This window comes from Salvelinus alpinus, chromosome 39 (genome assembly GCF_045679555.1).
Source record: "Salvelinus alpinus chromosome 39, SLU_Salpinus.1, whole genome shotgun sequence".
Classification (NCBI taxonomy): Eukaryota; Metazoa; Chordata; class Actinopteri; order Salmoniformes; family Salmonidae; genus Salvelinus; species Salvelinus alpinus.
Window position 1 is genome coordinate 7538200 of NC_092124.1, and position 111910 is coordinate 7650109.

The window sequence follows — 111910 nt, forward strand, 5'->3', positions numbered from 1 at the left end:
CGTAATTATGGCGAAAAAATATTTTGTCTGATAATAATCTGAGTGGCTGGTAGATTTTTCCATCTACCTGCCACAATGCCTGGTTGACCAAAAAGTTAAGCCCTGGTCTTGGGGTAAGAGTGTAATTGACCACATACCCTTTGTTAACTTCTCATTTAAAAACAGGCTTATGTAAATAACTGTTTTTAGAGATAGTAAATCAAGGCTAGAACAAAGACAGTTGAATATTTACCTTACTGAGGTGATGTAGATGGAGTCATTATTATTTTTTGCTCTCAGCTTGAAAGATACTGATTATAGAAGACTTGAAGTAGTACTGTATTTCAAAGAATAGTGTGCATACCTTTTTCCTTTAACCTCTGAACTGTGACACCAAACAATAAGATACTTTCTCTTCAGTGTAATTGGAAGTGGGGGTGGATAGGCGAGATGGTGGAAGCGGATGTGGAACTTGAATCGGGTGGCGGTGGAAAAAAGGATGAGTGGAATATGTTCCGGGATTCCTCCGATGGCATTGAGGAGTACACCACCTCAGTCATTGGCTTCATCAATAAGTGCATCGATGACATCGTCCCCACAGTGACCGTACGTAAACATTGTTTTCATGTTTGATTGTGGTTTTAGTCCGAAATTCAGGGTGGGTGTGTTGTTTAATGTCGTTTCCTTCCTAAAGAGACACATAGGTCACTTCAGTGTTCAAACTAAAGTTGAAACATTACCTGACTATTTACATATTACAGATTACCATTTGGTGATATATTTGAAACCCAACCCATGCTTAATCCACTAAAATATGTTAAATTCAACGTAAAAGGTCTTAACAGCCCGGTTAATAGGAAAAGAGTCTGTACATACCTTAAGAAATTAAAGGTTTTACAAGAAACCTCTTAGTCAATGAACACAATAAATGAAAGAGGGAATGGGTAGGACAAGTTTTTGCATCGTCTTTTAACTCCAAAGCAAGAGGAACTGCAATTTTGATAAGTAAACACATCCCCTTCTGTGTTAGCAAAACATGTCCGATCCCTCAGGCAGGTTTGTTTTGGTGCAGGGCCATATGTATTCGGAGTCTTGGACCCTATTGAATATTTATGCTATTTATATATATATATATTTATAAATGGAGCACATAGATGGAGACTAAACTCTACACTCCTGAACACTCCTTTGTGCGTTCATCAAAGAGCAGATCAATATTTTTACTTAGACAAACACCCTCCGCTCCTGACAGTTTCATTCTTTGGGACGCATTGAAAGCCTCTGAGGGACAGATCATTGTCTATACTAAAGGGTTGTAGAGAAAACACGGTGCCGAGCTGAATGTCCTTTTATCTGAAATCTCAAAGCTAGAGAAAACCTCCCAAAGAGGGCCGACTAAAGACCTATACAGGCTTTGGGTAAATAAAAAACTGAAATATAATACTCTGAACACGTATCAAGCTGAGGGCCATCGCTAAATCAAAACAGCGTTACTACGAGCTTGGAGAGAAAGCACACCAAGTGTTGGCATGGCAACTGAAAGCAGGGGAAAGTAAGAGGACAATTAATGCTATATAAACTCTTACTAACGAGATACCTTTCGACCCTACTGAATGATACTTAAGAAATATTATGAGGACCTTAATGTTAGGGTTACTTAATGTTAGATCCCTCACTTCAAAGGCAGTCATAGTCAATGAACTAATCACTGATCATAATCTTGATGTGATTGGCCTGACTGAAACATGGCTTAAGCCTGATGAATTTACTGTGTTAAATGAGGCCTCACCTCCTGGTTACACTAGTGACCATATCCCCCGTGCATCCCGCAAAGGCGGAGGTGTTGCTAACATTTACGATAGCAAATTTCAATTTACAAAAAAAAAAAATGGCGTTTTCGTCTTTTGAGCTTCTAGTCATGAAATCTATGCAGCCTACTCAATCACTTTTTATAGCTACTGTTTACAGGCCTCCTGGGCCATATACAGCGTTCCTCTCTGAGTTTCCTGAATTCCTATCAGACCTTGTAGTCATAGCAGATCATATTCTAATTTTTGGTGATTTTAATATTCACATGGAGAAGTCCACAGACCCACTCCAAAAGTCTTTCGGAGCCATTATCGACTCAGTGGGTTTTGTCCAACATGTCTCTGGACCTACTCACTGCCACAGTCATACTCTGGACCTAGTTTTGTCCCATGGAATAAATGTTGTAGATCTTAATGTTTTTCCACATAATCCTGGACTATCGGACCACCATTTTATTACGTTTGCAATCGCAACAAATAATCTGCTCAGACCCCAACCAAGGAGCATCAAAAGTCGTGCTATAAATTCTCAGACAACACAAAAATTCCTTGATGCCCTTCCAGACTCCTTCTGCCTACCCAAGGACGTCAGAGGACAAAAATCAGTTAACCACCTAACTGAGGAACTCAATTTAACCTTGCGCAATACCCTAGATGCAGTTGCACCCCTAAAAACGAAAAACATTTGTCATAAGAAACTAGCTCCCTGGTATACAGAAAATACCCGAGCTTTGAAGCAAGCTTCCAGGAAATTGGAACGGAAATGGCGCCACACCAAACTGGAAGTCTTCCGACTAGCTTGGAAAGACAGTACCGTGCAGTACCGAAGAGCCCTCACTGCTGCTCGCTCATCCTACTTTTCCAACTTAATCGAGGAAAATAAGAACAATCCAAAATTTCTTTTTGATACTGTTGCGAAACTAACTAAAAAGCAGCATTCCCCAAGAGAGGATGGCTTTCACTTCAGCAGTAATAAATTCATGAACTTCTTTGAGGAAAAGATCATGACCATTAGAAAGCAAATTACGGACTCCTCTTTGAATCTGCGTATTCCTCCAGGGCTTAGCTGTCCTGGATCTGCACAGCTCTGCGAGGGCCTGGGATCGGGAGAGACACTTAAGTGTTTTAGTACTATATCTCTTGACACAATGATGAAAATAATCATGGCCTCTAAACCTTCAAGCTGCATACTGGATCCTATTCCTACTAAACTGCTGAAGGAGCTGCTTCCTGTGCTTGGCCCTCCTATGTTGAACATAATAAACAGCTCTCTATCCACCGGATGTGTACCAAACTCACTAAAAGTGGCAGTGATAAAGCCTCTCTTGAAAAAGCCAAACCTTGACCCGGAAAATATAAAAAACTATCGGCCTATATCGAATCTTCCATTCCTCTCAAAGATTTTAGAAAAAGCTGTTGCGCAGCAACTCACTGCCTTTCTGAAGACAAATAATGTATACGAAATGCTTCAGTCTGGTTTTAGACCCCATCATAGCACTGAGACTGCACTTGTGAAGGTGGTAAATGACCTTTTAATGGCGTCAGACCGAGGCTCTGCATCTGTCCTCGTGCTACTAGACCTTAGTGCTGCCTTTGACACCATCGATCACCACATTCTTTTGGAGAGACTGGAAACCCAAATTGGTCTACACGGACAAGTTCTGGCCTGGTTTAGATCTTACCTGTCGGAAAGATATCAGTTTGTCTCTGTGAATGGTCTGTCCTCTGACAAATCAACTGTACATTTCGGTGTTCCTCAAGGTTCCGTTTTAGGACCACTATTGTTTTCACTATATATTTTACCTCTTGGGGATGTTATTCGAAAACATAATGTTAACTTTCACTGCTATGCGGATGACACACAGCTGTACATTTCAATGAAACATGGTGAAGCCTCAAAATTGCCCTCGCTAGAAGCCTGTGTTTCAGACATAAGGAAGTGGATGGCTGCAAACTTTCTACTTTTAAACTTGGACAAAACAGAGATGCTTGTTCTAGGTCCCAAGAAACAAAGAGATCTTCTGTTAAATCTGACAATTAATCTTGATGGTTGTAAAGTCGTCTCAAATAAAACTGTGAAGGACCTCGGCGTTACTCTTGACCCTGATCTCTCTTTTGACGAACATATCAAGACTGTTTCAAGGACAGCTTTTTTCCATCTACGTAACATTGCAAAAATCAGAAATTTTCTGTCCAAAAATGATGCAGAAAAATTAATCCATGCATTTGTTACTTCTAGGTTAGACTACTGCAATGCTCTACTTTCCGGCTACCCGGATAAAGCACTAAATAAACTTCAGTTAGTGCTAAATACGGCTGCTAGAATCCTGACTAGAACCAAGAAATTTGATCATATTACTCCAGTGCTAGCTTCCCTACACTGGCTTCCTGTTAAGGCAAGGGCTGATTTCAAGGTTTTACTGTTAACCTATAAAGCGTTACATGGGCTTGCTCCTACCTATCTTTCCGAGTTGGTCCTGCCGTACATACCAATACGTACGCTACGGTCACAAGACGCAGGCCTCCTAATTGTCCCTAGAATTTCTAAGCAAACAGCGGGAGGCAGGGCTTTCTCCTATAGATCTCCATTTTTATGGAACAGTCTGCCTACCCATGTGAGAGACGCAGACTCGGTCTCAACCTTTAAGTCTTTACTGAAGACTTATCTCTTCAGTAGGTCATATGATTGAGTGTAGCCTGGCCCAGGAGTGTGAAGGTGAACGGAAAGGCTCTGGAGCAACGAACCGCCCTTGCTGTCTCTGCCAGGCCGGTTCCCCTCTCTCCACTGGGATTCTCTGCCTCTAACCCTGTTACAGGGGCTGAGTCACTGGCTTGCTGGTGCTCTTTCATGCCGTCCCTAGGAGGGGTGCGTCACTTGAGTGGGTTGAGTTACTGACGTGATCTTCCTGTCTGGGTTGGCGCCCCCCCTTGGTTTGTGCTGTGGTGGAGACCTTTGTGGGCTATACTCGGCCTTGTCTCAGGATTGTAAGTTGGTGGTTGAGGATTTCCCTCTAGTGGTGCGGGGGCTGTGCTTTGGCAAAGTGGGTGGGGTTATATCCTTCCTATTTGGCCCTGTCCGGGGGTTTCTTCGGATGGGGCCACAGTGTCTCCTGACCGCTCCTGTCTCAGCCTCCAGTATTTATGCTGCAGTAGTTTGTGTCGGGGGGCTAGGGTCAGTTGGTTACCTGGAGTACTTCTCCTGTCTTATCCAGTGTCCTGTGTGAATTTAAGTATGCTCTCTCTAATTCTCTCGTTCTCTCTTTCTCTCTGAGAACCTGAGCCCTAGGACCATACGTCAGGACTACCGGGCATGATGACACCTTGCTGTCCCCAGTCCGCCTGGCCTTGCTGCTATTCCAGTTTCAACTGTTCTGCCTGTGGTTACGGAACCCCTACCTGTCCCAGACCTGCTGTTTTCAACTCTTAATGATCGGCTATGAAAAGCCAACTGAGATTTATTCCTGATTATTATTTGACCATGCTTGTCATTTATGAACATTTTGAAAATCTTGGCTCTCTCTAATTTTCTCCTTCTCTCTTTCTTTCTCTCGGAGGACCTGAGCCCTAGGACCATACGTCGGGACTACCGGCCGTGGTGACTCCTTGCTGTCCCCAGTCCGCCTGGCCTTGCTGCTATTCCAGTTTCAACTGTTCTGCCTGCGGTCATGGAACCCCTACCTGTCCCAGACCTGCTGTTTTCAACTCTTAATGATCGGCTATGAAAAGCCAACTGAGATTTATTCCTGATTATTATTTGACCATGCTTGTCATTTATGGAAATTTTGAAAATCTTGGCTCTCTCTAATTTTCTCCTTCTCTCTTTCTTTCTCTCGGAGGACCTGGGCCCTAGGACCATGCGTCGGGACTGCCGCCCGTGGTGACTCCTTGCTGTCCCCAGTCCGCCTGGCCTTGCTGCTATTCCAGTTTCAGCTGTTCTGCCTGCGGTTATGGAACCGCCACCTGTCCCAGACCTGTTGTTTTTCAACTCTTGATGATCGGCTATGAAAAGCCAACTGAAAATTATTCATGATTATTATTTGACCATGCTTGTCACTTATGAACATTTTTGAACATCTTGGCATAGTTCTGTTATAATCTCCACCCGGCACAGCCAGAAGAGGACTGGCCACCCCTCATAGCCTGGTTCCTCTCTAGGTTTCTTCCTAGGTTTTGGCCTTTCTAGGGAGTTTTTCCTAGCCACCGTGCTTCTACACCTGCATTACTAGCTGTTTGGGGTTTTAGGCTGGGTGTCTGTACAGCACTTCGAGATATTAGCTGATGTACGAAGGGCTATATAAAATAAAATTGATTGATTGATTGATTGACCTCTATACTTCCCAATCAAGCGACAATCTATCAGAGATCGACTCTTTTCTCTCCTCTCTCAACCTCCCATGCCTGTCAGAGGTAGACCGAGAGCGCCTGAGTGAACAGTTCTCAGTACCTGAATTGTTGGAGGCCATTACATTTTTACCTTCTAATAAATCTCCTGGGGAGGATGGCTTCCCTCCAGAGTTCTATGAAGAATTTAAGGAGCTGTTGGTACCCTACCTTATGGAGGTACTTAAAAATCCAGGGAGAACAACTGCTTTCTGGAGTCTCTCTCAAACTGTGATTACCGTAATTCACAAGAAAGGGAAAAACACGCTAAAGTGCGCCTCCTATAGACCAATCTCTCTCCTTAATACAGATTGTAAACTGGTCACCAAGATGCTATCTGAGAGACGGGAGTCATGTCTCCCCCTGTTGGTCAACCCAGATCAGACTGGCTTCATAATTAATAGATTGTCCTCCAATAATCTGTTTTTTAAAAATATAATTCACCTTGCTAACAAAAACAAAATACCCACTGTCGCAGTCTCCCTCGACACCGAAAAGGCCTTTGATAGGGTTGAATGGCCATATCTTTCGCATATTGGAAAAGTTTGGTATCAAATTGTATTAGTCACATGTGCCGAATACAACAGGCCTTACAGTGAAATGCTTACTTATGAGCCCCTAACCAACAATGCAGTACAAATATGAAATAAAAGTAACAAATAATTAAAGAGCAGCAGTAAAATCAACCGCCAGCAGCATACCACCCTGCATACCACTGCTGGCTTGCTTCTGAAGCTAAGCAGGGTTGGTCCTGGTCAGTCCCTGGATGGGAGACCAGGTGCTGCTGGAAGTGGTGTTGGAGGGCCAGTAGGAGGCACTCTTTCCTCTGGTCTAAACAAAGATCCCAATGCCCCAGGGCAGTGATTGGGACACTGCTCTGTGTAGGGTGCCGTCTTTCGGATGGGACGTTAAACGGGTGTCCTGACTCTCTGAGGTCATTAAAGATCCCATGGCACTTATCGTAAGAGTAGGGGTGTTAACCCCGGTGTCCTGGCTAAATTCCCAATCTGGCCCTCAACCATCACGGTCACCTAATAATCCCCAGTTTACAATTGGCTCATTCATCCCCCTCCTCTCCCCTGTAACTATTCCCCAGGTCGTTGCTGCAAATGAGAACGTGTTCTCAGTCAACTTACCTGGTAAAATAACGGTAAAAATAAAAAAATAAAAAAATTAAAATAACAATAGCGAGGCTATATACAGTGGGTACCAGTACAGAGCCAATGTGCGGGGGCACCGGTTAGTCAAGGTAATATGTGCATGTAGATAGAGTTATTAAAGTGACTATGCATAGATAATAACAGAGAGTAGCAGCAGCGTAAAAGAGAGATGGAGGGAGGGGCAATGCAAATAGCCATTTGACTAGATGTTTAGGAGTCTTATGGCTAGAAGCTGTTTAGAGGCCTCTTGGACCGAGACTTGGCGCTCCGGTACCACTTGCCATGACTAGGGTGGCTGGAGTCTTTGACAATTTTTAGGGCCTTCCTTTGACACCGCCTGGTATAGAGGTCCTGGATGGCAGGAAGCATTAGGCGCCATGTTTGTAAATTTGAAAAACAAAAAATAAATCGCTCTACAAATCTCCTAAAGCTAGGATTGCTATCAATAGGATTACTTCCTCCTCTTTCCCTCTCTATAGGGGGAACAGACGAGGTTGCCCAATTGGCCCCCACCTCTTCGCCCTCACCATCGAACCGTTGGCTGAGGCCATTAGAACGTGCCCTGACATACATGGCTTTGAGGTGGGCCCCCATACCCATAAGTTATCACTTTTTGCAGACAACCTTATCTTATTTCTAACAAACCCAGAACATTCCCTCTCTCACTTACAGAACCTATTATAGTTCTGTATCTGGATAGAAGGTCAATTTTGATAAAAGTGAAATTTTACCGTCTGTCTTTGACCATCAAGCATAAGTTTCCTTTTAGATGGTCTCCTATGGGCTTCACATATTTGGGCATAATGGTGGATGGTAACCTGAACAACCCCTATAAACTCAATCTGACCAGCTTGTTGCAAAAGGTGGAGGGTGACCTTTGTAAATGGATGGACTTACCTCTCTCTACTGGGTAGAATTAATGTAATTAAAATGAATGTCCTGCCCAGATTTCTGCATTCTTTTCCTCTCTCGACAAGCTGACCTGACGGTTTATCTGGCATGGCAAAACCCCTAGGGTTAGCCTGGACAAACTGACCCTTAATTACGGTCAAGGGGGCTTAAACCTCCCCAATTTCAGAATGTATTACTGGGCTGCGCAGTCTAGATTTCTGATTGATCCAGTTTAATTTCCTCCATCAGCTCTATATCGCCCCAACTAGATTGCACAAGTTCAACCCTGATATCTCCTCCCTGTGTTTTAGATGTGGCTCAGATGAAGGAACATTCCTCCATTCCACTTGGCAGTGTTCAAAACTACACCGTTACTGGCAGGGGCTATGCGATACCATATCTTCCATTCATGGGGCTGTATTCCCTTTAGACCAGGAGGTCTGTCTACCGGGTAACTTTACTAATTCCAATCTTAGGCAAAGCCATACTATAAAGCTAACAGAAATATTGCTAGCGATTGCCAATAAATGTATTGCCTTGAAATGGTAATTGGATTCCTCCCTGCCAGTTGCAATGTGCCTATCGGAAGTTAATAGTAGTATACGACTGGAGAAAATTACTTACTGCTTGAGGAATAAGTTGGAGACATTTTATAGAATTTGGCAACCTTTTATTGATTATATGGAGAATCTCCCCTCGCATCATATTGATTGCATCTTTATATAATACTCATTTAATGTTTCACACTTAATGTATAATATGTAGTTTACGGCAGGTGACCGTATGATCCAATGTCTTTCTAATTTTATTATGATTATTTTTTTGTATTCTTTGTTGTTGCACTTACATTGTCTGTCGTCTTGAAAGTTGCATCAATATGTTTTGACCATTACAGTTTACAATTCAGGGTTACTCCAAGCAGTTTATTCTCCTCAATTTACAAAATTTCCACATTAGTCATTACAAGATTTAGTTGAGGTTTAGGGTTTAGTGAATGATTTGTCCCAAATACAAAGCTTTTAGTTTTTTAAATATTACTAAGTAATTTATTTGACACCCATTCTGAAACTGACTGCAGCTCTTTAAGTGTTGCAGTAATTTCACTTGCTGTGGTAGCTGACATGTATAGTGTTGAGTCATCATCATACATAGACACACAGGCTTTACTCAGAGCCAGTGGCAGGTCATTAGTAAAGATTGAAAAAAGTAAGGGGCCTATAAGTGTGCTGAAAATCTGTTGTTCATTTGTTTGCTTTGAAATAGCATTGTATCTGGTTAAACACTATTTTTTCAAAAGTTTACTAAGGGTTGGTAACAGGCTGATTGGTCGGCTGTTTGAGCCAGTAAAGGGTGCTTTGTTATTCTTGGGTAGCGGAATGACTTTTGATTCCCTCCAGGCCTGAGGGCACACACTTTCCTGTAGGCTTAGATTGAAGAGGTGGAAATATCGTCCGCTATCATCCTCAGTAATTTTCCATCCAAGTTGTCAGACCCAGGTGGCTTGTCATTGTTGATAGACAACAATACTTTTTTTCACCCCTTCCACACTCACTTGTCTTTCATAATTTGGCCAGTTATGCATGGATGTGTAGGTTCAGAATTTGTTGTTGCCATTTCATGCCTAAATTTGCTAATCTTGCCAATGAAAACATAAACTAGTTGGCAATATCAGAGGGTTTTCTGATGAATGAGCCATCTGATTCAATGAAGGATGGAGCCGAGTTTGCCTTTTTGTCCAAAATGTAATTTAAGGCGGGCCAAAGCTTTTTATGATCATTCTTTATATAATTTCTTTGTTTCATAGTACAGTATCTTCTTTTTGTTCAGTTTAGTCACATGATTTCTCAATTTACATTTGCTAGCCAGACTTATTTGCCATTCTTTTTTTCTCAACCATACCATTTTTCAATTCCTCATCAATCCACAGGGATTTAACCATTTTTACAGTCATTCTCTTAGTGGGTGCATGCATATTAGTAACTGGAATAAAGAATTTCATAAATTTGTCAAATGCAGCTTCTGGTTGCTCCTCATTACATAGAGCGTTTTTCCTAACTTAATTCAATACATTTTACTGGAAACATTCTTAACATCGGGCATTCTGACGTAACACGTTTCATTGTAAACATAAAACACTGGGAAGCTCTCGCCATTCAAACTTTCCCGCCAGAGAAGCTCTTGCCATTCAAACTTCCCCGCCAGTTAATTGTGAACGATGTAGCCTATTTTATATTCAGCAAGCAAGAGCAAAGTACTTCTTTCCTAGTATGTATGTATGTACGTACATACATGTCAAAAGTTTGGACACACCTACTCATTCCAGGGTTTTTCTTTATTTTTACTATTTTCTACATTGAAGAATAATAGTGATGACAAACTATGAAATAACACATATGGAATCATGTGTGGGGGTGCTTTGCTGGTGGTACCGTCTGTGATTTATTTAGAATTCAAGGCACACTTAACCAGCATGGCTACCACAGCATTCTGCAGCGATACGCCATCCCATCTGGTTTGCGCTTAGTGGAACTATAATTTGTTTTTCAACAGGACAATGACCCAACACACCTCCAGGCTGTTTAAGGGCTATTTGACCAAGAAGGAGAGTGATTGAGTGCTGCATCAGATGACCTGGTCTCCACAATCACCCGACCTCAACCCAATTGAGATGGTTTGGGATGAGTTGGACCGCAGAGTGAAGGAAAAGCAGCCAACAAGTGCTCAGCATATGTGGGAACTCCATCAAGACTGTTGGAAAAGCATTCCAGATGAAGCTGGTTGAGAGAATGCCAAGTGTGCAAAGCTGTCATCAAGGCAAAGGGTGGCTACTTTGAAGAATCTCAAATATAAACTATATTTTGATTTGTTTCACACTTTTTTGGTTACTACATGATTACATGTGGTATTTCATAGTTTTGATGTCTTCACTTATTCTACAATCGTAAAAAAGAAAAGAAAAATAATCGAATGAGAAGGTGTGTACAAACTTGACTGGTAATGTATACTGAACAAAAATATGTAAAGTGTTTGTCCCATGTTTCATGAGCTGACATAAAAGATCACAGAAATGTTCCATATACACAAAAAGCGTATTTCTCTGAAATTCTGAACACAAATGTTTACATCCCTGTTGGTGAGCATTTCTCATTTGCCAAGATAATCCAGCCACCTGACAGATGTGGCATATCAAGATTAAACAGCATGATCATTACACAAGTGCACCTTGTGCTAGAGACAATAAAAGGCCACTAAAACGTGCAGTTGTCACACAACACAATGCCACAGATGTCTCATGTTTTGAGGGAGTGTGCAATTGGCATGCTGACTGCAGGAATGTCCACCAGAGCTGTGAATATCCAAATGAAATCCAGTGAATTTCTTAAAAATAAAAATGGTGAAACATTAAAAAAGTTATGTTTTTAGATTAAACTATAAAAAAGATTTATGTCACCAAATAGTTGATTAAAACGCTGTTTTGCAATGAATGTTACAGTAGCCTCAACAGCACTCTGTAGGGTAGCACCACTGACCGCAACTGGAACCCACTAAGGTGTTTCAGATGCTAAGCTTATGGTCATTTTGCAGCAGTGTGTAGAATGGAGATACCGAGATGTGAAGTGTGCAGGAGAGCATGGGCCAAACGAATATGTACTATTGGTGGGGGAAAAACTTAATTATGGGGGTGCCCATGTTGCTGGGAATCAGAAGTGCCTGGTGCGAGAAAGACAGAAGGTGTCATATGTTGAGGCAGTGAAGAGAGTAGATTATTTTTTATTTCACCAGGTAGGCTAGTTGAGACAAGTTCTCATTTACAACTGCCAAGATACCTGGCCAAGATAAACTAAAGCAGTGCAACACAAACAACAGAGTTACACATGGAATGAACAAACATAGTTAATAACACAATAGAGAAAAAGTCTATATACAGTGTGTGCAAATGAGGTAAGATAAGGGAGGTAAGGCAATAAATAGGCCATAGTGGTGAAATAATTACAATTAAACACTGGAGTGATAGATGTGCAGAAGATGAATGTGCAAGTAGAGATACTGGGGTGCAAAGGAGCAACAAAATTAATAACAGTATGGGGATGAGGTAGTTGGATGGACTATTTACAGATGGGCTATGTACAGGTGCAGTGATCTGTGAGCTGCTCTGACAGCTGGTGCTTAAAGTTAGTGAGGGAGATATGGGTCTCCAGCTTCAGTGATTTTTGCAATTCGTTCCAGTCATTGGCAGCAGAGAACTGGAAGGAAAGGCGGCCAAAGGAGGAATTGGCTTTGAGGGTGACCAGTGAGATATGCGTGCTACAGATGGGTGCTGCTATAGTGACCAGTGAGCTGAGATAAGGCGGGGCTTTACCTAGCAAAGACTTATAGATAACCTGGAGCCAGTGGGTTTGGCGACGAATATGAAGCGAGGGCTAGTCAACGAGAGCATACAGGTCGCAGTGGTGGGTAGTATATGGGGCTTTGGTGACAAAGCGGATGGCACTGTGATAGACCGCATCCAATTAGCTGAGTAGAGTGTTGGAGGCTTTTTTGTAAATTACATCGCTGAAGTCAAGGATCGGCAGGATAGTCAGTTTTACGAGGGTAAGTTTGGCAGCATGAGTGAAGGATGCTTTGTTGCGAAATAGGAAGCCGATTCTAGATTTAATTTTGGATTGGAGATGCTTAATGTGAGTCTGGAAGGAGAGTTTACAGTCTAACCAGACACCTAGATATTTGTAGTTTTCCACATATTCTAAGTCAGAACCGTCCAGAGTAGTGATGCTGGATGGGCGTGCAGGTGCAGGGCAGCGATTAGTTGAAGAGCATGCATTTAGTTTTACTTGCATTTAAGAGCAGTTGGAGGCCACGGAAGGAGAGTTGTATAGCATTGAAGCTCGTCTGGAGGTTAGTTAACACACTGTCCAAAGAAGGGCCAGAAGTATACAGAATGGTGTCGTCTGCGTAGAGGTGGATCAGAGAATCACCAGCAGCAAGAGCGACATCATTGATGTATACAGAGAAAAGAGTCGGCCCGAGAATTGAACCCTGTGGCACCCCCATAGAGACTGCCAGAGGTCTGGACAACAGGCCCTCCGATTTGACACACTGAACTCTATCTGATAAGTAGTTGCTGAACCAGGCGAGGCAGTCATTTGAGAAACCAAGGCTGTTGAGTCTGCCGATAAGAATGTGGCGATTAAGAGTCGAAAGCCTTGGCCAGGTCGATGAATACAGCTATACAGTATTGTCTCTTATCGATGGCGGTTATGATATCGTTTAGGACCTTGAGCGTGGCTGAGGTGCACCCATGACCAGCTCAGAAACCAGATTGCATAGCGGAGAAGGTACGGTGGGATTCGAAATGGTCGGTGATCTGTTTGTTAACTTGGCTTTCGAAGACCTTAGAAAGGCAGGGTAGAATAGATATAGGTCTGTAGCAGTTTGGGTCTAGAGTGTCTCCCCCTTTGAAGAGGGGGATGAACGCGGCAGCTTTCCAATCTTTGGGGATCTCAGACGATACGAAAGAGAGGTTGAACAGGCTAGTAATAGGGGTTGCAACAATTGCGGTGGATAATTTTAGAAAGAGAGGGTCCAGATTGCCTAGCCCTGCTGATTTGTAGGGGTCCAAATTTTGCAGCTCTTTCAGAACATCAACTATCTGGATTTGGGTGAAGGAGAAATGGGGAGGCTTGGGCAAGCTGCTGTGGGTGGTGCAGGGCTGTTGACCAGGGTAGGGATGGCCAGGTGGAAAGCATGGCCACCCGTAGAATAACACTTATTGAAATTCTCAATTATTGTGGATTTATCGGTTGTGACAGTGTTTCCTAGGCTCAGTGCAGTGGGAAACTGGGAGGAGGTGCTCTTTAGTGTCCCAGAACTTTTTGGAGTTTGTGCTACAGGATGCAAATTTCTGTTTGAAAAAGCTAGCCTTTGCTTTCCTAACTGCCTGTGTATATTGGTTCCTAACTTCCCTGAAAAGTTGCATATCGCGGGGGCTATTGGATGCTAATGCCGTACGCCCACAGGATGTTTTTGTGCTGGTCAAGGGCAGTCAGGTCTGGAGTGAACCTGGATGATGAGTTAAGGGTGAGTAGTAGGCCTAGGCCAATACATAGTGATACAAATGTGTGCTTCACTCAAGGTTGGCTTCTTCTTAGCATTCATTGCCATGGTTATCAACTGCACCGCAGAATTGGAATGTAAAAAAACTGAAAATGTATGTGTTGGCAGCTGCATTGAAATACTTGGGTGTATGAGGTTTTACTGCAGAAGAGTTACAACACCGTTGGCCTGGTGTAGGATCAGTTAGGGTCAAATTAGTGGAATGGGGAGTTGGTATATAGGTGTAAAAAACATTGGTGGTGCAATGTTTCCTTTTTTATTTTTGTTTCACAAAATGTTACGTGATCGACCACACACTACCGCACAGTAGGTGGCGGCATGCACAAACAAAATGTGTGAACGCCATGACACCAAAGAATAAGAAGTAAACGGACGTGAACAGTGAGTTTCCACGTTAGTGCTTTTATAGTCGATATTTAGACGTTTATTAACACACTGGAAATCAAAATATGACTACTTTAACTGCACAGAATCACATACTTAATTTGCGTTGGAGACAGGACTTGATATTATCTAGGTAACGATAGCTAGCTGCTAACAATGGCTAACTGTAACGTTATGGTTTTTCACACTCAAATAGCCTCCATCATGGAGGTGCTAGCGAGTGCAGCCGTGGCAGATGTATGTAAACTTGTAGACGACGACTATGCAGTGTTTCGTTTGGAAATAACTCAAAGCCAGAAAGAAAACAGGGCATTACGGAGGAAACTACAGCTACTCGAACTGAAGGTGGCACGGGAGCGCGCAGAGAGGACAATGCAACAGCGCGTCGTCACCAGTCGTCCCAGAAGTGTCAAGATTCCCGACCGATACAAAGAAATGGCAAGAGGTACATTTAGCATTGGGCCGAGACTACTCCCCTCTGCGCATGTGACATTTTAGGCGTTATCCAGAAATGGGTCTGTTTTTGGGTAGGATGCAATAATTTCCCTAATTACTTAGCCATCTTGCACAAAGACACTATCATATTCTAAACATATTGATTTACTGCATTTCCTATTATTTACTCAGTGAAAACAATGATGCATGGAACATAATCTATTAATAAATAGTATATCAATAAGTTATGCTAAGTGTTACCTTACATCCTTGCCAATTCTAGACAGTGTTAAAACTGTCAATAGTGTGTACAATATAGAGTTGAGCATTGAAAGTACCTAACCTAACCACCTCTTGGCTCCTGAGTGGCGCAGCGGTCTAAGGCACTGCATCTCAGTGCAAGAGGCGTCACTACAGTCCCTGGTTCGAATCCAGGCTGTATCCCATCTGGCCGGAGTCCCATAGGGTGGCGCACAATTGGCCCAGCATCGTCCGGGTTTGGCCGTGTAAAGAAGAATTTGTTCTTAACTGACTTCCCTAGTTAAATAAAGGTTACATTTCCCCCCAATCACTTTCTCATGTGAAGGACATCTCACTGGAGGCCACAGGAGCTTTGTGAAGCCAGTGGGAGACAATACATGGAGAGATGACCAACCAATCACTGTTGATGAGGGGAGTGGAACCTCAACCCAGCATGTTATCGTGATAGAGGTTAGTGTAATCGTATTACATCAGAATTACAGTACATCGAATGTGTCCTGTTTATTTCAGAAAGGCTTCCGTCTGCTATTCACTTGCTTACATGTACATACTTATTATTCTGCCACGGTTGAGCTTGTGAGACTTCCCTATGACATTGTTATCCTATTCAACTCATGTACGGGTAATAAACTCCTCTTTTAACGTGTCAGTCTGCAGATTCCAAGGCTGCAGGTCCTGGGGTCAAGCAGGAGAGGACTGAAGGAGAGGAGGACCCACAGCACAGCAGAGACAATCAGTCTGGTGCAGCTGTAGCCATGGGGGACCCCGACACCACCCCAGCGCAGCCCAGCTCCCGACACAGCATCACGGAGGTCAGTGGAACACTGAACGCCATCCTTAGGTCAGAGTCAGAGACTTTAATTGTGACACAAAGGCTTTTACACACAGGATCTGACGACAAGTCAGACACAGAGAGACTGGGGAGACTGGGCTGTCCTCCTGCTCCCGGCTCAGAGTATTTACTTTACGGTAACCGAAGCCTGGTTCATTCTCCTCGGGACTCAGGTGACGCGTTACAAACTGGTAATGATCGATCTTGTTCTTACGCTATAGAGATGGAACCTGGCAACATATCCTTAGATTTAGAGACACATGCTGATCCGTCTAGAGGGGACTGGAACCGGTACAGTAGTAGTGTATACTCTGAAGGGTGCCTAGATAAGAAAGGGGAAGGTCTGGTCGCAGATGAAGTGACTGTGAAAGTGGAGGGCGACGTTCCTCCCACATGGAATGCAGCTTGTGCAGGACTCTCACAGGGCAGAGATTTCTTAGATTACAGTTTAGAGACAAATCTAAATGTTGTGACCCACTCCCCTTTACACGCGTTTAGGGATCGCGACCCAGTGTCCACGTCGATGGCGCCTTCCGATTTACAAGGCTGTGTCCTTTTCGATCAGGTATTGAACTCAAACGACAGGGCTAGAGCCCAGGCTCAGGGAGGAGGAGCCACATCAGGCAGTAGTAAAGAGAAACGGTTCCTCTGCATGTTCTGTAACAAAGGCTTCAGCTGCTCCCAGAAGGTAGAGATCCACCAGAGGGTCCACACAGGGGTGAAACCCTTCAGCTGTACCCAGTGTCACATGCGCTTTGCCCAGGCTGGCCACCTGAAGAGGCACCAGAGGGTCCACACAGGGGTAAAACCCTTCAGCTGTACTCAGTGTCAAATGCGCTTCGCTCAGGCTGGTGACCTGAAGAGGCACCAGAGAGTCCACTCAGGGGAGAAACCCTTCAGCTGCCAGATGTGTGAGAAGAGGTTCTCCCGCCAGCACCAGCTGAAGATGCACCTGAAGGTCCACACAGGAGAGAGGGCATTCTCCTGAAGGCATATATAGATTTCTGTGTTTAATATTTCTGAATATTATATTGCATCCAGACATTGTGTAATAAGGCATGTATATACACACGCGGAATCATGTAGTAACCCAAAAAGTGTTAAACAAATCAAAATATATTTTATATTTGAGATTCTTTAAAGTAGCCACCTTTTGCCTTGATGACAGCTTTGCACACTCTTGGCATTCTCTTTTGGTTACTTGGTATTCTCTTTTGGTTACTACTGTGCATTCGGAAATTTTTCAGACCCCTTGACTTTTTCCACATTGTTACATTACAGCCTTATTCTAAAATGGATCAAATGTTTTTCCTCATCAATCTACACCCAATAACCCATAATGACAAAGCGTAAACAGGTTTTTAAATTTTTCCAAATGTATTACAATTAAAAAACAGATACCTTATTTACATAAGTGTTCAGCCCCTTTGCTATGAAACTCAAAATTGAGCTCAGGTTTATCCTGTTTCCATTGATCATCTGTGAGATGTTTTTTGAACTTGATTGGAGTCCACCTGTGGCAAATTCAATTGATTGGACATGATTTGGAAAGGCACACCTGTCTATATTAGTTCCCACAGTTGACAGTGCATGTCAGAGCAAAAACCAAGCCATGAGTTCGAAGTAATTGTCCGTAGAGCTCTGAGACAGGATTGTGTCGAGGCACAGATCTGGGGAAGGGTACCAGTGGCCTCATCATTCTTAAATGGAAGAAGTATGGAACCACCAAGACTCTTCCTAGAGCTGGCCATCCGGCCAAACTGAGCAGTCGGGGGAGAAGGGCCTTGGTCAGGGAGGTGACCATGACCCCATGGTCACTCTGACAGAGCTCCAGAGTTCCTCTGTGGAGATTGAAGAACCTTCCAGAAGGACAACCATCTCTGCAGCACTCCACCAATCAGGCCTTTATGGTAGAGTTTGCCAGACGGAAGCAACTCCTCAGTAAAACGCACATGACAGCCCGCTTGGAGTTTGCCAAAAGGCACCTGGACTCTGACCATGAGAAACATGATTCTCTGGTCTGATGAAACCAAGATTGAAATCTTTGGCCTGAATGCCAAGCATCATGTCTGGAGGAAACCTGGCACCATCCTTACAGTGAAGCATGGTGGTGGCAGCATCATGCTGTTGGGATGTTTTTCAGCGGCAGGGACTGGGAGACTAGTCAGGATTGAGGGAAAGATGGAGAAAAGTAGAGAGAGAGATCCTTAATGAAAACCTGCTCCAGAGCGCCCAGGACCTCAGACTGGGGCGAAGGTTCACCTTCCAACAGGACAAGGACCCTAAGCACACAGCCAAAACAATGAAGGAATTGCTTTGCGACAAGTCCTTGAGTGACCCAGCCAGAGCCCGGACTTCAACCCGATCTAACATCTCTGGAGAGACCTGAAAATAGATGTGCAGTGACGCTCCCCATCCAACTTGACAGACAGAGCTTGAAAGGTTCTGCAGACAAGAAATGGGAGAAACTCCCCAAATACAGGTGTGCCAAGCTTGTAGCGCCATACCCAATTAGACTCGAAGTTGTAATCGTTGCCAAAGGTACTACTGAGTAAAGGGTCTGAATACTTATAAATGTGATATTTCAGTTTTATTTTTTATAAATGTGCAAACATTTCTAAAAAGCTGTTTTTGCTTTGTCGTTATGGGGTATTGTGTGAAGACAATTTAATCAATTTTAGAATAAGGCTGTAACGTAACAAAATGTTTAAAGTCAAGGGGTCTGAATACTTTCCGAATGCACTGTTCATTCTACAGACCTTACTGAGGATTCTCAACAATTATTTGACTGTGGCACCCAGAATAGTTAATGCTCTAAGCCAATGTGTATTCCATATACAGTGATTCGCATTGGGGGCATTTATTTGACCTTAATGGAAATGTCACTTAAATATGAACAAATAAATCATTGTTAAACTTTTTAGACAATTATTTTTCATATGAGTGGTTGACACTTCTACTATTACGTGGGGGACTTTTATTCTGAAAATCTCAACTTCCTCGACACGGAAGTACTTTTTTAGTGTTGCTGACATGACATGTGATGAGTTCACAAATCAAATGCCAACTTGTGCTGCCACTGGACAGCGAAAAACGTAATTTAACTTTTTTTTAAGGTGGAGTTTGTAGTAAAGTGTTGATTTAGATGAAATACTGTAGCTCCTTCCTAAATCGTTATTTCAAATAATTTTGGTGACTTCACAGCAAATGCTACCTATTCGAAATGTAACTAGCTAGCAGGCTCAGCTAAATACAAATCCCCCTATATACAGCGACCTCATGAGATTTGTAAATGAAAGAGGAATATAATAATACAAATTGAATGGAGTTTCCCCATCTTCCCATTTAGAGTTTCTGGCAGAGCACAGAAATGCCCTTATCCAGGCTGTGTGACAAAGGCATTTCCTAACGGATCTGCTAACTTTCTTTGTTGTTACATTAAAGGTTGAAACCAACAAGCAGTACCTCGAGCAGGAAGAGAGGCAAGAACCATTTGTCCGCCAGCTCACTGACAAGCTACACTATTCACAGCCCTGTGTAATGTTCAATGTAATCGCGTTATTATACCTTTTGAAACATGTCTTTAATGTGTATTTGTTTTAGCTGTTAGTTATAATTCCCTATGTGTTAATACATTTGTGTTCACATCATTATGGCTTTATGTATGTCTTATAACTGACCAAAGGGGTCTGACTTTAAATTAAATACAGCGTCATGCATTATAGCATCTTTATGGATGTGTTATGAATGACTATCTCACTTCAAACTAAGTATTACAGGACACTACATAGTGTCAATAAATAGGTTATCTACAGTCTGCTGATTTATGAAGGTTCTCATGATCCACAGGTTATTGTATGGTGTGAGAAGTATTTAAAATGGGTTGATGGACCTGCAAAATGTGTGTGTGTGTCAGAACCAAGAAGATTTGGGAGTAGTCCAACCTGAAATTACCGCACCAGGTATTACTCTAGTGTTCCCATGCTGGAGACCAGGGCTTGATTACAACCTGTTACAATGTTGCCAACATTTTGTGACTGATCTTTCAGTGGGGGAGTGGATAAATGTGTTAAAGACCTGACTGGGCCCAGCACCGCGCATATGTCTCGTTTTTGTTGTGTGTGTGTGTTTCTGTACTGAGGAACATGTAACTTGGTTCCAGAAGAAAGACACTTTCCATTTCTTTCGGTTGGGGGCTTTCATCAAGGTAAGTGTTTCTTGGCGTAACGTCATCCTTAGGCTATTGCACACACAGCACATACTGTATAAACCTGGGATATCAACCATCCAAAGTTGGCCTTAGTGGGAGTGACCTTACTGAGTATAACATATGTCATCATCACTAAACAAAGTCATAATTATGGCTAAACCCTGCCCAATTCCACAATTGATTTTCTTACTTGATTTTAAACCTAACCAATGAAGGCCGAGTTTGATGCATTGGTCCACCAGACCTTCCACACAACATGTCACCCTTTATAAAGCACATGTTTATATCATATGTCACATTGGTGATTGTCACACAGTTATGCCACATTTATGAACCTTTTAATAAAGAATGACATATGGTTATAGATGCTTTTTAGCATGTATTTAAAAAAATATATATATTTAACCTTTATTTCACTAGGCAAGTCAGTTTAAGAACAAATTATTATTTACAATGACGGCCTACCCGGCCAAACCCGGACGACGCTGGGCCAATTGTGCGCCGCCCTATGGGACTCCCAATCACGGCCAGATGTGATGCAGCCTGGATTCGAACTAGGGACAGCAGTGACGCCTCTTGCACTGAGATGCTGCGCCACTCGGGAGCCCAGTGTAGTGCTTATGGAGGCTATAAACTGAACGTAATTTAAAGCGGGACCGTAATATGTATGTCCAATATGAAAAAAATAATTGGATTTAAGGTGATTGGCCACTCTAAAGGGCCGCAAAATGAGCAGCAAATTCCTCTGGGTGTTAACTCTGTGGATTTGAAACTAAAGTGACCCTGAATAAAATGGATCCCCCTTTTACTGCATAAGGTGCAATAAATGATAGTACACACACACAAAAAACATTGACCATTTAGGATTGAAAACATAAAATTAAATACAATCAAAATATATTTTAGAAATACTTGTACTTATTGGTTGTATGATAACTAGTATAAAATATCGATAATTCTGCACATTTTCGCCTTAATTATTAATGTACAAAGTAATAGGAAAGGATTCTTATTCTGAAGGATTCCAAAAATCCGTGACCTGGAAGTACTTAGCTAGTTATTCTTGCCTGCTTCAGTGTGGTAAAAACATGTACGTTTTTATTGTTGTGATTTAGTCGCTTGTTAACACCCAGGAAGTCTAAATATGACTTAACTGCACTGCATCACATTCTTACCCTAGGTCATCTTTAATTCGCGTTGGAGACGGGGCTTGGTTGATAGATGTTATCTAGATAACGCTAGCTGCTAACAATGGCTAACTGTATGGTTTTTCACACTCAAATAGCCTCCATCATGGAGGTGCTAGCAAATGCAGCCGTGGCAGAGATCTGTAAACTCGTAGACGACGACTATGCAGTGTTTCGTGTGGAAATAACTCAAAGCCAGAAAGAAAACAGGTCATTGCGGAGAAAACTACTGGAACTGAAGGTGGCACGGGAGCGCGCAGAGAGGACAATGCGAGAGCGCGTCCTCACCAGTCGTCCCAGTAGTGTCAAGATCCTCGATCGATACAGAGGAATGGCAAGAGGTACGTTTTTGCAGGACGAGGGTGCGCTGCCTGTCGCCCCTAGTGTATAGCACAGTGCCTATCTCCCTGTTTTCCTCTGCACAGATTGTATCACCAGATAATGAATGTGATTCAACCAAACATTTTTGGACCATTATACTCGTAGTTACAGGTGTGGCTATACAAAACGTCGCCAGATATGAACTAATCTCACCTGGTATTGGCGATACTATCTTCGTCCTCGATGTGTGGAAACAGGAGTCTAACAAAATGTTTATGTCCAGTTGCAGGGAGCCCGTTAAATTTTAAAAACTGTACATTTTCTAAATTCAATCCGATTTTTGGCCCATGAAGTAACCAAGACCGGTGTCTGTCATCATGACGTTACAGTTTGGGGTGGACTCACCTGTCTCAATCAATGGTGAAGTTAATTTTGCTTGGCGGTGCACCTGGTAAGTGGAGATTCATTTATGGACCAATGGAATTGTCTAAAATGCCCAAACTCTGGTGGGTCATTCAAAACGAACTCAACCAGTGAGAGAAGATTTGAAAAAGACAGGAATGAACATTGTTGGATTAGTTAATGGACCCCCAAAAATGATTTATTTTAATAATGGAGCATTTTCTAAATTCAAACAGACCGGACAGACATTTTATGAGACTCCTGTTTCCACTAATTGAGGATGAAGATAGTATGGCCAATACCGGATTAGTTGAAAAATCTTGTCACACCTGTAACTACTAGTACAATAGATACCAAATGTTTTGGTTAAATCACATTATCCGGTGTTAGTCTGTAGCCCCTCTGCACATGTGTTCAGGTGTCCAAAATAGGATCTTGGTCAATTTTTGGATGGTATGTATTAATTCCCCTAATTACTTAGCTATCTAGCACAAAGACACTATCATATTCTAACCAGATTCTTGATTTACTGCTTTTGTTATTATTTCCTCGATGAAAACAATTTGATGCATGGAACATAATACATCAATAAATAGTATATCAAGAAGTTATAAGAAGTGTTACCTTACATCCTTGCCAATTCTAGACCGTGTCAATAGTGTACAACATACCGTTGAGCATTGACAGTAGCTAACCTAACCACCTCTTTTCCCCCAATCACTCTCAGGTGAAGGACATCTCACTGGAGGACACAGGATCTCTGTGAAGCCAGCGGGACACAATACATGGAGAGATGACCAACCAATCACTGTTGATGAGGGGAGTAGAACCTCAACCCAGCACGTTATTGTGATAGAGGTTAGTGTTGCATTTAAAAATGAATTACAGTTCCTTTTGCAAATCATATGTGGCCCATTTATTTCAGAAAGGCTCCCCTCAGCTATTCACTTGCTTACATGTACATCCTCATTTATCTGCCATAAGGGAGCTTGTGAGGCCCTATGGCAACTCAACTAATGTATAACCTCCTCTCGTCTTGCCAGTCTGCAGATGCAGAGGCTGCAGGTCCTGGGGTCAAGCTAGAGAGATCTGAAGGAGATGAGTGCCCACAGCACAGCAGAGAAATCCAGACTGGGGTGGATGGAGCGCCCCTTGTAGCCACGGAGGACCCCACCACCGCCCCAGCGCAGCCCAAGACCCAATGCAGTATCACAGAGGTCAGTGGAACGCCGAACGCCATCCTCAAGTCAGAGACAGACACCGAGACTTTAACTGTAACACACAGGCTTTTACACACAGGATCTGACCACAGATCAGACCCAGAGAGGCTGAGGAGACTGGGCTGTCCTCCTGCTCCTGGCTCAGAGTATATACCGGTATTTCCCCATAGCCAAAGGACAGTTCATTCCCATGGTGATAGTGACGTGTTAGACACTGGCGGTGATGATCCGTCTTGTTCTTACACTACAGAAATGGACCCTGGCAACATGCCCTTGGGATTAGAGACACAGACTGATCTGTCTAGAGGGAACTGGAACCTGTACAGTAGTAGTGTATACTCTGAACGGTGCCTAAATAAGAAAGGGGAGGGTCTGGTCGTAGATGAGGTGACTGTGAAAGTGGAGGGCGATGTTCCTCCCACATGGAATCCAGATAGTCACCTAGGAGACGGACACTCACAGGGCAGATATTGCTTAGATTACAGGGGAAGCGTAGAGACAAATCCAATAGTCGCAACCCACTCCCCTTTACACTCATTCAGGGATCGTGAGCCAGTGTCCACCTCAATGGGGCATTCCGATTCAAACGGCCTCGTCCCTTTCGATCAAGTATTGAACTCAAACGACAGGGCTAGAGCCCAGGCTCCGGGAGGAGGAGCAACATCAGGCAATATTAAAGAGAAACGGTTCCTCTGCATTTTCTGTAACAAAGGCTTCAGCTGCTCCCAGAAGGTGGAGATCCACCAGAGGGTCCACACAGGGGTGAAACCCTACAGCTGCCCCCAGTGTCACATGCGCTTCACCCAGGCTGGTGACCTGAAGAGGCACCAGAGGGTCCACACAGGGGAGAAACCCTACAGCTGCCCCCAGTGTCACATGCGCTTCACCCAGGCTGGCAGCCTGAAGAGGCACCTGAAGGTCCACACAGGGGAAAGGCCGTTTGCCTGTACGCATTGCGGGAAGAGGTTCCCAGAGAGGACCTACCTCAGGATACACCAGCAGAAAAACCACCCCACTCTATAAAATGTAAACCATTCTACTTTATAGCTTATTACATTTAGATCAAACCCTGCATCAAAGACAGATTAATTTTCATTGTTGTCTACAGAAAAGATCCACAGATGCATTTGGAATAATGAGATTAACAGATTTCAGTGTTGAATATTACTGGTTAGAATATTGCATCCAGACATTGTGTGATATATAATCCTACAAAGTCTGTTACATAGTGTTTGTACTGAATAGTCTATATGATGTTAGGAAATGCTCGTTTCATTTTTAATTATGTATTTAAAATGTGTTTATGTTCAATAGAATGAAAAGTCCCATTTTGGTGATGCTTTAGTATTCGGTACCAGTCAAAAGTTTGGAAACACCTACTCATTTAAGTGTTTCTTTATTTTACTATTTTCTACATTGTTGAATAATTGTTTAGACATAAACTATACAATAACACATGTAGTAACCAAAAACCCCAAAAAGTGTTAAACAAATAAATGAGATTCTTCAAAGTAGCCACCCTTTGCCTTGATGACAGCTTTGCACACTCTCTCAACGTGCTTCACGAGGAATGCTTTTCTAACAGTCTTGAAGGATTTCCCACATATGCTGAGCACTTGTTGGCTGATTTTCCTTCACTCTGCCATCCAAATTACCCCAAACCATCTCAACTGGGTTGAGGTCAGGTGATTGTGGAGACCAGGTCATCTGATGCAGCATTCCATCACTCTCCTTCTTGATCAAATAGCCCTTACACAGCCTGGAGGTGTGTTGGGTCATTGTCTTGTAAAACAAATGATCGTCCCAATAAGCACAAACCAGATGGGATGACATATCACCGCAGAATGCTGTGGTAGCCATGCTGGTTAAATGTGCCTTAAATTCTAAATAAATCACTGACAGTGTCACCAGCAAAGCACCATCACACCTCCATGCTTCACGGTGGGAACCACACATGTGGAGATCATCCGTTCACCTACTCTTCGTCTCACAAAAACACGGCGGTTGGAACAAAAAAATCTCAGATTTGGACTCATCAGACCAAAGGACAGATTTCCACCGGTCTAATGTCCATTGCTCGTGTTTCTTGGCCCAAGCAAGTCTCTCTCTTATTGGTGTCCTTTAGTAGTGATTTCTTTGCAGCAATTCGACCATGAAGGCCAGATTCACGAGGTCTCATCTGAACAGTTGCTGTTGAGATGCCTGTTACTTGAACACTGTGAATAATTTATTTGGGCTGCAATCTGAGGTGCAGTTAACTCTAATGATATCCCATGCAGCAGAGGTAACTCTGGGTATCATCATACTGCTTGATGGTTTTTGCGACTGCACTTCAAAGTTCTTTATGTTCCGCATTGACTGACCTTCATTTCTTAAAGTAATGATGGACTGTTGTTTCTCTTTGCTTATTTGAGCTGTTCTCACCATAATATGTACTTGGTCTTTTACCAAATAGGGCTATCTTCTGTATACCACCTCTACCTTGTCACAACACAACTGATTGGCTCAAGCGCATTAAGAAGGAAATGAATTCCACAAATTAACTTTGAACAAGCCACACCTGTTAATTGAAAGGCATTCCAGGTGACTACCTCATGAAGCTGGTTGAGAGAATGCAAAGCTATTAAGGGTGGCTACTTTGAAGAATTTGTTTAACACTTGTTTTGTTACTACACGATTCTACGTGTTATTTCATAGTTTTGATGTCTTATATTATTCTACAATGTAGAAAATAGTAATTAAAAAAATGTGTAGGTGGTTACTGGTACTGTACATCACATCTGATCTCACCCTATTCTGCATACACCCGACAGCGCTTTATAACCAGTATACACTTACTAAATATACCCACACTAACAAACACCTACTCTACACGTCCAAATAGTTTAGTCAGGTTTGTCTGTCTGACAGGTTTGTCTGTCTTATCATAGTGGACTTATATTTACACACCTCTACAATGCGTCAGACACATTAATGCATTGTTGTACAATTGACTAGATATCCCTCTTTCCCATCATATTTATGTCCACCATGATGGGTTTAACAACCATGAAGTCATTCTGTAACCACAGTATAGGACGCAAACGTTGTGGGGATGGGTAAACGCTCCGGGACCATATTTGCAAAAATTAGAGGTTAAATTGAAGCATCCGCCAATTAAAATCATTGACGTAGTTGCACATGATTAAAGGCTTCATGTTAGCTGTTCCCATTACATAATCTTGCACATTTAGTCCTATGCTAATCTCACCAGGTGGCCTTGATTATTTCCTGTAATAATTTGTGTATTTACAAATTAAAATCGTCAACGTAGTTGGATGTGTTTCAACACTTTTTCTTGGATGTATAATCGCACACTGATAATCATAGCAACTAAATCACGTGTATTTGACTTACTGGTCAAATTGCTGTGTAGAGTGACTAGCTCGGTTCGAATCTCACTTGAGATTTTCCCCCCTTTGAAATTCCATTTATTTTGTGTTAAGAAGGGACGTAGCCTACAGCTAGAAAATTAAGATGAATAATTCATATAATAAGGAGCTACCTTTTTCTTCAGCCTTGCAGACAAACAATCTGCTATGGCCAAATAATCATATTGCATAGGCTATATTATATGGACTTGTACACGTAAATGTAGGCCTACGTTTTATATGTATATTTATAATAATCTACTTCGTCACGTTATTTGACGAGCATTCAAGTGTAATAGAGTAGGATTACAGGTTGCACGCTCACTATCATCCAACAGATGGGAGTATTGCAGTTATAAAAAAAATAAAAAATAAAATAAAAAAAATGTATTGTGAGTTCGGACCCGAACCCACACTACACTTAGCCTACTGTATGTAAAATATTCAAAAATCGACAGTCTTAATGGAGGAAGACACTTATCAGTATCAGATGGTGAATTACTTATATTTGACAAAGATATCCAACTCTGATTCTCATATTCTGTAATATAGGAATTCCGATCACGAATATAGCAATAGTCTACATTCATTCACATCAGATAGTGTCCTCCTTATGCTTTAACTTATTAATGCATATGGGACTTTGTATGGTACACTTCAATTCACTTCGACAATGTGTGAGAACCCTCATGTGAAATCCATTAATTCAATGTAAAAATTAAGACCGGTACATAGGCTACTGGCACCGCTACATAAATAATCGATACTACTATAGTATAGGCTCTATTACATAGACGTGTAGGCCTACACCTACATATACAATGATATGTGTATTATAATCATCCACTTCGTCACATGTGGAACAGCAGTGAACAGTATTTTCCTTACCGAAAAGGCTTGCAGCGAGGGGTGTTCGAACCTGCGGTTAATATACACTGGCGTTTACTAAACCGCTTCTGCGCTGTTTGCCACCTGGAAAGCAATGATGGTTACCTTACATGACAATTCCATGACACTGATTTTTTCTTCTTTTTTTTCAATGTACGATCAATTTAAATGTTGTACAGACCTCATCTTTTTTCCGTAAAAGCAGATGGATGTATGTGAAACGGATAAGCAAAAACGTGGGACTTTGACATATATACAAAAATGTTACTTTAGTAAGTCTCCTAGTCAAGGATGCGACGATTATGTAATATTGTCAATCTACATTTGAGACAGAGGAACAAAAGTAAACCTTGAATTGAGGTTTAAATGTATTCCTCTGGTGGCCAAGTTGTCCTATTTTAAGAAATGCCATTGGTTTGTGGAGAAAAAGTTAAAGGTCTTTGATAGGCTGATACAGATTTTTTTTACAGGAAATAATCACTGCCACCTGGTGAGGTTAGCATAGAGCTAAATGTTCAAGCTTGTCTAATGGGAATCGCTAACATTTAGCTTTGTAAAGTGTTGGTTAACATGTAAACATTTGGTCCCATGTTTCATAAGCTGAAATAAAAGATCCCAGAAATTTTCCATACACACAAAAAGCCTTTCTCAACTTTTTTGCACAGATCTGTTTATATCCCCATTAGTGAGCATTTCTCCTTTGCCAAGATAATCCATCTGACAGGTGTGGCATATCAAGAAGCTGATTTAACAGCATGATCGTTACACAGGTGCACCTTGTGCTAGGGGACAATACAAGGCTACTAAAACGCCACAATAGTCTCAAGTTGAATGTGCAATTGGCATGCTGACTGCAGGAATGTCCACCAGAGCTGTTGCAGAGAATTAAGTTAATTTCTCTACCATAAGCCACCTCCGTTTCAGAGAATTTGGCAGTATGTCTAATGGGCCTCACAACCACAGACCATATGTAACCACACCAGCCCAGGACCTCCACATCTGGCTTCTTCACCTGCAGTATCGTCTGAAACTAGCCACCAGGACAGCTGATGAAACTGGGTTTGCACAACCGAATAATTTCTGCACAAACTGTCAGAAACCGTCTCAGGGAAGCTCATCTGCGTGCTCGTCGTCCTCAACAGGGTCTTGACCTGACTGTAGTTCAGCGTCGTAACCAACTATAGTGGGAAAATGCTCACCTTCGATGGCCACTGGAACAGTGGAGAAGTGTGCTCTTCACGGATGAATCCCAGTTTCAACTGTACCGGGCAGATGGCAGACAGCCTGTATGGCATTGTGTGGGAAAGCTGTTTGCTGATGTCAATGTTGTGAACCGAGGTCCCCATGGTGACGGTGGGGTTATCGTATGGGCAGGCATAAGCTACAGACAACGAGCACATTTGCATTTTATCGATGGCAATTTGAATGCACAGAGATACCATGATGAGATCCTGAGGCCCATCGTCGTGCCATTCATTCGCCATCATCACCTCATGTTTTAGCATGATAATGCACGGCACCATGTCGCAAGGATCTGTACACAATTCCTGGAAGCTGAAAATGTATCTGATCAACAGATGCAAATCTGTATTTCCAGTCATGTGAAATCTGTAGATTAGGGCCTCTTATTTCAATTGACATATTTCCTTATATGAACTAACTCAGTTTAGAATATCTACACTGACCAAAAATAAACGCAACATGCTCTAAGATTTTACTGAGTTAGTTCATATCAGACAATCAGTCAATTGAAACATTCATTAGGCCCTAATCTACAGATTTCACATGACTGGGAATACAGATGGACACAGATATTTTCAGCTTCAAACGCAACATGCAACAATTTCAAAGATTTTACTAAGTGTTTTGATTACTTTAAAATGTAGTAACAGATCCATGTAGAATAAACCACCCTTTACATAACATCATAGAAGCAGTGTTCTGCTAATATAACAATGTGAAACTTTCATTGTCATTCCCAGCAGATACTGTGCCTATCAGCATTTTGTCTGGTAGTAATGGGGCTACCTTGGCAAACATGTCAGAGTGGTCATACCTTCCTGTGTGGTGTCCCATATACAACAGGAGTTCCCTGATCCTGGTTCAGAATACACAGTGTTTCTCCCTCCACATATTGACTGATACCATTCAATTCAATAATTTAAAAAAGGCAATACAAGTAAATATTGTCTAGTAAAATGTTAATGCCAGGTCTCGCTTTATTCAGAGACATCAGTGTCAAGCCTGTCTGTTAGTCTGGACTTCATCACATCATCTTGCAAGTCTCCATGTGCTGACTCCATACATGTTTCTGTGAACACATACCTAGTCACTGTTCTATTACCAATGGCAGTTAGGATAGGTAATATCTGACACACAAACAGGTACTATGTTGGAGTTTGAACAAGTCAGATAAAACCTGCCCAATTATGGTCTCCCCATCAAACGACTGGCTGCCGTCTGGCAAAAGCATCTACAGTCCATCTGTAGAACTAGGCAGAGTTGAATCAGAGTTTATCCGTGACTAATGGAATGAAAAGGGTGTTGCAAATACTGGACATTTCTGCTGTACTGTATTATTTGTGATCACCTTCTGTCCCACATTGTGGATGTGTTGAGTGCCAGGTCTCTCTCCATTCAGAGACATCAGTATCAAGCCTGTCGGTCAGGACTCCATCACATCTCTCCATGTGCTGCCACCATAGCTTAATCTGTGAACACATACACAGTCAGTGTTCTATAACCAAATAGCAGTTAGAATAGGTGATATGACAAACTATGTTGAAGTTTGAACAGGTCAGACTAAACCTACCTAATTCTGGTCTCCCCATCAATGACCGCTGGTGAGCAGGCAAGAGGTGAGAATTGAGGTAAGGTCTTTGCCAGCACCCCGTTTGTGTTTGGTCAGTCACACACAAACAGAGCACTGATTACATTATCGCTGAGGGTCCCCTTGCTGGTCTTCTCTATGTTGCATGTTTGGCAGCAAACGGGATATCTCTTGAACAACTGCTGCAAGCAATCCTCATAAACAATGGACTTCCTCATCTTAAGAGGTGGTGTTAGGGTTATACAATAGACAGCCAAGTGGTAAATTGCATTTTGTTATAAAGAAATGACAAAGCTTTTTGATAATGCACTTCACAACCAAAATGACTGTACTACTTGTATCTGCTTGACTGGGTAATTCACCTAATAGTTTAACAAACCGTGTATTTTTTATACAACCTTTCATATAAAACACACATTACCGTTGTTGATTAAGTTGCCTGTGTCATCAGGGCAGTAACTCGGGTCAAGCTAATTCTAGGTCGTCACTAGTTGCCACAAAGTCAAACACCTCGCCTATTTCTACAATTTATCTTATTAAAATGTGATTTTAAACGTAACCTTAAAATAAGACCAACATACATTTTTAAATGTTACATTCATTTTTGCCATATAACCGATTGTGGAAACCCTAATGATATGTTTTATAGATGTAGACTGACTGTAGCTCCAGATTGGATTCAGGCCAGTGACGCCATTGCGGGTTGTTGCTCCTAGTTCATCGTATTAGTCAGACCCACACATGAGTTAACTATCACCATAGTTGCATTTATTATTTAGTTTTGCCCGTGTAAATAACGTACAGAAGACACTTGCAAATCCGACTTGTCAAATGATAACGTTATATAACCAGCACTATGAGCTATTGTAACTAGCTAGCTATGCTAACAATAGCTAAAACGTTAGCTAGCCTGCCTCGCTTTGTCAAAAGATAGCTACTTAACCAGCAGTAACGTTAGATAAATTATGCCAGAGGTCATATAACAGTATCTCTGGTTATACTCACCACCACCGAACGTTGCACACCAAGCTAGCGTTACTATACTGGTGGTGCAGAGGGGACTGGCGAACTCCAACCGCCTTTCCGCATACTAGGGTCCTTCGGCAGGGCATGCAAACCATATAACTTTGGGTGTTGAGTCATGGTCAATCCACACAGGGCTTTTTAGTCATAAACGGCGGTGATGGAAAAAAGAGCCCCATTCTGAAAAGCGAAGCGGATGGGGCGAGTTGCACGTGGAGCTAGGAAAAATTGGGGATGATTTGTTGACATAAATGTAATCCAAAAAACCTTAATTTACTCGTTGTGACGCACTTAGTTCCAAACTTCGTTTTTGACAAGACTGACTTTGACAAGACTGATTGCCCTATTTTCACACTATAATAAATGTTTGTGACTCTTATCAATGCCACATAGGCCATTTAATGGGATTGGTTGATTTCATGGGCAGTCGCTCTTTAAGATCTTTTATTAGGCTGATACGGAAATTGTTACAGGAAATAATCAATGTTCACAAGTATGGCCCCTTACAAGTTGAAAGTGTATTTATTACCTGTGTGTATGTACCTGAGGGAGTGTATGTTGGTGTAATCTGTATCACCTCTTCCTTCCAGGAGGAGGAAGGTCCAGAGGTGCTGCTGGTGAAGGAGGAGGGGTGTGAAGAGGGTCTGGGGAACCCTGAGGGGAACATGGTCATGGATGACAACCAGACTACACAACCTCCCAAAACCACAGAGGAACCAGTTGAACAGCACAGGACCACACACAGTCTCACTGAGGTGAGCCCACTGTGAACTACTGTCTGAATGGTATTAGGTCAGTGCCTGTATCCACAAAGTCTCTCAGAGTAGGAGTGCTGATCTAGGATCAGTTTATCCTTTTAGATCATAATGAATATAATTATATGGAAAGATCCTAGATCAGCAATTCTACTCTGAGACGCTTTGTGGATATGGGCCCGGGTATTGATTCAAATTGTCTTAAGTGTGGGACCATGCCTTTGAATTATCAAACCATTAAAGAGTGTCAAGTAATCAAAACAACTAACATGTTTGCATAGTACTCATAGCAATCCCTTATTGCCCAATCAGAAGATGCTCATATCAGATTTCTGGATCCAACGTCCTCTCACTCTGTATCTCTTACAGTTAGTAGACATGGAGGATGGGAAGCCTGATCTGCTGCTAGTCAAAGAGGAGACAATAGAAGATGAACCAGAGAGCATTGATCTGCTGAGTGGACTAAAGATGGGGGAGCAAGGTAAGGGAGAAATACATACAGCCTACATACAGTAATATATCTTCAATGAGAATAGTGATGGGGAATTTGTCTGAATTTTCATCATTCATAAAATTAAATCAATACAACCTATGTTTACATCCAAAAACACATGTTATAATGTATAAACTTGAAACTAGAGTTCTCTCTGCCATGTTTGTAAAGTCTATTTTCTAACATCTTCCTGCAGGTGGTTGGCTGGAGGCTAATAGTGGAGACTGGGTGGCCAACTTGGATTCCCAGACCTAGACAGGTGCAGCCAAGGACTCTGAGGATGACATCACTGAGCAGGCCAGGACCATAGGCGACATAGTGGAGGTCAGTGGATGGGACAGCGTCCTCAACTTTGAGCTGCGGTACAATACTCTTAACCAGAAACAGACAGTCAAACACAAAACAACATCCAATCTTAGTCTCCATGACAGAAAACTGTCTGAGAACAGGCAGAGGCGTAGATTTGGTCTGCGGGGACAGGGAGGTGTCCGTATGTGGTGGGAGAGAACAGACACAGACTCGGCTAGCGATGCTCCATCCTGCTCCTATAGTTGTGATTCAGAGAGACTGATGGCACCTCAGGTTAACCCCCTAGCAGGTTCTGCCTTCTGCCTGCCTTCTAAAGGATCTATCAACTGGAACATGGACCCTGCGACAACACAGACACTCCATGGACTTCGTCCTTCTCACACTCTCCTAATGTTAAAGCAGACCTCAGACAATGCCAGTGCCTCAACACCAAATGGCTACACAAGCCCATTGACAAATGACAGTAGTAGAGACAGAATCAGTAAAGATGGCAGCGCCTAAGAGAAGCGCTTCCATGTTCATTCTGTGAGAAGTCCTTCAGTCTCCCCATAGAGGTGGAGATCCACCAGAGGATGCACACGGTGGAGAAATCATTCAGCTGTGCCAGGCCAGTTTCTCCCACTCGTTCAACCTAAAGAGGCACCATATGGTCCACATAGGCGAGAAAACCTACAGCTGTCCCCAGTGTGAGGAGGTTCTCCCACCAGCACCAGCTGAAGAGGCACCTGAAGGTCCACACGGGAGAAAGGCCATTCACCTGTAAGCATTGCGGGAAGAGGTTCTCAGAGGAGCAACCTCAGGATACACAAACAGAAAATGCACACAGTATAGTAACATGTAATAAATGACTAGTTAGTGTGTTTGTAGTTCACTCTGTTGGTTTGGGATATAGTAGGGAACTAGATGAGGTGAACTGAGGAAAGAATGAGTATGATGAGGCAGAGTAGATGATATGGTTATGGTTGGTGTGATTCTGTCTGTAAAAATGCTTCACTGATGAAGAGTGACAACTATGTCTCTTTAGGTTGATACTGGTGTTTTATAGTGAGATAATGATAGTGCCTTAATTCACTTGACAAAATAGATAAGATCCATGTAATGTTGAACCCAAAGTATTCTAAAATGAATTTGATCAAAGCGAGGGTACCAGCTTTACAGAAAAGGTAAAGTGTTACCATAGTGTTCATCCACCTCTGGCCTGCTCGCCTCCCTACCTCTGAGGAAGTACAGTTCCCGCTCAGCCCAGTCAAAACTGTTCGCTGCTCTGGCACCCCAATGGTGGAACAAACTCCCTCACGACGCCAGGTCAGCGGAGTCAATCACCACCTTCCGGAGACACCTGAAACCCCACCTCTTTAAGGAATACCTAGGATAGGATAAAGTAATCCTTCTAACCCCCCCCCCCTTAAAAGAGTTAGATGCACTATTGTAAAGTGGTTGTTCCACTGGATATCATAAGGTGAATGCACCAATTTGTAAGTCGCTCTGGATAAGAGCGTCTGCTAAATGACTTAAATGTAAATAGTGAGAAGTTATTCTACTTGTATTGTACAAAACAATACATAACAAGTACTATACTTCAGGTTATGTGACTATGTCAATTTTGTTGAAATAAAAACTGTGCTGACTGATTTGGTTATATTTATCATTGCAGGGACTGAGTTTCCCTTATCTCAGTCAAACCAAATAATTATATTTCATTCGTGAATCAAAAGATATGGACATTTTTATAAAACTCCAATGGGTCCATATTGTTAGGTATTTTAGAGATAGGTTTGACTGTGGTTACCATTTATAATATAATGTCATGTTTCTGTGTCTACAGCAAAGAGTTTCTTATATAAACCTTTATATGCTCTTCTGCTCAATTTGTGTTTATAGTCTGCAGTCCATGAGGACCTGCTGATTTCTGGTGTTGCTGGCTGGAGAGACTGGACCTCTGAAGTGGCTGGTCACAAACCCTGGCCCTGGATCAGGAGCTGTCACTCTTCCTTCCTGATTCAGAATCAGGACGGAACCACGAGGGACAAAGACTCCACAATCACGCAGAACACAACCAGTGGACAGGTGGACTGAACAACCTGAGTCCTGGTGGTCATCAGAGAGACAGAGGCTCCAGTCAGGGATCCAGTCTGCAGCCCAGACCCTTCTCTTCACAGTTTCAGTGCAGTGAGGGAGCACATCCTGTGGCTGATAGAGACCCTCCTGTTCCTATGATACAAACAGCACAGTATCGATGATGAACAGAGCATGTCACCCTGGGCTTCAGCCTTCACAGAGAGTGACGGAAGCCCCCCCCCTGGTGGTAGTCCATCAGAAAGTATGTCTTCTACTTCAGGGTCTTGTATACTACCTGGTGACTGGGTTCATAGAAGACCTGGGCCTGGGTCTGGCCTTCCTCAGTTACCTCATGGTTACCCCACCAATACAGACAGGGTCAGGATGGGTGTTCTCCACAAGAGGTACTTAGCCTATAACACAGCACACAATCCCAACAGCGCCCAAACAATGGCTAGAGGTCAAGGAGGTAGCTCAAATGTGGCTCCTGCTTCTACCTCCTCTGGTGTCATTGGGTAACAACGTGGGAGGCCAAGCATGAGGACGGACACAGATAAGCCGTATGCCTGCCACACGTGTGGGAAGCGCTTTGCTGAGGCGAACTATGTGAAGAAGCACCAGAGGGTCCACACTGGGGTGAAACCTTTTAGCTGTACCCAGTGTCACATGCACTTTGCCCAGGCTGGTGACCTGAGGTGGCACCAGAGGGTCCACACAGGGGGAGAAACCCTACAGCTGCCCCCAGTGTGAGAAGAGGTTCTCCCGTCAGTACCAGCTGAATGTGCACCTGAAGATCCACACGGGAGAGACGCCGTTCGCCTGTACTCACTGCTGGAAGAGGTTCTCAGAGAGGGGCTAAGTCAGGATACACCAGCAGAAAAACCATTCCACTCTGTAACAGAAAGTAACCATTCTACTCGATAGCTTCTGATGTTTAGATCAAACCCTGAGAGTAACAGATTTCAGTGTTGAATATTCCATCCAGACATTTTTTGATACACACGGTATAAGGCACATACAGTGCCTTCAGAAAGTATTCATACCCCTTGACTTATTCCACATTTTGTTTAACACAGCCTGAATTCAAAATGTATTAAATATTTTTAATACAAAATCTCACCCCATCTACACACAATACCCCATAATGACAAAGTGAACATGTTTTTAGAAATGTTTGCAAATGTATTAAATTAAATATATAACAATCAAATTTACATAAGTATTCACACCCGGGTCAATACATGTTAGAATCACCTTTGGCAACGATTACAGCTGTGAATCTTTCTGGGTATGTCTCTAAGAGCTTGCCACACCTGGATTGTACAATATTTGCACATTCTTTTTAAAATTCTTCAAGCTCTATCAAGTTGGTTGTTGATCATTGCTAGACAGACATTTTCAAGTCTTGGATTAGATGATCAAGCCTATTTTAGTAAAACTATCTAGGCCACTCAGGATCATTCAATGTCATCTTGGTAAGCTACTCCATTGTAAATTATATTGTGTATATTTGGCCTTGTTTTAGGTTATTGTCCTGCTGAAAGGTGAATTTGTCTCCCAGTGTTTGTTGGAAAGCAGACTGAACCAGGTTTTTCCCTCTTGGATTTTGCCTGTGCTTAGCTCTATTCCGTTTCTTTTTTATCCCTAGTCCTTGCCGACGACAAGCATATCCATAGCACAATGCAGCCACCACCATGCTTGAATTAATGAAAATTGGTACTCAGTGATGTGTTGTGTTAGATATGCCCGAAACATAACGCTTTGTATTCAGGACAAAGTTGTTAGCAGTTTTACTTTGGTGCCTTATTCCAAACAGGATGCATGTTTTGGAATATTTGTATTCTGTACAGGCTTCCTTCTTTTCACTCTGTCATTTAGGTTAGTATTGTGGAGTAATTACAATGTTGTTGATCCATCCTCAGTTATTACTCTTCCAGCCATTAAACTCTGTAAATGTTTTAAAATCCCCATTCGCCTCATGGTGAAATTCCTTGGCGGTTTCCTTCCTCTCCGGCAACTGAGTTAGGAAGGACACATTTTTGTAGTGACGGTGTATTGATACACCATTCAAAGTGTAATTAATAACTTCCCCATGCTCAAAGGGATATTCAATGTATATTTTTTTCACCCATCTACCAATAAGTTATCTTCGATGCAAGGCATTGGAAAACATCCCTGGTCTTTGTGGTTGAATTTGTGGTTGAAATTCACTGCTCGACTGAGGGACCTTAATAATAATAATTAATTGTATGTATTGGGTACAGAAACGAGGTAGTTATTCAAAAATCATGTTGAACATGATTGCACACAGAGTGAGTCCATGCAACCTATGTGACTTGTTATGCACATTTTAACTCCTGAACGTATTTAGGCTTGCCTTAACAAAGGGGTTGAATACTTATTGACTTTAGACATTTCAGCTTTTAATTTAATTCATTTGTAAAAAAAATAAAAAAAATATTAAAAAAAATAAAAAAAAATATTGTTTTATAAAAACCTAATTCCACTTTGACATTATGGGGTATTGTGTGTAGGCCAGTGAAATGTTTTTATTAATTAAAACATTTATACTTACAACAAATTGTGGAGAAAGTCAAGGGGTGTGAATACTTTCTGAAGGCACTGTATTTGTTGGGTGGTTATGCAATACCTTTTTTGTAAACGAAATGTGCAATTCACTCTCCGACCTGTGTCAGGCGGCAATACACAACACGTCTAGTCTGCCGTAAAACCACACGAAGAAAAATAAGTAAACGGAAGTGAACAGTGACCAAGAACGCCTTAGCGTTTTTATAGTTATTTCGACATTTATTAACTCAATAAGACTAATTTAATTGCATAGCAAAACATACTTACCACAGGCAGTCTTTAATTCGCGTTAGAGACAGGACTTGGTTGATATGTGTTATTTAGGCAACGCTAACTGCTAAGGTTATCTAACAATGGCTAACTGTAATGGTAACGTTATGGTTTTTCACACGCAAATAGCCTCCATCATGGAGGTGCTAGCGAATGCAGCCGTGGCAGAGATCTGTAAACTCGTAGACGACGACTATGCAGTGTGTCGTTTGGAAATAACACAAAGCCAGAAAGAAAACAGGACATTGCGGAGGAAACTACAGCTACTAGAACTGAAGGTGGCACGGGAGCGCGCAGAGAGGACAATGCGAGAGCGCGTCCTCGGCAGTCGTCCCAGAAGTGTCAAGATCCTCGACCGATACAGAGGAATTGCAAGAGGTACATTTAGCCCCGTTCCACTCTGCGCATGTGTTTGGATAGTATGCAATAAGTCCTCTGATGTGATTACTTGGAAGTCTTGCAAGAAGTTAAGAAGTGTTGGTTTATATCCTTGCCAATTCTAGACGGTGTCAAAACTGACCGAGGTGAAATTTGTTTAATATTGGGTATTCCGTGTATATTTGGTTCTCTCTCGTCAATAGCTACCAAGCATGAGATAATACGATTTCGGATTAAACAAAGCGTGCCATAACTAAGAAAATACTATATTCTGAATCAGGATGGAGAAAAATCCACCCCTTTTTTCGTTGTTGAATTATTTATTATTTTCAGGTTTCAGTCTTCAATAGCTCTTAAATAGCATTCACTGTTCAGCTATTAGTGCCTTCAGAAAGTATTCACACCCCTTGACTATTTCCACATTTGGTTTTGTTACAGCCTGAATTTAAAATGTATTATATGTAGATTTTGTGTCACTGGCCCACACACAATACCCCATACTGTCAAAAGAGGATTTTGTTTTGTTGAAATTAATAAAAAACGAAAAGGTGAAATGTCTTGAGTCAATAAGTATTCAACCCCTTTGTTATGGTAAGCCTAAATAAGTTCAGGAGTACAAAAGTGCTTATCAAGTCACATTAGTTGCATGGACTCACTCTGTGTGCAATAAGTGTTCAACATGGTTTTTGAATGAATACCTCATCTCTGTACCCCACAAACAATTATCAGTAAGGTCCCTCAGTTGAGCAGTGAATTTCAAACACAGATTCAACCACAAAGACCAGGGATGTTTTCCAATGCCTCGCAAAGAAGGGCACCTTGACAGAGCTTGAATAATAAAAAATTAAGTGTAAATATTGTACAATCCAGGTGTGCAAAGCTCTTAGAGACTTACCCAGAAAGACTCACAGCTGTAAGTAATCACTGCCAAAGGTGATATGTATTGACTCAGGGGTGTGAATACTTATGTAAATTAGATATTTCTGTATTTCATTTTCAATACATTTCATTAGAAACATTGGACCTTCTGATGTAATACATTTGATTGTAAACATAAACATTGGGTGCCTGGAGAAGAGAGGATTCCCCATTATTGCATTTTTATAACAAGCCAATGTGATCACATCACACCAGAGAAGCTCTCGATCAAGGAGCCACCCAATCACCTAGTCTGTTAGGTGGTCTTTTGTTCCTCTTTGGCCTCCCTTTGGGTGTCTGACCCAAGGCAGGGTGAGTAACAGTCTATGCTTGGCCTTGTTGCAATATGCTACCCCCACTAGACTGAACTCCATCTGGTGTCGCAGACCCACTCACAAAATAAGTGGTATCAGAAGCAAGCTCTGCGTCCTTCTCACTGTTTTGATCGTCCATGAACAGGTTGGGTAGATCCAGATCGGAGTCGTGGAGGCCTGCATCCAGATCAGGCGTCAAGACCTCTGCAGGTTGCCACGCTTCGGCGTGTGTGAACACCCAGCTGTTGTCTAGAGTCGTGCGGCTTGAGTTTGTCGTGATGAACAACATTCACCTTTGTTCTCGTACTCTTTTGGAGCCGGTCAACCAAGTCGTCCAGCTGTCCCAGTATGAAGTAAGAATCCTCATAGGATGGTTGGAACTTCCTAACTTTGTCCCGCAACCGCTTTGTTCCTTTAATTAAGTACCATACTGTGTCACCGTTATAGTGTGTCCTCGCAACATTCTTGTCATACTGCTTTTGGCACGCTCCTCAGACTGACCCTGCATTTCCCTTTCAATCTGGTGAGCAAGTTCCAATCTGTCTCGTAGATGTACAACATACTGTGGATGGGTCTTGGCGTGGTCATGATCGTGTGGCAAGCCAGCCACCAGGTTGATGGGTTCTGTTACTTCTCTTCCAAAGAGAATCATGTTCGGAGTGAACCCTGTTGAGCTGTGCTTTGTTGCTCTATAGGCTAACCTTTATTTAACTAGGCAAGTCAGTTAAGAACAAATTCTTATTTACAAAGACGGCGTACCCCGGCCAAACCCTGCCTCCCTATGGGACTCCCAATCACGGCCGGTTGTGATACAGCCTGGAATCGAACCAGGGTCTGTAGTGACGCCTCTGGCACTGAGATGCGGTGCCTTAGACCGCTGTGCCACATTATTTGGAAGACTTCAGACTCAAAATTGGAGCCTTGATCGCTGTGGAGTGTCTGTGGGGCTCGACACACCCATTCAGCTGTCAGATCTTCAGCCACTGTCACGGCTTGATCGTTGGGCAGAGGGTAGGCTTCCACCCACTTTTGTGAAATAGTCTTGAACCACCAATATGTAGCGATTGTAGCATTCTGTCTCGTTCATGGGGCCCATGAGATCAATGGCGATCCTCTCCATAGGTACTCTCACGCGGACAGTGCCCATAGGTGCTTGGGGTTTCCTCGAAGGTCTGGCTTTAGCGGCACAGTTGGTACATGTATCTTGTCTGCAAGATGTGTGCGTTCCACGCCAAAGTGACCGCCTACTGGGCCATCATGCATCTGCTTCATGATGTCCGTCCGGAATACACGAGTTAGGAGCATCTGTGGGTAAAACACTGCGCCTTCGGTACAGTAGATGCGCCATAAGAGAATGCCGTCCTTGACATACAGTCTCTTCCACTGGTTCCAATAGGCCTCAGTCGCTGGCCCGAAAGGCGACACAGCCCCCCACGATGGCTGTTCCTGTCCTTCCTCGAGCCATCTCTTGACGGGGCCCATGTCAGAGTCTGCCATCTGAGCTTGACGTAATTCCTCAGTAGTCCATCCATGGAACAGAAGTGTCACTTGCGTCGGTGAGGCTAATCTTTTCCACGTCCGACATTTCATCTTCACTGTCCCGATGACCCGACTCCACGTCGAAGGCAGCTCCAGAATCTCCAGGGAGTGTAGGCTGGGGTCTTCTCCTACCCCCACTGAGCGGCGCTCCATAGAAGTAGCTTCCACAGCGTAATCAGCTATACTGGGGCCGCGGTCAGACTGCACTTGTACCTGAAACGGTCATTGTTCTGGATAGGGTCCTGTAAGTGCAAGGGCAAGTCTGGCAGCAGGGCCTCCTGGACAGGACGTCAGCATTTGTGGTGGCGTCCTGGATGATGTATGACCTTGAATTTATACTCCAAGCTTCTCGAGCCACCTCGCCAGTTGACCTTCTGGTTCCTTCATCTTATGAGCCACCGAAGGCTGCTGTGGTCGGTTCGCACAATGAAGGGTCTTCTGAGCAGGTATTGACGAAAGTGTGTAGTGAACTCCACTACTGCCAGTAGCTCCCTCCGTGTGGTACAATAGTTTTGCTCGGTGGAAGACAGCCGCTGGCTCCCATACGCTAGTATGCTTTCATCGCCGTCCTGCATTTGGGACAAGACGCCTCCAATGCGGAAGTTGCTGGCGTCTGTATCGAGGATGAGGTTGCCACTGTTGAGTGGATAGCCCAAGACGGGCGTGGTGGTGAGTAACTTCTTTCATTTTTTGGATGCCTCCTGGGACTCTGGCGTCCACCAGAAATGAGCATGCTTCTTTGTAAGCTCATGAAGGGGCGTAGGCAGTACGAGGCCAGGCCAACAAACTGACGGACTTCTAAAACTCTGGTAGGCTGGTCCATTTCTTGGACTTTCAGAATTTTCTGGGTATCTGTGGTGATGCCGTGTTCAGAAACAATGTGTCCAAGGTAGGTTACTTGTAGCACTTGGAGGGTTTCAATTTCAGGTTGGTTTGGCTTAGCCGATTGAACACTTGTGCCAGGCGTTGGAGCATCTCTGTGACATCCCTTCCCAGGATGATGATGTCATCTAGATATACTAGGCAGGTCTCACATTGCATTCCGGCCAGGACGCGGTCCATTAGACATTGAAACGTCGCTGGTGCGTTGCAGAGCCCAAAATGCATCACATTCCACTCAGAGGCCCTTCCTGCTGCAGAAAGCGGCCGCCTTACCGTCGCTGAGAATAAGCTCTACCTGCCAGTAACCTGACGCTAAGTCCAAAGTGCTAAACCATTTGGCCGCCAACAGGGTATCTAGAGTGTCTTGGATACGAGGAAGTGGATATGCATCCTTAACAGTACGCTAATTTAGAGCCCTGTAGTTCACACATAGACGGTATGTCTGCTCCTTTTTGCGTACCATAACTAATCGGTGAAACCCAGCTGCCGTGGCTTGGAGAGGCTACTCCAGTTTCAAGACTTTGCTGGATCTGCTGGTCTGCATTGAGCTGTTTTTCTAATGTCCATTCAGAAAGTACAAGTGAGGAGGGACAAATAATAGAACTGAAATGAGCATAACATTGCAAAAATGTAAGCCAGTCATGATGATCAACCAGTGCGAGGAATGAAGACCGGTGCCAGTTTTACATTACTTTCCTCTTATTAAAGCAAACGTAGCTCGATTGAATCTTGTAGGCTAATATTTTTCGTATCATTATTTCTCTCTCTCATTACGGAGTCATCTTTGGACAACATGATCTTGCATTGACACTGCCTGCTCACAAGGAAATTACAGCCGCAGGCATTGTCTTATGTCGGAGCGCATTGGATTCCGCCATCTGACGTGAGACAATGCGTAGCAGGTTTATTGTTATTGTTTTTAAAATTCAAATTCAATATTGCGCCAAATGTGCGCACTCCATGTTCCATAACTTGTCATGGAAAATGAATGTTTCCAACAACCAATCAGCAACTGCGCGGTAAATCCGTCTGCATAATGAATGTTGAGATTGTCCGAAAGCTTTGGAAAATGACAGGCGTGAAATGTTAGCTACGAACACTGGTACCCAGCCTAGCTCCTAAACAAAGTGTGTCATGAATATTGGGAGGATGGAGAAAAATCCACTTTTTGGGGCAGGCTTTGCACACTTTGTTGAAGAGCTATTGAAGATTGAAATCCCCCCCCAAAATTAAAAGGTATGGACTTCGTCTAACTCCCGAGTTCTGCAACCAAATTGCAAACACAGAAAGGGGTCTATACTGTGGAGCAGATAGTAGCTAACCTAACCACCTATTTTCCCCCAATCACTCTCTCAGGTGAAGGACATCTCACTGAAGGCCACAGGAGCTTTGTGAAGCCAGCAGGACACAATACATGGAGAGATGACCAACCAATCACTGTTGATGAGGGGAATGGAACCTCAACCCAGCACGTTATCGTGATAGAGGTCAGTGGAATAGTGTTGCATTAAAAATTACAGTTACTTTGTAAATCAAATGTGTCCCCAGATATTCACTTGCTTACATGTACTGTACGTCCTCATTTATCTGCCATAGGGGAGTTCCTTACGACTTCCTTACGACATTCTTATCCAATTCAAACATTGTACCGATAATAACCTCTTCTTGTCAGTCTGCAGATGCAGAGGCTGCAGGTCCTGGAGTCAAGCAGGAGAGGACTGAAGCAGAGAAGGACCCACGGCACAGCAAAGACATCCAGACTGGAGGGTCTGGAGCACCCCCTGTAGCCACGGAGAACCCCACCACCACCCCAGCGCAGCCCAGGACCCGACACAGCATCACGGAGGTCAGTGGAACGCAGAACGCCGTTCTCAAGTCAGCGACAGACACCAAGACTTTAACTGTAACACACAGGCTCTTACACACAGGATCTGACCACAGATCAGAACCAGAGAGATTGGGGGAGCGGAGACTGGGCTGTCCTCCTGCCCCCGGCTCAGACTATTTACCGGTATTTCACCAAAGCCAGAGGACGGTTCATTCAAGTGGGCTTGGGGAATCGTTAGACACTGGCAGTGATGATCCGTCTTGTTCTTACTCTACAGAGCTGGACCCTGGCAACATGCCCTTGGGTTTAGAGATACAGACTGATCTGTCTAGAGGGGACTGGAACCGTTACAGTAGTAGTGTATACTCTGAAGGGTGCCTTGATAAGAAAGGGGAGGGTCTGGTCGTAGATGAAGTGACTATGAAAGTGGAGGGTGATGTTCCTCCCACATGGAATGCAGATAGTAACCTAGGAGACAGACACTCACAGGGCAGAGATTTCTTAGATTACAGGGAAAGCTTAGAGACAAATCCAAATGTCACGACCCACTCTCCTTTACACTTGTTCAGGGATCACGACCCAGTGTCCACATCGATGGGCCCTTCCGATTTACACAGCCACGTCCTTTTCCATCAGGTTTTGAACTCAAATGACAGGGCTAGAGCCCAGGCTCAGGGAGGGGGAGCCACGTCAGGCAATAGTAAAGAGAAACGGTTCAGCTGTACCCAGTGTCACATGCGCTTCACCGAAGCTGGCACCCTGAAGAGGCACCAGAGAGTCCACACAGGGGAGAAACCCTACAACTGCCCCCAGTGTGAGAAGAGGTTCTCCCGCCAGGACCATCTGAAGATGCACCTGAAGATCCACACGGGAGAGAGGCCGTTTGCCTGTACGCACTGCGGGAAGAGGTTTTCAGAGAGGAGCTACCTCAAGATACACCTGCAGAAAAACCATTCCACTCTATAACATAGAAAGTAATCATTCCACTCGATAGTTTCTGACGTTTAGATTAAACCCTGTATTAAAGGTAGACTCAGCAAAATGATGTACAGTGCCTTCGGAAAGTATTCAGACCCCTTGACTTTTTTCCACATTTTCTTAGGTTACAGCCTTATTCTGAAATTGATTAAATAGTTTTTTCCCCTCATCAATCTACACACAATACCCCATAATGACAAAGCAAAAACAGGTTGACATTTTTGCTAATTTATTAAAAACAAAAATATGACATTTACATAAGTATTCAGACCCTTTACTCAGTACTTTGTTGAAGCACCTTTAGCAGCAATTACAGCGTCATGTCTTCTTGGGTATGACGCTACAAGCTTGTCACACCTGTATTTTGGGAGTTCTCCCATTCTTCTCTGCAGATCCTCTCAAGCTCTGTCGGGTTGGATGGGGAGTGTTGATGCACAGCTATTTTCAGGTCTCTACAGAGATGTTCGATCGGGTTCAAGTCCGGGCTCTGGCTGGGCCACTCAAGGACATTCAGAGACTTGTCCCGCTGTACTGTGTGGAAGGTGAACCTTCCGCTCTGGAGCAGGTTTTCATCAAGAATCTTTCTGTACTTTGCTCCATTCATCTTTGCCTCAATCCTGACTAGTCTCCCAGTACCTGCCACTGAAAGAAAAAAAAAACAGCATGATGCTGCCACCACCATGCTTCACTGTAGGGATGGTGCCAAGTCTCCTCCAGATATGACGCTTGGCATTGAGGCCAAAGAGTTGAATCTTGGTTTCATCAGACTAGAGAATCTTTGTTTCTCATGGTCTGAGAGTCTTTAGGTGCCTTTTGGCAAACTCCAAGCGGGCTGTCATGTGCCTTTTACTAAGGAGTGGTTTCCGTCTGGCCACTCTATCATAAAGGCCTGATTGGTGGAGTGCTGCAGAGATGGGGGAACCTTCCAGATGGACATCCATCTCCACAGTGGAACTCTGGAGCTCTGTCAGAGTGACCATCGGGTTCTTGTTCACCTCTCTGACCAAGGCCCTCCTCCACCAATTGTTCAGTTTGGCCGAGCGGCCAGCTCTAGGAAGAGTCTTGATGGTTCCAAACTTCTTCCATTTAAGAATGAGGAGGCCACTGTGTTCTTGGGGACCTTCAATGCTGCAGACATTTTTTGGTACCCTTCCCCAGATCTGTGTCTGTCTCTGAGCTCTATGGCTTGGTTTTTGTTCTGACATGCACTGTCAACTGTGGAACCTTATATAGACAGGTCTGTGCCTTTCCAAATCATGTCCAATCAATTGCATTTACTACAGGTGGACTCCAATCAAGTTGTAGAAACATCTCAAAGATGATCAATAGAAACAGGATGCACCTGAGCTCAATTTTGAGTCTCATAGCAAATAGTTTGAATACTAATGTAAATAATGATTTAAAAAAATAATTGTCATTAGGGGGTATTATGTGTAGATTGCTGAGAATTTGTATTTATTTAATACATTTTAGAATAAGGCTGTGACTTAACAAAATGTGGAAAAGATCAAGGGGTCTGAATACTTTCCGAAGGAACTGTAGATGCACAAAGTAAACCGCAGTCGTGGGTCAATTTCCACAACAACTAAGTGTGTTGAAATGCAAGGCCCAGACATTGTGGAATATATAAGTCATATTTAGAGGGCAGCAGGTAGCCTGGCGTTTAAGAACTTTGGGCCAGTAACCGAAAGGTGGCTGGTTCGAATCCCTGAGCAGACTAGGTGTGAAATCTGTCTCTGCCCTTGAGCAATTTCTAATTTCTCCTGTAAGTCGCTCTGGATAAGTGTCTGCTAAATGACATAAACATGTAAAGGTAAAATGACAAACAGTATAGGATAAAAAGTCTGTTACATATTGTGTTTGTACTGTGTAGGCTATATGATGTTCACAAATGCCTATTTCATTACTTCCATTCAACTACTTTTTTATCCAAGCACACTTTTAATGAGAAAAAGAATGCAGTTCATCAACTTCATGCAGATTTTTTGTTCACATGTGTATGTGTGGTTTTCATATGGTGTATTTAAAACTTGTTTGTTTAATAAACACAAAATGGGACTTTTAATTCCAAGACTTTCATTGCGACTCTTTAGTATACATCAAATCTCACCCTATTCTGCATACACCCGACAGTAGTTTTATCTTTATAATCAATATACACTTACTAAATATACCTACACATACCCACACACTAACAAACACCTACTGTAAACGTCAAAATAGTTTAGTCAGGTTTGTCTGACTTTTGACTTATCATAGCTGACTTATTTTTACCCACAACATAATATTTATGTCCACCATGATGGGTTTAACAATAATGAAGTCATTCTGTTACTTCAGTATAGGACTCAAACGTAGGGGTGTGGGTTAAGACTCCATGTTGAAAGTGTGTTTATCTGTGTGTGTGTGTGTGTGTGTGTACGTACCTGAGGGAGTGTGTGGCTGTGTAATATGTATCACCTGTCTCTTCCAGGAGGAGGAGGTGCTGCTGGTGAAGGAGGAGGAGTGTGAGGAGGGTCTGGGGAACCCTGAGGGGACCATGGTCATGGAGGACAACCAGACTACACCTCCTGAACCCACAGAGGAACCAGCTGAGCAGCACAGGACAAAACACAGTCTCACTGAGGTGAGCCCACTGTAAACTACTGTCTGAATGGTATTAGGTCAGAGTAGGAGGACTGATCTAGGATCAGTTTTGCCTTTTAGATCATAATGAATAAGACTATATGGAAAGATCCTAGATCAGCACTCTTTGTGGGTACGGGGCCAGGTTTTTATGAATTCTGTGTAAAGTGTGCGACTATGCCTTTGAATTATCAAACCATTAAAGAGTGTAAATTAATCAAATCAATTAATACGTTTGCATCGTATCAAATTAACTAAAAGTTGCATAGTACTCTTATAAATCCCTCATTGCCCAATCAGAAGATGCTCCATAGCAGGATGCTCATATCAGATTTCTTGATCCAACATCCTCTCATTCTGTATCTCTTACAGTCAGTAGACATGGAGGATGGGAAGCCTGATCTGCTGCTAGTCAAAGAGGAGACAATAGAAGATGAACCAGAGAGCATTAACCTGCTGAGTGGACTAAATATGGGGGAGCAAGGTAAGGGAGAAATACATATAGCACATTGTTTTCCGACAGGTGGCATCGCTTCTATGCAAGGCTCATCCCTCATAAGTGCTGGAGGAATCGTCTCACTATCTGGGCGGCAGGTAGCCTAGTAGTTAGAGTGTTGGGCAAGTAACCGAAAGGTTGGTGGATCGAATCCCTGAGCTGACAAGGTAAACATCTGTCGTTCTGCCCCTGAACAAGGCAGTTAACCCACTTTTCCTAGGCTGTCATTGTAAATAAGAATTTGTTCTTAACTGACTTGCTTAGTTAAATAAAGGTTAAATAAAAAATCTGACGTAAAACAATGCATATAGTCTACATACAGTAATAGATCTTCAAAAGGAATAGTGATGCACCTGGCTATTTTCTCCTCAGTCATAAAATCAATAGAACGTATGTTTACATAAAAAAACACACATTATAATGTCTGAACTTGACCAGTTAATTGACCAAAATAAAGTGAGTTTTCCCTGTCATGTTTGTAAAGTGTATTTTCTAACCTCTTCCTGCAGGTGGTTGGTTGAAGGCTAATAGAGGAGACTGGGCGGCCAGCTTGCATTCCCAGACCGGTGCAGCCAAGAGCCCAGGGGACGACATCACTGAGCAGGTCAGGACCAGAGGCGACATTGTGGAGGTCAGTGGATGGGACAGCGTCCTCAACTCTAGGCTGGGGAACAACACTGTTAACCACAACCAGAAAAAGACAATCAAACACAAAACAACAACCGATCTTAGACTCCATGACAACAGACTGGCTGTGACCAGGACAAGGGGTAGATTTGGTCTGCAGGAACAGGGAGGTGTCCGTATGCGGCGAAAGAAAACAGACACAGACTCGGCTAGCGATGCTCCGCCCTGCTCCTATAGTTGTGATTCAGAGAGACTGATGGCACCTCAGGTTAACCCCCAAACAGGTGCTGCCTTCAGCCTGCCTTCTATAGGATCTATCAACTGGAACATGGACCCTGTGACAACACAGACACTCCCTTCATCCTCCTCACACTCTCCTAATGTTAAACCAGACAGACAATGCCAATGCCTCAACACTAAATGGCTACACAAGCCCATTCACAAATGACTGTAGAAGTAATGCTATCAGTAGATCCGGTGGCAAAGATAAGCGCTTCCCGTGTTCATTCTGTGGGAAAGCCTTCAGTTTCCCAAACAGGCAGAGATCCACCAGAGGACGCACACGGGGGCGAAATCGTTCAGCTGTCACTTGTGCCAGGCCAGTGTTTCACACTCGTCCTGATGTGGCAGGGGAGAAATCCTACAGCTGCACCCCAGTGTGCGAAGAGGTTCTCCTGCCAGCACCAGCTGAAGAAGCACCCGAAGGTCCACACGGGAGAGAGGCTGTTCGCACTGCGAGAAGAGGTTCTCAGAAAAGAGCTACCTCAGGATACACCAGCAGAAAATGCACTTGGCCCATGTATAGTGACCATGTATAGTTAGTTTGTAGTTAATTCTGTTGCTTGTGGATGTATAGGGAACTGGATGAGGTGAACTGAGGAAAGAATGTGTATGATGAGGTAGTGATGGTGTTTGTAAGAATGCTTCACTTATTAAGTGTCATTTTTACTTGACATAAAGTAAAGATGACATAAAGATGTGTGTAATGTCAGACTTTTCCAAATCTTTCTAAATCTTTTCCAAAGGATTCTAAATGGTATTTTATTAAAGCGAAGGTACAGAAAAGTTTACGTAATATCGAGAATGTACTCAGGTTGTCTCTCGTTTATAGAGGCACGGACCAGTTTCCCTTTTTATAAAAATAATTTATTCGACGAAAGAGCAAAGAATCAATGGGTCTGTATAGGAGCAGATCAGGTTCACATTATTTAGGTAAAATGCTTCATGCATATAGAGTTCTAGTAGCTATTATAGCTCATATAGTTATTCAGGTCTAAGAAACAGTGACAAAGGCCAAATCTGAAACCAAAAACAGAACACAATGTAAGAAATACAGCATGGCTACAATGCCTGGTTTAAAGATGAAAATGCAATTGGTTAAGCATGAAACGCACTGAGAATCTCACCACAGATACACTTCCGATAGGTACTTATCACAGTGGGAGGCCGTTCCTTCTCTTGCTAGAACAAAAGCGTTACCTGATGTATGCCGACCCGGTAGCGACGAACCTGCCGTTTCTACTTGTAGAATTGTAATGCTCGTCATTGGCCAACAACTTGACTTTGAGCCAATCCGAGAGCACGAACTGGGGGAGCTAAAATGTGTGACAACAAAAGGAGGAAAAAAATATGGCATATTCTCTACATCCATGGTTAAATGTCATGAGCCAGACTTCATATGCAATGTAAGCTATAGGATGGTAGCTAGCTAAGAGCACAGACGCAATGCGGTTGAGGCTTATTTATAAAACCCTCTTAAGCCTCTCTCCCCCTTATCTGAGATATCTACTGCAGCCCTCATCCTCCACATACAACACACGTTCTGCCAGTCACATTCTGTTAAAGGTCACCAAAGCTCACACATCCCTGGGTCGCTCGTCTTATCAGTTCGCTGCAGAAAAACACTCAAACTGGACAGTTGTATCTCAATCTCTTCATTCAAATACACAATCCATGGACACTCTTACTGACAGTTGTGGCAGCTTTTCGTGATGTAGCTAGTATTGACATAATTAAATCACAATGGATTAGTTTCCATGAAACAGCTGCCTGTGTTAGTGCAGTGTCCTTAGCTAGCCATGTTGTGCTAGCTTGCGAATATGCTAACGTTAACTAGATAGTTAAACATTTGGCCATGGGCTGGTACTGGTAGTATGGGATTATGGAGAGTGAATTTTTTTATTTTTTTATCTTACTAGGTAGTTATCTTGTTGTGGCCGTCTGGCTAGTATCAACAAGGGCTTTCTACAACAACAACAACAATAATCAACATTAGCACAGCTAGTTAGCAAACATTGGAATCTAGACCATAACTAAACACAGACGGACATCCGTTACCAAGCAATGCTACTGCCACCTTCTGATTTGGAGAATTGTAACAAGGCTGAGTGGCAGACGACATCAAGGTCTTTGCTGTGTGAATACAAAATAGAATTGACTGTCGACACTGTTCAGAGGCACTGTCGGCAGGCAAACGTTTGACAATCCCTACCAGTGAGCTTTTACAAAAATCAATACAATCAGCAGAAGTAACATACCGTTTCTTATCTGTAACCCACACGGAAGAACTCAAAAGGGCTGGTTACACACACCTGCTATCAGTCTTCCCTTTTGAGAGAAATGGCGCATGTCATTTATTTCATTTACAAAAAGCGACAGTAACTCATTTGCATTACAATAGTCAATGTAATGTCCAAAACAGTTCTTCAAAACATCAACGCAGGTTCTCACACAAACACTATATTCCCGTTTGTCAGTTGTAGCTCAGGGTGAAGCAAGCATACCGGACCAATGACCATCGTCTAACTGCACGCAACACTGCTTGAATAACCCGCTGTTAGCAAAGCGTGGACAGTGTTGACCAAGTAAGAGAGACTGCCGTCTGCCATACTGTTTACCTTTTAACCTTCCTGTACCAGGTAGGGGCAGGGTCTGACCCCAAACTTCTATCTGGTCACATTAACATAGTGAGAAAATATATTTTACTTGTCATGTATCGTTTTGTGCGATAAAAGTACTGTACTTCAAAGTTATGTGAGCATATGGCTATTTTGTTGAAATGAAATACAACATTGACACTGCTGACTTGATTTTTTATTTGTATTTTTAGGGACTGAGTTACCCTCATCTCAGTCGAACCAAAACATTATACTTCATTCTTAAATCAACACATATGGAATTGTTTTAATAATAAACTCCAATGGCTCCATATTGTTAGGTACTTATATCACAGTATTAGAGATGGGCTTGACTGTGGTTAACATTTATAATATCATGTAGTGTTTCTGTGTGTACATCAGAGTTTCTTATATAAACCTTTACGCTTTTCTGTACAATCTTTTTTTGCAGTCTGCAGTCGAAGAAGACCTGCTGATATCCAGTGTTACTGGTGGGAGAGAGTGGACCTCTGAAGCGGCTGATCACAAACCCTGGCCCCGGATCAGGATCCTGGACCAGGAGCCTTCGCTCTTCCTTTCTGAGTCGGAACCAGGACCCAAACGCGAGGTTAAGAGACTCCACCACCACACAGAACACAACCAGTGGACAGGTGGACTGAACAATCTCAGCCCTGGTGGTCATCAGAGTGACAGAGGCTCCAGTCAGGGATCCAGTCTGCAGCCCAGACCCTTCTCTTCCCAGTCTCAGTGCAGGGATGGAGCAGGTCCTGGGGCTGATAGAGATCGACCCTCCTGTTCCTATGATACAAACACCACAGTATCCATGATGAACAGAGCAGGTCACCCTGGGCTTCAGCCTTCACAGAGAGTGGTGGGAAACCCCCCTGGCGGTAGTCTATCAGGAAGTCTGTCTTCTTCAGGGTCTCATCTAATGCCTGGTGACTGGGTTCATAGAAGGCCTGGACCTGGGTCTAGTCTTCCTCAGCTGCCTCATGGTAACCCCACTAATACAGACAGGGTCAGGATTAGCGTTCACCATGAGAGGTACCTAGCCTATAACACAGCACACAATCCCAACAACACCCAAACAATGGCTAGAGGTCAAGGAGGTAGCTCTAAATTGGCTCCTACTTCTACCTCATCTGGTGTCATTGGGTCACAACGTGGGAGGCCGAGCATTAAGACGGACGCAGACAAGCCGTACGCCTGCCCCACGTGTGGGAAGCGCTTCGCTCATGCAAACTATGTGAAGCAGCACCAGACTGTTCACACCAAGGAGAGGCCCTTCATGTGCAAGCTGTGTTACAAGAGCTTCTCCTTCCAGAGTAACCTTATCAAACATAGGAGTGTCCACAATGGGGAGAAATCATAGTAGTGTGGCTTGAGATGTACACAGGATATCTGGGAACCATTATTTAGCTGAAATAGTTATCATGTGAAGTGTCTTGGGCTATGAGGGTTTTTTGGATTACTAAGTCCCTCAGCGCTATTCAATGTCAGTCCTGGAGGGCCAAAACCCTTCTGGTTTTCATCCTCTCCTAATAAGGGACTAATTCAGACCTAGAACACCAGGTGAGTGCAATTAACTACCAGGATTGAACAATAGTTTTGTACAAAAAAATAGGTGAGCAAATCTGTTAATAAATGAGAAATCATGTTGTCCTTTTGATGTGTTGATTTTGTATTTGCTTGTTTATCATTTAGAATTCAAATTGGCCTTAGTCTCCTTGGCTTCCTTCGAACCTATAGGTGTCTGTCCTTGCCACCGATTGGATCTAGCCAACCATTCTTTTTAGGTCATTTACGGTAATTTTACTAAACAAGTCTGCTTTGAGCTTGAAAGATACTGATCATGGCCTTTTCTCAATTGGTTTTGAGGACATCCTGTGTCCTCTCTCCTCCGGCCTCCTTTTGAATAAGGTCAAAGGTAATCGAGGAGAGGGAATGTGGACGAGAATGCGCTTGAATGAAATGAGACTGCTTCTCCATATTCGCGGGTCATGAGGCAAATAATGTTTAAGGCTGGATCCCAAAATTAATGTGTAAAGTGATAATTAAGTTAGTTGTGCAAGATAAAACATAAGTAGCATATTTGTTTTTAAACATCTGCATGCTTTTCTCCACCAACAAAACAAAAGCTGATTTAAAGGTGGCATGGTAGATTTCAAAAAGACTATCAAGGAGGGGAGGACACTTCCTTTCGACTACTAATGAATTCATATCTCCTCGACCACTTATCCTAGGACGGAAGGCGCACCTGGGTGGATGGTGGTTGGAAGAGCGCGCTCGTTTGAAATGGAAAAGCGTTGTGGTAGCTTTTGATGCTGTTGAAGACTAAGCAGCTGCTTTATAAGTGGGATGCACTGTTGAGCGCTACATCCGAGGGGTTCGTGCTGATTATTCGGAGATTGTGACAGCCGGTTAAATGGCGTCCCTTGACAAGGCACAAGGCAAGAACAATATGTATGTCAGAAGAAGTGCAGTATTATCAGAAGGAGACGTATACTTGGAATACGGAGGAGGAATGGAGGGAAAAAGAGAGGTAGAGGAGGTCTAAGAGAGAGAGGGAGGAATATGGTGAGCTTGAGTTGGTTAAAAATGGCGAGAAAAAGGGAGATGGTGAATGAGGTCAAAGTATCAGAGGTGATAGGTGTGGTGAAGTTCTCGGAGCCCGAGGCTTGCACTTAGGGTCAGGATAAAGAAGAGTCTGTGACAGTAGGAGTGAAGTTTTTGGGAAAAGTGGACCCTTGCCTTTTGGCTGATCCATTTGTGGTTTCAGGGTGGGTGAAAATAGAGTTGGGTGCTGTGGAATCGATGAGGGTAACCAGAAGTGGTCTTGTGACAATTGTTTGTGTTTCTGCTGGTCAGAGGGAGAAGGCGCTCGCCGTTAAACAAATGGGGGCAAGAAATGTGAATTGTTTTGCTCTCAAGAAAAGGGCACCATTGAAAGGAGTGATTACTGGGGTAGCAGTAAATGTAAAAGTTGACCAACTGAAGGGGAAGATTCCCAGTGGTTGTGATGCTCGTCGCACAGACAGGGTGGCGTGAGTGATGAAACAGAAGAGTCATTGTCTGTTCTTTTGAGTTTTGATGTTGTCTTTGGCCGACAAAGTGATGTTAGGATATATAAGTTATTCTGTACAAGCTTTTGTGCCGAATACATTACGTTGTTACAGGTGTCAAGCTTATGGGCATGTGGCAGCAGTGTGTAGGAGGGAGGTTCCTAGGTGTGAGAAGTGTGCAGAAGGGCATGAGACAAAGGAATTTGTAGCATTGGGGAAAGTAGTGGTATGTGTTAATTGTAGGGGTGCCCATCAAACCATCAAATCAAACTTTATTTGCCACATGCGCCGAATACAACAAGGGTAGACTTTACTGTGAAATGCTTGCTTACAAGTCCTTAACTCTTGGCGCACAGATCCCTTTAGCGGGATCATTTTCATCAACATCCGCTGAATTGCAGAGCGCCAAATTCAAAAAAAAATTGAATTTTTTTATTTATTTCATGAAATCACAAGTGCAATATACCAAAACACAATTTACCTTGTTGTTAATCCACCTGTCGTGTCAGATTTTGAAAATATGCTTTACAGCGAAAGCAATCCAAGCGTTTGTGTGAGTTTATCGATCAGTAGACAAAACATTACAAACAGCTAGAAGCAAAGTAGCTTGGTCACGAAAGTCAGAAAAGCAATACAATTAATCGCTTACCTTTGATGATCTTCGGATGTTTGCACTCACGAGACTCCCAGTTACACAATAAATGTTCCTTTTGTTCGATAAAGATTATTTTTATATCCTAAAACCTCCATTTGGTTGGCATGTTATGTTCAGTAATCGACACGCTCGTGCAGGTCATGAAGGGCAGACAAATTCCAAATAGTATCCGTAAAGTTCGTAGAAACATGTCAAAAGTTTTTTATAATCAATCCTTAGGTTGTTTTTTTAAATGTATTTATTTTTTATTATAATTTTTTTTTTTTATCCCCTTTTCTCCCCAATTTTCGTGGTATCCAATCGCTAGTAATTACTATCTTGTCTCATCGCTACAACTCCCGTACGGGCTCGGGAGAGACGAAGGTCGAAAGCCACGCGTCCTCCGAAGCACAACCCAACCAAGCCGCACTGCTTCTTAACACAGCGCGCCTCCAACCCGGAAGCCAGCCGCACCAATGTGTCGGAGGAAACACCGTGCACCTGGCCCCCTTCGTTAGCGCGCACTGCGCCCGGCCCGCCACAGGAGTCGCTGGAGCGCGATGAGACAAGGATATCCCTACCGGCCAAACCCTCCCTAACCCGGACGACGCTAGCCCAATTGTGCGTCGCCCCACGGACCTCCCGGTCGCGGCCGGCTGCGACAGAGCCTGGGCGCGAACCCAGAGACTCTGGTGGCGCAGCTAGCACTGCGATGCAGTGCCCTAGACCACTGCGCCACCCGGGAGGCCCCTCCTCAGGTTGTTTTTAACATAAATAATCGATAATATTTCAACCGGACGGTAAACTATTCAATAGAAGAGAGAAAGAAAATGACGAGCTACCACTTTCGCACGCATGAACTAATCAAAGGACACCTGGCAGTCCACTGACGCGATTTGATAAATCTCGCTCATTTTTCAGAATAAAAGCTTGAAACTATGTCTAAAGACTGTTCACACCCTGTGGAAGCCATTGGAGAATCTGGTTGATATCCCTTTAAATGGAGGAAAGGCAGGTAATGGAACAGGGATTTTTCTAAATAAGAGGCACTTCCTGGTTGGATTTCCTCAGGTTTTCGCCTGCAAAATCAGTTCTGTTATACTCACAGACAATATTTTGACCGTTTTGGAAACTTTAGAGTGTTTTCTATCCTAATCTGTCAATTATATGCACATTCTAGCATCTGGGCCTGAGAAATAGGCCGTTTACTTTGGGAACGTTATTTTTCCAAACATAAAAATACTGCCCCCTAGCTTCAAGAGGTAGCCCTTAAGCAACAGTGCAGTTCAAGAAGAAGAACATATTTACCAAGTACGCTAAAATCAGATCAGAAATGTCCCGTGCGAGAGAGGCAGGTTGAGGTTTCCAGGGTTAGAGTAGTGTAGAAGTTGTCTTATGCTGAGGCAGTGAAGAAAGTAGGGGAAGATGAGTCAAGTGGGAGGGATCCTGAGAGGAGTGGTGTGAATAGTAGATCTGTACCAGTACAGAAAGATAAACCAACAAGTGATATGTTTCAGTAATGTTTTTGTTTTTTGAATTTATAGCAATGATTATCAACTGTACTGCAGGGATGGAACGTAAGTCTCAGAAAATTGAGGTTGTGGTGGCAGCTGCAGAGAGATAGTTGTGTGTGCGAGATTTGACATCAGAAAAGTTACAGGGTGTGTGGTATCCTATCCTTTCATTTTTCTATTGTGTTATTGGCTGTACGTTTGTTTATCCCATGTCTAACTCAGTGTTGTTGTTTTTGTCGAACTGTATAAGTGAGTTGCAAAGTATAATTGAGTTGTACTCCAGTCTAGTAGGTGGCGGCAATGCAACATTTATTGGATGCCAACCGCAGTTAAACCTCGAAGACGAAGACCACTTATCGGTTTCCGGTTCACGGAGGACATACTTCTTTTTCTCCCTCAAATGCGGAAAGGCCCATGAATAGGAGATTTGATGTGTAACGTAATAAGCAATACCGTGTTTCAAAGAACAGCGCGCATAGACTTTTTATTTATCCGCCAACCAATAACATCTGTGTAAACGCAAGTAAACAATGACCAATAACAATTTCCACGTTAGCATTTTTGTTGATATTTAGACTTTTATTAACATCCTGGAACTCAAAACTGCACAACATCACTCCATGTAGAATTTAAATCGCGTTGGAGTCCGAATTTACTTGATAGATGTTATCTAGGTAACGTTAGCTAACTGTATGGATTTTCACACTCAAATAGCCTCCATCATGGAGCTGCTAGCGAATTCAGCCGTGGCAGAGATCTGTAAATTCGTAGACGACAACTATGCAGTGTTTAGTTTGGAAATAACTCAAAGCCAGAAAGAAAACAGGGGATTATGGAGGAAATTACAGATACTGGAACTGGTGGCACGAGAGCGCGTCCTCACCAGTCGTCCCACAAGATCTTCGACCGATACAGAGGAATGGCAAGAGGTACATTTTTCAGAAGGCGGATGCTGTGGGTCATGTCTAGAAGGCATATCATGCCGCTAATGTCAAAAGTTGCGTCGGTGAGAATTTGGGGGTTTTAGCTAATACTTTTCCTAACCTTAACCTAATTATAATAACCTGCTACGTGAAGTATCCAAAGCTGCGTAAAGTCCGCTAACCTGATACGAAAAGTGACTTCTGACATTAGCTGCATCCTACCTAGTCAAAATCGACGCTACGTGGACAGTACATAATTGAACCACCCCCTTTCCCCCCCCAATAACACTTTTAGGTGAAGGACATCTCACTTGAGGCCACAGGAGCTTTGTGAAACCAGCGTGACACAGCATGTGGAGAGATGACCAACCCATATCTATAGATGAGGGGAGTGGAACCTCAACCCAGCATGTTATTGTGATAGAGGTTAGTGTCATAGTGATACATAGAAAATTACTGTACATCAAATGTCGCTCGTTTATTTCAGAAAGGCTCCCCTCAGCTATTAATTTTCTTACATGTTCATCCTTATTTATCTGCCATAGGGGTGCTTGTGAGACTTCCCAGCGACATTGTTATCCAATTCAAATCATGTACAGATAATAACCTCTTGTGTCAGTCTGCAGAGACTGCAGGTCCTGGGGTCAAGCAGGAGAGGACCTAAGACACAACAGAGACATCCAGACTAGAGCAGCGGCTGGAGTGATGCCCCCTGTAGCCATGGAGGACCTCCCCACCGTCACCATGCCCCAGACCAGGACCCAACGCAACATCAGTGACGTCAGTGGAACGGCGAACACTGTCCTCATGTCAGAGACGTCTGATCCTGGCTCAGAGTATTTACAGGTATTTCAGCAGAGCCAGAGGACGGTTAATTCCTGTGGGGATAGTGATGCATTAGACATTGGCGGCCATTATCTGTCTTGTTCTTACGCTACAGAGATGGACCCTGGCAACATATCCTTGGATTTAGACACAGACTGATCTGTCTAGAGGGAACTGGAACCTGTACAGTAGTAGTGTATACTCTGAAGGGTGCCTAGATAGGACAGGGCAGGGATAGCGGATGGCGACATTCCTCCTACATGGAATGCAGAGATTTCTTAGATTACAGGGAAAGTTTAGAGACAAATCCAAATATTCACGACCCACTCCCCTTTCCACATGTTCAGGGATTGCGACCCAGTGTCCTCATCGATGGGGCCTTCCGATTCAAACGTCCTTTTTGATCAGGTATTGAACTCAAAGGGCCAAATCGCGGGGATGGGGAGCAAAATCAGTCAATAGTTAAGAGAAACGGTTCCTCTGCATGTTCTGTAACAAAGGTTTCAGCTGCCCCCAGAAGGTGGAGATCCACCCGGTGGATCTTCTGCCCCCAGAAGGTGGATTCTCCCGACAGCACCAGCTGAACATGCACCTGAAGGTCCACAGGGGAGAGAAGCCATTTGCCTGTACACACTGCAGGAAGAGGTTCTCAGAGAAGAGCTACCTAAGGACACACCAGCAGAAAACAATCCCACACTAGAACATAGAAAGAAACCATTCCACTTGATAGCTTCTCACATTTAGATCAAACCCTGCATTAAAGACAAAGATGAATTGTGATTGTTGTCAGCAGAAAACATCCACAGATGCATTTGGAATTATGAGAGTAAAATATTTCAGTGTTGAATATTCCTGAGTAAAATATTGCATCCAGACACTGTGTGATATATAAGACATACAGTGCCTTCAGAAAGTATTCACACCCCTTGACTTTTTCCACATTTTGTTGTTACAGCCTGATTTTAAAATGTATTAAATAGATTATTTTTCACTGGCCTACACGCAATACCCCATAATGTCAAAGTGGAATTATGTTTTTAGAAATGTTTACAAATAATAAATAAATGAAAAGCTGAAATGTCTTGAGTCAAGTATTCAACCCCTTTGTCATGGCAAGTCTAAATACTTTTGGGGGTAAAAATGTGCTTAACAAGTCACATAAGTTGCATGGACTCATTCTGTGTACAATAATAGTGTTTAACATGATTTTTGAATGACTATCTTATCTCTGTACGCCACACAAATAATTATCTATAAGGTCCCTCAGATTGAGCAGTGAACTTCAAACACAGATTCAACCACTAAGACCGGGGAGGTATTTCAATGCCTTGCAAAGAAGGGCACCTATTGGTAAAAAAAAGAAGACATTGGATATCCCTTTGAGCATGGTGAAGTTATTAATTACACTTTGGATGGTGTATCAATACAAAGAGACAGGCGTCCTTCCTTACTCAGTTGCCGGAGAGGAAGGAAACTGCTCAGGGATTTCAGGCCAACGGTGACTTTAAAACAGAGTTTAATAGCTGTGATAGGAGACAATTGAGGATGGATCAACAACATTGTAGTTACTCCACAATACTAATCTAATTGACAGAGTGAAAATAAGGAAGACTACAGAATAAAAAATATTCCACAATATGCATCCTGTTTGCAACACAGCCCGCTACCAAAACCTGCGGGCTCTCCTTCACTGCAGCCAACGTGAGTAAAACATTTAAATGTGTTAACCCTTGCAAGGCTGCAGGCCCAGACGGCATCCCCAGCCGCGTCCTCAGAGCATGCGCAGACCAGCTGGCTATCCACATCGACGGGACAGTAGAGGAGAAGGTGGAAAGTTTTAAATTCCTTGGCGTACACATCACGGACAAACTGAAATGGTCCACCCTCACAGACAGCGTGGTGAAGAAGGCGCAGCAGTGCCTCTTCAACCTCAGGAGGCTGAAGAAATTTGGCTTGTCACCAAAAACACTCACAAACTTTTACAGATGCACAATCGAGAGCATCCTGTCGGGCTGTATTACCGCCTGGTACGGCAACTGCTCCGCCCATAACAGTAAGACTCTCCAGAGGATAGTGAGGTCTGCACAACGCTTCACCGGGGGAAAACTACCTGCCCTCCAGGACACCTGCACCACCCGATGTCACAGGAAGGCCAAAAAGATCATCAAGGACAACAACCACCCGAGCCACTGCCTGTTCACCCCGCTATCATCCAGAAGGCGAGGTCAGTACAGGTGCATCAAAGCGGGGACCGAGAGACTGAAAAACAGCTTCTATCTCAAGGCCATCAGACTGTTAAACAGCCATCACTAACATTGAGTGGCTGCTGCCAACATACTGACTTAACTCTAGCCACTTTAATAATGGAAAAATTGAGGTAATAAATGTATCACTAGCCACTTTAAACAATGCCACCTTATATAATGTTTACATACCCTACATTACTCATCTCATTTGTATATACTGTACTCTATACCATCTACTGCATCTTGCCTATGCCGTTCGGCCATCACTCATTCATATATTTTTATGTACATATTCTTATTCATTCCTTTACACTTGTGTGTATAAGGTAGTTGTTGTGAAATTGTTAGGTTAGATTACTTGTTAGATATTACTCCATGGTCGGAACTAGAATCACAAGCATTTCGCTACACTCGCATTAACATCTGCTAACCATGTGTATGTGACAAATAAAATTTGATTTGAACAAGGCGCTGAAGTAATACTGCAAAACATTTTGCAAAGCAATTTACTTTTTGTCCTGAATACAAAATCATATGTTTGGGGAAAATACAATATATTACTGAGTACTGTACCATTCCAATTCCTCACAAAGGTGTTCGATGGGGTTGAGGTAATAGATCTTCAATGGGAATAGTGATGCGCCTGGCTATAGTTTTTTTTCATTCAAAAAAGGAAATCAATACAATTTATGTGTAAAATACAAAAACACAATGTATAAACTTGACAAAAAAGAAAAGAATTCAGTATATAGAGTTTTCTGCCATGTTTATAATGTCTATTTTATAACCTCTTTCTGCAGGTGGTTGGCTGGAGGCTAACAGAGGAGACTGGGTGGACATCTTGGATTCCCAGATCCAGACCGGTGCAGCCAAAGGCCCAGGGGACAACATCACTGGGCAGGCCAGGACCAGAGGTGACATAGTGGAGGTCAGTGGATGGGACAGCGTCGTCAACTCTGGTCTGGGGGACAATGTCAACCACAACCAGAAACAGATAGTGGAACACAAAATAACATCCGGATTTAGTCTCCTTGACGACAGATTGGCTGTGACCACGACGAAGCGTAGATTTGGTCTGCGGGGACGAGGAGTTGTCCGTATGCAGCAGAAGAGAACAGACACAGACTCGGCTAGCGATGCTCCGTTCTGCTCCTATAGTTGTGATTCAGAGAGACTGATGGCACCTCAGGTTAACCCCATAACAGGTGCTGCCTTCAGCCTGCCTTCTATAGGATCTATCAATGGGAACATGGACCCTGCAACAACACAGACACTCCCTGGCCGTCGTCCTCCTCACACTCTCCTAATGTTAAACCAGACCTCAGACAATGCCAGTGCCCCAACACTAAATGTCTACACAAGCCCATTGACAAATGACAGTAGTAGAGATGCTATCAGCAGATCAGGTGTCAAAGACAAGCACCTCCCGCATTCGTTATGTGGGAAAGGCTTCAGTTTCCCCAAACAGGTGGAGATCCACCAGAGGATGCACACGGGGGAGAAATCTTCCGGCTGCCATCTTTGCCGGGTGAGTTTCTCCCAGTTTTCCAACCTGAAGAGGCACCAGAGGGTCCACACAGGGGAGAAACCCTACAGCTGCCCCCAAGGTCACATGCGCTTCACCCAAGCTAGCAGCCTGAAAAGGCACCTGAAGGTCCAAACGGGAGAAAGGCTGTTCACCTGTACGCACTGTGGGAAGAGGTTTTCAGAGAGGAGCTACCTCAGGATACACCAGAAGAAAAACCATTCCACTCTAGAAAATAGAAACAATTCCACTTGATATATTTTTACATTTAGATCAAACCCTGCATTTAAGACAATGATTAATTTTCATTGTTGTCAGCAGAATAGATCCACAGATGCATTTGGAATAACGAGGTTAAGAGATTTCAGTGTTGAATATTCCTGGGTAGAATATTGCATCCTGACATTGTGTGATACATTGTATAATACTGTATGATATACTATATAACCCAAAAGTTTGGGGTCACTTAGAAATGTCCTTGTTTTTAAAAGAAAAACAAATTTTTTGTACATTAAAATAACATAAAATGTATCAGAAATACAGTGTAGACATTGTTAATGATGTAAATGACTTGTAGCTGGAAACTGATGTTTTTTAATGGAATATTATCTACATAGGCGTACAGAGGCCCATTATCAGCAACCATAACTCCTGTGTTCCAATGGCACGTTGTGTTAGCTAATACAAGTTTCTCATTTTAAAAGGCTAATTGCTCATTAGAAAACCATTTTGCAATTATGTTAGTACAGCTGAAAACGGTTGTGCTGATTAAAGAAGCAATAAAACTGGCCTTCTTTAGACTAGTTGAGTATCTGGAGCATCAGCATTTGTGGGTTCGATTACAGGCTCAAAATGGCCAGAAACAAATAAATTTCTTCTGAAACTCGTCAGTCTATTCTTGTTCTGAGAAATGAATGCTATTCAATGTGAGAAATTTCCAAGAAACTGAAGATCTCTTACAACGCTGTGTACTGCTCGCTTCACAGAACAGTGCAAACTGTCTCTAACCAGAGTATAAAAAGGAGTGGGAGGCCCCAGTGTACAACTGAGCAAGAGGACAAGTACATTAGTGTCTAGTTTGAGAAACAGACGCCTCACAAGTCCTCAACTGACAGCTTCATTAAATACTACCCGCAAAACACCAGTCTCAACATCAACAGTGAAGAAGTGACTCCGGGATGCTGGCCTTCTAGGCAGAGTTGCAAAGAAAAAGCCATATCTCAGACTGGCCAATAAAAATTAAATATTAAGATGGGCAAAAGAATACAGACACAGGACAGAGGAAGATTGGAAAAAAGTGTTATGGACAGACAAATCTAAATTTGAGGCGTTCGGATCACAAAGAAGAACATTCGTGAGATGCAGAAAAAATGAAAAGATGCTGGATGAGTGCTTGACGCCATCTGTCAAGCATGGTGGAGGCAATGTAATGGTCTGGAGGTGCTTTGGTGGTGGTAAAGTGGGAAATTTGTACAGGTTAAAAGGGATCTTGAAGAAGGAAGGCTATCACTCCATTTTGCAACGCCATGCCAATGCCATACCCTGTGGAGCCCAATTAAGCACAGCTCCAAACTATGCAATAACTATTTAGGGAAGAATCAGTCAGCTGGTGTTCTGTCTATAATGGAGTGGCCAGCACAGTCACCGGATCTCAACCCTATTAAGCTGTTGTGGGAGCAGTTTGACCGTATGATCCGTAAGAAGTGCCCATCAAGCCAATCAAACTTGTGGGAGGTGCTTCAGGAAGCATGGGGTGAAATCTCTTAATGGAAAATGGAAAACAAGGACATTTCTAAGTGACCCCAAACGTTTGAACGGTAGTGTATAAGCCCAAATGTTTGTTACATATTGTGTTTGTACTGTGTAAGCTATATGATGTTCACAAATTCCTATTCCATTACTTCCATGGAATAACTTAATTTTTTTCACAAACTTTTCATGAGAAAATTTGTTGTTGAGACGTGTATGTGTGGTTTTCATAGGGTGTATTTGACACTTGTTTATGTTTAATAAACACAAAATGGGACTTTTCATTCTAATACTTTCATTGTGACTCTACAGTATTCATCACATCTGATCTCACCCTATTCTGCGTACACCAATACAACCTACAAAGGGCCCGATTCAATGAAATCCACTTTAGCCAACATCCGCATAGCTGATGTTTTGACGGTGTCGGAGGTAGAACTGGGGGTAGCACTGTCAAATCCACAAGCGGCTCCAGGCATTATACCTAAAGCGGACATTGCCATTGGCTGCACGGAGTCGCATTAAGAGAAATCCCATGCAGCCTTCTTTACAAGTTTGAACACTGGAATTTGAGATGTAATCTATACCTCGATTAGGCTGACAGAAATCCTCATTATTTTGTTGAATGATAATCCATTTCAGCGTCACTATTTCTATACACTTTCTCATGCTGAACTTCTAACGCGAGTGGGACGGGTGTGGCTTCGTGAAAATGATCACGAGCAGCTGGTCACCGATTTGACAGCGCCAACGCAATTCCACAGCCAAAACAGCTATGCAGGTGTCTGCTATAGCCGGTTAACGATGGAACGTATTGAATCCAAGCCTTAATATGCCCACACACTAACAAACACCAACTGTACATGTCAAAATAGTTTAGTCAGGTTTGTCTGTTGATGACTTTTGACTTATCATAGCTGACTTATTTACCCACAACATCATATTTATGTCCACCATGATAGGTTTAACAACAACGAAGTCATTCTGTAACTACAGTATAGGACTCAAACGTAGTGGGGATGGGTAAACACTTCGGGGCCAAACATTAGAAAAAGTAGAAGTTCAAGGTTAAGTTTAAGCATCAGCCAATTAAAATCATTGATGTAGTGGCACGTGATCAAAAGCTACATGTTAGCTGTTCCCATTGCATAACCTTGCACATTTAGCCCTATGATAACCTCACCAGGTGGCCTTTACTATTTCCTGTAACAAATTCCGTATCAGCCAATTCAAATCATCGAAGTAGTTAGACGAGTTTCTACACTTGTTCACGGAAGCGTCCTTAAGAGAATTAAGAGAAGTACAACAGCACATACTGATAAGCAATGCAACTACATCAAGTGTATTTAACTGACTGGTCAAATTGCTCTCTGTGTCGAGTGCCTAGCTCCATGCAGTTGTCGCAGACAAGGATTCGAATCTCAGTTTTTTTTCACCCCCTTTGAAATGTAGAATTAAATGTATTGTGTGTTGAAGGGACATAGCCAACAGCTTGAAAATGAAAATGAAGAATGAATTTAATAAGGAGCTACCTCTTTCTTCAGCCTTGTAGACAAACACACTGTAAAAATGCTTCACTAGTGAAGAGTGACAAACTTTGTCCCTTTAGGTTGATACTGGTGTTTTAGTCAGTTAACGATAATGCATAAAATTATGTTTTCTTGACATGTAGTAGTGAAGATGTGTGTAATGTTGAACCTTTTCCAAAGTATTCTAAAATAAATGTTATCAAAGTTAGGGTACCAGATTTACATAAAAGGTCAAGTGTTACCATAGTGAGAAAAGTTATTGGACCTGTCACATGTATCGCAATAAAAGTATTGAACTTCAAAGTTGAGTGTAAGACCATTTTGTTAAAATGAAATCCAAAAATGACTCTGTGTTGACTGACTTGGTTATTTTTGTATCATTGCAGGGACTGAGTTTCCCTTATCTCAGTCGAACCAAAACATACTTAATTCTTGAATCAATACATATGTAACGCTTTTATAATAACCTCCAATGGCTCCATATTGTTTACAGTGTTAGAGATGGGCTTGACTGAGGTTAATTTTTTATAATAAAATGTCATGTTTCTGTGTGTACAGCAAAGAGTTTCTTATTTAAAACGTTATGATTTTCTGTTCAATTTGTGTTTACAGTCTGCAGTCCATGAGGACCTACTGATATCCGGTGTTGCTGACGGGAGAGACTTGACCTCTAAGGTGGCTGGTCACAAACCCTGGCCCCGGATCAGAACCCTGGATCAAGAGCCGTCGCGCTTCCTTCCCAAGTCGGAACCAGGACCCAACCAAGAGGGACAGACTCTCCACCACCACCACATAGAACACAACCAGTGGACAGGGGGACTGAACAACCTCAGTCCTGGTGGTCATCAGAGAGACCGAGGCTCCAGTCAGGGATCCAGTCTGCAGCCCAGACCCTTCTCTTCAGTCTCAGTGCAGGGATGGAGCAGGGCCTGGGGCTGATAGAGATAGACCCTCCTGTTCCTATGATACAAACACCACACTGGTCAACAGAGCAGGTCACCCTGGGCTTCAGCCTTCATAGAGAGTGGTGGGAGACCCCCCTGGTGGTAGTCTATCAGCAAGTCCGTCTTCTCCTTCAGAATCTTGTTTAATGCCTAGTGAATGGGTTCATAAAGGTCTGGGTCTAGACTTCCTCAGTTACCTCATGGTTACCCCACCAATACAGACAGGGTCAGGATGGGTGTTCACCACAAGAGGTGCCTAACTTACTCTCTAAGCAGATTCTCTCCCACTGGATCTCCCTGGCATAGAGCAGCAAGGGTTAACTACTGTAGCGCTGTACGTCCCAACTCCACCAGGGTTCTGGCAAGGTCTTGGGTTGTTTAAAGGGTTGACTGTAGGAGATATTTGTGCTGTGGTGAGTTGGGCATCACCACACACTTTTGTGAAATTTTATCGCTTGGATGTCACTGCTCCCAGTTTAGCCCACAGTGTGCTTACTGCGGGGACAGGGGACTGAAAGTTGACTGACTGAAAGGGAAGGTAACGTGATGACTATAACTACTGTTCCCTGAAGGAGGGAAACGAGGTACGACACCCGTTTGGCCCCGCACCGCCTGTTACTGGGCTTGTTGAAGAGCAGTATTAAATTGAAGGAATGGATCGAGCATCACGCTTTTCACCTGTGGAAGGCGGGGCTTCCAGCGAGGCGTGGATTTCTTTGGCTTTCATTGGATTTTAGATCCTTCAACCATAGTATGTTATACCTCGTTTCCCTCCTTCAGGGAACAGTAGTTATAAAGTTACGTTAAGAGTACAGTTGAAGTCGGAAATTTACATACACTTAGGTTGGAGTCATTAAAACTTGTTTTTCAACCACTCCACAAATTTCTTGTTAACAAGCTATAGTTTTGCTAAATCTACTTGCATGACAAGTTATTTTTCCAACAATTGTTTACAGGCAGATTATTTCACATGTAATTCGCTGTATCACTTTTCCAATGGGTCAGAAGTTTACATACACTAAGTTGACCGTGCCTTTAAACAGCTTGGGAAATTCTTTAGAAGCTTTAGAAGAAAATGGCTTTAGAAGCTTCTGACATCATTTGAGTCAATTGGAGGTGTACCTGTGGATGTATTTCAAGTCCTACCTTCAAACTCAGTGCCTCTTTGATTGACATCATGGTAAAATCAAAAGAAATCAGCCAAGACATCAGAAAAAAATGTGTAGACCTCCACAAGTCTGGTTCATCCTTGGGAGCAATTTCCAAATGCCTGAAGGTACCACGTTCATCTGTATAAACAATAGTACGCAAGTATAAACACCATGGGATCACGCAGCCATCATACGGCTCAGAAAGGAGACGTGTTCTGTCTCCTAGAGATGAAAGTACTTTGGTGCGGAAAGTGCAAATCAATCCCAGAACAACAGCAAAGGACCTTGTGAAGATGCTGGAGGAAACAGGTACAAAAGTATCTATATCCACAGTCAAACGAGTACTATATCGACATACAGTTGAAGTCGGAAGTTTACATACACCTTAGCCAAATACATTTAAATTCAGTTTTTCACAATTTATGACATTTAGTCCTAGTAAAAATTCCCTGTCTTAGGTCAGTTAGGATCACCACTTTATTTTAAGAATGTGAAATGTCAGAATAATTGCAGAGAGAATGATTTATTTCAGCTTTTATTTCATTCATCACATTCCCAGTGGGTCAGAAGTTTTGGCCCATTCCTCCTGACAGAGCTGGTGTAACTGAGTCAGGTTTGTAGTTCTCCTTGCTTGCACACACTTTTTCAGTTCTGCCCACACATTTTCTATAGGAATGAGGTCAGGGTTTGTGATAGCCACTCCAATACCTTGATTTTGTTGTCCTTAAGCCATTTTGCCACAACTTTGGAAGTATGCTTGGGGTCATTGCCCTTTAGGAAGACCCATTTGCAACCAAGCTTTAACTTCCTGACTGATGTCTTGAGATGTTGCTTCAATATATCCACATTATTTTCCTGCCTCATGATGCCATCTATTTTGTGAAGTGCACCAGTCCCTCCTGCAGCAAAGCACCCCTACAACATGATGCTGCCACTCCCGTGCTTCACAGTTGGGATGGTGTTCTTTAGCTTGCAAGCCTCCCCCATTTTCCTCCAAACATAACGATGAACATTATGGTCAACAGTTCTATTTTTGTTTCATCAGACCAGAGGACATTTCTCCAAAAAGTACGATCTTTGTCCCCATGTGCAGTTGCAAACCGTAGTCTGGCTTTTTTATGGCGGTTTTGGAGCAGTGGCTTCTTCCTTGCTGAGCGGCCTTTTAGGTTACAGTTGAAGTCGGAAGTTTACATACACTTAAGTTGGAGTCATTAAAACTCGTTTTTCAACCACTCCACAAATTTCTTGTTAACAAACTATAGTTTTGGCAAGTCGGTTAGGGCATCTACTTTGTGCATGACACAAGTAATTTTTCCAACAACTGCTTACAGACAGATTATTTAAGTTATTTAGTTATTTAACTTATAATTCACTTTATCACAATTCCAGTGGGTCCAGTTTAGCCCTGACCTCAATCCAATAGAAAATGTGTGGGCAGAACTGAAAAAGCACGTGCGAGCAAGGAGGCCGAAAAACCTGACTTAGTTACACCAGCTCTGTCAGGAGGAATGGGCTACAATTCACCCAACTTATTATGGGAAGCTTGTGGAAGGCTCCCCGAAAAGTTTGACCCAAGTTAAACATTTTAAAGGCAATGCTACCAAATACTAATTGAGTGTATGTAAACTTCTGACCCACTGGGAATGTGATGAAAGAAATAAAAGCTGAAATAAATCATTCTCTCTACTATTATTCTGACATTTCACATTCTTAAAATAAAGTGGTGATCCTAACTGACCTAAAACAGATAATTTTTACTCTGATTAAATGTCAGGAATATGAATAACTGAGTTTAAATGTATTTTGCTAAGGTGTATGTAAACTTCCGACTTCAACTGGATATGCTATTCTGTTAGGTCCTATTTTCCAAACCCGCTACGGAGCTTTAGGTGCCAATGATTCGGACATGTTGCAGCAGTGTGTAGAAAGGAGATCCCACGATGTGAGAAATGTTCAGGAGGGCATAGTCAGGGGAAGTGTAAAGTTGGGATAGAGAAAGCACTGTGTGTCAACTGTGCAGCTGGGGATCAGAAGAACCATGTGAGAGAAAGACAGGTTGAGATTACCACAGTTCGAGTAGGGCAGAAAGTTTCCTATGCTGAGGCAGTAAAGCAAATAGAGGATAGCCCTAGGGTGAGTGATTTGACTGGGAGCCCCTGTTCTCCTGAAGTAGGATCTGGTAGGGCTAAAGTTGTGGGATAGGGGTGGTTGGTTTTTGGGTTATAGTGGTGTATATGTGTAGGGTTAGATGGTGGCCCGATTTACTTTTTTACTTTGCTTTAACTATTTTATGTGACAAAATGTGCAATTCACACTCCGACCTGTGACAGGCAGCAATATGCAACACAGCGTCTAGTCTGCCGGAAAATCACACAAAGACGTGACCAAGAAGAATTTCCAAGTTAGCGTTTTTATTGTTGTTATTGAAACCTTTATTAACACTCTTGAACTCAAAATAGGACTAATTTAACTGCACAGCGTCACATATTTACCCCATGTAGTGTTTAATTCGCGTTGGAGACAGGACTTGGTTGATACATGTTATCTAGGTAACGCTAGCTGCTAACGTTAGCTAACAATGGCTAACTGTATGGTTTTTCACACTCAAATAGCCTCCATCATGGAGGTGCTAGCGAATGCAGCTGTGGCAGAGATTTGTAAACTCGTAGACGACGACTATGCAGTGTTTCGTTTGGAAATAACTCAAAGCCAGAAAGAAAACAGGGCATTGCGGAGGAAACTACTGGAACTGAAGGTGGCACGGGAACGCGCAGAGAGGACAATGCGAGAGCGCGTCCTCGCCAGTCGTCCCAGTAGTGTCAGATACAGAGCACTGGCAAGAGGTACTTTACATTTAGCAGAAGGCCGAGACTTGAGCATTTACAGTATCTAACCATCACTTTTTCCCCACTCTCAGGTGAAGGCCACAGGAGTTTTGTGAAGCCAGCGGGACACAATACATGGAGAGATGACCAACCAATCACTGTTGATGAGGGGAGTGGAACCTCAACCCAGCACTGTATTGTGATAGAGGTTAGTGTTGCATAAAGAATGACAGTTACTTTGTAAATCAAATGTCCCTGTTTTTTTCAGTAAGGCTCTCCTCAGCTATTCACGTGCTTACATGTACAGTACATCCTCATTTACCTGTCATAGGGGAGCTTGTGAGACTTCTCTGCGAAGTACTGGTAATTACCTCTCTTCTTGTGTCAGGAGGCAGAGGCTTCAGTTCCAGGGATCAAGCAGGAGAGGTCTGAAGGAGAGGAGGACCCACGGCACAGCAGAAACATCCAGACTGGAGCGGCTGGAGCGCCCCCTGTAACCACGGAGAACCCCACCACCACCCCAGCGCAGCCCAGGTCCCAACGCAGCATCACGGAGGTCAGTGGAACGCCGAACGCCGTCCTCAAGTCAGAGACAGACACCAAGATCTTAACTGTACACACAGGATCTGACCACAGATCAGACCCAGAGAGACTAGGGCTGGGGAGACTGGGCTGTCGTCCTGCTCCCAGCTCAGAGTATTTACCGGTATTTCACCAGAGGATGGTTTATTGCTGTGGGGATGGTGATGGTGACACATTCGACACTGGCGGGGATGATCCGTCTTGTTCTTACGCTACAGAGATGGAACCAGGCAACATATCCTTGGGTTTAGAGACACAAACTGATCTGTCTAGAGGGGACTGGAACCGGTACAGTAGTAGTGTATACTCTGAAGGGTGCTTAGATAAGAAAGGGGAGGTTATAGTGGTAGATGAGGTGAAAGTGGAGGGTGACGTTCCTCCCACATGGAATGCAGATCGTCACCTAGGAGACAGACACTCACAGGGCAGAGATTTCTTAGATTACAGGGAAAGGTTAGAGACAGATCCAAATGTCGCCACCCACTCCATTTTACACACGTTCAGGGATTGTGATCCAGAGTCCACGTCGATGGGGCATTCCGATTCACACGGCCTCGTCCTTTTCGATCAGGTATTGAACTCAAACGACAGGGCTAGAGCTCAGGGAGGGGGAGACACATCAGGCAATAGTAAAGAGAAACGGTTCCTCTGCATGTTCTGTAACAAAGGCTTCAGCTGCCCCCAGAAGGTGGAGATCCATCAGAGGGTCCACACAGGGGAGAAACCATTCAGCTGCCCCCAGTGTCACATGTGCTTCGCCCAGGCCTGCAGCCTGAAGAGGCACCAGAGGGTCCACACAGGGGAGAAACCCTACAGCTGCCCCCAGTGTGAGAAGAGGTTCTCTCGCCAGCACCAGCTGAAGACTCACCTGAAGGTCCACACGGGTGAAAGGCCATTTGCCTGTACGCACTGCGGGAAGAGGTTCTCAGAGAGAAGATGCCTAAGGATACACCAGCAGAAAAACCATTCCACTCTATAACATAGAAAGCAACCATTCCACTCGATGGCTTCTGATGTTTAGATTTAACCCTGCATTAAAGGTAGACTCAGCGAGATGATGAAAAGCACAAAGTAAAATCAGCAGTAATCGGTCAATTTCCGCAACAAGAACGTTGAAGCGAGAGGCTAAACTTCTCTGTGGTTTTGGCCCCGCAGCTGTGCGCATGCGCAGGCACTCTTTGTGACTAGGTGAGACCAAAGTCTTGCATCGCACTCATCGCACTCATCGCAATATCTGTGGTGCTGCTCCTGGAAACCTCATAATACTGAGTCTTCCTTTAAAGACGAAGGTTTATTTTCATTGTTGTCTGCAGAAAAGATCCACAGATGCATTTGGAATAACGAGAGTAAAAGATTTCAGTGTTGAATATTCCTGAGTAAAATATTGCTTGCAGACATTGTGTGATAATAAGCATAAAAAGTCTATTACATATTGTGTTGGTACTGTGTAGGCTATATGATGTTAGGAAATGCCTATTACATTACTTCCATTCAACTACTATTTTTTCCCAAGACACTTTTAATGAGAAAATGAATGCATCATTTTAGTTAAGACGTATTTGTGGTTTTCATATGATGTATTTAAAACTTGTTTAATAAACACAAAATGGGACTTTTCATTCTAAGACTTTCATTTAGACTCTCTTTAGTACACATCACATCTGATCTCACCGTATTCTGCATAAAAACGACAGCACTTTATAACCAATATACACTTGCTAAATATACCTACACATACCCACACACTAACAAACACTTACTGTACACGTCAAAATAGTTTAGTCAGGTTTATCTGACTCTATAGCTGACTCATATTTACCGACAACATCATATTCATGTCCACCATGATGGGTTTAACAATAATGAAGTCCTTCTGTAACTACAGTATAGGACTCAAACGTAGTGGGGATGGGTAAACACTTCATGTTAAAAGTGTGTTTATCTGTGTGTACGTACCTGAGGGAGTGTATGTCTGTGTAATCTGTATCACCCTCTTCCAGGAGGAGGAGGGTCCAGAGGTGCTGCTGGTGAAGGAGGAGGGGTGTGAGGAGGGTCTGGGGAACTCTGAGGGGACCATGATCATGGAGGACAACCAGACTACACCACCTCCTGAACCCACAGAGGAACCAGCTGAGCAGCACAGGACCACACACAGTCACACTGAGGTACGGATAAAGGCCAGGTCTTGATTAATCATTCATTGGTCCAATCAGAAGATGCTCCATATCAGGGTGCTCATATCAGATGTCTTGATCCAACATCCTCTCACTCTGTATCTCTTACAGTCAGTCGACATGGAGGATGGGAAGCCTGATCTGCTGCTGGTCAAAGAGGAGACAGTAGAAGACGGAGCAGAGAGCATTGATCTGCTGAGTGGATTAAAGATGGGGGAGCAAGGTAAGAGAGACATACATATAGCCTGCATACAGTAATATGGGAATAGTGATGCGCCTGGCTATTGTTTTATTTCTAATTTTCCTTATTCCTAAACTGAAATCAGTACAACTTATGTTTACATACAAAAACACACATTATAATGTATTAACTTGACCAGGTAATTGACAAAAGAAAATCCATAGGTAGAGTTATCCATGCCATGTTTGTAAAGTCTATTTTCTAAACTCTTCCTGCAGGTGGTTGGCTGGAGACTGATAGTGGAGACTGGGCGGCCATCTTGGATTACCAGACAGGTGCAGCCAAGGGCCCAGGGGACGACATCACAGAACAGGCCAGGACCAAAGGCGACATAGTGGAGGTCAGTGGATGGGACAGCGTCCTCAACTCTGGGCTGGGGAACAATACTGTTAACCACAACCAGAAACAGACAGTCGAACACAAAACAACAACTGAACTCCATAACAACAGACTGGATGAGACCAGGGCGAGATGTAGATTTGGTCCACGGGGACGGGGAGGTGTGCATATGCAGGGGGAGAGAACAGACACTGACTCAGCTAGCGATGCTCCATCCTGCTCCTATAGTTGTGATTCAGAGAGACTGATGGCACCTCAGGTTAACCCCCTAACAGGTGCTGCCTTCAGCCTACCTTCTATAGGATCTATCAACTGAAACATGGACCCTGCGAGAACACAGACACTCCCTGGCCTTCATCCTCCTCACACTCTCCTAATGTTAAACCAGACCTCAGACAAGCTACACAAGCCCATTGACAAATTACAGTAGTAGTGATGCTATCAGCAGATGTATTGGCAAGGAGAAGCGTTTCATGTGTTCGTTGTGTGGGAAAGCCTTCAGTTTCCCCAAACAGGTGGAGATCCACCAGAAGATGCACACGGGGGAGACATTGTTGGGGTGCCACCGGTCCTGGGCCAGTTTCTCAGACACATCCAACCTGAAGAGGCACCAGAGAGTCCAGACAGGGGAGAAATCCTACAGCTGCCCCCAGTTTGAGAAGAGCTTCTCCCACCAGCACCAGCTGAAGGTCCACACAGAAGAGAGGCTGTTCGCCTGTACACACTGTGGGAAGAGGTTCTCAGAGAGGAGCTACCTCAGGATACACCAGCAGAAAATGCACACAGCCCCCGTGTAATGTAATGTAGTACTAGTTAGTTAGTTTGTAGTTAATTATGTTGGTTTAGGATGTAGTAGGGAACTGGATGAGGTGAACTGAGGAAATAATGTGTGTGATGAGACAGAGTAGATGATATGGTGATGGTGTCTGTAAAAATGCTTCACTGATGAAGAGTGACAACCTTGTCCTGTTTGATACTGTGGTTTATAGTGAAATAATGATCGTGTCTTATTAAATTTTTCCTTCAAAGTATTTAAAAATGCATTCTATCAGTGAAGGTACCAGATTTAACTTCACGTTATGAGTGTGTGACCATTTTGTTGAACTGAATTACAAAATTGACTGACTATTTTTTAAATAATTGCTGCGACTGAGTTTCCCTTATCTCAGTGGAACCAAAACATTATATATAATTTTTTTATCAACACATATGGATGTTTTTTTATAATAAACTCCAACGGCGCCATATTGTCAGGTACTTGAATCCCATTGTTAGAGATGGGCTTGACTGTGGTTAACATTTTATAATATAATGTCATGTTTCTGTGTGTACAGCAAAGTTTCTTATATAAAACTTTATACTTTTCTATTCAATTTGTGTTTAAAGTCTGCAGTCCATGAGGACCTGCTGATATCCGGTGTTGCTGGCTGGAAATACTGGACCTCTGAGGTGGCTGGTCACAAACCCTGGCCCCGGATCAGAACCATGAATCAGGAGGCATCGCTCTTCCTTCCAGAGTCGGAACAAGGACTGAACCACGAGGGACGGAGACTCCACCACCACACAGAACACAACCAGTGGACAGGTGGACTGAACAACCTCAGTCCTGGTGGTCATCAGAGAGACAGAGGCTCCAGTCAGGGATCCAGTCTGCAGCCCAGACCCTTCTCTTCCCAGTCTCAGTGCAGGGATGGAGCAGGTCCTGGGGCTGATAGAGATCGACCCTCCTGTTCCTATGATACAAACACCACAGTTTCCATGATGAACAGAGCAGGTCACCCTGGGCTTCAGCCTTCACAGAGAGTGGTGGGAGACCCCCCTGGCGGTAGTCTATCAGGAAGTCTTTCTTCTTCAGGGTCTCGTCTAATGCCTGGTGACTGGGTTCATAGAAGACCTGGGTCTAGCCTTCCTCAGTTACCTCATGGTTACCCCACCAATACAGACAGGGTCAGGATGGGTGTTCACCACAAGAGGTACCTAACCTATAACACAGCACACAATCCCAACAACACCCAAACAATGGCTAGAGGTCAAGGAGGGAGCTCAAAGACTAACCACCTGAAGGTGTTGGCTCCTGCTTCTACCACCTCTGGTGTCATTGGGTCACAACGTAAGAGGCCAAGCAATAGGACGGACGCCGACAAGCTGTTCTCCTGCTCCACGTGTGGGAAGCGATTTGCTGAGGCGAGCTATGTGAAGGAGCACCAGACCGTTCACACCAAGGAGAGGCCCTTCAAGTGCAAACTATGTTACAAGAGCTTCTCCTTCCGGAGTAGCCTTATCAGACATAGGAGTGTCCACAAAGGGGATAAATCGTAGCAGTGTGGCTTGAGATGTACACGGGGGATATCTGTGAACTCTCCCCCTTGATGTGAATAAACCATGGCTTTGCCTGAGAGTTCCATCCCCAGGAGTTTCCAGCCATGCAGACAGCGCTCTGCCCCGGTGCTGATCTGGCCTTAATGAAGGCTTAGCATCCAGAGCTACCTTTGAACTGTCACCTGGAATAAAGGGGGGAGTCTCACAGCCGTCAGCCCCACACTGACTTTAACATTCACTACGTACTACAGCCTACAATTCCCACCCGAACCATTCTTTAGCTGACATACTATAGTTATCATGTGAAGTGTCCTGGAGTAAGAGCAGTGGTGTTCTGGAGGGTGTACGCAGGTGGCCGTATACCCACTTATTTTTCAGTGGGCAATGAGTATAATCGCATCTTATTCCCCACGAAGTCTATCAAAGTAGTGCAGTGGAGGTATAGACTGTGTCAATAAAGCTGATGGAGCAGATCTAGAATGTTTATCTTACAATGTTGATTATTTATTCACATTTTCGCAATGTGCACACGGTGGTAGGCCTACGGGTAAATGATCCAAAATGAAATTTGTGGGGAAAAAACTTGGCTACTTCAAAATGTTGTACATATTCCCCCCATTTTAGGGGCCAAAAAGTATTGGGACAAATTCACTTATGTGTAATAAAGTGGTCAAAAGTTTTGTATTTGGTCCCATATTCCTTGCAAGCAATGATTACACCAAGCTTGTGACTACAAATTTGTTGGATGCATTTTCTGTTTGTTTTGGTTATTTCAGATGATTTTATGCCCAATAGAAATAAATGGTGAATAATGTATTGTCATTTTGGAGTTACTTTTATCATAAATAAGAATATATGTTTTCTAAAAACTTCCTCATTAATGTGGATGCTACCATGATTACAGATAGTCCTAAATAAATTGTGAATAATGAATGATGAGAAATGTACAGACGCACAAATATCCTACCCCCCCATAAAATGCTAACCTCCCATGTTATTGTAATGGTGAGAGGTTAGCATGTCTAGCGGGTATGATATTTGTGTGTCTAACTTTCTCATTCATTATTCAGGATTCATTCAGGATTATCCTTGATCCCCTTTTTATCTATGTATTGTGTAGGCCTACGTTATTTTAACAAGCTCCTGTTTTGGATGTGTGTAAAAACCTCTCCATGTAGGCTACATGTGTCCATATGCCCATCGTGAAACGAGAGATGAGATATGCTGGTAACCCATGTATATAGAAAGTATTTCCTGTAACAATTGCTTGTTTTCCGTTTCATATGCTTAAAAACCAAGCCCTCTGTAGGCTACCCTTATGCCTATAGTGTCACGACTTCCGCCAAAGTCGGTCCCTCTCCCTGTTCGGGCGGCGTTCGGCGGTCAACGTCACCGGCTTTCTAGCCACCGCCGATCCACTTTTCATTTTCCATTTGTTTTGTCTTTGTTTTACACACCTGATTTCAATCCCACAATTACTGTTTCATTATTTAACCCTCTGTTCCCCCATGGGTTTTTGTGAGTGATTGTTTATTGTATTTGCGGTCTGTCATGGTGTGCGTGTATTTGTTTCTTTGTATTTTGACATTTTGAGTAAAAGTACATTAATTACTCATATCTGCTGTCCTGCACCTGACTCTCTACACCAGCCACACATAGGACCCTTTACATATAGGCTATAACGAAGGCTGCTTCAACAGCAATACGTTGTCTTTTTTATCCTGTCGATTTGATTATATCATGCTTCTGATATAATAGTAGGACCTATATGCAAATAGCCATTGCCATATATGGATCTGTGCCATTCACTTTGAACTGGACTGTGTTTAAACTACTGTGGGAGCGGTCTAAAGTAGAAGAGCTTGTTTTGAAATCAAAGTGAAAGCTGCATGTAGCCACGTGTGCATATTTGTTCATATTCTTTGCTAGTTAGTGAGTTATTAGCCCAGTTATAACTCATTTCTAGTCAACAATGGGGAGGGGTTGCTTCAAACAAGAGCACAACGTGTGCATTTCTAGCCATCTTTGAAAAGTGAGTCAGGTAAAAGAGTTTTGTGTTGTATTTTGAGACAGTCTTGAATAAGCTAAGTAGCCAATAGGCAAAGGGTAGAATCATTTGTCTGATTCTCTGTAATAATGGTATGGGAATAATAATGCATTTTATTTTGTAAGGTGGTTTCTTGCATCAAATACAACATTTTCAGTCACCTCCTTGTCGTAAAGGACAAGTGGATAAACAGGTTGATGTCACAGACCCTGCATGTTTTTTTTTCTTCAAAAGTCTCATGGAATGTAGGCATTGAACACAACACATTGGCTGCTACTGTAGGCTGAATGATAGAACAGCTATTTCCATGTTAAAATGTTAGGAGATGCGTTTTTATCCGTTGTTTTTGATGGTAGGCCACTCTGGCCGGCCTACATTATGATCAAATAGCCACAGTAGCCTACTTGGCCACTGCTAAAAAATGTAATTTAAAGCAGGTACAGATATCATAGATTTTATTTTATATTATATATTTATATTAAATACATCAGTTAAGAACAAATTCTTATTTACAATGACGACCTACCCCGGCCAAACCCGGACGACGCTGGGCCAATTATGCGCTGCCCTATGGGACTCCCAATCACGGCCGGATGTGATGGAGCCTGGATTCGAACAAGGAATTGTAGTGATGCCTCTTGCCCTGAGATGTAGTGCCTTAGACCGCTGCGCCTTAGTGGCTGGTCAGTCCTTGCATCCTTAGCTTTGTCTATGAATTTGAGAGCAGTTACATTTTCCCAACCCTATCCCTAAGCTTTTTACAGAAACAGGAGAGGGGACTTCCCTTATTGTTTCAAACACTGATTGGCGCTTTAATGTGTAACGTAATAAGCAGTACCTTATTTGGATTTCAAACAGCTCGCATACGTTTTTCATTTCACCACGCCCTTTGAGCTATGACCCCAACCAATAAGCTCCTTTCTCTTCAGTGTAAACGGAAGTGAACAGTGACCAAGAACAACTCCCACGTTAGTATTTTTATTTTTGTTACATAGACGTTTATTAACACACTGGAACAAAACATATTCATATTTTAACTGCAAGCCGTTTAATTCGTGTTGGAGACAGGACTTGCTTGATAGATGTTTTCTAAGTAACGCTAGCTAGCTGCTAACATTAGCTAACAATGCCAATGGATAACTTTAACGGTATGGGCTTTCACACTCAAATAGCCTCCATTATGGAGATGCTAGCGAATGCAGCCGTTGCAGAGATATGTACACTCGTAGACAACGACTATGCAGTGTTTCGTTTAGAAATAACTCAAAGCCAGAAAGAAAACAGGGCATTGCGGAGGAAACTACAGCTACTGGACCTGAAGGTGGCACGGGAACGCGCAGAGAGGACCATTCGAGAGCGCACCCTCGCAAGTCGTACCAGTAATGTCAAGATTCTTGACCGGTACAGAGGAATGGCAAGAGGTACATTTTGCAGAAGGCGGGGGCTGTCGCCCCGTTCTTCTCTTCATATAGCTCAGTGCCTGTTGCCCGGTTCTCCTCTGCACATGTGTTCAGATGTGTTAACCAGAATTTGGTCTTGGTCAGTTTTTGGAGAGTATGCAATAATTCCCCAGATTACTACATGACCAAAAGTATGTGGACACCTGCTTGTCGAACATCTTATTTCCAAAATCATGGGCATTAATATGGAGTTGGTCCCCCTTTGCCTCATGAGCTTAGTTCAACTGTCTAACCCAATCAGAACCCAAAATATACAATTGTTTTATTCCAATACTTGTAAACAAACACGATATAGCCTCAAAACATGGTTAAAACTAGAATTGTGATATAATGGATGGTCAGTCCTTGCATCCATAGCAAAGTGGTTACATTTTTCCAACCCCTTTCCTCAGCTTGACATTGCCCTGTGTAGGGTGCCGTCTTTCAGATGGGACGTTAAACGGGTGTCCTATCTGTGGTCACTAAAGATCCCATGGCACTTATCGTAAGAGTAGGGGTGTAGCTATACCCCAGGTCGTGCTGTAAATGAGAATGTGTTCTCAGTCAACTTACCTGGTAAAATAAGGGTTTAATAAAAAAATAACAGCCTCCACTTTTCTGCGAAAGCTTTCCACTAGATGTTCAAACATTGCTGAGGGGACTTGCATCACATTCAGCCACAAGAGCATTAATGAGATCGGGTACTGATGTTGGGCGAGTAGGCCTGGTTCGCAGTCGGCGTTCCAATTCATCCCGAAGGTGTTTGATGAGGTTGAGGTCGGGGCTCTGTGCAGACCAGTCAAGTTCTTCCACACCGATCTCGACAAACCATTTCTATATGGACCTCGCTTTGTGCACAGGGGCATTGTCATGCTGAAACTTGAAAGGGCCTATCCACAAATTTGGAAGCACATAATCGTCTAGAATGTTATTGTTAAATAAAATAAAATGTTATTTGTCACATGCGCCGAATACAACAGGTGTAGACCTTACAGTGAAATGCTTACTTACAAGCCCTTAACCAACAATGCAGTTTTAAGAAAAATACGTGTTAAGAAAGTATTTACTAAAATAAACTGAAGTACAAAAAATAGAAGAAAAATACAAAATAATTAAAGAGCAACAATAAAATAACAATGGTGAGGCTATATACAGGGGGGGCTGGTACAGAGTCAATGTGTGGGGGCACAGGTTAGTCGAGGTAATTGAGGTACTGTAATATGTACATGTAGGTAGAGATAAAGTGACTATGCATAGATAATAAACAGAGTGTAGCAGCAGTGTAAAAGGGGGGGACAATGCAAATAGTCTGGGTGGCCATTTGAATGGCTATTCAGGAGTCTTATGGCTTCAGGCTAGCAGCTGTTAAGAAGCCTTTTGGACCTAGACTTGGCGCTCCGGTACCGCTTGCCGTGCGGTAGCAGAGAGAACAGTCTTTGACTAGGGTGGCTGGAGTCTGGCAATTTTTAAGGTCTTCCTCTGACACCGCCTGGTATAGAGGTCCTGGCCCCAGTGATGTACTGGCATGAAGTTTGGCCCCAGTGATGTACTACGCTCTGTAGGGCCTTGCGGTCGGAGGCCGAGCAGTTGCCATACCAGGCGGTGATGCAACCAGTCACAGATTACCGACCATTTCGAATCCCTCCATACCTTCTCCGCTATGCTATCTGGTTTCAGAGCTGGTCATGGGTGCACCTCAGCCACGCTCAAGGTCCTAAACGATATCCTAACCGCCATCGATAAGAAACAATACTGTGCAGCCGTATTCATTGACCTGGCCAAGGCTTTCGACTCTGTCAATCACCACATCCTCATCGGCAGACTCGATAGCCTTGGTTTCTCAAATGATTGCCTCGCCTGGTTCACCAACTACTTTTCTGATAGAGTTCAGTGTGTCAAATCGGAGGGCCTGTTGTCCGGGCCTCTGGCATTCTCTATGGGGGTGCCACAGGGTTCAATTCTTGGACCGACTCTCTTCTCTGTATACATCAATGATGTCACTCTTGCTGCTGGTGAGTCTCTGATCCACCTCTACGCAGACGAAACCATTCTGTATACTTCTGGCCCTTCTTTAGACACTGTGTTAACAACACTCCAGACGAGCTTCAATGCCATACAACTCTCCTTCCGTGGCCTCCAATTGCTCTTAAATACAAGTAAAACTAAATGCATGCTCTTCAACCGTTCGCTGCCTGCACCAGCCCGCCCGTCCAACATTACTACTCTGGACGGTTCTGACTTAGAATATGTGGACAACTACAAATACCTAGGTGTCTGGTTAGACTGTAAACTCTCCTTCCAGACTCACATCAAACATCTCCAATCCAAAGTTAAATCTAGAATTGGCTTCCTATTTCGCAACAAAACATCCTTCACTCATGCTGCCAAACATACCCTTGTAAAACTGACCATCCTACCGATCCTCGACTTCGGCGATGTCATTTACAAAATAGTCTCCAATACCCTACTCAATAAATTGGATGCAGTCTATCACAGTGCCATCCGTTTTGTCACCAAAGCCCCATATACTACCCAGCACTGCGACCTGTACGCTCTCGTTGGCTGGCTCTCGTTGGCTGGCCCTCGCTTCATACTCGTCGCCAAACCCACTGGCTCCAGGTCATCTACAAGACCCTGCTAGGTAAAGCCCCCCCTTATCTCAGCTCGCTGGTCACCAGAGCAGCACCCACCTGTAGCACGCGCTCCAGCAGGTATATCTCTATATCTCTCAATTCTTCCTTTGGCCGCCTCTCCTTCCAGTTCTCTGCTGCCAATGACTGGAACGAACTACAAAAATCTCTGAAATTGGAAACACTTATCTCCCTCACTAGCTTTAAGCACCAGCTGTCAGAGCAGCTCACAGATTACTGCACCTGTACATAGCCCATCTATAATTTAGCCCAAACAACTACCTCTCCCGCTACTGTATTTATTTATTTATTTATTTATTTTGCTCCTTTGCACCCCATTATTTCTATCTCTACTTTGCACATTCTTCCACTGCAAATCTACCATTCCAGTGTTTTACTTGCTATATTGTATTTACTTCGCCACCATGGCCTTTTTTTGCCTTTACCTCCCTTATCTCACCTCATTTCCTCACATTGTATATAGACTTATATTTCTACTGTAATATTGACTGTATGTTTGTTTTACTCCATGTGTAACTCTGTGTTGTTGTATGTGTCGAACTGCTTTGCTTTATCTTGACCAGGTCGCAATTGTAAATGAGAACTTGTTCTCAACTTGCCTACCTGGTTAAATAAAGGTGAAATCAATTTAAATGATGGTTCAGCTGTATAACTTTTAGAGGATCTGAGGACCCATGCCAAAATATTTTCAGTCTCCTGAGGGGGAATAGGCGTTGTCGTGCCAGCATTTTCCTGGTATCCGCCAACCCAGATTCGTCCATCGGACTGCCAGATGGTGAAGCATGATTCATCACTCCAAAGAACGCGTTTCCACTGCTCCAGAGTCCAATGGCTGTGAGCTTTTCACCACTCCAGCAGACGCTTGGCATTGTGCATGGTGATCTTAGGCTTGCGCGGCAATGGAAACCCATTTCATGAAGCTCCCGACGAACAGTTCTTATGCTGACGTTGCTTCCAGAGGCAGTTTGGAACGCGGTAGTGAGTGTGGCAACCGAAGGACAGACGATTTTTACGTGCTTCAGCGGTCCCGTCGTGTGTCCTTGTATGACCTTAGCGGCTGAGCCGTTGTTGCTCCTAGACGTTTCCTGTTCACAATAACAGCACTTACAGTTGACCGGGGCAGCTCTAACAGGGCAGAAATTTGACGAACTGACTTGTTGGAAAGGTGGCATCGTATGACGTTGCCACGTTGAAAGTCACTGAGCCATTCTACTGCCAATGTTTGCCATGGAGATTACATGGCTGTGTGCTTGATGTTGTACACCTGTCAGCAATGGATGTGGCTGAAATAGCAGAGTCCACTAATTTGAAGGGGTGTCCACATACTTTTGTATATACAGTACCAGTCAAAAGTTGACACACCTACTCATTCAAGGGTTTTTCTTAATTTTTTACTATTTTCTACATTGTAGAATAATAGTGAAGACATCAAAACTATGAAATAACACATGAATCATGTAGTAACCAAAGAAATGTTAAACAAATCGAAATATATTTTAGATTTTAGATTCTTCAAAGTAGCCACCCTTTGCCTTTGACAGCTTTGCACACTCTCAACCAGCTTCAACCAGCTTCACCTGCAATGATTTTCCAACCATCTTGAAGGAGTTCCCACATATGCTGAGCACTTGTTGGCTGCTTTTCCTTTACTCTGCGGTCCAACTCATCCCAAACCATCTCATTTGGGTTGAGGTTGGGTGATTGTGGAGACCAGGTCATCTGATGCAGCACTCCATCAATCTCCTTCTTGATCAAATAGCCCTTCCACAGCCTGGAGGTGTGTTGGGTCATTGTCCTGTTGAAAACCAAATTATAGTCCCGCTAAGCACAAACCAGATGGGATGGCGTATCGCTGCAGAATGCTGTGGTAGCCATGCTGGTTAAGTGTGCCTTGAATTCTAAATAAATCACTGACAGTGTCACCAGCAAAGCACCCCCACACCATCACATGCGGAGACATCCGTTCACCAACTCTGCATCTCACAAAGCCACAGCGATCAAATTTGGACTCTTCAGACCAAAGAACAGATTTCCACTGGTCTAATGTCCTTTGCTCATGTCTTGGCCCAAACAAGTCTCTTCTTCTTATTGGTGTCCTTTAGTAGTGGTTTCTTTGCAGCAATTCGACCATGAAGGCCTGATTCACGCAGTCTCCTCTGAACAGTTGATATTGAGATGTGTCTGTTACTAGAACTCTGTGAAGCATTTATTTGGGCTGCAAATACCTATTTATTTTTTTACCCATTTTTCCTCTCAATTTCGTGGTATCTAATTGGTAGTTACAGTCTTGTCTCATCGCTGCAACTCCTGTACAGACTTGGGAGAGGCGAAGGTCGAGAGCCGTGCGTCCTCCGAAACACAACCCAACCAAGCTGCACTGCTTCTTGACACAATGCCCGCTTAATCCGGAAGCCAGCCACACCAATGAGGAAATTAGGAAACACCGTACACCTGGCGACCGTGTCAGCGTGCATGCGCCCGGCCCGCCATAGGAGTCGCTAGAGCGTGATGGGACAAGGACATCCCTGCCGGCCAAACCTTCCCCTAACCTGGACAACGCTGGGCCAATTGTGGGTCTCCCGGTCGCGGTTGGCTGCAACAGAGCCTGGACACGAACCAGGATCTTTAGTGGCACTGCGACACTTGGGAGGCCCGGGGGTTGCAATTTCTGAGGCTGGTAACTCTAATGAACTTGTCCTTTGCAGCAGAGGTAACTCTGGGTCTTCCTTTCCTGTGGCGGTCCTCGTGAGAGCCAGTTTCATCATAGCGCTTGATGGTTTTTGCGACTGCACTTGACTGACCTTTGTGTCTTAAGGTAATGATGGACTGTCGTTTCTCATTGCTTATTTGAGCTATTCTTGCGATAATATGGATTTGGTCTTTTACCAAATAGGGCTATCTTCTGTATACCACCCCTACCTTGTCACAGCACAACTGATTGGCTCAAACACATTAACTTCTTCTTATGGCTGGGGGCAGTATTGAGTAGCTTGGATGAATAAGGTGCCCAGAGTAAACGGCCTGCTACTCAGTCCCAGTTGCTAATATATGCATATTATTAGTATATTTGAATAGAATTTACCTTTGATGATCTTCATCAGAATGCACTCCCAGGAATCCCAGTTCCACAATAAATGTTTGTTTTGTTCGATAATGTCCATCATTTATGTCCAAATAGCTACTTTTGTTAGCGCGTTTTGTAAACAAATCCAAAGTCACGAAGCGCGTACACTAGGAGCAGACGAAATGTCAAAAAGTTCCGTTACAGTCCGTAGAAACATGTCAAACGATGTATAGAATCAATCTTTAGGATGTTTTCAACATAAATCTTCAATAATGTTCCAACTGGAGAATTCCTGTCTGTAGAAATGCGATGGAACGCGAGCTACCTCTCACGTGAACGAGCGTCACGAGCCTGTGGCACTCTGCCAGACCACTGACTCAAAGACACCTTATGAGCCCCTCCTTTACAGTAGAAGCCTCAAACAAGTTTCTAAAGACTGTTGACATCTAGTGGAAGCCTTAGGAAGTGCAACATGACCAATATCACACTGTATCTTCAATAGGGAATGAGTTGAAAACCTACAAACCTCAGATTTCCCACTTCCTGGTTGGATTTTTTCTCTGGTTTTTGCCTGCCATATGAGTTATGTTACACTCACAGACATCATTCAAACAGTTTTAGAAACTTCAGAGTGTTTTCTATCCAAATAGACTAATAATATGCATATATTAGCAACTGGGACTGAGGAGCAGGCAGTTTACTCTGGGCACCTCTGGGCACCTTTTCATCCAAGCTACTCAATACTGCCCCTGCAGCCATAAGAGGTTTTAAGTATAAAGCAGTTGATTTGAGATGATGACACAAACATTATATTAAGCAGAACATTCATATGAGCCTTATAATCCAAAAGTAGTTTGAAATGCATTCATAAGAAATATGTAAATAGATTTTTGGGGGGCGGCGTTCTATGACAACTCCGCCGTGTTCTGCAACCAAATTGCGCATATCGCCCTCGTGCAGCAATGTTTGCAAACACAGAAAGGGGTCTATACCTTTGAGTAGACAATAGCTAACCTAACAACCTATTTTCCCCCAATCACTTTCTCAGGTGAAGGACATCTCACTGGAGGCCACAGGCGCTTTGAGAAGCCAGCAGGACACAATACATGGAGAGATGACCAACCAATCACTGTTGATGAGGGGAGTGGAACCTTAACCAAGCACGTGATAGAGGATAGGGTAACATTGTTGCATTAATAATTACAGTTACTTTGTAAATCAAATGTGGCTGATTTATTTCAGAAAGGCTCCACTCAGCTATTCATTTGCTTACATGTACATCTGCCATAGGGGAGCTTGTGAGACTTCCCTAGGACATTGTTATCCAATTGTACTCATGTACCAGTAATAACCTCCTCTCTTCTTGTGTCAGTCTGCAGATGCAGAGACTGCAGGTCCTGGGGTCAAGCTGGAAAGGTCTGAAGGAGAGGAAGCTCCACTGCACAGCAGAGACATCCAAACTGGAGTGGCTGGAGCGACCCCTGTAGCCACAGAGGACCCCACCACCGCCCCAGTGCAGCCCAGGACCCGGCGCAGCATGACGGAGGTCAGTGGAACGCAGATTGCCATCCTCAAGTCAGAAACAGACACCCAAGGCTTTAACTGTAACACACAGGCTCTTACACACAGGATCTGACCACAGATCAGACTCAGAGAGACTGGGTCTGGGGAGACTGGGCTGTCCTCCTGGTATTTCACCAGAGCCAGAGGACGGTTCATTCCCATGGTGATGGTGACACGTTAGAAACTGGTGGTGGTGATCCTGCTTGTTCTTACACTACAGAGAAGGACCCTGGCAACATGCCCTTGGGATTAGAGACACAGACTGATTTAGAGGGGACTGGAACCGGTACAGTAGTAGTGTATACTCTGAACGGTGCCAAGATAAGAAAGGGGAGGGTCTGGTCGTAGATGAAGTGACTGTGACGTTCCTACAACATGGAATGCAGATAATCACCTAGGTGACGGACACTCACAGGGCAGAGATTTCTTAGATTACAGGGAAAGCTTAGAGAAATGTCACGACCCACTCCCCTTCAAACACGTTGAGGGATCGCGACCCAGTGTCCACGCTGATGGGGCCTTCCGATTCATGCGGCCATGTCCTTTTCGATCAGGTATTGGACTCAAGCGACATGCCTAGAGCTCAGGCTCAGGAAGTCGGAGCCACATCAGGCAATCGTAAAGAGAACGGGTCTTCTGCATGTTCTGTAGCTTCAGCTGCCCCCAGAAGGTGGAGATCCACAAGAGGGTCCATACGGGAGAAACCCTACAGCTGTACACAGTGTCACATGCGCTTCGTTGAAGCTGGCACCCTGAAGAAGTATCAGAGGGTCCACACAGGGATGAAACGCTACAGCTGCCCCCACTGTGAGAAGCGGTTCTGCCACCAGCACCATCTGAAGAGGCACCTGAAGGTCCACACGGGAGAAAGGTCGTTCGCCTGTACGCTAAGGGAATGGAAAATACGTCTGGAAACAAAGCAGATTGGCAAACATTCAATAAATTGACAAATCATGTAACTAAACTAAACAAAAAGAAGAAGAAACTATACAATGGAACAAAGATAAATTATATAAAGAATTATAATAAAAAGCTTTGGAGTTCTTAAATGAAATTCTAGGCTAACTCGGCTCCATCCTTCATTGAGGCTGATGGCTCATTCATAACAAAACCCTTTGATATTGCCAACCACTTTAATAACTTTTTTGTTGACAAGATTAGCATGACATGCAAACAAGAAATGCTGAGCCTTCATATTCATGCATAACACACCAAATTATGAAAGACAAGCGCTGTAGCTTTGAATCCCGCAAAGTTAGTGTGGAAGAGATTTTTTTTTTTATGTGCGATCTATAAATAAGGACAAACCACCTGGAACTGACTACCTGGATGGTAAATTACTGAGATTTGTTGCGGAATATATTGCGACTCCTATTTTCCAGATATTCAATCTAAGCCTAGAAGACAGCGTGTGCCCTCAGGCCTGGAGGGAGGCAAAGGTCATTCCGCTGCCCAAAGATAGCAAAGCACCTTCAATCAAATACAATGTTATTTTACAGAAAACAAATTAACAACAGACTTTCAGCATGCTTATAGGGAAGAGCACTCAACATACTCGGCACTGACACGACTGATGATTGGCTGAAAGAAATTGTTAAGAAGATTGTGGGAGTTGTTATGTTAGACTTTGATATCATTGATCATAACATATTGCTGAAAAAACGTAGGTGTTATGGATTAATATCCTCTGCCTTATCATGGATGGACAATTACCAATCCAATAGAACACAGAGGGTTTTCTTTAATGGAAGCCTCTCTAATGCAAATTTGATTTTGTGTGGTGTACCGCAGGGCAGCCGGCTTGGACCATTATTGTTTTCTGTGTTTACTAATGATCTTCCACTGACTTTGAATAAAGCCTGTTTGTCCATGTACAATGACGACTCAACAGTATACACTGCGGGTGTAATATAAATAACTGACACCCTTAACATAGAGCTCCAGTCAGTTTTAGAATGGGTAACTAGCAATAGTCTGGTGCTAAATATCTCAAAAAACGAAAATCATAATTTCTGGTAAAAATCACTGGCTCAACCCTAAACCTCATTTGGATCTATTATTGAATAATGTGGCAATTGAGCAAGTTGAAGAGACTAAACTGCTGGGTATCACTCTAGATAGCAAGCTATCATGGTCAAAACATATAGACTCAATAGTTACTAAAATGGGAAGGCGTTACTCTGCTTTCTTGATATCTCAGTCAACCAGACAGGTCCTACAGGTCCAAGTTTTGTCGCACCTAGACTACTTTCCTGTTGTGTGGTCAGGTGCAGCAAAGAAGAACATAGGCAAATTGCAGTTGGTCCAAAACAGAGCAGCAGGTATTGCACTTAGATGTACACAGAGGGCGAATGTCAAAGTTGAGGAGAGATTGACTACATCACTGTTGGTCTTTGTGCAAGGTGTTGATGCGTTGAAGGTACCGAACTATCTGTTCAAGCAGTTGGCACACAGTGCGGACACTTATCGGTATCACACAAGACATGCAACCGGAGGTCTCTTCACAGTCTCCAGGTCTGTGAAGATTATCTATATTATGTATTTTATTTGTTGTGTTTCCTGCTTGGACCCCAGGAAGAGTCACCGCTGCCTTGACAGCAGCTCATTGAGGATCCTAATAAAATACGAAATAAAAAAGTAAACCGCAGTAGTGTGTCCTTTTCTGCAACAACTAAGAGCGTTGAAGCTCAGACATTGTGTGATATATAAGGCATATATATATATATATATATATATATATACAGTGGGGAGAACAAGTATTTGATACACTGCCGATTTTGCAGGTTTTCCTACTTACAAAGCATGTAGAGGTCTGTAATTTTTATCATAGGTACACTTCAACTGTGAGAGACGGAATCTAAAACAAAAATCCAGAAAATCAGATTGTATGATTTTTAAGTAATTAATTTGCATTTTATTGCATGACATAAGTATTTGATACATCAGAAAAGCAGAACTTAATATATGGTACAGAAACCTTTGTTTGCAATTACAGAGATCATACGTTTCCTGTAGTTCTTGACCAGGTTTGCACACACTGCAGCAGGGATTTTGGCCCACTCCTCCATACAGACCTTCTCCAGATCCTTCAGGTTTCGGGGCTGTCGCTGGGCAATATGGACTTTCAGCTCCCTCCAAAGATTTTCTATTGGGTTCAGGTCTGGAGACTGGCTAGGCCACTCCAGGACCTTGAGATGCTTCTTACGGAGCCACTCCTTAGTTGCCCTGGCTGTGTGTTTCGGGTCGTTGTCATGCTGGAAGACCCAGCCACGACCCATCTTCAATGCTCTTACTGAGGGAAGGAGGTTGTTGGCCAAGATCTCGCGATACATGGCCCCATCCATCTTCCCCTCAATACGGTGCAGTCGTCCTGTCCCCTTTGCAGAAAAGCATCCCAAAAGAATGATGTTTCCACCTCCATGCTTCACGGTTGGGATGGTGATCTTGGGGTTGTACTCATCCTTCTTCTTCCTCCAAACACGGCGAGTGAAGTTTAGACCAAAAAGCTCTATTTTTGTCTCATCAGACCACATGACCTTCTCCCATTCCTCCTCTGGATCATCCAGATGGTCATTGGCAAACTTCAGACGGGCCTGGACATGCGCTGGCTTGAGCAGGGGGACCTTGCGTGCGCTGCAGGATTTTAATCCATGACGGCGTAGTGTGTTACTAATGGTTTTCTTTGAGACTGTGGTCCCAGCTCTCTTCAGGTCATTGACCAGGTCCTGCCGTGCAGTTCTGGGCTGATCCCTCACCTTCCTCATGATCATTGATGCCCCACGAGGTGAGATCTTGCATGGAGCCCCAGACCGAGGGTGATTGACCGTCATCTTGAACTTCTTCCATTTTCTAATAATTGCGCCAACAGTTGTTGCCTTCTCACCAAGCTGCTTGCCTATTGTCCTGTAGCCCATCCCAGCCTTGTGCAGGTCTACAATTTTATCCCTGATGTGCTTACACAGCTCTCTGGTCTTGGCCATTGTGGAGAGGTTGGAGTCTGTTTGATTGAGTGTGTGGACAGGTTTCTTTTATACAGGTAACGAGTTCAAACAGGTGCAATTAATACAGGTAATGAGTGGAGAACAGGAGGGCTTCTTAAAGAAAAACTAACAGGTCTGTGAGAGCCAAAATTCTTACTGGTTGGTAGGTGATCAAATACTTATGTCATGCAATAAAATGCAAATTAATTACTTAAAAATCATACAATCTGATTTTCTGGATTTTTGTTTTAGATTCCGTCTCTCACAGTTGAAGTGTACCTATGATAAAAATTACAGACCTCTACATGCTTTGTAAGTAGGAAAACCTGCAAAATCGGCAGTGTATCAAATACTTGTTCTCCCCACTGTATATATATATAAAAGTCTAACATATTGTGTTTGTAGTGTGTAAGTTATATGATGATCACAAATGCCTATTTCATTATTTCCATTCAACTACTTAATGTTTTTCCCAAGATGCTTTTAATGACAAAATTAATGTAGTTTATCAAGTTCATGCAGAATTGTAGTTGAGACATGTATGTGGTTTTCAGATGGTGTATTCAAAACTTGTTTATGTTTAATAAACACAAAATGGGACTTTTCATTCTAAGACTTCCATTGACAGTCTCTTTAGTATACATCACATCTGATCTCACCCGACAGTAGTTTTATCTTTATAATCAATATACACTTACTAAATATACCTACATTACATTACATTTACATTACATTTAAGTCATTTAGCAGACGCTCTTATCCAGAGCGACTTACAAATTGGAAAATTCATACATATTCATCCTTATTCATCCTGGTCCCCCCGTGGGGAATGAACCCACAACCCTGGCGTTGCAAGCGCCATGCTCTACCAACTGAGCCACACGGGACCTGAGCCACACGGGACCTACACATACCCACACACTAACAAACACCTACTGTACACCTCAAAATAGTTTAGTCAGGTTTGTCTGATGATGACTTTTGACTTATCATAGCTGACTTATTTACCCACAACATCATATTTACACTGAGTGCACAATACATTAGGAACCACATCCTAATATTGAGTTTCACCCCCTTTTGCCCTATTAACAAATCAAATCAAATACATTTTTATTGGTCACATACACATGGTTAGCAGATGTTATTGCGAGTGTAGCGAAATGCTTGTGCTTCTAGTTCTGACAGTGAAGTAATATCTAACAAGTAATCTAACAATTCCCCAACAACTACCTAATACACACAAATCTAAGTAAAGTGATGGAAAAACGTCAATTTGTAGGGGCATGGACTCTACAAGGCATCTACAAGCATTCCACAGGGATGCTGGCCCATGTTGACTCCAATGCTTCCGACAGTGTCAAGTTGGCTGGATGTCCTTTGGGTGGTGGACCATTCTGTTGAGTGTGAAAAACCCAGCAGCGTTGCAGTTCTTGACACACTCAAACTGGTGAGCCTGGCACCTACTACCATACCCCTTTCAAAGGCACTTACATCATTTGTCTTGCCCATTCACCCTCTGATTGGCACACATACACAATCCATGTGTCAATTATCTCAAGGTTTGAAAATAATTTCTTTAACTTGTCTCCTCCCCTTCATCGACACTGATTGAAGTGGATTTAACAAGTGACATCAAGAAGGGATCCTAGCTTTCACCTGGTCAGTCTATGTCATGGAAAGAGCGGGTGTTCCTAATGTTTTGTACACTCAGTTTATGTCCACCTTGATGGTTTTAACAACAACAAAGCAACAGTAAACATGTCGAGACAGGAGATCTGCTTGTTCAACTTTTGGAATTTCAGTTGATTGCTATAGCGCCCTCTTGGGCCAATCAGTGTCATTTTGTAAGTGCCAGGGCCCGGTTTCCCAAAATGGTGCTAATGATGAACTTAGCCTTAAGATGCTTTTGGGAAACTGGGCCCAGATCTCTATGGCAAGATGTTTCATTAATCCAACTTTAGTCAAATTCGGACCAGTGGTGTCTGAGATATTGCGTGTGACTAACGTGCATACAGAGACAGTTCCATAGTCCCCTCTCCGATTTCATCGTGGGGGACAATGAAGTAATTCTGTAACTACAGTATAGGACTCAAACATAGTGGGGATGGGGAAACACTCCATGTTGAAAGTGTGTTTATTATCTGTGTGTATGTACCTGAGGGAGTGTATGTCTGTGTAATCTGTATCACCTTTCTCTTCCAGGAGGAGGGTCCAGAGGTGCTTTTGGTGAAGGATGAGGGGTGTGAGGAGGGTCTGGGGAACCATGAGGGGACCATGGTCATGGAGGACAACCAGACTACACCTCCTCCTGAACCCACAGAGGAACCAGCTGAGCAGCACAGGACCACATACAGTCTCACTGAGGTGAGCCCACTGTGAACTACTGTCTGATACTAGGATCAGTTTTGCCTTTTAGATCATAATGAATAAGACTATATAGACTATATACATGATCCTTGATCAGTATTTCTACTCTGAGACTCTTTGTGGATACGGGTCCAGGTCTTGATTAATTTTGTATGAAGTGTGGGACCATGCCTTTGAATTATCAAACCATTAGTGTCAAGTAATCAATTCAACTAACACGTTTACATAGTACTCATAGCAATTCCTCATTGCCCAATCAGAAGATGCTCCATAGCAGGGTGCTCATATCAGATTTCTTGATCCAACATCCTCTCACTCTGTATCTCTTACAGTCAGTAGACATGGAGGATGGGAAGATTGATCTGCTGCTAGTCAAAGAGGAGACAATAGAAGACGGACCAGAGAGCATTGATCTGCTGAGTCAACTAAAGATGGGGGAGCAAGGTAAGGGACAAATACATATAGCTTACATACAGTAATAGAGCGTCAATGGGAATAGGGGCTAGCTATTATTTTTTTCATTTTCTTCATTCATCAAATTCAATCAATTCAACTTATGTTTACATACAAAAACACATATAATGTATGAAATTGACCAGGTAATTGCAACAACAAAAAAACTCCATATGTAGAGTTCTCTGCCATGTTTATAAAGTCTATTTTCTAACCTCTTCCTGCAGGTGGTTGGCTGGAGGCTAACAGAGGAGACTGGGTAGCCATCTTAGATTCCCCCTACCAGGAAGGTGCAGCCAAGGGGCCTGGGGACAACATCACTGAGCAGGCGAGGACCAGAGGCGACATAGTGGAAGTCAGTGGATGGGACAGCGTCCTCAACTCTGGGCTGGGGAACAACACTGTTAACCACAACCAGAAACAGACAGTCGGACACAAAACAATGTCCGAACTTAGTCTCCATGACAACAGACTGGCTGAGACCAGGGCGAGGCATAGATTTGGAGGTGTCCCTATTCGGCTGGCGAGAACAGACACAGACTCGGCTAGCGATGCTCCATCCTGCTCCTATAGTTGTGATTCAGAGAGACTGATGGCGCTTCAGGTTAACCCCGTAACAGGTGCTGCCTTCAGCCTGCCTTCTATAGGATCTATCAACTGGAACATGGACCCTGCGACAACACAGACACTCCCTGGCCTTCGTCCTCCTCACACTCTGCTAATGTTAAACCAGACCTCAGACAATGCCAGTGCCTCAACACTAAATGGCTACACAAGCCCATTGACAACTGAGAGTAGTAGAGATGGAATCAGTAAAGGTGGCAGCGCCAAGGAGAAGCGCTTCCCGTGTTCGTTCTGTGGGAAAGCCTTCAGTTTCCCCAAACAGGTGGAGATCCACCAGAGGATGCACACGGGGGAGAAACCATTCGGCTGCCAACTGTGCCGGGCCAGTTTCTCCGACTCGTCCAACCTGAAGAGGCACCAGAGGGTCCACACAGGGGAGAAACCCCACAGCTGCCCCCAGTGTGAGAAGAGGTTCTCCCGCCAGGACCAGCTGAAGATGCACCTGAAGGTTCACACGGGAGAGAGGCCGTTCGCCTGTACGCACTGTGGGAAGAGGTTCTCAGAGAGGAGCTACCTCAGAATACACCAGCAGAAAATGCACATGGCCCATGTATAGAGTATAGTGACATGTAATGTAGTATTAGTAAGTTTGTTAATTCTGTTGGTGTTGGATGTAGAAGGAACTGGATGTGTTGAACTGAGGAAAGAATTAGTAGATGAAATGGTGGTGATGGTGTCTGTAAAAATGCTTCACTGATGAAAAGGGACAACCTTGTCCTGTTGTTTGAATTTTGGTGTTTTATAATGAGGAAATGTTTACTTGACATGAAGCTGTGTGTAATGTAATGTTAAACCTTTTTAAATGAATTTGATCAAAGTGAGGGTACCAGATTTACAGAAAAGGTAAAGTGTTACCTTACAAAAACCCCCCAAAAAAAAGATTTCAATGTTCAACAAATCATACAACTCTTTTTAATGACTCATTTTAAAGCAGTCTTTTTAATTACATTTTGTTAATCATCACTTTGTCTAATAATTTTTTATTTTTTTTTAATAGAATGCCAAAATATATTTTTAATAATTTATTTCCCTGAGACTCCACCGAAATGCTTAGTCTGATCGTGTGGAGATTAGGAATCAAATTTGAATATGAAATGATATATTTACATACACAGCCCTGATTGGCTGATAGGAGGGGTCTAGATAACTTCCACAGGTGTGTAGGCTACTTTGTCTTGTCATCAAAACAAAAGTAATCTTAATATCATTGTTGTTTGTTTTCCAATAGGTCACCAGAAGATGCAGGACCAGAACAGACTTTTTGCATGGTGGACCATCCTGGCCTATACCCTATCTGCCGTGTACTGTAGATAGAGTGGGGAGAACAAGTATTTGATACACTGCCGATTTTGCAGGTTTTCCTACTTACAAAGCATGTAGAGGTCTGTCATTTTTATCATAGGTGCACTTCAACTGTGAGAGACGGAATCTAAAACAAAAATCCAGAAAATCACATTGTATGATTTTTAAGTAATTCATTTGCATTTTATTGCATGACATAAGTATTTGATCACCTACCAACCAGTAAGAATTCCGTCTCTCACACACCTGTTAGTTTTTCTTTAAGAAGCCCTCCTGTTCTCCACTCGTTACCTGTATTAACTGCACCTGTTTGAACTCGTTACCTGTATAAAAGACACCTGTCCACACACTCAATCAAACAGACTCCAACCTCTCCACAATGGCCAAGACCAGAGAGCTGTGTAAGGACATCAGGGAGAAAATTGTAGACCTGCACAAGGCTGGGATGGGCTACAGGACAATAGGCAAGCAGCTTGGTGAGAAGGCAACAACTGTTGGCGCAATTATTAAAAAAATGGAAGAAGTTCAAGATGACGATCAATCACCCTCGGTCTGGGGCTCCATGCAAGATCTCACCTCGTTGGGCATCAATGATCATGAGGAAGGTGAGGGATCAGCCCAGAACTACACGGCCTGGTCAATGACCTGAAGAGAGCTGGGACCACAGTCTCAAAGAAAACCATTAGTAACACACTACGCCGTCATGGATTAAAATCCTGCAGCGCACGCAAGGTCCCCCTGCTCAAGCCAGCGCATGTCCAGGCCCGTCTGAAGTTTGCCAATGACCATCTGGATGATCCAGAGGAGGAATGGGAGAAGGTCATGTGGTCTGATGAGACAAAAATAGAGCTTTTTGGTCTAAACTCCACTCGCCGTGTTTGGAGGAAGAAGAAGGATGAGTACAACCCCAAGAACACCATCCCAAAAAGTCCGTATTGAAAGTCCGTATTGCCCAGCGACAGCCCCGAAACCTGAAGGATCTGGAGAAGGTCTGTATGGAGGAGTGGGCCAAAATCCCTGCTGCAGTGTGTGAAAACCTGGTCAAGAACTACAGGAAACGTATGATCTCTGTAATTGCAAACAAAGGTTTCTGTACCAAATATTAAGTTCTGCTTTTCTGATGTATCAAATACTTATGTCATGCAATAAAATGCAAATGAATTACTTAAAAATCATACAATGTGATTTTCTGGATTTTTGTTTTAGATTCCGTCTCTCACAGTTGAAGTGTACCTATGATACAAATTACAGACCTCTACATGCTTTGTAAGTAGGAAAACCTGCAAAATCGGCAGTGTATCAAATACTTGTTCTCCCCACTGTATGTGGTAGTGGTGGAGTAGGGGCCTGAGGGCACACAGTGTGTTGTAAAGTCTGAAATCTGTGAATGTGTTGTAATGTTTTTATTGTATAAACTGCCTTAATTTTGATGAACCCCAGGCAGCAGCTAATGGGGATCCATAATAAATGAAACAATTATTATTTACAGGGCAGACTATATGGTATAATCTTCAGTATCATCAATAAAGCATAGAATCAATCAGATCAAGCGTTAACTGGTGATACCTGATGTTTTTGTGGTGTCGGAGGTGGAACTGCGTTGCAGCTGTCAAATCGGTGAGCAGCTGCTCTTGTGATTATGGTCACGAAGCCACACCCGCTCCCTCCAGTTAGTTCAAAACAAGAAAGTGTAGGCTATGTAGAAATAATTACATTCAAATTGAAAAATCATTCAACTAAATAATGAGGATCTCTATCATCCTAATCGAGGTGTAGATTACATTTTACATTCCAGTGTTCAAACTTGTAAACAAGGCTGCATATTATTTCTGTTACTGCGACTCCGTGCAGCTAATGGCAATGTCCGCTTTAGTTATAATGCTAGGAGCCCCTTGTGGATTTGACAGCTCTAACACAGTTCCACCTCCGACACCACCAAAACAACCGCTATGTGAATGTCGACAACATTTTACGAACTAGACTTTGTGATGATACTGGAGATGATAACTGATTTACATTTTTCGAATGAATACACATTTTGGAATGTTTTGCTGTTGAAAGTAAATAAAGAAACCAGACTGCAATGAAAGATTGTTGTCATTCTTCATAAATGATCCTTTCAGGTATTGACATAACATAATGAACATAATAAACAGATCGTAAACACGGTAATGATAGTCCAAATCATGGCATAAAAGTGTCTTTTCAAGTTATGTGCTCAAGCCAGACGGATTACCAGGATGTGTACTCAAAAGCATGTGCGGACCGACTGGCAAGTGGCTTCACTGACATTTCCAATCTCTCCCTGACCGAGTCTGTAATACCTACATGTTTCAAACAGACCACCATAGTCCCTGTGCCCAAGAAAGCCAAGGTAACCTGCCTAAATGATTACGGCCCCATAGCACTCACGTCGGTGAGCCATGAAGTGCTTTGAAAGGCTGGTCATGGCTCACATCAACCATCATGCCAGAAACCCGAGACCCACTCCAATTTGCATACTGCCCCAACAGATCCACAGATGACGCAATCTCAATCGCACTCCACATTACCCTTTCCCACCTGGACATAATGAATACCTATGTGAGAATGCTGTTCATTGACTACAGCTCAGCGTTCAACACCATAGTGCCCACGAAGCTCATCACTAAGCTAAGGACCCTGGGACTAAACACCTCCCTCTGCAACTGGATCTTGGACTTCCTGACAAGCCGCCCCCAGGTGGTAAGGGTAGGCAACAACACATCTGCCATGCTAATCCTCAACACTGGGTTCCCTCAGAGGTGTGTGCTTAGTCCCCTCCTGTACTCACTGTTCACCCACGACTGCGTAGCCAAGCACGACTCCAACACCATCACTAAGTTTGCTGATGACACAACACTGGTAGGCCTGATCACCGACAACGATGAGACAGCTTATAGGGAGGAGGTCAGAGACCTGGCAGTGTGGTGCCAGGACAACAACCTCTCCCTCAATGTGAGCAAGACAAAGGAGCTAATCGTGGACTATAGGAAAAGGAGGGCCGAACAGGCCCCCATTAACATCGACGGGGCTGTAGTAGAGCTGGTTGAGGGTTTCAAGTTCCTTGGTGATCACATCACCAACAAACTATCATGGTCCAAACACACCAAGACAGTTGTGAAGAGGGCACGACAACACCTTTTCCCCCTCAGGAAACTGAAAAGATTTGGCATGGGTCCCCAGATCTTCAAAACGTTATACAGCTGCACCATCGAGAGCATCCTGACCGGTTGCATCACCGCCTGGTATGGCAGCTGCTCGGCATCTGACCGTAAGGCACTACAGAGGGTAGTGCGTACGGCCCAGTACATCACTGGGGCCAAGCTTCCTGACATCCAGGACCTATATTCTAATCTAGGTGGTGTCAGAGGAAGGCCCAAAAAATTGTCAAAGACTCCAGTCACCCAAGTCATAGACAGTTCTCTATGCTACCTCACGGCAAGCGGTACCTGAGCATCAAGTCTAGGACCAAAAGGCTAATTAACAGCTTCTACCCCACAAGCCATAAGACTGCTGGACAATTAAGCCACTCAGACTATTTACATTGACTCCCCCCCCACACACAATTTTTTGTGTTACCTTTTGATTTTATTTATTTATTTTCACTTTAGATTATTTAGTAAATATTTTCTTAACTCTATTTCTTGAACTGCATTGTTGGTTAAGGGCTTGTAAGTAAGCATTTCACGGTAAGTTCTACACCTGTTGTATTCGGCGCATGTGACAAATGCAATTTGGTTTGATTTGAAGCCTGTAATGTGTTCTTGTGAGAGGTAAACAGATTATGGTGAAAGTAACAGGGGGTTAGCTAAACATAATCAGATAGGAGGTATAGAGCAGCAACAGAGTAGTCATCGATGGTATAAAGTACAAAAAAGTTGGGTTTTTATTTACATTGTTATCACCAGATTTCTCCAACACTGACATTACTATACACAACTATAATCTCATCCTGTGACAGGAAAGGTGGAAGAGTTAGTATGTCACACTTATTGCACACACATAATTACATTTAGCTTCTCAACAAGAACTTGCTTGGCTTTAAGAGCTTTGCACACCTGGATTGGACAATATTTGTCCATAATAAATTTTTTATTCTTCAAGCTCAAGATCATTTTTAAGTCTTGCCATAGATTTTCAAGCCGATTTAAGTTAAAACTGTAACTAGGCCACTCAGGAACATTCAACGTCGTCTTGGTAAGCAACTCCAGTGTATATGTGGCCTTGAGATTTAGGTAGTTGTCCTGCTGAAAGGTGAATTCCCAGTGTCTGTTGGAAAGCAGACCAAACCATGTTTTCCTCTATGATTTTGCCTGTGCCTAGCTCTATTACCTTTCTTTTTATCCTAAAAAAAACTCCCTAGTCCTTGTCGATGACAAGTATACCCATAACATGATGCAGCCACCACCATGCTTCCTCTTGAAACTTCCTCTTGAATTTGCAGACGTGTTGCTGTGCGTTTTGTTGCTGTGCGTTTTGTTGCCAACCTTACTTTGCTAGCTGACAACTTTAAGTTTTTTTTTCTTTTTACTTTTTAATTACCGTTTATATTTTTAGTTTTTCCATCACAACTTTTTTCCCTCATTCAACTTTTTCACTCCGGACGCTTTATCTGGACATGGTTCGTCAGCACTTTCAACAGCCGAAGCTAAGTAGTAACATTAACATGATGTCTTCTAATTGCAGTCGCTGTACTCATATACAGGAGAACGATCGCCTTACGGCGAGGATAGCTGTGCTGCAAGCCCAGCTTCAGACGCAATCGTTAGGCAAGGGTAATTTCAGTGTAGGAAAGGATGAAACAGGGTCTGTGCCACCAGTAAGTACAGATAGTAGTATAAACCCCCCCGCACAGTCCCCACAGCCGGACAACTTTCTCATGGCTTCTGGAGGGAAATGCTGTAGGAATGCTCAACTGGTGTCGCTCATTCAGCCGACAGAAACTTTCAACCGGTTTTCCCCATTAAGTAGCGAGTCGGAGTCTGAGGCCGAGTCTTCTCTTGTCTCTACTCCTCCCGTTACGGGGTCTGAGACGCCGAAGGCTCCCACCATTAGCTCTGACAAATTGAAAACCCTAGTCATTGGCGACTCCATTACCCGCAGTATTAGACTTAAAACGAATCACCCAGCGATCATACACTGTTTACCAGGGGGCAGGGCTACCGACGTTAAGGCTAATCTGAAGATGGTGCTGGCTAAAGCTAAAACTGGCGAGTGTAGAGAGTATAGAGATATTGTTATCCACGTCGGCACCAACGATGTTAGGATGAAACAGTCAGAGGTCACCAAGCACAACATAGCTTCAGCGTGTAAATCAGCTAGAAAGATGTGTCGGCATCAAGTAATTGTCTCTGGCCCCCTCCCAGTTAGGGGGAGTGACGAGCTCTACAGCAGAGTCTCACAACTCAATCGCTGGTTGAAAACTGTTTTCTGCCCCTCCCAAAAGATAGAATTTGTAGATAATTGGCCCTCTTTCTGGGACTCACCCACAAACAGGACCAAGCCTGACCTGCTGAGGAGTGACGGACTCCATCCTAGCTGGAGGGGTGCTCTCATCTTATCTACCAACATAGACAGGGCTCTAACTCCTCTAGCTCCACAATGAAATAGGGTGCAGGCCAGGCAGCAGGCTGTTAGCCAACCTGCCAGCTTAGTGGAGTCTGCCACTAGCATAGTCAGTGTAGTCAGCTCAGCCATCCCCATTGAGACTGTGTCTGTGCCTCGACCTAGGTTGGGCAAAACTAAACATGGCGGTGTTCGCCTTAGCAATCTCATTAGGATAAAGACCTCCTCCATTCCTGTCATTATTGAAAGAGATCGTGATACCTCACATCTCAAAATAGGGTTACTTAATGTTAGATCCCTCACTTCAAAGGCAGTTATAGTCAATGAACTAATCACTGATCATAATCTTGATGTGATTGGCCTGACTGAAACATGGCTTAAGCCTGATGAATTTACTGTGTTAAATGAGGCCTCACCTCCTGGTTACACTAGTGACCATATCCCCCGTGCATCCCGCAAAGGCGGAGGTGTTGCTAACATTTACGATAGCAAATTTCAATTTACAAAAACAAAAATGACGTTTTCGTCTTTGAGCTTCTAGTCATGAAATCTATGCAGCCTACTCAATCACTTTTTATAGCTACTGTTTACAGGCCTCCTGGGCCATATACAGCGTTCCTCTTTGAGTTCCCTGAATTCCTATCGGACCTTGTAGTCATAGCAGATCATATTCAAATTTTTGGTGATTTTAATATTCATATGGAGAAGTCCACAGACCCACTCCAAAAGTCTTTCGGAGCCATCATCGATTCAGTGGGTTTTGTCCAAAATGTCTCTGGACCTACTCACTGCCACAGTCATACTCTGGACCTAGTTTTGTCCCATGGAATAAATGTTGTAGATCTTAATGTTTTTCCTCATAATCCTGGACTATCGGACCACCATTTTATTACGTTTGCAATCGTAACAAATAATCTGCTCAGACCCCAACCAAGGAGCATCAAAAGTCGTGCTATAAATTCTCAGACAACACAAAAATTCCTTGATGCCCTTCCAGACTCCTTCTGCCTACCCAAGGACGTCAGAGGACAAAAATCAGTTAACCACCTAACTGAGGAACTCAATTTAACCTTGCGCAATACCCTAGATGCAGTTGCACCCCTAAAAACGAAAAACATTTGTCATAAGAAACTAGCTCCCTGGTATACAGAAAATACCCGAGCTCTGAAGCAAGCTTCCAGAAAATTGGAACGGAAATGGCGCCACACCAAACTGGAAGTCTTCCGACTAGCTTGGAAAGACAGTACCGTGCAGTATCGAAGAGCCCTCACTGCTGCTCGATCATCCTACTTTTCCAACTTAATTGAGGAAAATAAGAACAATCCAAAATTTCTTTTTGATACTGTTGCAAAGCTAACTAAAAAGCAGCATTCCCCAAGAGAGGATGGCTTTCACTTCAGCAGTAATAAATTCATGAACTTCTTTGAGGAAAAGATCGTGATCATTAGAAAGCAAATTACGGACTCCTCTTTAAATCTGCGTATTCCTCCAGGGCTTAGCTGTCCTGGATCTGCACAGCTCTGCCAGGGCCTGGGATCGGGAGAGACACTTAAGTGTTTTAGTACTATATCTCTTGACACAATGATGAAAATAATCATGGGCTCTAAACCTTCAAGCTGCATACTGGATCCTATTCCAACTAAACTACTGAAAGAGCTGCTTCATGTGCTTGGCCCTCCTATGTTGAACATAATAAACGGCTCTCTATCCACCGGATGTGTACCAAACTCACTAAAAGTGGCAGTAATAAAGCCTCTCTTGAAAAAGCCAAACCTTGACCCGGAAAATATAAAAAACTATCGGCCTATATCGAATCTTCCATTCCTCTCAAAAATTTTAGAAAAAGCTGTTGCGCAGCAACTCACTGCCTTCCTGAAGACAAACAATGTATACGAAATGCTTCAGTCTGGTTTTAGACCCCATCATAGCACTGACTGCACTTGTGAAGGTAAATTACCTTTTAATGGCGTCAGACCGAGGCTCTGCATCTGTCCTCGTGCTACTAGACCTTAGTGCTGCCTTTGACACCATCGATCACCACATTCTTTTGGAGAGACTGGAAACCCAAATTGGTCTACACGGACAAGTTCTGGCCTGGTTTAGATCTTATCTGTCGGAAAGATATCAGTTTGTCTCTGTGAATGGTTTGTCCTCTGACAAATCAACTGTACATTTCGGTGTTCCTCAAGGTTCCGTTTTAGGACCACTATTGTTTTCACTATATATTTTACCTCTTGGGGATGTTATTCGAAAACATAATGTTAACTTTCACTGCTATGCGGATGACACACAGCTGTACATTTGAATGAAACATGGTGAAGTCCCAAAATTGCCCTCGCTAGAAGCCTGTGTTTCAGACATAAGGAAGTGGATGGCTGCAAACTTTCTACTTTTAAACTCGGACAAAACAGAGATGCTTGTTCTAGGTCCCAAGAAACAAAGAGATCTTCTGTTAAATCTGACAATTAATCTTGATGGTTGTAAAGTCGTCTCAAATAAAACTGTGAAGGACCTCGGCGTTACTCTTGACCCTGATCTCTCTTTTGACGAACATATCAAGACTGTTTCAAGGACAGCTTTTTTCCATCTACGTAACATTGCAAAAATCTGAAATTTTCTGTCCAAAAATGATGCAGAAAAATTAATCCATGCATTTGTTACTTCTAGGTTAGACTACTGCAATGCTCTACTTTCCGGCTACCCGGATAAAGCACTAAATAAACTTCAGTTAGTGCTAAATACGGCTGCTAGAATCCTGACTAGAACCAAGAAATTTGATCATATTACTCCAGTGCTAGCTTCCCTACACTAGCTTCCTGTTAAGGCAAGGGCTGATTTCAAGGTTTTACTGTTAACCTATAAAGCGTTACATGGGCTTGCTCCTACCTATCTTTCCGAGTTGGTCCTGCCGTACATACCTACACGTACGCTACGGTCACAAGACGCAGGCCTCCTAATTGTCCCTAGAATTTCTAAGCAAACAGCTGGAGGCAGGGCTTTCTCCTGTAGATCTCCATTTTTATGGAATGGTCTGCCTACCCATGTGAGAGACGCAGACTCGGTCTCAACCTTTAAGTCTTTACTGAAGACTTATCTCTTCAGTAGGTCATATGATTGAGTGTAGTCTGGCCCAGGAGTGTGAAGGTGAACGGAAAGGCTCTGGAGCAACGAACCGCCCTTGCTGTCTCTGCCTGGCCGGTTCCCCTCTCTCCACTGGGATTCTCTGCCTCTAACCCTATTACAGGGGCTGAGTCACTGGCTTACTGGTGCTCTTTCATGCCGTCCCTAGGAGGGGTGTGTCACTTGAGCGGGTTGAGTTACTGACGTGATCTTCCTGTCTGGGTTGGCGCCCCCCCTTGGTTTGTGCTGTGGTGGAGATCTTTGTGGGCAATACTCGGCCTTGTCTCAGGATTGTAAGTTGGTGGTTGAAGTTTTCCCTCTAGTGGTGCGGGGGCTGTGCTTTGGCAAAGTGGGTGGGGTTATATCCTTCCTGTTTGGCCCTGTCCGGGGGTATCATCGGATGGGGCCACAGTGTCTCCTGACCCCTCCTGTCTCAGCCTCCAGTATTTATGCTGCAGTAGTTTATGTGTCGGGGGGCTAGGGTCAGTTGGTTATATCTGGAGTACTTCTCCTGTCTTATCCAGTGTCCTGTGTGAATTTAAGTATGCTCTCTCTAATTCTCTCCTTCTCTCTTTCTTTCTCTCTCTCGGAGGACCTGAGCCCTAGGACCATACGTCAGGACTACCGGGCATGATGACTCCTTGCTGTCCCCAGTCCACCTGGCCTTGCTGCTGTTCCAGTTTCAACTGTTCTGCCTGCGGTTATGGAACCCCTACCTGTCCCAGACCAGCTGTTTTCAACTCTTAATGATCGGCTATGAAAAGCCAACTGACATTTATTCCTGATTATTGTTTGACCATGCTTGTCATTTATGAACATTTTGAACATCTTGGCCATGTTCTGTTATAATCTCCACCCGGCACAGCCAGAAGAGGACTGGCCACCCCTCATAGCCTGGTTCTTCTCTAGGTTTCTTCCTAGGTTTTGGCCTTTCTAGGGAGTTTTTCCTAGCCACCGTGCTTCTACACCTGCATTGCTTGCTGTTTGGGGTTTTAGGCTGGGTTTCTGTACAGCACTTCGAGATATTAGCTGATGTACGAAGGGCTATATAAAATAAACTTGATTTGATTTGATGCTTGAAAATATGAAGAGTGGTAATCCGTGATGTGGTATGTTGGATTTTCCCCAAACATTATGCTTTGTGTTCAGGCCAAAAAGTTATTTTCTTTGCCACATTTCTTGCAGAATTACTTTAGTCCATTGTTAATTAATTACTTATTACTCATTACCAAGAAATACCTACAAACAAAAGATGAGCTACTACTGTAGTAAACATTTTTGCAATATGTAAAAAGACATTACATTTCTCACAAAATAAGAAGGATTTTTATTGTTAGATTAATAATTCATTATTAGATTAAACAAATATATAGGCCTACTCACATAATACTCTTGGGTAACAGATACTGTGAGATAAAGGTTCAGGGAAGATAACACTATCGAGCCCAGGTAACGTTAGCTAGCAGCGATCATAGCATATTTGCCAGCTTTAGCTTTAGTCAAGGTTAGAAAACTAGCTAGCTAGCGTGCTAGCTAATCCTCAAAAACTCAAGAGATTGAACGGAAAGTCTAGATGTAGATGCTAACTAGCTAGCCTAGTTGGTAGGCCCAACAAAAACTCCAGCTAATGTTTTCTATCTAGTTAGCTACAGTTAGCTAGCTAACAACACTAGGCTAGCTGGCGAGCAAATTCTAGCGAACTACCTATGCTAAATCGTCCAGCTGAATTCATGTATCCAAAAAAACTAAACAAATTGCATAGAAAACTTACTTTTTATCTCCTGTGTTCATGTTTTTGATCTACAATACTTTTGTTTCTTTCACAGCAATTTTTCATGTCTGGATTTTGCACACTTACCTTCTTTTCGACCCCATTCTTTGTGCATTGTTACATTGATGTCAGTGTCAACATATGTGGGCAAGTTCGATGTTGGCGTTATTTCAAGCGTTTTGTGCAGATGGGCAGATCTTGACATGATGCCTTATTCCTGGGTTTAAATAATTGCAGCAATGCATCCCATCCAAAAGTGAGAATATTCCTCAACAGTGAAAACCTTGAAAGGTTGCATGATGGAATAAGAGTTTGTCTTATGACCATTTTAAGTGCATTTATAAACAATTATTCAACCAAGTTTAATAGGCTTAGAATTTTACAAGCACATATGACTCTCACAATTTTAACCATCACTTTTTATTAATGTGTCTAAAAATGTTTAATTGATGGTTAAAATAATGGACCCATTGTCAAAAGCACCATTAAATGATTTAACAATTTAAATATTTTTTTTTATGTGAACCATTTGTGAACCTGTTTTTGCCATTGGGCCTGGGCATCAGAGTTGTGGCAATGAGGTGGTCGGTTTTCAATTGGATAACACAGGGTTTTTGCAGCCTGGTGTATGGTGCATTGGGATGCTATCAGAAACTTTAACATTTGTAACAAACATGGTAACAAGCATTCAATGTTACACCCCTGTAATTACAGACTGCAATTACCACCAGTTAAATGTTGTTACAGTGTAACTATAAAATATAACAATTAATTACAATACTTGTTACAGTGGAGTTACATATGTAATTACACTGTAATAAGGACCCCTTAAACTAAGTGTTACCCATTTTTCTTCCACCTTGACATTACAGTATTTTGTGTAGATCGTTGACAAAAAAATACAATTAAATACATTTTTATCCATTTTTGTAACAACAAAATGTGGAAAAAGGGGTGTGAATACTTTCTGAATGAACTGTATATGTAGATATATTTTCTTTATGTATATATTTGATAAATACATTTTCCAAATATATTTACATATATTTTAATTTAATTTAAATACATTTGAATATATTATTTTTGTCACGACTCCCGCCAAAGTTGGTCCCTCTCCTTGTTCGGGCGGCGTTCGGCGGTCGACGTCACCGGTCTTCTAGCCATCGCCGCTCCACCTTTCATTTTCCATTTGTTTTGTCTTGTTTTCCCACACACCTGGTTTACATCCCCTCATTACTCTATATTATCCTCTGTTCCCCCCATGTCTGTGTGTGGTATTGTTTGTTCGTTACGTGTGTGACGCTACAGGCTGGTTTTGCGCCGGGTATTGTTGTAACCCGTGGTTTTGTTTTTTGTACATATTTGTGTAATTTTGTGCGCTAATGCTTTTTCCCTTGGGCCGGAGTGTTGTGACGCAGTTGCGTCTGGCTGTTTTCCTCTGCCTGAATAAAGTGTGCCTGTTCACTCATCTCTGCTCTCCTGCACCTGACTTCCTTCGCACACTCTGACAATTTTTCCATATGGGCTGACTCTACACATACGCACACACAATCACATATAATCATCATTTGAGGAATGAGGAATCATTGTGTAAGACAAATCAAAAAGGCTAAATCTGATTATTATGTAAACGCTCTTTTGGATTGGAATGGGAACCCGGCTAAATTCTGGAAAACTGTCAAATCCTTGAAAGATTCTACTTCCTCCTCTCTGCCAGAACAAAAATAATTCAGACACTGGCCTCTTTTATGGAAAAAAAATCCATCATTGATGCATTTAATCACCATTTTATTTTAGTGGGCTATCTCTTGAAAATAACTTTGAAGCCTATTCACAATGATATTGGATTGGATGCTGATAGGCGATACTTGCTGAATGATCACACTAATGACAGTCAAAGCTTTTCTTTACGCTATTTACAGTAAGTCCTGGATGCTTTGAAAGCAATAGACAACAATAAATCCACAGGGGCTGACCAATTGGATCGTGGTCTGCATAAGTGTGCAGCGCCCATCATTGTTGGGTCAATAACCCACATGTTTTATTTAACACTGTTATCAGAAAATATTAAAATAGTATAGAAATCAGCTCGTGCTGCCACTCCATAAAGGTGGGGATAATAGTGATCTTAATAATTATCACCTCATTTCAAGCTTCCTTGTCTAGCTGTTAGGTGACCTAAACTGGGATATACTTAACACCCCGGCCATCCTACAATCTAAGCTAGATGCCCTCAATCTCACAGAAATTATCAAGGAACCTACCAGGTACAACCCTAAATCCGTAAACATGGGCACCCTCATAGATATCATCCTGACCAACCTGCTCTCTAAATACACCTATGCTGTTTTCAACCAAGATCTCAGCAACCACTGCCTCATTGCCTGCGTCCGTAATGGGTCCGCGGTCAAACGACCACCCCTCATCACTGTCAAACGCTCCCTAAAACACTTCAGCGACCAGGCCTTTCCAATCGACCTGGCCCGGGTATCCTGGAAGGATATTGACCTCATTCCGTCAGCAGAGGATACCTGGGTATTCTTTAAAAGTGCTTTCCTCACCATCTTAAATAAGCATGCCCCATTCAAAAAATGTTGAACTTAGAACAGATATAGCCCTTGGTTCACTCCAGACTTGACTGCCCTTGACCAGCACAAAAACATCCTGTGGCGTACTGCATTAGCATCGAATAGCCCCCGCGATATGCAACTTTTCAGGGAAGTTAGGAACCAATATACACAGGCAGTTAGGAAAGCAAAGGCTAGCTTTTCAAGCAGAAATTTGTATCCTGTAGCACAAACTCCAAAAGGTTCTGGGACACTGTAAAGTCCATGGAGAATAAGAGCACCTCCTCCCAGCTGCCCACTGCACTGAGGCTAGGAAACACTGTCACCACCGATAAATCTACGATAATCGAGAATTTCAATAAGCATTTTTCTACGGCTGGCCATGCTTTCCACCTGCTACCCAAATCCAGATAGCTGATGTTCTGAAAGAGCTGCAAAATCTGGACCCCTCCAGATCAGCTGGGCTAGACAATCTAGACCCTCTCTTTCTAAAATGATCCGCCGCAATTGTTGCAACCTCTATTACTAGCCTCTCTTTCATATCGTCTGAGATCCCTAAAGATTGGAAAGCTGCCGCGGTCATCCCCCTCTTCAAAGGGGGAGACACTCTAGACCCAAACTGCTACAGACCTATATCTATCCTACCCTGCCTTTCTAAAGTCTTCGAAAGCCAAGTTAACAAACAGATCACCGACCATTTCGAATCCCACCGTACCTTCTCCGCTATGCAATCTGGTTTCCGAGCTGGTCATGGGTGCACCTCAGCCACGCTCAAGGTCCTAAATGTTATCATGACCGCCATCGATTAAAGACAATACTGTGCAGCCTTCTTCATCGACCTGGCCAAGGCTTTTGACTCTGTCAATCACCACATTCTTATCGGCAGACTTAACAGCCTTGGTTTCTCAAATGACTGCCTCGCCTGGTTCACCAACTACTTCTCAGATAGAGTTCAGTGTGTCAAATCTGAGGGACTGTTGTCCGGACCTCTGGCAGTCTCTATGGGGGTGCCACAGGGTTCAATTCTCAGGCCGACTCTTTTCTCTGTATACATCAATGATGTCGCTCTTGCTGCTGGTGATTCTCTGATCGACCTCTACGCAGACGACACCATTCTGTATACTTCTGGCCCTTCTTTGACCACTGTGTTAACAAACCTCCAGACGAGCTTCAATGCCATACAACACTCCTTCCATGGCCTCCAACTGATCTTAAATGCAAGTAAAACTAAATACATGCTCTTCAACCGATCGGATGGGGGGGCTGCTAGCTCTACTAACCTATAGACTGGAAGGGATGGGGGGGCTGCTAGCTCTACTAAACTATAGACTGGAAGGGATGGGGGGGCTGCTAGCTCTACTAAACTATAGACTGGAAGGGATGGGGGGGCTGCTAGCTCTACTAAACTACAGACTGGAAGGGATGGGGGGGGCTGCTAGCTCTACTAAACTATAGACTGGAAGGGATGGGGGGCTGCTAGCTCTACTAAACTATAGACTGGAAGGGATGGGGGGCTGCTAGCTCTACTAAACTATAGACTGGAAGGGATGGGGGGGGCTGCTAGCTCTACTAAACTATAGACTGGAAGGGATGGGGGGGCTGCTAGCTCTACTAAACTATAGACTGGAAGGGATGGGGGGCTGCTAGCTCTACTAAACTACAGACTGGAAGGGATGGGGGGCTGCTAGCTCTACTAAACTATAGACTGGAAGGGATGGGGGGCTGCTAGCTCTACTAAACTATAGACTGGAAGTGATGGGGGGCTGCTAGCTCTACTAAACTATAGACTGGAAGGGATGGGGGGGCTGCTAGCTCTACTAAACTATAGACTGGAAGGGATGCGGGGCTGCTAGCTCTACTACACTATAGACTGGAAGGGATGGGGGGGGGCTGCTAGCTCTACTAAACTATAGACTGGAAGGCATGGGGGGGGGGGCTGCTAGCTCTACTAAACTATAGACTGGAAGGGATGGGGGGGGGGGGCTGCTAGCTCTACTACACTATAGACTGGAAGGGATGGGGGGGGCTGCTAGCTCTACTAAACTATAGACTGGAAGGGATGGGGGGCTGCTAGCTCTACTAAACTATAGACTGGAAGGGATGGGGGGGCTGCTAGCTCTACTAAACTATAGACTGGAAGGGATGCGGGGCTGCTAGCTCTACTAAACTATAGACTGGGAGGGATGGGGGAGGCTGCTAGCTCTACTAAACTATAGACTGGAAGGGATGGGGGACTGTTAGCTCTACTAAACTATAGACTGGAAGGGATTGGGGGGGGGGGGGGCTGCTAGCTCTACTAAACTATAGACTGGAAGGCATGGGGGGGGGGGGGGCTGCTAGCTCTACTAAACTATAGACTGGAAGGGATGGGGGGGGGGGCTGCTAGCTCTACTACACTATAGACTGGAAGGGATGGGGGGGGCTGCTAGCTCTACTAAACTATAGACTGGAAGGGATGGGGGGGCTGCTAGCTCTACTAAACTATAGACTGGAAGGGATGGGGGGGGCTGCTAGCTCTACTAAACTATAGACTGGAAGGGATGGGGGGGGGGGGGGGGGGCTGCTAGCTCTACTAAACTATAGGCCCGCACCCGCCCGCCCGTCTAACATCACTACTCTGGACGGTTCTGACTTAGAATATGTGGACAACTACAAATACCTAGGTGTCTGGTTAGATCCACCTCTACGCAGACGATGCCATTCTGTATACATCTGGCCCTTCTTTGGACACTGTGTTAACAAACCTCCAAACGAGCTTCAATGCCATACAACACTCCTTCTGTGGCCTCCAACTGCTCTTAAACGCTAGTAAAACTAAATGCATGCTTTTCAACCGTTTGCTGCCCGCCCGCCCGACTAGCATCACTACTCTGGACGGTTCTGACTTAGAATATGTGGACAACTACAAATACCTAGATGTCTGGCTAGACTGTAAACTTTCCTTCCAGACTCATATTAAACATCTCCAATCCAAAATTAAATCTAGAATCGGCTTCCTATTTCACAACAAAGTCTCCTTCACTCACGCCGCCAAACATACCCTCGTAAAACTGACTATCTTACCGATCCTCGACTTCAGCGATGTCATTTACAAAATAGC

At 43.4% G+C, this 111910-nt stretch overlaps 6 protein-coding genes and 2 long non-coding RNA genes across 10 annotated transcripts; 7 read left to right on the plus strand and 1 right to left on the minus strand.

Moving 5' to 3' along the window:
* Positions 1 to 14664: 14664 nt before the first annotated feature.
* LOC139566727 (uncharacterized) lies at positions 14665 to 19164 on the plus strand. Its single transcript, XM_071388002.1, has 3 exons — positions 14665 to 15161; positions 15738 to 15862; positions 16063 to 19164. Exons 1-3 carry the CDS (start codon positions 14873 to 14875, stop codon positions 17230 to 17232), a joined length of 1584 nt encoding a protein of 527 aa, XP_071244103.1. The 5' UTR covers positions 14665 to 14872; the 3' UTR covers positions 17233 to 19164.
* Positions 19165 to 20458: 1294 nt separating this feature from the next.
* Positions 20459 to 34018, plus strand: LOC139566723 (uncharacterized). Of its 2 annotated transcripts, XM_071387993.1 has the most exons (6): positions 20459 to 21982; positions 23092 to 23222; positions 23408 to 23581; positions 32326 to 32490; positions 32860 to 32971; positions 33180 to 34018. In XM_071387993.1, the coding sequence occupies exons 1-6, from the start codon at positions 21706 to 21708 to the stop codon at positions 33236 to 33238; spliced, it is 918 nt and encodes a 305-aa protein (XP_071244094.1). In that variant the 5' UTR covers positions 20459 to 21705; the 3' UTR covers positions 33239 to 34018. The 2 variants fall into 2 exon arrangements, with proteins under 2 accessions (XP_071244094.1, XP_071244093.1); XM_071387992.1 differs by lacking the exons at positions 32326 to 32490; positions 32860 to 32971; positions 33180 to 34018 and having other exon boundaries at positions 23408 to 28523.
* Positions 30069 to 38296, minus strand: LOC139566734 (uncharacterized). The gene is made up of 2 exons (XR_011673137.1): positions 38207 to 38296; positions 30069 to 34049 (listed from the first exon to the last, which is right to left on the minus strand). It is a non-coding gene; the product is annotated as an uncharacterized lncRNA (long non-coding RNA).
* LOC139566720 (transcriptional repressor RHIT-like) lies at positions 38293 to 53351 on the plus strand. The gene is made up of 7 exons (XM_071387989.1): positions 38293 to 38587; positions 43597 to 43727; positions 43913 to 44086; positions 47520 to 47672; positions 48044 to 48155; positions 48677 to 48798; positions 52143 to 53351. The coding sequence occupies exons 1-7, from the start codon at positions 38293 to 38295 to the stop codon at positions 53061 to 53063; spliced, it is 1908 nt and encodes a 635-aa protein (XP_071244090.1). The 3' UTR covers positions 53064 to 53351.
* A 3890-nt stretch (positions 53352 to 57241) lies between these two features.
* LOC139566860 (uncharacterized) lies at positions 57242 to 59727 on the plus strand. The gene is made up of 3 exons (XR_011673170.1): positions 57242 to 57830; positions 58120 to 58250; positions 58444 to 59727. It is a non-coding gene; the product is annotated as an uncharacterized lncRNA (long non-coding RNA).
* A 1857-nt stretch (positions 59728 to 61584) lies between these two features.
* On the plus strand, positions 61585 to 63298 carry LOC139566694 (uncharacterized). The gene is made up of 2 exons (XM_071387943.1): positions 61585 to 61588; positions 61696 to 63298. The coding sequence occupies exons 1-2, from the start codon at positions 61585 to 61587 to the stop codon at positions 62673 to 62675; spliced, it is 984 nt and encodes a 327-aa protein (XP_071244044.1). The 3' UTR covers positions 62676 to 63298.
* A 6832-nt stretch (positions 63299 to 70130) lies between these two features.
* LOC139566753 (transcriptional repressor RHIT-like) lies at positions 70131 to 77087 on the plus strand. The gene is made up of 7 exons (XM_071388043.1): positions 70131 to 70636; positions 70711 to 70826; positions 71007 to 71174; positions 73201 to 73365; positions 73486 to 73597; positions 73834 to 73955; positions 75341 to 77087. Exons 1-7 carry the CDS (start codon positions 70372 to 70374, stop codon positions 76271 to 76273), a joined length of 1881 nt encoding a protein of 626 aa, XP_071244144.1. The 5' UTR covers positions 70131 to 70371; the 3' UTR covers positions 76274 to 77087.
* A 2172-nt stretch (positions 77088 to 79259) lies between these two features.
* Positions 79260 to 97850, plus strand: LOC139566761 (uncharacterized). Of its 2 annotated transcripts, XM_071388054.1 has the most exons (7): positions 79260 to 79741; positions 86523 to 86653; positions 86847 to 87020; positions 93223 to 93384; positions 93720 to 93831; positions 94068 to 95047; positions 95693 to 97850. In XM_071388054.1, exons 1-6 carry the CDS (start codon positions 79447 to 79449, stop codon positions 95018 to 95020), a joined length of 1827 nt encoding a protein of 608 aa, XP_071244155.1. In that variant the 5' UTR covers positions 79260 to 79446; the 3' UTR covers positions 95021 to 95047; positions 95693 to 97850. The 2 variants fall into 2 exon arrangements, with proteins under 2 accessions (XP_071244155.1, XP_071244154.1); XM_071388053.1 differs by having other exon boundaries at positions 94068 to 97850.
* The last annotated feature ends 14060 nt before the right edge of the window (positions 97851 to 111910 follow it).

Coding starts and splice junctions, on each gene's coding strand:
- LOC139566723 (XM_071387992.1), top strand. CDS start 21,706: ATGGCTAACTGTATGGTTTTTCACACTCAAATAGCCTCCATCATGGAG. Junction 21,983..23,091: donor ATACAGAGGAATGGCAAGAG/GTACGTTTTTGC, acceptor AATCACTCTCAG/GTGAAGGACATCTCACTGGA. Junction 23,223..23,407: donor AGCACGTTATTGTGATAGAG/GTTAGTGTTGCA, acceptor TCGTCTTGCCAG/TCTGCAGATGCAGAGGCTGC.
- LOC139566761 (XM_071388053.1), top strand. CDS start 79,447: ATGCCAATGGATAACTTTAACGGTATGGGCTTTCACACTCAAATAGCC. Junction 79,742..86,522: donor GTACAGAGGAATGGCAAGAG/GTACATTTTGCA, acceptor TCACTTTCTCAG/GTGAAGGACATCTCACTGGA. Junction 87,021..93,222: donor CCCGGCGCAGCATGACGGAG/GTCAGTGGAACG, acceptor TTTCTCTTCCAG/GAGGAGGGTCCAGAGGTGCT.
- LOC139566727 (XM_071388002.1), top strand. CDS start 14,873: ATGGCTAACTGTAACGTTATGGTTTTTCACACTCAAATAGCCTCCATC. Junction 15,162..15,737: donor ATACAAAGAAATGGCAAGAG/GTACATTTAGCA, acceptor TCTCATGTGAAG/GACATCTCACTGGAGGCCAC. Junction 15,863..16,062: donor AGCATGTTATCGTGATAGAG/GTTAGTGTAATC, acceptor TTAACGTGTCAG/TCTGCAGATTCCAAGGCTGC.
- LOC139566720 (XM_071387989.1), top strand. CDS start 38,293: ATGGCTAACTGTAATGGTAACGTTATGGTTTTTCACACGCAAATAGCC. Junction 44,087..47,519: donor CCCGACACAGCATCACGGAG/GTCAGTGGAACG, acceptor TGTCTCTTCCAG/GAGGAGGAGGTGCTGCTGGT. Junction 47,673..48,043: donor CAAAACACAGTCTCACTGAG/GTGAGCCCACTG, acceptor TATCTCTTACAG/TCAGTAGACATGGAGGATGG.
- LOC139566753 (XM_071388043.1), top strand. CDS start 70,372: ATGGCTAACTGTATGGTTTTTCACACTCAAATAGCCTCCATCATGGAG. Junction 73,598..73,833: donor ATTAAAGATGGGGGAGCAAG/GTAAGAGAGACA, acceptor CTCTTCCTGCAG/GTGGTTGGCTGGAGACTGAT. Junction 73,956..75,340: donor CCAAAGGCGACATAGTGGAG/GTCAGTGGATGG, acceptor TTGTGTTTAAAG/TCTGCAGTCCATGAGGACCT.